Here is a 144,179-nt window from a genome sequence, read left to right on the forward strand (position 1 = left end):
CAAGGTACCATGATATCGATAAAGGTTAGGAGCCTCTTCTTGGCTTGTAGTTGTGTGACTTCTCTTTGTTACCCCATGTCAGGAAACAAGAACGGAGGACACTGGTGTCCTTGTTATTAGGACATTAATCCCACCTCAAGGAGCCCTGTCAAGAGCTCCTGGGAGCTTAATTTTTCTGAGCTCCCCCTCTAAATGTCATCTTTGGGGATGGAGTTTCATTTCATGAATGTATGAAGAGTGGAATAGAATTTGAGCCCTAACCTCCTAACCTAGTTCTCCAGATTTATTCCTCTTTGTATTCAAAGCGCATTCATTACTTCCTTTGTCAGAGTCTTTGCTTGCTCCAGTATAAACTCCAGTGCCCAATACATCATCAGTATCTTCTAAATCAGGCATGGATATGATTAACGGAATGATTCATCTTGAAGCCAAATTTCCTTCTTCCTGTGAAAAGGCAAGTTATATGTGACTTCTAAAATAATTATAAAATTGTCACAGGATAGATTTTCCTCTTCCAAATAGAAAAAGGTTAAATTGGAAGGAAGAGAGAGGTGACAGCTCCCAAGCAAATGCCAAATCTGCAAAGAAAAAAAATACAGTTATATCTTGAGGTTCAAGAATCATCTTCTGGCTCAATAACCTGTCTCCCACACTCCTTGTGGGGGCAGCATTACTTCAGGTAGAAGATATCCAGTCTATTGAAACTACTCCAGTGTCCATGGTCATTCCTGAATCTTCTTCAGGTTTATTTATTTTTTCTTCTTAAGAGCAGTACATACTTACAGTCAAAAGTCCTATCATCACATCCTGTCAAATTTAATAACCTGACACCATCCTTCATTTTGTACTAGCTCCATCCCTGTCAGTTTAGGCCAAAGGTTTCAGTTTATGGAATCCTATAAACTCCTGTCAAGTGATATTTTAGCTGCAATCTGTCTTCTAAATGTTTTCTAACTTTCTAGGATGTGGAAAGCCTGAGAGTTTTCCAGGTGTTTAAAGTACTATGCTGATTAGGTTCTGTGTGAGCTGGACACAAATTAGGTCACTTGGGAGGAGGGACCCTTTGTAACATGAATTACTAAATATTCTTATAAATAAAAAAAAAAAAAAAACCAAAGCCAGATATTGGGAAAAAAGCTGAAAGATCAGAGAGGCAGAAAGCAAGACACTAGTTCTTATCCCTACAAAACCCTCTGCTGAAAGAGTGAGACTTTCTTTTATTCACAGCTTATATACCTTTCTGTGCCCTGACATCTTCCTTCCTAGTGCTTGGATTAAAGGTGTGTGCCACCAAGCCTGGCTCTGTTCCTAGTGTGGCCTTGAACTTGGATCACTGCCTCCTGAGTGACAGGATTAAGGGTCTGTGCCATTACCTTCTGGCCTCTATGTATGATCTAGTAGCTGGCTCTGACCTCTGATCCCCAGATAAGTTTATTTGGGTACACAATATATTGGGGTACACAATATATCACCAAAACCTTCATTGGGGAATTTTCTTCATTGTATTGGCCTATGGGCATGTCTGTGAATTTTCTTAATTGATGGTTGATGTGGGAGAATCCAGCCCATTGTGAGTGGTGCAAATACTGAATAACTATCTTGTGTTGCTTAAGAGAGCAAGCTGAGCAAGCCATGAGGAGCAAGCCAGAAAACAGCATCATTACTCCATGGTCTCTGCTTTAGTTCTTTCCTCCTGGTTCTTGCCCTTGCTTCCCTCAATAATGAACTTGCACAGGGAAACATAATTGAAATAAAACTCTTTTCTCCAAAATTGTTTTTAATCTGTATTTATTACATCAGAAAATCAATCCAGCAGAGTTACTATTGATTTTTGCTTTAAAATAACATTTCTCTTTCTCTTTTTGAAGAGAGAGAGAGAGAGAGAGAGAGAGAGAGCGAGAGAGAGCGCTGTAGTGTATATTCTGTGTGATATGAATATATTCATATGGATGATTGCACATTCTTGAAGAAAGTGTATACATGTTATACATGTGGAAACCAGAGGTTGAGTGAATGTCTCTTCCTCATTGGCTCCCTACCCTAATTTTTCACAAAAGGACTGCCAGTGAATGTGGAATTCACTAGTTTGTATGGGCTGGTTGGCAAATGAGCTCCAAAAACCTCTTTCTAACTCCCACCCCCTGTAACACTGCTTATGAACTTGGCCTTTACTTGGAAGCTAGGAATACAGACAGACATTGTACTGATGTTTGCACAGTAAACACTTTACCCACTAAGTCACTATTCTAGCTGCTAACTCATTTTTCAATTGGTCTTTCTTTCTTGTAGTTCCCATAACTAACCAGAAAGAATCAAGTTGTTGCTTCAATACTTTTAGATTTCTTCTCAGCTAAATTTCTATTTTAATTTTCATTAGATCCACCTTCCATAAAACATTAGAACATAGCTCATATAAGGCTTTTGCTGATTTCTTTTAGGGATAAACTTTAGTTTCTAGGACTTTTTTCAATTTTGCCATGACTAACCAATTTGCTATAGTATCCATATTTTTAACATATACTTCCAGCTTCTTCTACCCAGTGTCCATCTATTAGTTGCAAAGCTTCTTTTACATTTTTGGTCATTTTTGTAAAGAAACTTATTTAGGGGTGCAAAATATCGTTACAGTTCTCCAGATAAACAATGCTAATATGATAAATACATAGGTGATAGATGATAGAAGATACTAGGGATTCATAGCACAACTTTATTCAGTTTCATAATTTGGAAGGTCATATTTCCCATAGAAGACTGTTGAGAAAGCAGACAGCATTAATTGCCAAGCATCTATTCCTGTTCATTTGAATGCAGGGCAAACTTTCCCTCCATTTTTTTTAATCCATCCAGTTGTTTCAATTCTGACTTTTGTTATCTACCATCACTCTTAAGTTTTATTCTTTGGACTCTTGTATTTGGCATTTCTCTTTTCATGTGCTTTGGTTCATTTATCCTTTCCTTGTAAAAAAGATCCTCTCTCTGTTCATCACTAGTTGCTAGGTGCATTAGTATGAATTAATGTGTTAGACATGGGCTCATCTATGCCTATAGTCTCAATGTTTGAATCCTTGAATAATACATATGTGGAACCCCCCCCCCAAATAAATGTATTAAGAATTAGGCTTTTGGAAATGATTAAATCCACTGGGCTCTATTTTAGGAACAGTAGTTCTATTATATAAAGAAGGCTGAGGTTGTGATTTTATGGACCAGTCTATGGGTCCTTATTTAACTAGCAAGTGTCTTGATCTTGGGTTTCAAAGACTGCTAAAGTCCAAGAAAAATGTATTTCTGTTGTTTACACCTTCTCAATTTGTGCTATGTTGTATAGTAGCCATAATATAGCAAACATCTGCCCGCCTGCAGCAGGGAAGTGTTTGTGGTACAGTGGCTCTAATAATAAAATTATGACATAGTGCTGTTGGTACATTCTTGTTATGAAGTTTTGATTATTCAAAATGTCAAGGTTTGAGTGTTCAAAATATTTGTAAGTTAATTCTCACAGTGAAGTTTTAAGATAGAATTAAATATATAGTATTTCATAAGCATTATATTTTATGATTTGCATTCTTAACATGGGGTTCGACAGAAGGCATTCATATAAATGGGGAAATCTCACATTAAAAACACATATGCACATGCACACGCACATGTACACACATATACAGTTTCAGCAGCTTCCACAGAAGAACTTCGGACCTTTAATCTTTGTCTTCAAAATTATGGCAATAATTATCTCTAATGTGGAAATGTGAGAATAAATAAACAACAAGACTTATTTAAATATAATTAAGCAGATAATTAATCAGCATTCTGTTAACTTGTGCTCAACTACTTAGACACTATATCAAGAATGCTGTATGGTCAAAAGATTATAATAGCAGTCTACTTGTGATTGAAGCTATATTGTGCTTTATCTAAGCTACTTTGTTTTTGTGATCAGAGGTAGAAAGCCTAAAGTCCTCAATTCAGATAGGCATGTTTTCTAGAATTGAGACTTATAGGCTTAATTATTAAGTCAACTCCATGTAGTTAAAAGGGAGGTTTATTTTGTGGGGTAACTTATATGTGAAGGGATAGGTTACAGGATCTGGGAAAGGTATAGCCACAATCCAGCAGTATTCTCTGGAAAACTCTGCTCAGTCTACCTCCAGGGTCCAGGATCCAGGAACCAAGAGAGCTTGTCCATCCAGATCTTTGGTCTTCAGGGCTCTTCTCTCATCTCTGCCTTATAGGTGTGACAGTTAGTGAAGCTTCAAAGGGGATGGTACTTCCAGGTCAAAGCTGGAACAGCTACCTACTACAGTGACTTTTATGTCAAAATGAATATAAGAATAATAAAGGAGGAAGCTCTTTGGTGTCTTAAGAAAGCACACTTGTATGTAGGCATGGTGGTACATGCCTTCTAAGGCCAACAATCAGGAGCTAGAGGAAGAAGCAGGAAAATGTCTCTGACTGTGGAGCTACCCAGACCTAGATAGTAAGTTTCAGGCCAGCCAAGGCTACAAAAAGAAAATAAATGTTTATTAACTTATCAACATCATTCTGTAGTGTAGTATTGTCTAAATGATATAATCATTAGTAGTTCAATTTGAAATTATCAAATCTAACTGAAATGAATTAATACAAAACATTAAAATATACTATCGTGATTTTTATAAAAGTCTATCTCTTATATTTTCAAAGCAAAGTGTCATCAGGGCATACATGCACAACAGTCAGAGGTAATGTTCTATGGTTTGGTGCAAAAAAGGTAGAATGGACCATGCAGTTTCAGGATCTAAATGCTCCTCAATCTAAACTTATTTGAGAATCTCTCCCTAGTGTGAGAGAAGTGAGAGAATGAAGTTAGTGGGAGAGCTTACAATGGAGAAGGAGTTGTTCTGTCACTCTAGAGAGTGGCCCGTTGAGTCTATAATGAGTGAAAGATTCATTCAATTACCATATTTATGCTCATTACTGCTTAAGTTCAAACAACTCAATCTCACAAGGAAGACAAGGAAGTCTGTATGAGAGAGAAAGAGAGAGAGAGAGAGAGAGAGAGAGAGAGACAGAGACAGAGACAGAGACAGAGAGACAGAGAGAGACAGAGAGAGAGAGAGAGAGACAGAGAGAGAGAGAGACAGAGAGAGAGAGAGAAGAGGGGCCCAGACAGAGCAGGTCCAACTTTTCTGGGTGGGATTATGTAATGTATTTATAGATTAAATTAAATTGATGTATACTTGCCTTTCAGTGCCCCACTTTTCCCTTGAGTCTGGATATTACTAACAAGACACTATAACTAGCTCAGTTTAGCAGATATCCACTATGGACCCACTCTTGCCATTTCTAATGAAAAAAATAATAGCAATACATTTAGGGCTTCACTTTTGCTTTGTTGTCTACTCAACTTCTTTTTTTTATATTTGTGTTTTAATTTTACATATCAGCCATGGGTTCCCCATCCTCCCCCTCCCACTCCCACCCCCATCTGTCCTCCAGCCCCCTCCTCTCCATTCCCATCTCCTCCGGGGCAAAGACTCCACTGGGGACTCAGCTCAACCTGGTAGATTCAGTACAGGCAGGTCCAGTCCCCTTCTTCGAGGCTGAGCAAAGTGTCCCTGTGTAAGCCCAAGGTTCCAAACAGCCAGCTCATGCACTAGGGACAGGTCCAGGTTCCACTGCCTGGGTGCCTCCCAAACAGTTCAAGCTATTCAGTTGTCTCACTTATCCAGAGGGCCTGATCCAGCTGGGGGCTCCACAGCTTTTGGTTCATAATTCATGTGTTTCCATTAGTTTGGCTATTTGTCTCTGTGATTTTTCCAATCTTGGTCTCAACAATTCATACTCTTACAATCCCTCCTCTTTCTCAACAATTGGGCTCCTGGAGCTCCACCTGGGGCCTGGCTGAGGATCTCTGCATCCACTTCCATCAGTTATTGGATGAGAGTTCTAGCATGACAGTTAGGGTGTTTGGCCATCAGATCACCAGACTAGGTCAGTTCGGGCTTTCTCTCGACCATTGCCAGTAGTCTACAGTGGAGGTATCATTGTAGATTTCTGGGGATTGAAAAAAATCTAACTCAATAACATTGTTATCTGTCCAATTCTATCAATAACCAATTTATTACTATGAAGCTACCTACATACTACAGTTTTTAAACAGTGGCTAATGAAAACTGTGGAATGCTAATTTTATCTTACATTCCATTAACAATTTATTTATCATTTTATGTTTCATTTTTTGCTTTTTTATTTGCAATTTTTAGGGGTTTTTATTTTTAAATTTCTAGTGCTGTATTAAATGATCATGGTTGAGATTTTTGTCATAATTAAATTATTTACTGTGGCTACTGTGACATTGTGCCTGGGGAGACAAGAACTGAAATATGCTCTCCACAGATAGGTAACCAAGAACTGGATGAAATATGAATATTACCAAAGTCCACCTTGGTGAATCAGTGAGGTTTATGGGGTTACTTAAAGGAATACTGATTAAAGGATATTTAAAGGAGCAGAAATAAGACAGCTTTAGCACCAAAACTTACCACAGCCTGGGTGACAACTCATGAAAGATGGAAACCTGGAGTTTACTATCTGCTGGAGTGACTTCTTCACTTGATGTGAGCCTCTTCCAGGCACTTTGATGACCGTCTCTTCCTTCAAGGTAGCTCAGCTTGTCTTAGAGTCTGCTATGCACTGAGCAACTCTTTGCTCTTTTCCAGACAGGTCGCTGATCTGAACCTCTTCTAGGAGGCCCAGCTTCCCTGAAAGTACCTCTCAGTAGTCCTTACAACTATATTTGGAGGAGGGGCCTATTGATTCTGGTCATTTTCAACTTTTAGTTGTTTTATTTTCTGAGTTTAACAATCTTCTCTGCCGTATACAATGTTTCACCTTCTTTCATTTGTTTTAACAAACTTCCTTCCAAGATGGAGGTTTATCTCAGAGAAAATTGTTGCAAACAGTCACCAAAAACTTTACTTGGTTATTTATTAATTTGCTAATGTTGAATAAAGTCATTAAATAGAGGTTGAGTGAGTTTAAGAATATTAGGTATCTATGGAAAAGGTGATGGAATTTCCTAAATGTATTTTATAGGCCTAAAAATTTGATGTTTTGTCATATTTTACTAAAAAATTATAGGTATTTTCTTTATTTCATTCAAGCAAGTACTAGAATACTAAAAACACATATTTTGTAATATGTCACAAACATACTTTACTACTTTAGTGGCTCATAAATCATAATTAACTATGCAAATAGGTTTCTCCAACCATTATACTTAGCCTGTATAGGTTCAGTAGACCAATAACAGGCTGGTGATGTTAACAATATTGATTTAAAAGAATTTCAACCCGAATTCCTCATGACAGCATTAATTGTAACCAATAAAATAGTTGGTGACCTAAATAACTAACTTATCATCTTTAATTTTTAGCCATAATTATACCATTTTTAGAAGAGAAAAATATGACATTTCCATGGGATAAGATGCCTTACTCTAATTCACTTCTACTGAACAGAAAAGGCCTAAGTTCAATTTCCCTTTATTCTCTGTCTTCAAAAAAATACATAACACAGAGACATTATGCAGTGATAAGAACAAGGAGAAAAAGGAGATGTGACTAATGGATAAGATTCTTAACACTTCCAATTTCCTTTTATTCTCTCTTTCTTTTTCACTTAAAGTACATGACAAACTATATTTAATAATCACAGTTTGGAAAAAAATGATGGTTGTGGTTTTTTAAACCTTGAACACAAGAACTATTTAAAAGTGAAAGGATAGTCTGAGTACTTGAGAGAATTTACGTAGTGTGAAGATGAATTAAAACAAGTAAGATAAAAATTCATTTTGACTTTGTGTGTGTATATGTGTATTCATATATGTATGCACATGTGTGCATACATGTGGATGCAGTGTATGTGTGTGTGAAGTTGCATCACACAGCGAAATAACACTTTCCCCAAGAGCCATGGACTATCAAACAAACCCCAGGGTTATGGAAACTGCCTTTCAAGCTGTAGGTCAGGATACTGCCATTGCCTGTGCTGGTATTGTAAAACTTGAAAATAAAACCCTATTGCTGAAGATGCCACACAGTGTGGACACAGAACTTGGAGGAACTGAGCTAGAGTCAACCTGGAAGCTTCTTCCTGAGGACTATCTCTAAGAATTTTGAAAGATGCTAACCAAGTTGCCAGTGGTGAAAGGAAATCAAAAGTTGTATTCAGCTCTAATCTCTTCAAATATCATCTATGATTAGAGTGACAAATATCCTCAAAGATATAATAGTGGCACTTATATTCTGAGGGTACACAGCTGCCATTCTTTTGGATTAAGGACCAGTAAATGGGAAGCAAATTATGTCAGGTACTGTAAATGAGTACAATTTTGAACTGCATTCTAAATACTTAATCTTATAGCCACAGATAAGTGTAGATCTCATCTACCAACAAAGAAGTTTCATTTTACAGACAATAGAGACCATTAAAGAAAGCTACAACTATTAAATAGGCAGAGAACAATTGACCATGTGGTGCCCGGCCCCAATTACTATATCTACAATACAACCCCTATACCTAAGGTAATATAACAGAAGAGGGGGTAGAAAGAGTTAAAGGGCCAGAAAACCAGGACACTGCTACAAGATTTTAGATTGTGTCTTTAATATATGAAAGGAAAGTTGCATTCGTGAAATACCAAAAATATAGCTTCCTAAACAACTCTTGAAGAACAACAACACTAGTTGACATGCCAACAAGGAGGGGAGAATCCTCACAACCATCCAACCATAGATGGAGAGTTACCAGAAATTAATAGGTTATAATGAGGGGAAATCATTCTTCTCCAGGGACAAGGCCCCTGACAGATTAATCAGTACCAAGAATTAAGTACTAAATACATATGGCAACCCTAAATGGACTCATCAGGTTGTAATCATTCATTTTCATGTATATGTGTGATATTTATATGTATACTGTTACAATATGTGTAACAATAATCATTAAAGAGAAAGTGGTCATGAATTTGAAAGGCAGTGCACATAGGAGGAATTGAAGGGAGAAGGAAAAGGGGAAATACTCATACAAAATTCTCAGAAACCAAATAAACAATTTTTAAATTAAATAAAAGAGTTATTGGGATTATTTAAATGTTACTCTGTGTTGGTCTAAATGTGACAAATTCCTGATATTTTAAGTAATACTCTGTCATGTTTCAAACATAATTAACAATGTTACATCAAGCATCTAGAAATAGAAATGGAAAACAACCCTGTGCCATAGCCATATATTTAATACTCCTAATCATTAAAACACAAACCAATGATAATAACAAAACAACTCGAGTCTACACTGCTGCAAATGGCGCCCAACGGGTTGGCAGGATTTTCCACCTAAAACCAGAAAAAAAAGATTCTAAAACAGAGCTAAAAACAGCTTCCCAGTTGTCTCTCTCAAGTTAGTGGCAGCCTGCAGGTTTGAACTACTATGGCGGGTTCATGGCATGTGAGTTTGGCTGGCAGTATGGCGGGAATGAGGCATCTACAAGTGGCACATTATGCTGCATGGTGGATTTAGTCTTTGCTAGTACAAAAAAAAAAAAAAAAAAAAGGGGGGGGGTTTCTGGACCACATGCTGCTTTGATAGAAGCATGGAGCTACTGTTTCTGAGAGTTGATGGCTCCCAGAGCTGGTGGTAAGAGTACCACCAACATGTTGGGCAGCTGAGGTGGGAAGAGCCACCAGCCACCAGCCACAGTGGCCTTTTTAGTCTTACAAATGCTGCAGCTTTAAACAACAGATTCATAATAAGACAGATTCAGATGGAATAAGACTTTAAATGGTTTACATTATGTGTAAAAATGTATGTAGGCTTGGAAGAGAGAAGAATGAATATAAACAGTAAAATAAACAAATAGTTTAAAAAAAATAAAGTGGGTTTTTTTTTGTTTGTTTGTTTTTGTTTTTTGGTTTTTTTTGCCAGAGCTGAGGACCAAATCCAGGTCCTTGTGCTTGCTAGGCAAGCATTCTACCACTGAGCTAAATCCCCAACCTTAAAAAATAAAGTTTTTAAAGAGACAGTAAAGGTAATATAAAAAATAAGCCATGTAAAGATGGATATTACACAGAGAATCTGGATTGTGTTGTTTTTTGGGATTTTTAACTACAGAAAGGCATTTGATTGTAAAAGCTGTTGAGTTAAGCCAATATTTATATATAAACTGAGTTTTTTCTCCTTTGTTTATTTATTATATTTGTGTTTTAATTTTACACATCAGCCATGGGTTCCCCTGTCCCTTCCTGCCCCAACCCCCGGCCTTCCCCCCAGCCCCTCCCCTCCATCCCCATCTCCTCCAGGGCCAAGACTCCTCTGGGGATTCAATTCAACCTGGTGGATTCAGTACAGGCAGGTCTCTCCTTCCAGGCTGAGCAAAGTGTCCCTGTGTAAGCCCAAGGTTCCAAACAGCCAGCTCATGCACTAAGGATAGGTCTGGGTCCGACTGCCTGGGTACCTCCCAAACAGTTCAAGCGATTCAATTATTTCACTTATCCAGAGGGCCTGATCCAGTTGGGGGCTCCACAGCTTTTGGTTCATAATTCATATATTTCCATTTGTAGGTGCGGTGTTGGTGGTATAGTGGTGAGCATAGCTGCCTTCCAATATATATATATTTAAAGGTACCTTGACTTCAAAATTTGGAAGTAAGAATATGTTGCTTTGGAAAGGATGTTCTGCTTTTGTTTCCACAGAAAGCCAGAGGCTATGGATTTGTTCCAGATTAAGATACATCACATTTGACCAGCCAAGACCACCTGAAAGGTATCCAGTGACACCATGGCCCAGATCATCCAACATCCAGAACAGATTCAAGGCAACTGGCTCAGACGATACACCCTCACAGACTACTCCATAAACTTAAAATTTTCTTTGTGCCCTCATAAGATACAGCGCTCCCCTCCAGCAGGAAGTAGTAAGAGAAGCTATGCCCAAATTCCCAAAATTACCAAGCTGGCTTTGGAGATGGAATTGGCTCACTCCTTCTCTAAACCCAAACATATTACTAAAAAAAAAAAAAAAAAGAGGTTGAGGGATTCTTTTGTCCCATATCAGAAGAGCCCTCTGGTGTGGGACAGAGAAAAAATAGTATTTTTATTTAAATCAGGTTGATTATAAATGCAATCTCTTTCTAAATATGAAAAGGGGATGTGATTTAGATATATGATAGGATAAAAGGGTAGATTGTAGAACCTACTTTTAAAGAGCAACAATTTGTTTGAAATGTTTTACATTGGTATAGATTTTAGTTTATTGATACAAATTTAGAGTTGACTTTGTTATAATGTTTATATATTTCTACTCTTGTTTAAGGTATTATATTTGTACAGCTCATTTAAAATTGTAATGAATAATTAAGAAATACAGATTAATAATTAGTCTTCTATGATAGTCAAACATGTAACGATGTTAGTTAAGTTTTTTAGCTATACATAGATATAATTTAGTTAGGTAGGTAATCTTTTGGGTTTTTTTGTTTGTTTGTTTTTTTGTTTTTTTCGAGACAGGGTTTCTCTGTGTTGCTTTGCATTTTTCCTGGAACTCACTTGGTAGCCCAGGCTGGCCTTGAACTCACAGAGATCTGCCTGGCTCTGCCTCCCAAGTGCTGGGATTAAAGGCGTGTGCCACCACCACCTGGCTTAGGTAGGTAATCTTTAAACACTGAAGACCTACAGAATATGGCATTTAAAATGTTTTAAAAATTTAGACTTTCAGGACAGTGAGACACATCTGCTCCTGGCAGCACTGATTTACTTCAGAAGGGAGAATGGGCATTGAAGACACTCTATATGGAGTTTATCTTCCTGGCAAAAATAGTCATTTGGGCAAGAAACTGTTCTTGCCTGGACTGCCTGATCAACTGGACATGCAGGACCCATAGAAAGGGGACCACTGAACTTTGCTTAGCAAAATGGTCTATCAGGTTCCTGCTTCACAGAGGAAACTGCCAGAAATTCTACAGGACACAGAGAAAAGTGACTGAGAGATTCTAGACCTGTGGGCTGAAGACAGATGCCCCAACTTTACAGAGGAACTTAGGATGGTTATACAGGCTGTCGGCTGTCTCTGTCTACTCTGCCAAGATTCCTGAAAGTTTTTTGTGTCCTCCCATTTCTCAGTAATATTATACTTTTCTGAGGTCTTTGATGTAGTTGAAGACAAGATAGTTATAAGTTTCTTTAGTTTCATTATAAATGAAACCTTAGATTCACAAATATAAGATATCTTCTTTAAATTTGCCAAATACAAATAGACTAGATATTATAAATAGACTAGATATTGTAACTGTAATTCTTGCTTGGTAATTGTTTTGTTATATATAATTTTACTATGTGAAAGTTAAACCTTCTTTTTTGAAAGAAAGAAAAGGGGAAGTGTTGTGGGATATTCTGTATGTTAAATGTGTTAATAAATAAAATAAAATAAAATAAAACTGATTGTCCAGTAGCCAGGCAGGAAGTATAGGCAAGACAAGGAGAGAGGAGAATTCTGGGAAGTAGTAGGCTGAGTCAGAGAGATGCTGCCAGCCGCTGCCATGACAAGTGAGATGTAAGGTACCAGTAAGCCACGTGGCAACTTATACTGGTAACTTACATCTAGATAACAAGACACCTGAGCCATTAGGCAAAACAGTTTAAATAATACAAGCATCTTTGTGTGTTTACTTGACTGTGGGACTAGTGGGTGAGAGATTTGTCTTGCCTGTGGGCCAGGCAGGACCAGGAGATAAGCACAGCAACAGCTTATGGGCCAAATGGCTTGTAGACTTAGTGTTAACACTGTCATAGATGTCTCAATTTGGACCTCTTGTTTGTAATACGATAGCCAGGAAGGTAAGTAGATATTGGTAATGATCATTGTGTCTCCTCCAGTGGGTTGTCAAGGTAGAGAAGCACGCAGCACTGCTAATCAAAAATTCTTCTAGGATGCTAAATGAATAACATCAACATCATGTTGAAAATTGTTAGCAATGTAAACTTTCACTTTCTGCCCCTGGCCTGTGGAATTAAAAGTGAGTTCTTACAAACTCCCAAAACAGATTTAGAACTGTGAAAAACATTGATTTCCATTCTTAATGATGAAGAATGAATACTTCACTGTTATATGAAAGAGACTGATTTTCACACAGTCTCCAAAGAAAACTTTTTAAATTATTGTGAACAATGATCAAATCCAGGAATTCATTTTCAAAATACATTTGCAGCACAAATCATAGAAAGACTGTCAGAATGAACCAAAGAAATAAATAAGACAACACTGTAGAGTATTTAAGACTATTTTCTCCACTTGAAGAAAGAGAGGAAATGAAATAAAAATGAATATTGATTTTTCTTTGTGTTTATTTCCAAGAATTAACAATCATATATGGCCCTAGGTGAAGAGCCTTGAAACTTTGTGTGTGTTTCATGGCAGGACTAGTGGCCTTTAAGAATATGAGTGACTCTAGCATTCCCTTAATTAAAAGTACAGGCTCAAAGATGTTGAAAGCTGAAAAAGCTTCCCTGGTTGAAGATGAAGAAACATGGCTTTGGAGCACAGGTGTGGTCAGTCTTTATAAGCATGCCACAATCTTCTAAGTAAGTATTTTGGATATGTGCTCCATTAATACCTCAAATAAACTTTAACACAGGGTCAGTGGAGCCATAGTATATAATTTATCTCTGAAAGGATTTACTGTATAAGCAGATGCATCAACTTCAAGAGATTATCTGAAAATCATGGGTATAAATACAAGTATACAGAAAGTTTAAAATTATCATAAATATCAAAAACTACTGGTTGCTGTAATACACAGTATTCATATGAATATGCCCTTTAGTATGTTTCTTGCATACTTATTTCATTTTACCATTCTGTCTATACTTTTTGAAAAATGAGTTTTTCTTCCCAAATGCTGACTTTAAGTTTAGTGAAATTTCAGAAAAAAAAAATTCACGCAAAAACATTAAGAAGCCTAGTACATATATGTGCCAGTTGTGTAGCTTGGCCTTCTTGTGGGACTCGTACCAGTGAGAGTAGGAGCTGTCTCTAACTCTTTGGATGGATTTTAGGAATCTAGTCCTTATACTGGGTTGCCTTGCCCATCCCTAACACAAGGGAGGTGCTTAGTTTTATTGCAACTTGATATGCAATGTTTTGTTGACATCCATGGGAGGCCTGCCCTTTTCTTAACAGAAACAGAAAGGAATTGGATTAGGAGAAGGCAGAGGAAGGAAAGCCAAAGGAAGCATTAGAACTCAAGACATAAGCAATAACCAGAATCTCTTTGTAGTACACCAGAATTCAATGGCCCTATTATATATAGACTAGAGGCTTTAAGTATTTAAGCATTGTTATTTTTGTTTTTTCTTACTGCTCTTTGCTCTAATTCAATAGAAATATCATAGCTTACATATTTAATTGTAAATTATTAGGTATTACCTTAAATAAATACTAAGCAATGTTTATTGTGAAAATGTACTTAATTTATTTTAACATGTAAATGACTATCTTCTGAATATTAAATTAATATAATATTATTATTATGATATCTCACATCCTTACATATTAAGTCTTTAGAATGAATTTTATCCTTATCACAGATTACAGTTTAGTTAGCTACCTATGTTACCAATTATCTATCATATTAGACATATGAAATCTAAATATGTATTATGTACTTAATATTTACACAAAATATTTTCTTTCAAAGTGCCTTTAACTTTTTTTAATAAGAAAAATGACTTGCATTGTTTTAAGACCCCCTCCCCCAAATAATGAAATAGTTGTATACTGATTTAATTTTGTTGTTATTTCCCTTTACCCCTAGAAGAAACAACTTCTGGGCAATTAATGTGGTTCTTACTAATAAAAATGAAAAATCTCAATGACATAAGAAACCCGAGAAATCCCTATGAAATGCATGTCCAGTGTCTAAAGCCTGAAATGCCATGGGTTTAAGAATTACTTGTGAAAAAATGTGCTGAAGTTAGAATTCAGTTAATGAGGTGTGAAGATTTTCTTAGCAGAGAAAACTGAAGGAGTAATAGCATTAGAAGAATTCCTAGAGGCCTTACCAAAGGGATTCTAGTGGTGGTTAATTACCAGACTCCAAACAGAACTAAAACAGGTAGCAAGAAAGATGTGCAATTGGCTTCTTGCCTTCAGAAAGAATGCAGACTTCATTTTTTAAAGTAATTTGAAAAAAGTAAAGAAAATCTGTCAACTTTTCTCTTGGGCTTTTGAAGCACAGTCACTATAAAAAAGTGAAAATTGAGATCTTCATATCTGATAAGTTTATGACCAAGGCAATAATCTACACAAACTCAGACAATAAATGCCTCAAACTCTATCATATGTTACCAATAGCTGTGGTCCATCCCAAATTCCATTCCCAGATGGCTTACTCCTGTAAGCAAATATACTCCTCAAGTCACAAACTCATTTACTTAATGGAGTTATTGAGTATTTAGTGAGACTTGTGCTCTGTACTGTATTGTTCCCTGTGTGTTGGGGGTGGGGATTATATATGAATTCAGATATACACAAAAAGTCTGGGAGACAACTGTGACTACTTTTGATGAAATTGAAGCCATAATGGTATCCACAAAGGTTTCATAGGGGAAGCAAAGCACAGGTCTTGAAGCACAAAGATCATTGGATTGAAGCAATCCTGCTACAGGAAGGTCTTCTCAATTTCCCATTGCACATCAATAGGATGGCTATGTATGTTGGTTTGCTAAAGGCAAATATTACTTCCATTCTAAGGGATTATCAGTTATGCTTTTTTTGTTAAATATCATGCCCAACTGATTATCATCTTAACATGTAATTGACACATTATTATTAGAATATTTTACATTATTACTTTATGCATTAAAAGTAAATGGCATGATCCCCCAGCAAATTTCACAATCATTGTATTTGCTAAATATCAGATTCCTTGTTGAGAATAAACTGCTTTCAAAACAGCATGAATGAATACATAATTATCAACTGAAAATTTATAAGTATTAACCAATCAATTATACATATAAAGCATATTTTCAGGTGACCATAATAAAGCAGTGGGAGTAAGTTATAAGTCATTATGTGTGTGCTGCATGTCTGTATTATATGCAAATATATATATTGTCCTATGGAGTTAAATGTTCTAAAGAAAAATTAAAATATTGGATAGACATGGTATGGTGGAAGCCTCAACAGGTAAAGGTGCTTCCCTCTAAACCAGACATTCAGAGTTTGATCCCCAAAACCTATGCTGCAGAAGGGGGGAACTGCATTGTCCTCTGCATGTACAGTACGGTACACAGGTGCCCTCCCCCAACACAATAAATAAAATATATTGAAAAAAGAAATTAAAGATGGAACAGTTGGGTTAGTTAGTGCTATTTTTTTCTTAACTTTTGTCCTTCTCTTATACATTACACCCTGACCACAATTTCCCCTAACTTTACACCTCCCACTTCCTCCTCCTACATCCTCTCTCTTCCTGATCAATTCCTCCTCCTTTTCCCTTAAAAACAAACAAAAACAGTAGGTCTCCCAGGGATATCCAACTAGCATGGCCAAACAAGAAACAATAAGACTGGGCACAAACCCTCATATTACAGATGGGCATCACAACTGAGTAGGAGGGAAAAGATCCCAAGCACAGGCAAAAAAGTCAGAGACAACCCCCACTCAACACTGTTGGGAGTCTCACAAGAACACAAAGCTACACAACCATGAGGCATATACAGTAGAGATAGTACAGACCCATACAAGGTCTGTATTTGTTGTCTTGGGGTTTTGTGAGCCCCTGTGAGCCCTGCTTAGTTGATTATATGGGCCATATTCTTATGTTCTTAAGTTGTACTTGACTCCTCTGTCTCCTGCAATCCACCCCCCAACTCCATCTTCTGCAGGGTTCACCTTGCTCCACCTAGTGTTTGGCTGTGGGTCTCTGTATCTGCTTCTATCCTTTGCCCTTTTGATCATGAAGAATCATTTAATGACTTTTTTCTTTTCTTTTTCTTTTTTTTCTTTTTTTTTTTTTGCCAGTCATGTTTGGTTTTAACCTGGATCTCTGTGCTGTCCTGCCTCTGAATTGTGGTCCTCTGTGCAGTGTCAGGCCTGGGCTCCCTCTTATGACATGGATCTCAGTTGGGACCGGTCATGGATTGGCCACTCTCAAAAGTTCTGTAACACCACTGCCCCAGCACATCTTGCAGGCAGAACAGATTGTAGGTTGAAATTCGGGGAGGGGGGTTCGCTGAGTCTATGTGTAAATCCCACTACTAGGAGCCATGCCTCATTGCAAAAAAAATGTGATCATCCCTTTGTCAGATGTGGGTTGGTGAAGATTGTTTACCATTCTGTAAGCTGCTGTTTTGTCTTATTCATGGTGTCCTTTGTCTTACAGAAGCTTTTCAGTTTCAAGAGGTACCATTTTTTAATTATCGATCTCAGTGTCTGTGTTACTGGTGTTATATTCAGGAAGTAGTCTCCTGTGCCAATGCATTCAAGGCTACTTCCTACTTTCCCTTCTATCACGTTCAGTGTAACTGGATTTATGGTGAGTTCTTTGACCCACTTGGACTTGAGTTTTGTTCAAGGCAATAGATATAGATCTATTTGCATTCTTCTGTGTGCGGACATCTAGTTATACCAGCACCATTAGTTGAAGATGCTTTCTCTCTTCTATTGTGTAATTTTGGCTTCTTTGTCATAAATCAGGTGTTTGTAAATGTGTGGATTTATGCCAAGTTCTTCGATTTGGTTCCATTGATCCACGTCTCTGTTTTTATGACAATACCAAACTGCTTTTATTACTATAGTGCTATAGTAGAGCTTTAAGTCAGGGATGGTGATATCTCTGGGAGTTCCTTTATTGTACAGGATTATTTTAGCTACTCTGGGCCATTTTCTTTTCCATATAAAGTTGAATATTGTTCTTTGAGGTCTGTGAAGAATTGTGTTGGGATTTGATGGGGATTGCATTGAATTTATAGAATCTCTATCCACTTTGTGATTGAGGGACATTTAGGATGTTTTCAGTTTCTGGTTATTATGAATTTAGCTTCAAAGAACATGGCTGAGCAGGTGTCCTTGTGGTAGGTGGAGCATCCATTGGGTATATGCTCAAGGTGGCATAGCTGGGTCTTGAGGTAGAGTGATTCTCAAAAGTTCTGATGAACTGCTATATTAATTTCCATAGTGGCTGTACACGTTTGCATTCCCACTAACAATGAAGAAGTGTTCCTCTTATTCCACATCCTTACCAGCATAAGCTGTCACTTGTGTTTTCTATCTTAGCCATTCTGACAGGTATAAGATGAAATCTCAAAGCAGTTTTGACTTGCATTTCTCTGATGGCTAAGGATGTTGATCATTTAAGTGTTTCTCAGCTGTATGAGGTTACTCTGTTGAGAATTCTATAGATCTGTACCCAATTTTAACAGATAATTTGCTTTGTTGATGTCTAGTTTCTTGAATTGTTTATATATTTTGGATATTAGATCTCTGTCAGACTTGGGTTTGGGAAAAGCCTATTCTGCAGGCTTCCATTTTGTCCTACTGATGCTGCTCTTTACCTTACAGAAGCTTCTCAGTCTCATGATGTCTCATTTATTAGTTGTTGATGTTAGTGGCTGTGCTATTGGTATTTTGTTCTGAAAATTGTCTTCTGTGCCAATGAGTTCAATGCTAGTCCCCATTTTCTCTTCTATTAAGTTCATTGCATCTGGTTTTATGTTGAAGTCTTTTATCCACTTGGACTTGAATTTTTTTTTTTTCATTTTTCTTTATTAAGAAATTTTCTACTCACTCCACATACCATCCACAGATCCTCCTCCCTCCTTCCATCCCCCATCCCTCTTTCCCAAGCCACCCTGCATCCTCATATCCACCAAATTGAGGTCTCCCATGGGGAGTCAGCAGAGCCCAGCATACTGAGCTTAGGTAGGTCCAAGCCCCTTCCCACTGCACCAAGGCTGTGCAAGGTGTCACACCACAGGCACTAGATTCCCATAAGCCTGTCCATAGACCAAGGACAGATCCCAATCCCACTGCCCAGGTGCCCCCCAAACATTTTGAGCCAAACAATTGTCTTTCATATGCAGAGGGCCTAGTCCAGTCCCATGGGGTCTCCACAGCCACCAGTCCACAGTTCATGGGCTTCCACTAGTGTGGCCAGTCATCTCTGCACATCTCTCTGCCAGCAGGCCAAGGTGGGGTCATTCTTGTGGATTCCTGGGAGCCTCCCCAGCACTTTGCCTCTTCCTATTCCCATGATGTCCTCATCTATCATGGTATCTTCCTCCCTACCCTCCTACTCTGTCCCTGTTCCAGCTTGACCCTCCCATTTCCCTATGTTCTCATCCCCCACTCCTCGCCCTCTGCCACCCCTCCACACCCAGTCCACTCATGTGGATCTCATCCACTTCTCCTTCACAGGGTCATCCATGTGTCCCTCCTAGGGTCTTTTCCTATTAGCTAGCCTCTCTGGAGTTGTGGGTTGTAGTCTGGCCATCCCTTCCCTCACATCTAGTATCCACTTATGAGTGAGTACATACTATGTTTGTCCTTCTAAGTCTGGGTTACCTCATTTGAGATGATATTTTTTAGTTCCATCCATTTGCCTGCAAATTTCATATCATTGTTTTCTCCTGCTGACTAGTACTCCATTATGTATATATGTCACATTTTTTTTCATCCATTCTTCAGTTGAGGGGCATCTAGCTTGTTCCCAGGTTCTGGCTATTTTAAATAATGCTGATATGAACATAGTTGAGCATGTGTTGGACTTGAATTTGTACAGGGTGATAATTGGATCAAGTTGCATTCTTCTACCTGCTGACATCTAGTTATAAAAGCACCATTTGTTGAAGATTCTTTTCATTGTGTATTTCTGGCTTCTTTATCAAAATCATGTGTCCATAACTGTGTGGATTTACATCTGGGTCTTTGATTTGAATCCACAGTGACCAAAAAAGCCTGCCTTAAAATTGTATCATTTACCAAGAATTCTGGAAGTGTTGAACAATTAAGATGTGGGATATCAAAGAGGGAAGAGGCTTAGACACAAAAACAATTTATGTAAAGTCCAAGAGGCTTGGGGGAGGGGTCTACTACAGGTGAAGCCAGAAAATAGCATGCGCTGTATCATCAAGGGCCTTGTAAATCACAGGGAACAAATTTCAGCACATTCATGAAAGCTGTGGGAACACCCTGAAGACTTCTGAACAGGATCTGATGATGCTCTAATATGAATCATTTCAACTGCTGTGTGGTAACTGGATTGAAATGAATGGTGGTGTGGGGATGGAACACATAATGTCTATACTTTCTCTTGTTTAGGGTTTGTTCTCATGGCACAATGGAATGGAGGAAAATTTATCTTTGTCTCTGATGGCATTGCTTTATTTCAATATTCTCTTCACTAGTTTACTTGTCTATTCTATTGTAATTTATTTTCTATTTTAAGAGGCATAAACTGGCACTTTCTTTTCATAACCTGGCCTCTGAGCCTAACCATGAGGGCTATCATATCCTTGTGCTGAAAAATTAAATGCATTTGGCCATTAATTTAAAGGAATAAAAATGACTGAACAATGTTTGGCCTTAAGATTCTACCATCTATGATCTCCTAAATACTTCTGTGTGCAAGGCAACCAATGAGCACTTTATTCTCTACAGATTCCCACACTCATACCTGTTTTTACTTCCCTAATGCCCTGATGGCCTATCAAAGAAAAGAGTGTAATCAACCTGCAAATTTGCAATTTGTATTCAAGAATATCATGTGTATTAGTATAAAATAAGATTCCATGAACAGACATAAAAGATCTTAATCCTAACATTGAATCAGCAGAGTGATCACATCCGATCCTGCAGATCCTTACACAATGTATAATGGCCCAGTAGATACTGGATTTACAGAGTCTTTGGATGAACTTCCAACTTAAGAAACAATATTTTTTTTAAAATGGACTGTAAACAAACATACCTACATGTTGCCTTTGTGGAACATATTCACTTATAACTGGACAGAAAATCAACTTCCTTTCTAGAAGAATACACTTTGTCTTTAACTACATAAGTTACTACATTGTTTACTATACAAGCTTTCCATGAAATGCTCATCATAATAAAAACACCCAAAGGGTTAACTGTCAAATACATGCAAAAGTAGAAAGACTCACTGACAATTCTTTCCAAAAAGAACACAAATCTCCACATAGATACTCAGAGCATTTGATGTACCAGTTAATACTGTGATCTTTGGGGTACTTATATTTTAAATGTATTCCTAGTGCCCTAAAGGCACAGATTATAGTGAAAGCAATATTTAGTTTTTCAAATTCTGAATAAAGATGGCAAAGGTACATAGACCCTTTTCAAAATATTGTGATTCAAAACATACAAACACTTGTTTCATCCTGTAAAGTAATGGGAATTTGTGTCTTATTGTGAGAAGCTGTTAGATTAAAAAAAAATCCATTAAGAAGAAGGTGCATATGTTTATAATCATGTTCATTGATGATTAATTATCATATATTTCTAGTAGAGTTCAGCTAATTGTAAATAATCATATGTATATTTTATTAGAAGCTATTTCAGACTACCTAGAGATATAAGTATTCAAGTACTGTCATGCTGCTTACTTTTGGCTGTACACATTCTAGTATTCTAGTTTTATAAGTTACTCCTTTAAAAAATATTTTCATGATTTATAATTAAACACTAATTTTCCAGAAAGTATTTGTTTTAAAGATAATCAAAGTTCAGTGAAACTATTTCACACTCAAAAAAAAAAAATGATCAGCATGAAGATAGCAGTCAGTCACAAGTTTGTTAGTATAATCTCAGAGACACTACTATCTTAGATTTTGATAAAAATAGTGCAAATCAACTACATTGCAATAAAATTGGATAGAGATTTTCGGGATTCCATTTATGGAAGACATTTTCTAAATCTTGACTCACAAAAAGCACTTTTTAAAAATGTTTTGCTATGTAATTTCATCTTCCAAAATATTGATAATTACCACATTTTGTTTCCATCACATTTCTGTCATGTGCATAAATGAAAAAAAAAGAGATGCATTGATTTTATTCAATGTGTAAGTGTGTGTGGCTGAATGTATATGTGAGATCGCTGTATGGAGGTCAATGTGGAAGCCAGAAAAGGGAGTCAGAACTCGTGGAACTGCAGATAAAATGAGGATGAGCTGCTCCATGTGGGTCTTGAAGATTGAAGCTGAGACCTCTACAGTAACAGTATATGTTTTTTAACCACTGAACCATATACAGACATTATCTGTTATTGAAAACAGATTCTCCTCTGACATTATATATCCTGCTTACAGCGTCCCCTCTTTCCACACCTTCCTATTCCTCCCTACTTCTCCTCCCATCTGTATCCACTCCCTTTCTGCCTCTCCTTTGAAAAGAACAGGCTTTGGGGGGTAGATTGGGGAGGGAGGAAGAGCTGGGGGGTGTGAGGAGGGAGGAAGGGGAAATCCATGGCTGGCATATGAAATTAAGTTAATAATAAAATAATTTTTTTAAAAAAAGAAAAAAGATAATATTAAAATATAATAAGATAAAACAAGAATTATTACATTAAAGTTGGACAGGACAAACCAATGGAAAGAAAGGAGCCCATGAGAAAGCATGAGAATCAGAGACCCACTTGTTTGCACACTCAGGAATCCTATCAAAGTACTAAACTGGAAGTCGTAACATATACACAAAGGACCTGGCACAACCCATGCAGGCCCTTTGCATGCTGCCTCAGTCTCCTTGAGTTCATATGAGCTTTACTCATCTTGATTTAGAGGGCCTTGTTGACTTCCACTCCCTTTGGCTTATATACTCTTTTTTGCCTCCTATTTCAGGAGGCTTCCCGAGCTCTTCAAGGAGGAATTTAATAGAGACATCCCATTGAGGGCTGAGTGTTCCAAGGTCTCTGTGTAATGTCTCTTTGTGGATCTTTGTATTATTTTCCCATTTACTGAGAGAGGAAACTTCTCTGATGATGGGTAAACAAGACACCGATCTACGAATATACCAGAATAACACTAAGAGTCATTTTATCAGTACTTTTTTTCCTTCTTATTTTAGACCAGTAGTATTTGGTTTTATGAAAAATTATATATAATATGTGATTGAGAAATTTAAATTTTCCTTTTCTTTTTCAAGAAAATGCAGGTTCTTGCTTTTTTCCTCTTTTTTATTTATTATATTTGTGTTTTAATTTTACACATCAGCCAAGGGTTCCCCTGTCCACCCCCTCCCGCCCCTGCCCCCACCTTCCCTCCATTCCCTCCCCTCCATTTCCTTTTCTTCCAGGGCCAAGACCCCCCTGAGGATTCAATTCAACCTGGTGGATTCAGTACAGGCAGGGCCAGTCCCCTCCTTCCAGGCTGAGCTAAGTGTCCCTGTGTAAGCCCAAGGTTCCAAAAAGCCAGCTCATGCATTAAGGACAGGTCTGGGTCCCATTGCCTGGATGCCTCCCAAACAGTTCAAGCTATTCAATTGTCTCACTTATCCAGAGGGCCTGATCCAGTTGGGGGCTCCACAGCTTTTGGTTCATAATTCATGTGTTTCCACTAGTTTAGCTATTTGTCCCTGTGCTTTTTCCAGTCTTGATCTCAACAATTCACATTCTTACAGTCCCTCCTCTTTCTTGACAATTGGACTCCTGAAGCTCCACCTGGGGCCTGGCTGAGGATCTCTGCATCCACTTCCATCAGTTATTGGATGAGAGTTCTAGCACAACCATTAGGGTGTTTGGCCATCCGATCACCAGACTAGGTCAGTTCAGGCTTTCTCTCGACTGTTGCCAGTAGTCTACAGTGGATGTATCATTGTGGATTTCTGGAGACCTCTCTAGCACTTTGTTTCTTCTGTTCTCATGTGGTCTTCATTTATCATGGTCTGTTATTCCTTGTACTCCCTTTCTGTTCTTGATCCAGCTGGCATCTTCTGCTCCCCTAAGCTCTCTTTTACTCAAACCTTGCCCTTCATTACTCGCACTGTCGCCCAGGTTGTTCATGTAGATCTCATCCATTTCTCTGTCATTGGGTGATCCCTGTGTCTTTCCTAGGGTCCCATTTTCTAGTTAGCCTCCTTGGAGATGTGTAGCAGACTAGTCATCTTTGTTTTACATCTAGTATCCACCTGTGAGTGAGTACATACCATGTTTGTCTTTCTGAGTCTGGGTTACCTCACTCAGGATGATTTTTTCTAGATCCATCCATTTTCCTGCAAACCTCATGATATCATTGTTTTTCTCTACTGAGTAGTACTCCATTGTGAATATGTACCATATTTTCTTTATCCATTCTTCAGTTGAAGGGCATCTAGGTTGTTTCCAGGTTCTGGCTATTGCAAACAATGCTTATATGAACATAGCTGAGCAAATGCCCTTGTGGTATGATTGAGCATTCCTTGGGTATATGCCCAAGAGTGGTATAGCTGGGTCTTGGGGGAGATGGATTCCCAATTTTCTAAGGAAGTGCCATATTGATTTCCAAAGTGGCTATACAAGCTTGCATTGCCACCAACAGTGGAGGAGAGTTCCCCTTGCTCCACATCCTCTCCAGCATAAGCTATCTTCTGTGTTTTTGATCTTAGTCATTCTGACAGGTGTAAGGTGGTATCTCAGAGTCGTTTAATTTGCATTTCCTGGATAATTATGGATGTTGAGCAATTCCTTAAATGTCTTTCAGCCATTTGAGCTTTCTCTGTTGAGAATTCTCTGTTTAGTTCTATAGCCCATTTCATAATTGGACTGTTGGGCATTTTGATGTCTAATTTCTTGAGTTCTTTATATATTCTAGATATCAGCCCTCTGTCAGATGTGGGGTTGGTGAAGACCTTTTCCCATTCTGTAGGCTGTTGCTTTGTCTTGTTGACCGTGTCCTTTGCTCTACAAAAGCTTCTTAGTTTCAAGAAGTCCCATTGATTGATAGTTTCTCAGTGTCTGTGCTACTGGTGTTATATTTAGAAAGTGCTCTCTGGTGCCAATGCATTCAAGCGTACTTCCTACTTTCTCTTCTATCAGGTTCAGAGTAACTGGATTTATGTTGAGGTCTTTGATCCACTTGGACTTAAGTTTTGTACATGGTGACAGATATGGATCTATTTGCAGCCTTCTACACCTTGACATCCAGTTATGCCAGCAACATTTGTTGAAGATGCTTTCTTTTTTCCATTGTACATTTTTGGCTTCTTTGTCAAAAATTATATGTTTATAGGTGTGCAGGTTAATGTCAGGGTCTTCAATTCAATTCTATTGGTCCACATGTAGGTTTTTATGCCAGTACCAAGCTGTTTTCATGACAGTAGCTCTATAGTAGAGCTTGAGGTTGGGGATCATGATGCCTCCAGAGGTTGTTTTATTGTACAGGATTCTTTTGGCTATCCTGGGTTTTTTTGTTTTTCCATATAAAGTTAAGTATTATTCTTTCCAGGTCTGTGAAGAATTCTGTTGGTAATTTGATGGGGATTGCGTTGAATCTGTAGATTATTTTTGGTAAAATCGCCATTTTTACTATGTTAATCCTGCCTATCCATGAGCATGGGAGATCTTTCCATTTTCTGAAATCTTCTTCAGTTTCTTTTTTCAGGGACTTGAAAATGCTTAGTTAGAGTAACCCCAAGGTATTTTATATCATTGTGGCTATTGTAAAGGCTGATGTATCTCTGATTTCCTTCTCAGCCTGTTTGTCTATTATATATAGGAGGGCTATTGATTTTTTTGAGTTGATCTTATATCCTGCTATGTTTCTGAAGGTGTTTATAAGCTATATCAGTTCCTTGGTTGAATTTTTGGGGTCACTCATGTATACTATCATGTTATCTGCAAATAGGGAAAGCTTTAACTCTTCCTTTCCAATTTGTATCCCCTTAATCTCCTTATGTTGTCTTATTGCTCTTGGTAGAACTTCAAGTACTATATAGAATAAGTATGGGGAGAGGGCACAGCCTTGCCTTGTTCCTGATTTTAGTGGTATTGCTTTGAGTTTCTCTCCATTTAATTTGATGTTGGCTGTTGGCTTGCTGTAGATTGCATTTATTAGGTATAGCTATGTTCCCTGTATTCCTGATCGCTCCAAGACCTTTATCATGAAGGGGTGTTGGATTTTTTCAAATGCCTTTTCTGCATCTAGTGAGATGATCATGTGTTTTTTTTTCTTTGAGTTTGTTTATATGGTGTATTACATTGACGGAATTTCATATGTTGAACCACGCTTGCATCCCTGGGATGAAGCCTACTTGATCGTGGTGGATAATTGTTTTGATGTGTTCTTGGAGTCTGTTTGCCAGTATTTTATTGAGTATTTTTGCATCAGTGTTCATGAGGGAGATTGTTCTGTAGTTCTCTTTCTTTGTTGCATCTTTGTTTGGTTTAGGAATCAGGGTAATTGTAGCCTCATAGAAGGAGTTTGGTAATATTCCTTCTGCTTCTATTGTGTGGAACAATTTAAAGAGTATTGGTATTAAGTCTTCTTTGAAGATCTGGTAGAATTCTGCACTGGAACCATCTGGTCCTGGGCTTTTTTTGGTTGGGAGATTTTTAATGACTGATTCTATTTCCTTAGGACTTATTGGACTATTTAAATGGTTTATCTGGTCTTGATTTAACTTAGGTATGTGGTATCTATCCAGAAAATTATCCATTTCTTTTAGATTTTCCAGTTTTGTGGAGTAGAGATTTTTGAAGTATGATCTGATGATTCTCTGGATTTCCTCATTGTCTGTTGTTATGTCCCCCTTTTTCATTTCTGATTTTGTTAATTTGGATGCTCTCTCTGTGTCTTTTGGCTAGTTTGGATAAGAGCTTGTCTATTTTGTTGATTTTCTCAAAGAACCAACTCTGTGTTTCATTAATTTTTTGTATTGATCTCTTTATTTCTATTTTATTGATTTCAGCTCTCAATTTGATAATTTCCTGATGTCTGTTCCTCCTGAGAGACTTTGCTTCTTCCTGTTCAAGAGCTTTCAGGTGTGCTGTCAAGTCACTAGTGTGAGATTTCTCCAACTTCTTTATGTGGGCTGTGAATTTCCCTTTTAGCACTGCTTTCATAGTGTCCCATAAGTTTTGGTATGTGGTGTATTCATTTTCATTGATCTCTGGGAAGTGTTTAATTTCTTTTATTGTTTATTCCTTAACCCATTGGTGATTCGGTTGAGCATTAATCAGTTTCCATCAGATTGTAGGTTTTCTGTAGTTTTTTGTTGTTGAAATCTAACTTTAAACCATGGTGGACTTACAGAACACAGGAGGTTATTCCAATTGTTTTGTATCTGTTGAGATTTGCTTTGTGACCAAGTATGTGGTTGATTTTAGAGAAAGTTCCATGGGTTGCTGAGAAGAAGGTATATTCTTTTTTGTTCAGGTAGAATGTTCTGTAGATATCGTTTATGTCCATTTGAGTCATAATATCAGTTAAGTCCATTATTTCTCTGTTAAGTTTCAATTTTGCAGATCTGTCCAGATGGGAAAGTGGGGTGTTGAAGTCTCCCACTATTAATGTGTGGGGTTTTATATGTGATTTAAGCTTTAGTAATTTTTCTTTTACATATGTGGGTGCCCTTGTGTTTGGGGCATAAATGTTCAGAATTGAAACTTCATCTTGGTGGATCTTTCCTGCAATGAGTATGTAATGTTCTTCATCATCTCTTTTGGCTGATTTTGGTTTGAAGTCTATTTTGCTGGATATTAGGATGCCTACACCAGCTTGTTTCTTAAGACCATTTGATTAGAAAGTCTTTTCCCAGACTTTTACTATTAGGTGGTGTCTGTCTTTGAATTTGAGGTGTGTTTCTTGTATGTAGCAGAAAGATGGGTCCTGTTTTCATATCCATTCTGTTAGTCTGTGTCTTTTTATAACTGAATTAATTCCATTGATATTAAGGGATATTAATGACCAGTGATTGTTCATTCCTGTTATTATTTTTATTTTTTGGTGGTAGTGTGTGTGTACTTCTCTTCTTTGGGGTTTACTGCTCTGGTGTTATCTATTGCCTGTGTTTTCAAGGGTGTATCTGCCTTCCTTAAGTTGGAATTTTCCTTCTAGTGCTTTCTGTAGGGCTGGGTTTGTGGATAAGTATGGTTTAAATCTGGTTTTGTCTTGGGAAGATCTTGTTCACTCCATCTATGATGATTGAAAATTTTGCTGGGTATATTAGTCTAGGTTGGCATCCATGGTCTCTTAGTGTCTGCATTATATCTGTCCAGGTCCTTCTTGCTTTCAAAGTCTCCATTGTAAAATTGGGTGTTATTCTGATGGGTTTGCCTTTATAAATCACTTGACATTTTTCCTTTGCTGCCCTTTATATTCTTTCTTTATTCTGTGCATTTAGTTGTTTAATTATTATGTGGTGAGGGGACTTTTTTGGGGGGTCTAGTCTGTTTGGTGTTCTATAGGCTTCTTGTATCTTCATTGGCATTTCCTTCTTTAAGTTGGGAAAGTTTTCTTCTATGATCTTGTTAAATATATTTTCTGTGCCTTTGAGTTGGTATTCTACTACTTCCTTTATCCCTATTATTCATAGGTTTGGTCTTTTCATGGTGTCCCAAATTTCTTGGACATTTTGGGTCATGACTTTGTTGGCTTTAGTGTTTTCTTTGACTGATGAATCTATTTCTTCTAATGTATCTTCAACATCAGAGATCCTCTTTTCCATCTCCTGCATTCTGTTCGTTATAGTTGCATCTGAAGTTCCTGTTCATTTACTCAGATTTTCTATTTCCACCATTCCTTCTGCTAGTGTTTTCTTCATTTTTTCTATTTCCCTCTTCAGGTCTTGGACTATCTCCCTTGATTTTGCATGATTTTCTATGAAGGACTTATTGTTTTCTTCTGCTTTAATTGTCCTTTCCTGTAGTTTTTTATGGTGTTCTTCCCACTTTTTGTTTGTCTGTTCCTCCACTTTATTTTTGATTTCTGCTATATAAGGCTCTAGCCTCATGATGTTACTTATAAGGTTGTTTTCTTCTGCTTCTTCCATTCTGTGATGTTAAGGTCTAGCTGTTGGAGAAGGGCTAGGTTCTGGTGATGCTGTATTGCTCTTTATTTTGTTGTATGTACTTCTGCCTTGACATCTGCCCATCTCCTTGTGGATTCATTCTTGTTCTTATCAGTGTACTTGGTCCAGACAGAGCTGACAGATTTAGAGAGATTCTCTCTGGTCCAGATGGAAGCTCTGGGCCAGATGGGAGCTCTGGTGCAGATGGGAGTGCTGGCCGGATGGGAGCTGAGGGCTGGACTCTGAGTCTCAGGAAGTCCCTGGGGTCTCCTTATCTTGTCCAGATGGGAGCTCCAGGGGGGATGGGAGCTGGGGCCTCTCGTCCAGATGGGAGTTCTGGCACAGGATCGAAGCTGGAGACTGGTTTCTAAGTCTCTTGATGTGGCTGGGGTCTCTGGCAAATGGGTGTGGGGGCAGGACGTGGAGGTTGTAGGCTCCATCAGAGAGTCTTGGAGAGGGGGAACCTTCCCGGTGGGGATGGGTGGTCCTGCCCTATGGCCCAAACCTGGGGCCAAGTTGGGCAGGTCTTCCCTGGAATGGCTGGTGCCCAGGGCTTGGACCTTGGTGCAGGCCACTTGGGTGTGACTGCAGGTTCTTGTTTTAGACTTTGGCTATGTGCCTTTGCATTTATGGATGACTGAGCCTGATCAAATAATAATTTTCCTAACTTAGAAAGGAAAATTCTAGTATTTACAAGGCAGCCAATTTTATGTGGATTATTTGCTAATATCCTCTCTCTAAATACCTAGGCTTATCTTTTCTGTTAAATAAAAGAGTATCCTCATACATTTTCATTAAGATAACAAAATGAATGCTTCCTTTTATTCCTCCTCAGAATTCATAGAAAAACATTGTCATTTTAGGTTAAGGACCATTATCTTTTTTAAGGTTAATTGAATACTCTACTTGTGGTTTTGAAACACATCAATTAGAAAGAATTAAAGAGCATGAATAGAGATTAGAAAAAGTTACCCACTTCAGCACAGTTCCTGTGAAAAGACCCTAACATTTAATTCCACACCAATTAAATACAGATAAATTAGTGTAATTGAGTACTATTGTAACCCAAGTCTGAAACAATCTGTGATGGCTTATCAAGCTGGACTTCTATTTTCAGTTTTCAATGGCAGGCATCCTTAGTTTTGCATCCAAAAGAGCCCAACCTGTGATCAATGAAGACAAATCCACACAGATTCTGTTATCAAAAAGTCATATGAGCACAATAACACTGAGAGGGAAATGTCACAGGAAGGTCAAAGTCATGGCTCACTCTTCCTGTCAAATAGGAATGGATACAAGAAATAAAATTATTGGGATAGCATTTCCAAGGACAGGAGGGGGATGCCTCTCTCAGCCAGTTTGCAGCAGGTCTTTAGCCTGGGACCCTTCATTTCACTTTGTGTGAATTTCAAAGTCTCAAAAAGAAGTTTGAGAAAAGTCTGTCTTAGTCTTTTTTAATATCAGACAGAGGAGAAATACATGATATTTTCAAAAGAACTCAAGGTCAAACTTTGTTTATCTCCATGATGTGAGAAGGGATTGGTAGCCAGTGAGTTCCTGGACTGATTTTCATTAGTGATGCATTGCTACTTTGAAGTGCAAGCTAAAACAAACCCTTTATTTCTCTAAGTTTCTTATTAGTCATGATATTTATGACAGCAACAGAAAACAAACCAAAACATATTGCATCTGTAAAAGTTGTCTCATGTCTTAGACATGAGCTCCATGAAAGAGATAAAATTGGCTTTTGTTTTACTTGATTTTTTTAATAAGGCCACAAAATAAACTTTACTAATTGAATTTGCCACATATATCCCACACTTCAGTATCTTTCTCACATGCTGCCAAATAGAAGCCACAATGGGATCTTCACATCAGTCTTTAGTGAAACTTGTTAATAATTTATTTACTTCAAATGTACAATGAAAAGACTTAAAGTTTTTTTCTTTGAAACCTAAAACAACTATGATGTCTGAAGTGTTAACCAAAGTTCATTCCCTGGACCAAAGGTTTTGGATGACTTCCAGTAATTCTTGCAACAAGAAGCTCCAAGGGTCTAACCTACTTGGGAACCAGAATGCACATACATATACCCAGAGGAAGACACACACACACACACATACACACACACACACGAGAGAGAGAGAGAGAGAGAGAGAGAGAGAGAGAGAATAATTAAAATAAAAACAAATCTTTAAACTAATTTTCAATCATGAATGTTTTTCTGTTATCATTCTGGTAACATGGGTTTTGAGGCATCTAAATGATTAAAGAGGTTTTCCCCATCACGAATTGGTCCATGTAACAGAAAGGAAGCACGCAGTCTTGAAGTCCACATAATCTATCATTTTTAGTCTGTGATATCATTTGAGAAAATTTAAAAAATGGTACCCTGCAGGAAGAAATCAGCCATTAGGGTTGGCCTGAGCATTTACATCTGCACACCATTTCAGATTTATACTTTTTGCTTTATGCTGCAAGACAAGACTGTGAATTATTAGCTGCCTATTTTAGCTGCCATTTCTGACACTTGTTTCCATGCCACTTTTAAGAGGTTCATGTATTGCTGTGGAACCCAGGGCCAAATTAAACCCTTTTCTAAGTTCACAGAGATATGATCTATTATCAAAGCAACAGAAAAGGCATATCTATGAAATTTTAGATCAGAATTCATTGTCTCGTGTATTTGAACAGAAGTATGAAATCTAAAAGTGTGACTTATCATTTAAATTTATAGGCCTTTTGTCCATATTAGTTGAAATATGTAAACAAAATAAAAAGAGATATTATAATGATTAAACAGATTATTGACAAATTTTAGATTTTTTTCTAAAATAATTAATTTCTTAAAATTGAATGTAAGTATATTGGCTGATCATAACAATTTATACATATTCAGATTTCCTTTGGTATGAGTTTCTTTCAGATCTTCAAAGTATAATATTATATTGAAAGGCTTTAAGAGACCAATTACACACTAAAAGTTTTACAGTTACAGGTTACTTTGTGTTTTGACTAGGCATCACCACATTGATTACATTCATAGGGTTTCTCTCCAATATGTTTTTTTATATAGGGCTGTGCAAAGGCTTTACCACAATGTTTAAATTCATAGGGTTCTTCTCAATTATTTGTTCTTTCATGATATTGAACAGCATTGTGTTGTACAAAGGCTTTACCACACTGATTAGAATTGTACGGTTTCAATCCAGTATGTGTTCTTTTATGCCTTTGAAAATAGGAGTGAGGAGCAAAGGCCTGTAAAACACTGATTACATTCATAGGGTTTCTCTCCAGTATGTGTTCTCTTATGCACTTGAAGATGACTAGGCTGTGCAAATGCTTTCCCACATTGTATACTTTCATAGGGTTTCTATCCATTATGTGTTTTTTCATGTAATCAAAGAGCACTGTGTCGAGCAAAGGCTTTACCACATTGTTTACATGCATAGGGTTTCTCTCCAGTATGTGTGCTTTCATGCATTTGAAGAGTACTGTTTCGAGCAAAGACTTTGCCACACTGATTACATGCATAGGGTTTCTCTCCAGTATGTGTTCTTTCATGTCTTCGAAGAGCACTGTGTTGAGCAAAGGCTTTACCACATTGTTTACATTCATAGGGTTTCTCTCCATTATGTGTTCTTTCATGTAATCGAAGAGCACTGTGTTGAGCAAAGGCTTTACCACACTGATTACATTCATAGGATTTCTCTCCAGTATGTGTTCTTTTATGTACTTGAAGATGACTAAGCTTTGTAAAGGCTTTACCACATTTATTACATTCATAGGGTTTCTCTCCAGTATGTGTTCTTTCATGTATTCGAAGAGCACTGTGTTGAGCAAAGGCTTTACCACATTGTTTACATTCATAGGGTTTCTCTCCAGTATGTGTTCTTTCATGTAATCGAAGAGCACTGTGTTGAGCAAAGGCTTTACCACACTGATTACATTCATAGGGTTTCTCTCCAGTATGTGTTCTTTTATGTACTTGAAGATGACTAAGCTTTGTAAAGGCTTTACCACATTTATTACATTCATAGGGTTTCTCTCCAGAATGTTTTCTTCTATCTAATTGTAGAACTTTCCAGTGAGTAAAGGATTTGCCACTTTGTTTACATCCATAAGGTTTTTTAAAGATATGTGTAGTTTCATGTCTTTGAAGATGACTATGTTGTGCAAAGGTTTTACCACATTGATTATATTCATAGGATTTCTCTCCAGTATGTGTTTTTTCAGGCCTTTCAGGATGACTATGACATTCAAATGCTTTACCACACTCAGTATATTCATGTGCTTTCTCTGTAGTATGATGTCTTTTATGCCTTCCATGTTTTTGACAATTCTGACAATGTTCTTCAACTTTAAGATCTTCCCAATTGTAGCCTATAGCAATGAGGTTCCAGCATCACATCTTTGTAGAGATTCTTCTGTGAAGGATCCATCAATGTCCACTCTTCCTGAGTGATGTTGACATGCACATCATTATAGGTAACTGCATTCAGAAGAGGGCACCAGATCTCATTAGGTGGTTGTGACCCACAATGTGGCTGCTGGGAATTGAACTCAGGACCTCTGGAAGAGCTGTCAGTGCTCTTAACCTCTGAGCAATCTCTCCAGCCAGAAATAAAATTCTCAAACATATTGTGGTTTTCTAGCTTGGCCATGCTCTCTGTTCAGCTCCCTGCTGACTGTTTTACTTGATTTTGGAAGCCCATCATGAACTTACACAAAAGCCTCAGTTTAATATTGGGAAGACACTAGATTAACTCAGGCTGTGAGCAATGAAAACAAATCCAGATAGACAATGTTTTTCTGAGTTTTATCTCTGTTTAAAAAGTGCCTTTCCCTGCATTTGAGCACAATGAGTCTCTCTCTCTCTCTCTCTCTCTCTCTCTCTCTCTCTCTCTCTCACACACACACACACACACACACACACACACACACTAATCATAAAGGCAAGAATGAACAAGTAATGAACAGTCACAAACTCGCATGAACAGACAGAATCTTGAAGAAGTTATTCTAGTTTAAGATTCTTTTAAGCTGCACTAGCTGTTTTTATTGATAATGTTTGTAATATTTACAAGAGGTTTTATTTCAGAAGTCTTCTTAAGATATGTGAAACAAATGACTTTCTTTAATCTAGTCACACTTCTTGTCCTAAATAGATCCTAAATAGATATCTCCAAACTCCAAAAAACATTACTTTTAAAGTTAGGGAGATTTTTGTTAAATATACCTCTATTAGGACAAAGAGACTTGTAGGACAATGAGACTTTTCATGAAGTATCACAACAACTTATGAATTTATCTCACAAACACTTACTGAATGCATAGAGCTTGGCATGAGTCTCAGTAACTGGAGATTCAACTATGGAACAAGTATACATGAATTTGTGCTTCTTGATCTCTTAATATCTTTGTAATACTTCAAAATAGATCAAATTGACATTTGAGGGGCAGGTGAGAAGTATTCTCAAAGAAAATGCAAGTCTAACTTTGAGGGAAAAGGACAAAAATTATGCCATCTGTCACGAATCATTAGGTATGCCTACGCCATTTTGCTTCAAGAATTCAAGACTACCCATGAACACAGTTCATTTGTGCCTCAGATAGTATGTTCCATTTCTATCCATTCGCAATTTTTGGAACTGAGTCAGCTACGAAAGTCATAATTCTCTCTTTCATTACCTCACCAGATCAGCCCAGTGTACATGAGTAGGTTAATCAAGGCCCAGTAGTCCAGACTATAATTATTAACATCTAAACTTACTGGACATTAAGCACCAAAAACAAAAGAATGTATTTACTTACATTAATATTATTTAATTGTATTTCATAATGTCTAAGTGTTAGACAAATATAAAGTTGTTAATTTTCCAAGTCTTGCAGAAAGACATAAATAGAAATAGGTATGTACTTTAAAATCCAAATTCTCTGTGGTCTCCTACTTTTACTATTTTATGGAAGAGAAAATGATTTTTGCTTTCTATACAAATTATTCTACTAAATAATGAAGTTCTAAAAAATAACTTATTATTTTGTGACATGAAGCAATTGTCTTAACAGGGAACCAATAATTTGATCAACTGTTTTTATTTACTATGAGTAATAAATCATAAAGAAATTTATTTTAAAACATTTGGTATGCATATAATCATGCCACTTATTAAAAGTGAAAGTAAGTGTGCATACTAATTAGATGGATGTGTCTATTTATTTTTATATGAATTAAATCTTGGCTTAATATTTTATACTGCAAGATGAAAAGAATCTTTGACATTTTTCAGTGCTGATTGAGATGTTCATTTCATACTCTTCAAAGTTGAAAATGCTGTTTTTCATAGATACATAGTAGAAAGTATCAGAATAATGTGTAGGGCCATTTCAGAAATTATTCGAAATTCTCTCCTGCCAGGTGGTGGTGGCACATGCCTTTAACCCCAGCACTCAGGAGGCAGAGCCAGGTGGATCTCTGTGAGTTCGAGGCCAGCCTGGTCTAAAAAAAATTCTCTCCTAATCATAAGAAAGAATTCATTTAATATTTTTGGCTTTTATTTTAGTTAATTCAAGACAAAAACTCAAAAAGTAATCCATAATTTAAAGGATATTTTTGCATGTGTAAATATGTTTGTTGTGTGTAAATATATGTATGTATTCATATATGTGCAGGTATGTATACATGTGTGCATGTGCATATGGAATTCCAAGGCTGACATTGGAAGTATTCCATGACTTCTTTCTACTGCATTTATTTGGGAAGGGGCTCAAAATTGAATCCAGAGCTCATTCATATTAGCAATGTAGCTAGCAGCTTGTTTTAGGATCTCTTGTCTCCTGACTTCCAAGTGCTTCAACTGTAGGTGGGCCACTTCACCCACCTGGAACTTAGTAGATGCTAGAGATCTAAACTCTAGTTCTCATGTTTATATGGAAAGGCTTTACCCACTGCACCATCTGCCTTGTTCTCAAATGGAAATTTTAAAAATCAAATGTTCTAGGGCTGGAAATATCCCATAGGTTAAGAGTGCATATAGGACCAAAGTTTGGTTCCTAGCAGTCACATGGAAATACACAACTGCCTTCAACTCCAGCTCCAGAGAAGTTGTCATTTCTCCCAAAGCTTCAATACAGATAAAAGTTACCCTCTGGCCAGCATTTTAAAATATATCTTACAAATAAAAATTAACTGAAATCAGTAAATCCTCTATACTAGTTTCTAATTTAGAATAAAGGGGTTGGTAATTATTTGATCAAAGTCATTTGAGGCAGTTAATGAGTTATCTAAGAGTGAATAACTTTATCCATATAGAATCTTCCACATATTTTAACATCTAATGAGGCCTTTATAATAATCATGGTGATTTGTAAAGTTCAACTGCATTTAGGGACTTGTTGTCAGCATCACAGATGACTTTGCTGCCAGAGGCTGCAGAGCGGGGTCAGACCTTCCTATCCAGACTGTATCATTTGGAGAGGTGGAATAGAATCATTTCACTGATGTAAGAGTAAATAAAAATAGCCTTGTTCTAGAAGCTCACTGCAATAAAACTTTCCATCCTTAAAAAAGAAGTTATTCTCAAGAAATGTTAGCTGGCCTTTGTGTGCTGTCTCGCAGCTGGAAGAGGAAAGTTAGTTACTTGTCTGCCTGGTTTCAAGCCAGCCTAGGCAACTAAGGTGGTCCTGTCAAAATCAAAAGACAAAATTATAATAATAAAGGAAAGGGGTGGAGCTAGAATTTATTTGAGACTGCTTATCTGGACCTAATATTCACAGGACCATAGGATCAATTTCAAAACTGAACAAAAGAAAGAAAGGGAGAAAGGAGAGAGAGAGGGAGGGAAGGGGGAGGAAGAGAGGCAGGAAGAAAGAGTGAGGGAGAGGGAAAGAGAGAGAGAGAAAGCAAATACTTTGGTTTGGGTTTTAGGTTATATTTTCAGAAGAAAAATCCACCCTCATGAAAGTTCAGGATATGGAAAAATGATCATTAATCATTAAATTACCTATATTTAAAGTTATTTATTTGGCCATTAGACACTTGGAAGTACATGTTTGATGATACCACGTTAAGGTAAAGCATATCCTAGTGTGAGGGGAGGGGTCTAGAATTGCAAAAGAGTAAAACTGTATCAAAACACAGAGTATCACCTAAAATGTTATGAAAAACTGTGATTAGCTGTGCCAGTGATTGAACAGGACTATCACAGACATGGGAAGAAATCTCCACAAGAATTCATTGAACAGAGGCATCCATGGGAAAATCTGGCAGCAGATCTTGAATAGAGCATCCCAGGAAGAGAGCAAAACCTAAAAATACCCTGGTTTCTGAAAGGGAGCTTCAGGCTTCATGTGATGAAGTCACAAAAGGAGGCAAGTGTAGCAGGAGCAATAAGCTGAAATTGGATTATCAGCTGAAATTGGATGTTTGAAGGTTTCTGAAGGAGGAGATAAGAAGTAATTACTCAAGTCTCCCAAGTACATGTCCAGGAACAAGTCACTGAAGTCTGGATGCTGCTTATCAGCTTTCATCAGCTTGCTGGGAGGTGGTGCTACATTTCTCACTCTCTGCTGAAATTCCAAGCTGCAGAACCTTGCTGTTCCCTGGAAACATCACCTTCATTATCTCTACATTGTGAGTAGGTGGCAGTGTCATTATGTCAGCTTTTATGAAAGTGAAATTATCATCAGAAGCACAGAGTAGGGGGGGGGGTCTTGGAAATTCCTCCTCTAATAACCTAGAGGGAGCAGGGAGCCTGGGTGGTTTTCCTCCCTTCAAAAACCTAGGTAAACCCAGTCCCACAGCCCTCATCCCTGGCATTCAGGGATGGCTTTGGAAATTTAGAGGCCTGGAGACCTGGCTACTTCTCAGTACAGACAAGGACACTGGGAATATGAATCTTGGTTCAAAACTGTCATCATAGTTATATTTATAGTGTAAATAATCTTGGTCTGAGCTGCATTAACTAAAATGTTTGTTTGATTGCAATTGTAGGCAACCAAATTGTGATGTCTAATGACCTATTGTCTTCTAAGATAAGACTGCTTTCCTCCTGCAAAACTTTGTAAGACAGCAACTAGGACAGAGACAGAGCTTTTGTTACATAAACCTATCCTCTGATCTCTGTCTGTCTGTCTGTCTGTCTGTCTCTGTCTCTGTACCTCTCTCTCTCTCTCTCTCTCTCTCTCTCTCTCTCTCTCTCTCTCTCTGTCTCTCTCTCACACACACATACACATGAGGGGGGATTCACATATACATATTTCACAGGATCTATAGATGTTATGTTAAAACTCCTCAAGAATTTTGTTTTGTTTTGTCTTTTACCTTTTTTACTTTGTTAGCATCTTTGCCTTGGGACCCTACAATTTATGCTGGAACTAAACAGTTTTAATAAAATATTTTCTCATTTTAAAGAGAAAACCCATTATTTGTGTTTAATAGCCCACTTCAGAGAGCAAGAAAATCGGTAGTGAAAGGTTTTGTTTTTGTTTTTGTTTTTGTTTTTGTTTTTTTTGAGACAGGGTTTCTCTGTAGCTTTGGAGCCTCCCCTGGACTAGCTCTGTAGACCAGGCTGGCTTCAAACTCACAGAGATCCACCTGCCTCTGCCTCCCAAGTGCTGGGATTACAGGCATGCGCCACAACCACCCGGCTGTAGTGAATGTTCTAATGGCTATCTCTGGTGAATATTACTGTGTATATAATATGGGATACAATAAATAACTGTACATGATTTAAATCCTATCCCTGAGTAGTTGTCAGAATTCCTACTGTAGGAGAAAGAGAAAGAATACAAATTAGAATATATTATGTATATGAGCACTCTCTTTGCAGATATGCCTGTGTGACAGAGGAGGGCAGTGAATTCCATTATAGATGTTTTTGTTTGTTTGTTTGTTTTTTGGTTTTTTGAGACAGGGTTTCTCTGTGTAGCTTTGTGTCTTTTCCTGGAACTCACTTGGTAGCCCAGGCTGGCCTCGAACTCATAGAGATCCACCAGGCTCTGCCTCCCCATTATAGATGGTTTTAAGCCATCATGTAGTGGTCAGGAATTGAACCCCATTCCTCTGGACGAGCAGCCAGTGCTCTTAACCACTAAGTCATTTCTCTAGCCCCAAAGCAAAGGATAATCAGACTACAGCTCACAGCTCCAGAGAAACCGGAAAACTAGGAGGACTCTAAGACTGATGCATGGATCACCTAGGGAAGGTAAAACAAATGAGATCTCTATGAGTAAACTGGGGATGAGGAGAGTGGTAGAGTGGAGGGGATGGGAGCTGAGAACATGAGAGAATGGAATGGTTGAGATGGGGAGGTAAGGAATAGGAGAGCAATGAAAGAAGTATCTTGATAGAGAGAGACATTATGGGGTAAGGGAGAAACCTGATGCTAGGGAAAGTCCCAGGAATCCACAAAAATGACCCCATATTGGACTACTAGCAATAATGGGGAGGGTACCTGAACTGACCTACCTTAGTAATCAGATTGGTGAATACCTTAACTGTCATCATAGAGCCTTCATCCAATAACTGATGGAAGCAGATGCAGAGATCCACAGCCAAGCACCAAGCAGAGCTCTGGGAGTCCAGTCGATGAAAAAGGAAGAGGGATTATATGAACAAGGGGAGTCAAGATCATGATGGGGAAATCTGCAGAGACAACTGAACCAAGCTTGTAGGAACTCATGAACTTTAGACCAACAGCTGTGGAAACTGCATGGGACCAGACTAGACCCTCTGCCTGTGGGAGACAGTTGTGTAGCTTGGTCTGTTTGAGGGGCTCCTGGTAGTGGGGTCAGAATCTATCCCTGGTACACGAGTTGGCTTTCTGGAGTCTATTACCTATGATGGGACACCTTGCTCATCCTTGATGGGGGCAGGGGTTTGATCCTGCCTCAACTGAATGTACCAGGCTTTGCTGACTCCCCATGGAAGGCCTTATGCTTATGGAGGAGGGAATGAGTGGTGGGTCAGGGATGGGGAGAGGCTGGGGGAGAGTGGGAGGAGGAATGAGAGAGAGTTCTGTGGTTGGTATATAAAATGAATAAAAAGAATTTTTTAATAAAATTTAGAATAAATTAAGTGATGTGATGTACACATTGATCCCACTGAAACACCTATGATACAATTTAATTCCCAAAGCCATAATGTTAGCAAGCAGCACCTTTGGAAGGTGACTGGGTCATGATGGAAAGCCCTTTTGAATGGGGTCAGGGCCTTAATATAGAGGACCTAGAGGTGGTGTTAGCTTTGTTCCCTTGGCTGTGTGAGAATAGAGGCCGAAGGCTGGAAGGCTGGTTTTTCACATCCAGGGTGAGCCCTCCCCCGACATCAGCAAGCTCTCACAACCTAATCTCTTCTAAAGAACTTCCACTTTTCTGAGACAATAGGGCAAGAGCATGCCATTTTTGAGGAGTCACATGGTAGAATGATTATTTCTGAAAAATGGAAGACAAGAATACTGAACATGATCTCTACTACTCTGTGAAATCCAGCAAATAATTTACAAAATACATAAGATAGAAAAATTTTCAGTAAGAGGCCATAAATATGTAGTCAGAAAATCATGTGAAAACTAAACAGACAAGAGGCAAGGTTTTATTAACAATACATTACAATGGGAAGACATTAGAGGAGAAGTGGCGTATCCTATCAAAGGCTATTAAGTACAGTAGCAACCAATTTCAATATGGATAGTTTATTTGTGTTTTCATTTGAACAGAAAGGAAAATACTTTATATGTAAGAACTGGAAATATGAATACTGAAATTAAGAAATCATTCTTTAGAATTTCAGTGTAGTAATTCGCTTTTTAAATTTTATTATTTATGTATAGTTTTGAGATATACATGCAAAATATTAAAGATGGATTCATACACTTACTTCAAAATAGAGAACATAATGAAAATGGAATGGGGAGGAGAAATCAGTGAAGGTACAGATTTTAAAAATGGCCAGCAAACATTATTCATTACTGAAGCAGAGTGATATGTTTCTAAGGATTTCAATACTATTCTAGCAATTTGCTTTCTATTTTTATGCTTAATTTTTCCTATTAAAGACATTAGAACCTATAATGAGCCAAAAAGCTTAAGGGAGACAATAAGGTGCAATTCTGTAATTGTTCAGAGCTGACTGCATTAGTTTGTAAAACAGTTGGCCAATATGACTGATAAAGACCACTTTACCTAATGAAAGGCAGCTTTTCCAGGAATGGAAGAGAGCTAGAGACTAAGATAATTGTGGAAAATATATAGAAAGCTTCTGAGGAAACCCAAGCTCACACAACTCTTGTGCTTGTACATTAATTTTTGCTGCCGCACTTTATTCTTGGCCCCAGCAAAGCAACAGCTGCAAATTAAATATTCAGTAAATATTTGTGAAATTGTATATGATTTGACTAGCTCCAAGACCAAACAGTATAGAATTCCAAATAGAAATAGCTCAGGAAATCAAAGGGGGAACCAGTCGTAATTACTATCCTATTTTTATAGTATTATATAATTGTCAATGCAGAGTCTAACAGGCCAGGCAGAAATGCAGTTGAGATGTGTTGGGAGACACTCTGCACAACTCTGAAATCATTTGGAGAACTGTCTACCTCACTATAGCATATTAGAGGCATCAGCCTGAGAACAAGAACATGCAAGTTTCTCCTTGGTAAATTATCTCAGAAACTGTAATGCAACTTAGAAAAATATAAATTCACATTACAGTTTAAGTGTATATCAACATGGTACCTATGGCAGATTGTGGTTGATATACCCAATGACACCCCATTGCCAAAAACTGATTTTCCCTTTTACATCATATGCCAATTGTAAATAGATTCTTGGATAGGGGTGGGACTTTGTGCTTTCTTTTCAGTGCAGGGATTTTTTGTCTGGTTGGAACCTATTCAGGTCCTATGCATGCTGTCACAAGCTTTTTAAGTTCACGTGTGCATTAGTCATGCTGTACCTAGAAGATACTATTTCCATGGAGTCATCTACTAACTCTAATCTTGCAATGTTTCTGCCACTTCTTCCACACTGTTCCTGGACCTTAAAGGGAGGGGTTTGATGAAGATGTTCCGTTGATGGCTGAGTGTTCCAAAGCTTCTCAGTCCAGTTGTGAATCTGTTTGCTATTTACCATCTGTTGCAAAAAGATTCTCTTATAAGGGTGAATAATGCACTGATCTAGTAGGATAGCAATATGTCATTAGGACTCAATTTATTGCTATGTTCCTTTAGCATTGTAATAGTGTTATTTTGTTTGTTTGTTTGTTTGTTTTAATAGTATTGATGATCCTTCTTATGTCAGGTTCTTGGTCACTTCAGCAGTGTCAGGTATGAGTCTCATCTCCTGGAGTGAACCTTAAATCCAATAAGGAAATGGGAGTGGTTACTCCAATGCTATGTATGCCACTGTTGCACTAGTATATCTTTCAGTCATTGTAGATCAGTGTTTGTAGCTATGTGATATTTGATAACATAAATAAGCTTGACAATCAGCTTTCAGAAAGCAGCCAATAGCTTTAACAGTAGCCTGTGATGTTTGGTAGGGTTTATGGGACCCCTTTGCCAAACAACTCAAGAAGATATAACTCATTCCTGGAACCAGAGGTTTTATGTGGTGGAATAAGATGTCTAGTTTGATCATTTTCTTCCCAATTATATGAGGGATCCATTTAAATATTGTTTACATATGTACATATTTTAGGACATTTCTATGGTATTTGTTTTAGGAAGTTTATTACGGTTTTTATAAAGGCCTTTAAATTCTCATCTAAATTACCATATCTACTTTTTTTTTGCTTATGATATAGTGTTATGCTGGAATTCCACTATTCATTGATTTATTAGTTGGTTCACATACATATACTAACTGATGTGTTATAGAACTTTCAGTGTTAGGTATTCAATAAATTGACAAGGAATACACTTTACTATAGTGGGTTGTACTGAAATGGAATGGAATAGAAATATTATCAAATAATTATATGCAATGCACTAAACCTTGGTAGAGCTGGGGAGATCATCAGAGTTTACTATAGAAATGGAAAATATTGTCTTAATCAGTAATTGAAAAGTTCAGGGCATTCCAGGCATATAAATACAATGAGGACAAGATTCAGTGTCGGGTGAGTAAAGTGGTATTGGGGCAGTAAATATCAACAGCACATGATTCTGTATACAGTGTAGGACAGAAATCATCTGAACCAATTCAGTCTATGGGACACTTTTTCAACATTGCAAATCTGGACAATTTCCAATAAACTGTTGTAGCATGAATCTTAAAAACTCTTATTAATAAGATCAAACCTGAGGCCAGGTATTGGGGTGAATGCTGGAAGATCAGAGACACAGAACAAGCCACAGCTTCCTCACCTCGCCAGTTCCTCAGCTGGTCTTGTTTCCTCAGACTGCAAGCTTCTGAGTCCTCATCCAAATGAATCTCAGCTGCACTGTGCTGCTCAAAGCCTAAAAGCTTAACCAGCCAAATACTACTAGTTTCTGGTCTCCATGTCTTATATATCTTTCAGCTTTGTGTCCTCTCTCCCTGGGATTAAAGTGTGAGTTACTATGCTTGGATGTATCCTTGAACACACAGAGATTCAGGTAAATCTCTGCCTCTGGAATGCTAGGTTTAAAGGCCTGTGCTACCACTGCCTATCTTCTATGTTTAATATTGTTGCCGTCCTGTTTTCTGATCCCAGATAAGTTTATTAGCATGCACAATATTTCGGGGAGCACAATACCACCACAAACTGTAAACTCTATTAGAACAAGGATGGTTGTTTTGCTTACCAGGATAGCCACAGTATCTAACATATTTTCTAAGCTATAATACCTGGAGAAGTCTTTGCTTAATAGAGAAATACATAGACAAACTGCAGAATGGGTGAGTGAATTAATGAATGAATGAATCATCAGCAAGATTTTAGTCAATATTTGTGTACATTAAAGTTTGTTTTTCTTTTTGGCTACCTTTTAGCAAAGAGTGCTGTAAGTTACAATATTCCAAATGGCTCTCAATGTTCACAGGCATTTTAAAGAATAGCTAAGTGATTGTTGATACAAACAAAAGGCTGAGGTCTGGGTCTCAGAGCCCTGACTTCTTTTATAGAGGCACTTTCCAGGAAAAAATATTCATTAATTAATGCATTCACTCAACAGGTGTCCATCCATACCTGCTATGTGCTAGAATGTCCTAAACACTTGGGGTTCAGAAACAGAATCACACATGTAATCATGTGTGCAAGTTAGTGGTGGAGGCAGATTATCAAAAAAGCATATAAAATAGAGCTATTGTTCAGTGCTTTTGACCAAAAATTAGGGAGGTAAGGTCAGTAAGAGCGACTTCCCCATCCATTGAGCTGCTTCAGTTGGAGTGTCAAAGTGGCAAGATGCTTGAGAGTCCTTCATATCTGAAATGCTGGCATACACCTGAGGTTAGCCCTTTGGGCTTAAAGCAGTTGGCAATAGGTTGAGAGGATTCCCTCTGATAGAGAAGTGGGTGGTGGAGATGAGAGGATTTGGACAATATAGTGCCTGTTCCTGGTGTTGCGGGAAGAGAAACAACCTTGAGTGGTACTCAGCCAATTACCCAGCAACATTCTGACAACTTGTGTTGGTTCACAGAGGTCAATGAACTAGTTTCCAGCATTAAATGTCGCTTCTTCCTCAAATTGTTCTTACTTTTGCATATACCCAAAGAAAATGCTTTAGCAAAAACTATTTTGAGATATTTGAGCATAAACATCCCTCCTTCAGACCAATGAATTAATTTCTTTGATTGAACATTCAGACTCAATTTCATTTTCATCATACCAAGTCTTATTAGTCAATTAACTCAATATGCATGAATCCTTCCATAACTTCTTGTTAGTGTCAAGGTAAATAAAACATTTTCATTGAAAATAAAAATAAATGTGAGCTTTGAGCACACAGTCAATACAAGCTTAGTGATGAAGCAAAAAGCGACTTGGCAGGTTCTCAAACGTGCAGGGATTACAGAAGATCTCAGTTCCTTTTAGGGGCACAGAAGGGCTTACTTGGACACTATCGAAGGAGAGCAACAGGTCAGAGTGGGTTTCTGACTCTTTTCTGGACCCTTTTCAAGTAAACAATAAAAATGAAACAAATCTCATATTCTACACATTAGTAATCACCCTGACAAAAGGCAGAGACTTGTGATCTGAAAGACAGGTTACATTCATCACAGGGTAAATTCACCAGTTCTGCACAGTGCTGTCTGAGCCTGACCCCAAGAGAGCACTGGATCAGATGCCAAGTGACAGGCTTGCACTTCCTTTTTTTTAGGGGAGATTGGAGAAAAGGTGCATCATTCTGTCACTGACCCTCTTTCTGCTGCGAAGATCCTCATAGATCTGGCTCCACCCTCGGAAGACTTCTCTATTCACTTTTCTCACAAGAGTCAAACCCCATCCTCCCACACTTTCAGGGACTCAGCATTTCAAGTAATTCTCCTGGGACCTTTGAAACACCTGCTCCAGCTGGAAATACAAGAAAGCAAAATGTCTCTAATTAGGGAAGCCATCCCATCTTGGGCTGTTTCCTTAGGGAAGGATGCCCTCCCCTTCCCTGCTCTTCCACAGGGACATTCAAAGAACTGATTTCTACTTTCTATGATGAAGGTAGAATTTGTCCTTGATCAAATTGAAACTTTTCCTTGACTGGCAGCTATGCCTGGATCACTTAAATAAACCATTTGCCTCAAGGATAATGGACTCCATGTCTCCCTCTCAGACCACATTGCTTTCAAAGACCTTATAAGATCTTTGAGAGACAGAAAGAGAAAGGCAAAGCCAGACTTCTAGATGGGGAAGGGTGAAGACAAACAGAGGTTTAAAAGTCATTTTTTTTGTTTTGTTTTGTTTTTGCTTTATTTTAAAATAGTGTTTTCTTTTTAGTAACTGAGGGGATTGGAAGAATCGTGGAACCAATGAGACAGTTTCAAAGAATTGGATTTTTGTGGTCTAAACTTTAAAATATGTAGGTCATTTTAAAACCACTTAAAATATCCTCCCTAAATTTTATTATTCTTTCTCTTATTATGTATTTGTGTTTTTTCTTCCTTCCTTCTACCCTTTCTTTTTCTTTCTTTCTTTCTCTCTCTTTTTTTCCTTTTTCTTTTTGTTATTTTGTGGTAGACATTGTCTCATTTTGTAGCCCAGACTAGTTCAGAGCTCCCTCACAGTCCATTCATGCTGAATTCAAGTGTGCATGTATTCTCCTCCCTCACTCCCTCTTCATGGGTATGACAGTCATAACTCCCCTCACCCAGTTTCTGGCTTTGTCTTTGTCTTATTTCCGTATTGGCTTCTTCATTCTCCCCTTGCTCTCTCCCTCCCCATTTCTCTTCCTCTCTCCTTGCTTTTTGTTTGCTTTTCACCCTAATGAAATTAAACTTCTGGTAAATAATAGGTACAGCATCATTGCTGCATTTTGAAAAACCAATATCCTTTCCAGTCTTTGTACTTTAAGCACAGCTGGAAGAAAGCCTAAGATTATACTAGCTGTCTACTTCGGCAGCTTTCTGGAAGCACAGTTTTATAGGAGCTTCAGCTCTGTGGAGTCATATGTGTTCAAGGCCATTTCCTGCCTTTCTGAGTGGTTCTTGTACAGGAGACAGCAGATGTGGCTCACCTCGTGCATTGCCTTCACCTTCCCAAGACAGGAGCTAAAGTCTTAAAGAACAATTTAAAACACAGAACTTAGTCACATCCTGGGGGGAAATGAGAAACTGTAGGCTGTGCTCCTACTTAGCAAATAATTCTTTGCAGACTCTTAAAAGTCTTCAGGAGGGAGGGAGGGAAAGCATGAAAGAGAGCTGTGGCATCCTTCACACTTCCCTTTTGTTGAGGGTTATGTAACAGCTAAACTCACCAAGGAAATTTTAGGTGCCTCATGTACATCTTGTAGTCTCAGGAAATAGAGTAAAAATTTTATTTAGGGCAATGTAAGACTAGGAACTTTCAACGTCTTTTGGTAATTTTAAGATGTTTTGATTAGAAACAGGCAAAAATTAAGCTCAAGTAGGTGAGAATTTAACAAGCAAACAGTGATTAAACCATTCTTCCTGAAAAACCAGGGTCTTGTTAGGGTGTTTCTGATGCTGTGTGGGTGGCTGTGAGTCCACAATAGCTGTAACTCAAGAGTTATCCTGTTGGTAAAAAAGAGGAGGGAACGAGAATTGTTGAGACCATGATTGGAAAAAGCACAGGGACAAATGGCCAAATTAGTGGAAACTCATGAACTATGAACCAATAGCTGAGGAGCCCCCACCTGGATCAGGCCCTCTGGATAAGTGAGAGAATTGAGTAGCTTGAACTGTTTGGGAGGCACCCAGGCAGTGGGACCCAAACCTGTTCTTAGTGCTTGAGCTGGCTGTTTGGAACCTGGGGCCTGTGCAGGGACACTTTGCTCAGCCTGGAAGGAGGGGACTGGACATACCTGGACTGAATCTACCAAGCTGAGCTGAATCCCCAGGGGAGTCTTTGCCCTAGGGTAAATAGGAATGGAGGGTGGGCATGAGGGGGGCGGAGGAGGGAGGACAGGGGAATTTGTGGCTGATATGTAAAATTAAATTAAATTATAAAATTGTTAAAAAAGAGTTATCTTGTCCTAACCACTCAAGTTTCATCACTCCAAATAAGACATTAACGTGTTATTGCTATGTATTAGGACTTTGTTTATATGATCACATTTGAAGTCATAACATCTGCTTTTTGAAATGGAAATCATTATAGAAAAATTATTTTTAAGAGCTGAAACTTACATCAGCAAGAACAGGAGGACTTGTCAATACTGTGGCAGAGTCCAAACCTATATTAATTAATTCAAACCCAGTATCCTTCCTCACTGAATTCTAATGCCTTCCTGCCCACTAAGGGTTCTTGATTTTGCATTCCCTTTATTTGTACTTCCTGTTACTTTCTCCTTCTAAATCCTCATATCAAGTGATATTAACATCCACCTACTTGAAGAAAAAAATAAAATAAAAGAACAAGGACTAGGAATTTAGTAATCATAAAATGTGTGGAAATGTGTTCTACAGCACCAGAGGATCACGATGTGGAGACAGGGGTTCTGCATGAGCTTATCAATTAATGAGGAGTACCCCTGACCCTCCAGCCCACAGAGACTGAGACAGATGTCAGGAAGATGTTTTTATTGCTGAAGGGAAGACTACTGTTGTATTTCCCCTCCAGTATCATGTTTCATGTATCGACCACAGCAGGACTTGAAACTTTCACTAACTGCTTAACAGAACACTAGTATTCTAGGACAAGCTATTTTATCTCTCTTTCTATCTAAATAGATAATAAAAAATATAAAACAGTTCAATTTTAAAAATTCTTACTACTATTGCACATTTCTGATACAAAGTATTCTCTACACAATCTTAGCATAATGAAAGAATGGAAATATGAAAATAATGGAAGATTTTTAAAGAATTTGTAAGTACTATTTACTTCCAGTATTAATATAATAGGTGTTCAAATATAAATAATAAATAAAGAAGATATAAAGGATCAGACAAAAGTTTTTTGTTCTCATCACAAATTAACATTTACTGAGCAACTCCTGCCTGCCATTATAATTAGGCTATTGATCGTTCATCATTAACTCCAATTCCTTCCCTCATTGTTTAGCATTCAACCTAGGAGGCAATCCTTTTTCATTTTGTTCTCTTCTCTTATTGAGTTTATACATTTATTTAAATAAACATTTTAAATCAGGCATATATACATATCTTTATATCATCTTCTCAAGTTTATTTTACATCTGTGAACAATCAAGGTAAATTAAAAAGAAAAATATAAGGGAAATGGACAATAGAAATGAGTAGAACGAGATTGTCTCCAAGAGGCTTATTTGTAGTTCGTGCCTAATGCAAACATTAGCTAAAAAGATGTTCAGAACTCTCTGAATTACAGTAAAACTGAGACAGTTCTGAAAAGTAATAGCCTCTCATAATATTAATTATTCATTTCCATATTTTAGTGAGCTACTTATACCCCAACTCCTTATGATTTAATACTATCCAAAAACTTCATTCATTCAACAAATGTTTATTAAATGTCTAAAATGCTATTATTCAGTATTATAAGTGTGAGATTATTGCTATGAGCAGGATGGACAAAAATGTTCACTTAGGGAATTTCAATTCTACTTTAAAATTCTGTGTTCTAAATTTAACCAAATATACCATTCCCTACAATGGAACTCTATCATAGATCACTTGAAGCATCAGGCTACTTTTGCTTACATGTAATGTGAGGTATTTTTCCAAGTAACAGATAAAATAGTTTTCCTATACAACATGTCTCTTTGCTTTAATTGAACACAAAAAAATATGTTTGTACCAGGGCATCTGCTTCTCTTGTTAAGAAAGAACACTTCACCTCTTTACATGGTTACTCAAAAAAAACCCCAAATATTCATTACTAAAAACAAAGAACAGTCTCATACCATATCATACAAGTTACACAAAATCACTGAAGTAACCAGACATGGTTCTTATTTGACAATATAGAAACATATGGGGGGAAAGCCACAAAATAGCTCTTCCAGTTATAATCGATTTACAAATAGAACAGATAGAAAGGTAAGATGGCCAGTGCTCTTATTCCAGGGTAAACTTCCAAAAAGAAGAGAAAGACAAGTTGAAGTTGAAATTCCAACTTACTAGACACATGCTTTCCAGCAATTTACCTAAAGTCTCTAATCCCTGGTTCCCACATCTGTGAAATAGATCTTGAACAAACAGATAATGGCACGAAGGATTGTTATGAACGTCACAGGAAGTATTTGCCTTATATTGCTAACCGTGAATCATAAGTCTGCCCTAAGACTGCCATATTGAAAATTTTCATCTCTTCCTTCTCTAACATTTTACTCTTGTCTGTGCATACACAAGAAGTAATCAGACATGGAAAATTCCTGACAAGATGATGGTAGAAGCAATAGCATTTTTTTTAAACAAATGAAACCATCCTTGGGATAATATCTTTTCCACTGCTCAGATCTCCAAGGAAGAATTATATCCTTGGGGAAGATAGCCGAACTTACTAAGAGTCCACAGGAAGTTCAGTCTGGCTTCATACACTTCTTTCTTTCCTGTGAGCAAGTTGCCTGGTATCTCCAGCAATAAAGTCCATGCCTGCTTGGGAAGTTCCTGAGCATGAGTGCATGCATTAAGGCCTGAAAGATGGTGAACTATGCCTGGGCAGGGTGAAGCCAGAGGAAACTCTGGTGGAGGCCGTAGCAGTCCTGACATGCAAATCGGTCCTCCAACCTGGGTATAGGGACGAAAGACTAATAGAGCCATCTAGTAGCTGGTTCCCTCCGAAGTTTACCTCAGGATAGAGAAGTTCGAAAATAAGAGTCTAGTCCCTAGGGGGACGTCAGTCATGGAAATAGTGCAAAGGCAAAAGGTTAGGAAGAAAAAGGCTTTTTCTTTCAAAGAACCCACATGTTACACATGTTACGGATCTGGCAAAAGAAATAGTATGGGATTCTGGCTTTTGGAAAGAGTAGAATTAGGTATAAGAATGATATTTTAGATGGGAGCAATTTCAGAGGAGTCAAAACCCTTGCTCCAGATCAAGAAGAATCACTCCTGCCCTGGAGTTCCTGTGATGGTTGCTTTAGCTATGTTAAGGACAGAAGGATGTTGGGTAGTAAGGAAGTTCACATGTTTGATAGACAGGATATGGTTGTCCAAAACCTCCAAATTTAAAATTGCTTTTCTCCAGTAAAATATTTGCAAAGGCTTTAACAGAATGCAATATACTTATTTAAGTGGATGTAACATATGCTGTAAATAGTGTCTGTGAAATGAAGCTGTGGTATAACATCTCTCCAGATGCCAACCATGATACACGTATGAACAGGCACAACTATATACACAGTCACATTAGGAGTGATGAGCAAATTGAAGGAAAATCTCTAGATCTTGAACACATCCACAAGTTACTACTCATCCAATGGGAGTGTCTTCTGTAGATTACAGATTCCAATAATAAGAATTTTGAAGGATGTTTTCTAAAGTATGGCTTTAAGTAATTTTTAGTATTGGCAGTTAAGTCTTACTCAAAACATTATGATGGGAATATTGTCAATTTTATAATAAAACACTAAATTGTTGCAGGGCAAAAAATAATTATTTTATAATTCATGTTTCAGTAGTTAACTAAGATGGAAAGCAAGTGTAACTCTACTTTCAATTTTCCTTCAGATAGAATTGTATTTAAATGACTCCATTGCTTTTGTAATTAATAAGAATCCATAGGCTATCTAATGAAGTAATTTAAAAAATAAGATAAAGTAGTATAAAATAATGGTTAAAGTGGAAGTTACTAAATGAGGAAGATTTGAAAACAACCAGAAAGACAGAGAGAGAGGGAGAGAGAGAAAAAAAAACAGAAGGGAAATGGAGCTATATCAATGGATAAGAGAAATTTGAGATTTTACTTGGTATATTTCTACTCGATCAAAATAATACAAATTTTGATTTATTAGTACTACAGATAAAGAAGACATTTTATCCTCACTTTAATTATGTTTTTGAAGTAACTCCTTGCTCTCTACAATCTCCTACATTATTAAACCACCTGGGTCCAACCAATGAGAACATTCCTCTAACTTTAACTCTATTTACTATAGTGGAGATTTCTAAAGATGCAAATGATGAACTCTTCTCATCTAAATTAAAACATCTGTTTCCTTCATCTGATTCTCTAGATTTAATTATTTTAATGTTGATATAACACTTCTATGATATCACACATAAAGTGTCATTTCAAAATAGAAGACAACACAGTAGTGAGGCCAGATTGTGGTGACCAATACATTAATATGATGTATGGCTTTCTTTCATAATAGCTTTATGTAATAATTTATCTCTTCTAAAGATCTACTTTCATTTCTGCTCAGCCTCATCTTTGTCAGATCACAGGACAGGCTTTCTTCCCAGTGACATGGGACAGAAAATTACATTTGGATTGCAGGAGAACTATCAACCAAGGTTAGAAGTATACCAACAACTAATGACAATGGCTATGTAGAGTTACAATATTACGATCCAAAGCCAGAAATTATAATTTGGGCTATCTTGGCCAATCCATTACCTGCCTCTGTGTGTTAGTTAAAATCCTTGTGACAGGAACTCCAAAGCCGCTTATTGGGTTCAATTTTAAAGATAGTTATTACAATCCTATTAAAACCCATCTTCCCTTCCGATGCCATTTCCACAGCCTCCTTTAAACCATTGTACATATCAAATGGCATAGCATCCTGAGTGCCTACTTTGCCATTAATTCTATTTACCTCACCCCTCCACTTCACAAATTCATCTCAAAATGAATTTCAAACCTCTTCATGAACCTGTCCTATACCTGTGATTATTCCTTAAATCGTTGTTTTGATTCTTATAGATGTACACTCCTGTCGAGTACTGGGAATAGCGGCATGCCCAGACCACTATCCACCTGTGCCATAGACTTATATGGATGATGCCCTCCTGCTGTACAAATCTAAATTCCAGCCTCTGCTCCAGAGATCAAGACCTGAGTAATCGAGTACTAGGAAACAAAGAGGCTCCAGCTCCAGTCCTGTTAATCGTCAAGCCAGCCTAAAGAAGTCAGAGATTGAAGTCAATTGTCCATTTTTCTCAAGTCACCAACTGCGCTTTCATTCCCTCAAAAATCATTTCTCTATCTCTCTTTTTGTTTTCATAAAAAGGCATGACTGTATTACATTATGGGTCTGTCTTCTTTTTTTTATGCATCCATTTTCATTTATTTATTTATTTATTGGCATTTTTATCATTATATTTGTGTTTTAATTTTACATATCAGCCATGGGTTTCCCTGTCCTACCCCATCCCGCGCCCACCCCCACCTTCTCCCATCCCCTCCCCTCTATTCCCATCTCCTCCAGGGCAAAGACTCACATTTCCCGGATAATTAGGGATGTTGAGCAAGTCCTTAAATGTCTTTCAGCCATTTGAACTTCCTCTGTTGAGAATTCTCTGTTTATTTCTATAGCCCATTTCTTAATTGGACTGTTGGGCATTTTGATGTCTAGTTTCTTGAGTTCTTTATATATTTGGATATCAGCCCTCTGTCAGATGTGGTGTTGGTGAAGACCTTTTCCCATTCTGTAGGTTGTCGCTGCTTTGTCTTGTTGACTATGTCCTTTGCTCTACAAAAGCTTCTCAGTTTCAACAGGTCCCATTGATTGATTATTTCTCTCAGTGTCTGTGCTACTGGTGTTATATTTAAAAAGTGCTCTCTGGTGCCAATGCATTCAAGCGTACTTCCTACTTTCTCTTCTATCAGGTTCAGAGTAACTGGATTTATGTTGAGGTCTTTGATCCACTTGGACTTAAGTTTTGTACATGGTGACAGATATGGATCTATTTGCAGCCTTGTACACCTTGACATCCAGTTATGCCAGCACCATTTGTTGAAGATGCTTTCTTTTTTCCATTGTACATTTTTGGCTTCTTTGTCAAAAATTATATGTTCATAGGTGTGTGGGTTAATGTCAGGGTCTTCAATTCAATTCCCTTGGTCCACATGTCAATTTTTATGCCAGTACCAAGCTGTTTTTATTATGGTAGCACTACAGTAGAGCTTGAGGTTGGGGATCATGATGCCTCCAGAGGTTGTTTTATTGTACAGGATTCTTTTGGCTATCCTGGGTTTTTTGTTTTTCCATATGAAGTTGAGTATTATTGTTTCCAGATCTGTGAAGAATTGTGTTGGTAATTTGATGGGGATTGCATTGAATCTGTAGATTGCTTTTGGTAAGATGGCCATTTTTACTATGTTAATCCTGCCTATCCATGAGCATGGGAGTTCTTTCCACTTTCTGACATCTTCTTCAATTTCTTTTTTCAGGGACTTAAAGTTCTTGTCATACAGGTACTTCACATGCTTAGTTAGAGTAACCCCAAGGTATTTTATATCATTTGTGGCTATTGTAAAGGGTGATGTATCTCTGATTTCCTTCTCAGCCTATTTGTCTATTGTGTATAGGAGGTCTACTGATTTTTTTGAGTTGATCTTATATCCTGCTATGTTGCTGAAGGTTTTTATTAGCTGTATCAGTTCCTTGGTTGAATTTTTGGGGTCACTCATGTATACTATCATGTCATCTGCAAATAAGGAAAGCTTGACTTCTTCCTTTCCAATTTGTATCCCCTTAATCTCTTTATGTTCTCTTATAGCTCTGGCTAGAACTTCAAGTACTATATTGAATTAGTATGGGGAGAGGGGACAGCCTTGCCTTGTTCCTGATTTTAGTGGTATTGCTTTGAGTTTCTCTCCATTTAATTTGATGTTGGCTGTTGGCTTGCTGTAGATTGCCTTTATTATGTTTAGGTATGTTCCCTGTATTCCTTATCACTCCATGACATTTATCATGAAGGGGTGTTGGACTTTTTCAAATGCCTTTTCTGCATCTTGTGAGATGATCATGTGGTTTTTTTCTTTGAGTTTGTTTATATGGTGTATTACATTGACGGAATTTCATATGTTGAACCACGCTTGCATCCCTGGGATGAAGCCTACTTGATCATGATGGATAATTGTTTTGATGTGTTCTTGGAGTCTGTTTGCCAGTATTTTATTGAGTATTTTTGCATCAATGTTCATGAGGGAGATCGGTCTGTAGTTCTCTTTCTTTGTTGCATATTTGTTTGGTTCAGGAATCATGGTAATTGTTGCTTCATAGAAGGAGTTTGGTAATATTCCTTTTGCTTCTATTGTGTGGAACAATTTAAAGTGTATTGGTATTAAGTCTTCTTTGAAGATCTGGTAGAATTCTGCAGTGAAACCATCTGGTCCTGGGCTTTCTTTTGTTGGGGGAATTTTAATGATTGATTCTATTTCCTTAGGGGTTATTGGACTATTTAAATGGTTTATCTGGTCTTGATTTAACTTAGGTATGTGGTACCTATCCAGAAAATTATCCATTTCCTTTAGATTTTCCATTTTTGTGGAGTGGAAGTTTTTTTAAGTATGACCTGATGGTTCTGTGGGTTTCCTCATTTTCTGTTGTTGTGTCCCCCTTTTTATTTCTGATTTTTTTGATTTGGATGCTCTCTCTCTGTCTTTTGGTTAGTTTGGATAAGGGCTTGTCTATCTTGTCGATCTTCTCAAAGAACCAACTCTTTCTTTCATTAATTTTTTGTATTGTTCTCTTTTTTTCTATTTTATTGATTTGAGCTCTCAATTTGATAATTTCCTGGTCTCTATTCCTCCTAGGAGACTTTGCTTCTTCCTGTTCAAGGGCTTTCAGGTGTGCTGTCAAGTCACTAGCATGAGATTTTTCCAGTTTCTTTATGTGGGCATTTAGTGCTATGAATTTCCCTCTTAGCACTGCTTTCATAGTGTCCCATAAGTTTGGGTATGTAGTGTATTCATTTTCATTGATCTCTAGGAAGTCTTTAATTTCTTTCTTTATGTCTTCCTTAACCCATTGGTGATTCAGTTGAGCATTATTCAGTTTCCATGAGATTGTAGGATTTCTGTAGTTTTGTCTGTTGTTGAAATCTAACTTTAAACCATGTTGGTCTGATAGAACACAGAAGGTTATTCCAATTGTTTTGTATCTGTTGAGATTTGGTTTGTGGCCAGGTATGTGGTCTGTCATCTTGAGATGCCTGTTTCTCTAAAAGAGCAGCTGAGATCTGCACCCTGGAAAAATAAGTGCACATCCCTCACCACTCTCTGAAACAGGGAGTTAAAAAGTCCTGCTGTGTTATGGCCTCAAAGTACCTCACCCTAAAAGCTACAAAAGACATGTATAGCTCTGCCTAGAACCATGTGTGAAGTCATGTAGACTAGATGACATGGTTTGGAACTTCCTGTCAATCCATGAAAATGTATAGAGCCAGAATATCCCTTTTATTCGGGACTTCTCTGTAAGCTTGACCCCTGCCCTGCCTTGGTGTCCATCTCTTTGACTCTTTATTCTTTTACTTTAAGCAACCTTTTCTACTGTTTATATAATGTTTACAATGCTTTCCCATCTTAAGACCTAATTGTAATTCCCATAGTCACAAAGCTTTATCTCCACATAGAGCTCATTTCTAGATAGTAATTTCATGTTACTACCTTTCCTGAACCTGTCACTCTGATTTTCAATAGCAGGCATTCAATGCTATTATGTTAGTCTTTGTGGCCTCCAAATGTAAACACCTCCAAATTGGAAGCTATAACAGCAGAAATTATTTTTTTATAATTCTGTAGGCTCAGTGTCTAGGGTGATGGTAACATTGGAGTTGGATTCAGGGAAGCCTCTGCTCCTGGGAATACTGAACAACTTTCTAAAAGACTCAACACTGTAGTTGGAGAGCTTCTCTCCAGGTTCCACAAAGCCCCTGCGGTCCCACAACCCATGTATAAAATAATCATACAGACACTTATATTATTTAAGCTGCTTGGCCATTGGCTCAAGCCTACCATTGTCTTGCTCTTACTCTTATATTTAGCCCATTTCTGTTAGTCTATACTTTGCCACATGGCTTGTGGCTTACCGGTTTCTTTACATGTTGCTTTTCATGGCAGTGGCTGGCAGTGTCTCCTCCCAGCCTTCCTGTTCCCTGCCTTCTTCTCCTCCTTGTCCCACCTACCCTATACTTCCTGCTTGGCTACTAGCCAATCAGCACTTTATTTACACAGAGTGATATCCACAGCAAAACACTGCCCTTACCCTGTGTGTACAAAGTAAAAAAACACATCCTATTGTAAGGATGCTAGCTCTACTCAACTAGGCTCTACCAGCAGAACCTTGTTTTATTATAATTGCTTCCCTAAAGGCCTTGTCTCCAAATACAGTCATACTGAGAGCCAGGACTTGAATATATGAATAGTGGGGTTACAACTCAATTTAGGGCACTAAATTGTGGCTTCCCCAAATTTATGTCTTTACATAAAATTATTCACCTTAGTCCTCTATCCTCCCTAATTTTAACTACTTCAATACATAATTTCAAGTCCAAAAATTTATGGAAATGTGGGTGATAATTGCACTGTGATTCATCCTCAGGAAAAACTATTTTCTAGCTGTGAATCTGTGAAACCACCCAAGTTTTATTCTTCCAAAATACAATGGTGAATAGGTACAGCATCAACATGATTTTCTTACAGAAAGAAGACACAAAAGCTCCTACCAGAGAACAAACAGAGAAAGAAAAATCTCATTAAATCTTTAGGTTTAAGAAAAAGTCTGGGTTTTTTTTGTCTCTTCACCCTTCAGGCCCAGTGATGAGGCAACTTAACTCACATGGCATTGAGCTGCCCCTATCTTGCATCTCTGGATATAAAATTGTCCTTGAGACAATTTTCAGGGACATCCTGATTTGCTGAGGTCATAAGCAGGAACCATCTAGTTAAACCAAAGGGGACACAGCCTTTCACCCTGACCTCTTGGTCAGTTCTGAGTCATTTCATAAGTCACTATTTGCCACTTTAAATGATTTTATTAGCATATATTAGCCATATATAACAATGAACTTCATCACAGCATTTTAGTGCATACACATGACACATTTAGATTGTATTCACCCATTTTCATTATCCTTCTGTGTTTCTTTTCCAATTCACTTAGCCCCCTTTCTATTTCCAACTAATCCATTTTCTACTTTCATGTCTATTTTTATATGAACTTCTAAGTTCCATTTGAGTTGTTTATAACAGCATAACTAAGATTTTTTTAACCCAAAGTCTGTGAACCTTACCTAAGGCTACACCATTTAAGAAAATGCCTTCTTCCCCATCAACTCTTATTTGCACAGAAATATTTAAGGAAGAATATAGTTCTACAATCTCCTCCCTTCTCTGTATACAAGGTGGTGACAGACCCAGTCCTATACATGTAAATCACCTTTATTATGAGTTCAAGAGTGCAACAATCATGCCCTATCTATAATCAGATTCCTTTCCACTCCCTTTGCATCCTGTAATTCTTAGAATCTTTCTACCCCTTCTTCTGTGATGTGTCCCGAAGCCTCAAAGGGAGTGTAATGCACAACTCAGGGTTAGGTATTCAAATTCATTTACTCTCTTACTTTGACTACTTGTAAGTTTCTGCAGTGGCCACTGACCATTGCAGAAAGGTAGCTTCTCTGGCCAGCGCACATAGCAGCATCAGTCTATGGGTACAAGCATAGTTAACTAGAAGGCAGTTTGACCAGTACAGCTTGACGATTGGCAAACTAAGGGCCACGGCTTCTTCACTAGATTCTGCCATCTCCCTACATATGGGCTTTTGACCAGATGTGAAGTACCAGATGTGAATTCCCTTCTGTGGACTAGGTATCAAATTCAATCAGAAAAGAGCTGGTTATTGTCATAACAGACTGGCCACTACTGTCACAATGGGCTCGTTATGTCTGGTAGGACATTGTTGCAAATGGGGTCCAGAGCTGAGTAACAGCATCAACAGCAATTCTCCTCCACAGTTTACATGAAACTTCTAGTAATGCCTACTCAGCAGAGTAGTAGTTGTTGGCCCAACACGATTTTGATTTCTTTCCTGAGTCCAAGGTATGTTGTACCCTCAACAATAGTGTCTTACCAGCTAGTTCTTAAGGGCAATCAACAGGAAGGTATGTACTAGCTTCGGGATTTCTAATGATAACAACTCCTATGGAGGTAACCTATGCCTCACATTGATACTTTGATTTAACAACCTATGACTTCTATGAACAGCTTTATCCACCCAAACAGTTTATTTCCAGTCAACCTGGTTTTACTTTATTTTTTTGGCTAGTTTTGAGGCACTTTCTTGTTACTATGAAAAAAGAAATACAAACAACAACAACTTAAGGGAGAATGTTTATTTTGGCTTGCAGTTCCAAAGTTTAGCCAATTGTGGTAGGAAAGCGGTGGCAACGGGGCAGGCAGTGACAGCATGGCAGTGGGGGCAGAACAGTGGCTGATCATGTTACATCTTCAGTAATTGACAGAGAATGAACAGAGAGTGGGGCTCAATGATGCAGCTCAAGGCCTGTCTCTAGGGAACAACTTCCTCCTGTGTAGCTCCTCATCTTCCTAAAGAACACACCTTGCAGAGAACCATGTGTCCACATGTGAACCTAGAGGGGTTATTTCACCCTGAAACCAGTTCCCTTACCAAGTATTGTAGTGGGTTTTAATATAGCTTTTTGTACATCATTAATTTTGGCTGATTGTCTTCTCAAGACCAACAATGAGGATCTGTGTAGATCCCAGTAGCTAAGCTGTTCGTTTTGTAGAACCCCAGAGATCTGAAAGTCTTCCTTTATTTCATCTGTTTTTTCTCTTTTCTTCAATACTAACTGGCAATGTCTCAGCTGCCAGAAATCTACCTTTACACCTGGCTTCTGCCAACTGGCTGATCAACTCCTGGAGTGGTCTCACTGTGGAGTAAAAGTTCAGTTACATCTTGTTCTCAAAAGAACACATGTTCTGAGTTTTGCAATATGGACAGATGGTAACATTTTCAAATCAAATTCAGTTTATTTTGCTTGATAGTTCTTTACATTTATCTCTGTCCTTTTGCTGTTTACTATACACAATAAGAGACTACTTTCTTAAAACCTCAAGGATACAAGTTCATCCTTCCACAAAACATTAGTACAAGTGCACAGTGCATCGAAGTTACTTTCTACATTATAAAAACATTCTTTCCTCCAATTTCCAGTATGTTTTTCACTTGTATCTTAGACTCACAATGATTATGTTTAGCATTCATGTCTACCAACTATCATTTCGAGACACTTTTGGCATTTTACAAGCAGATGAAATAAAGACGTGAATAAAAAATGTCTCTTCCAGTTTTTGCCCATTCCAAAGACACTTACATATTTGTTAGCTATTTCTGAGATACATGTTACAGCAGCACCTCAGTTCAGTCAGACTAATGAGATCTATTTGATATCATGATCACAAAAAAACGTCTACATCCCAGATGGCTTAAACAACAGAAATTCATTTTCTCTCAATTGTGGAAGACAATAGTCAAGGTATTATCAGAAACTGGTGTCTGCTATGGTATTTTATCTTGCATTTAGATGTGTATACCTTCATTGTATCATTCCCTGACCTTTTCTTCATGTGCCTGGTCTGAAAGAGCAATCTTTTCTGTTCTTCCTTTCCTTATGGACTCTAATGTATTAAGGTTCATAACCATACAAATGACTAATTTAACATTAATTACCTAAGTAAGTCCCCTGTCTACAAACACAGTCACATTATTAAACCTTCGATATACACATTTTTGAGGAACATCTGTCAATTAATAATTACGACTGTACCCTGGATCATTGATTACAGATTCTTTATTACAAGTAGTGGTTGATAGCCATAACTCATTTTAAAGCATGGATTATATGTGTAGGATATGAGTGTCAGGCTGCTTTGGCTTGAGCTAGTTCCCTCTGAAGTTGAGCAGTATAAAACCTGTAGCATCATAATCCTTGGGCATAATCTACTACTTCAGAGAATTGAAGAAATTAATGAAAAACAGATGGTGGGGGATCAAAAATCAGAGGTACTCCAGGAACTTCAAAAGCAGAAAGAAATGGAGTCTCCTCTGCCGATCTCCTCAAGTTCTCTGGTCATTTCAGTCCTTGTGTTTCTCCAATCAAGATAAAAGAAGGGAGAAAGAGTTTGATTTATCTTGGATCATGAACAGATCTTTTTGTAATGAGGGGTTAAAAAACTCAGTCGGCAGCCATACCAAACCTTTCATCAGTGGGTCTTGAAAGGTGTCCAAAAATAGACTGAGGAACTCTTAACAAAAGAGCAAGACTCTAGGTAGGCAAAAAAAAATTTTTTTTTCTAAGTTCTAGCACAGAAGAAAATGGGTACCCACAGTGTGAGAATCAGAAGCCTAGGCATGACGGTCTGCCTTGGCTCCATGCCTTCACACAGCTTCTCTGACCCATCACATTCGTCATCTGATCTGCAAATGGAGTCATTCTAGCAGTGTGTCATGAAAATACCTACTTATAGGTCAGCATCTACCACTTTGTTATACTAAAATGTTAGTTTATGTATAACAAAAGTTCCCATATTGGTTTATGTTTTTTCTATATTCAAAAATAATTTCTCTTGGAATAATTTCATCACTGATTAGTATTAATATAAATCATTCCATTTGCTTCATGTAAATTCTCTCTCTGTCTTTTACATTTTCCTCTCTCTATCACTGTCTCTCCTTATAGTACACAGGTAGGTTGTACAAAACTATCCCCAAGTATAGTATTGGAAAGTATGCCTATATGGCTATTTTTTATAAAATCCTTAGTTTTAAATTTTCAAACTTGCTCAAATCCTAGAGATGCAAGCAAATGATATACTTCAGTATTTTGCACTTAATTTATATTCAGTGGGGTAGAAAACACTCACGGAGTACAAGTAGTTATTAGTAACTGCATAAAATTGTTTTTAATCGATGTCAGGCAGAAGGAAACAGGCAAGTTAAGGAAATCTTTACATAAAATGGGAGACAGTACAAATACTGATAAAGCCAAGAATCAACAGCAATGAAGCCACAGTGGGGAATATAGAGAAAGGGGAAATAAAATGTAATTCAATGGTATAATGACAAAATAGCAATGTAAAATAAAATAGAATTGAGATACTTTTCTTATAATAGTATTTCAGTATACTTTACTGAATTGTTTACATAATCACCTCTGCTGTTCAGTTAAAACACCAGGATACATTGGCTCACTTAACTCAAAAGCTATTGAATGTAGAGTGTGGACCAGGCATTAGTGAAGTGCACTACAAGCAAATTCTCCCCTCATTCAATCAGTGCATAGATTCAGCTGCATCCATCTCTGTCTGCCTGTCCTCTGATGTGTGGCCTGGAATGTCAAAGAAGCAAAGAACTAGCAGGATTGTTTTCAGTGTGCATATTTAATGAGATGTAGTATGTGAGGACACTCCTTCCAGTGCTTGGAGTGTGTCTTCTTTAGTCCTCCAGTGTACAGAGGGGCATGCCCTGTTGCAGTTGAATATCCTGAAAATGAGAGTCGAACAGATTTTGCATGTGAATATAGATTTTGAGGGCTGCTTGTGTTATAACATTGAATTCCTCATGGGTATTTCTTTCTAAATGTAGCATCTGGGGTATATCTAAGCATACCTTTTATTTAAATCAGTAGCATGTATTCATTTTACTGAGCCCATAAATGATTCTGATTCACACAGGGAAAGAGAAAACAATTAAAAAAAAAAAATGTTTGCCCAGCAGTCACCCTTAGCCATGATGTCATTATTTACCCTTCACCTCAACTTTTGGGATAAGTCATAATGGCCATGATTTCTCTGTCTTTGTCCTAAGCAAAACTCACTTTTGTAAAGTCTTTATGAAATATTTACAGTGAATATTTTGATAAATCCTTACAAAGCTTTTTAATAGAGAGAGAAAACAAGGATGGAGAAAAATCCCCAGGGTTTTGTTTCTGCTTACCTACACATTTGTGAATTGATATTTTAAAATGTCAATTGATTGTCCAAAATACCTGAAGGAAACAAAGGACAAAAAACAGCCATCTCCAACTCAGCTTCTACTGCGATTTCCTCCTCCTGTTTTTATACCAAAACTCACTCATCGGAGTGAATTGTATCACTCTCCTATCACTTATCTACTTATGGAATGTGAAGACTGCCTTACATGTGCACATGTACCACCGTGCGTGCTTCTTTCCAACACATTCCTAAGGGTGAAGACAATGAGCAAAGACCAACCACTGTAAAATAGCCCAAGATCTAGGAACCAAACTTTTCTAAAAATGAATAATACCAAAGGAGATAAATGGCTGGAAATAGAGGACATGTTAGAATTGCAATATGGTTCTGCACAGCATCCAAACAGGCAGGGATTTTCAAGACTATGTATACAGAGACATTTAACATTAGAATGAGAAATAATAGACTTTTTTGAGAAAGCTCTGAGGAGGCTACATATGATGGCAGATGTGGAGAGATAGTTCAATGGATGACAGAAATGACCAGAGAATGGAAGAAATTATTTTCCAGTTAAGAGCAGTAATGTAGTGGTGGGGACCCATAATGCTGAACAATGGAATTATTTTTTCATAAGATGATATTTAGTATCATTTATATGGGCTCAAAAATAAATATACTGACTATTCTATTTCCCCTTCCAAGGTTGGTCTACCCATCTTCCTATTTCCTTACCCTTAACCTCTGTTTTTATAGGTATTGGCACTTGCTTATCAAAGATTTAACAGCTAACATCCACATATAAATGAGTACATAACCATATTTATCTTTTGGGTCTGGGTTTCCTCACTTAGGATGAAATTTTTTCTAGCTCCATCCATGTACCTGAAAATTTCATGATTTAATTTTCTTAACAGCTGAGCAATATTCCATTGTATAAATGTACCACATTTTCTTTATCCATTTATCTATTGGTGGACATCTATGCTGTTTCCAATTTCTGGCTATTATGAACAGAGCAGTAATAAAAATGGTATCTCTCTCATAGGATAAAGATCCTTTGAGTATGTGCCCAATAGTAATATGGCTGAATATTGAGACAGATCTAGTTCCCTGTTCCTGAGAGACTGCCATGTTGATTTCCACAGCAACTATACAAATTGGCAATCTCACCAGCAATGGAAGTGTTTTCCCCTCACTTTGCATCCTTACCAGCATTAGCTGTCATTTGTTTTATTGATCTTGGCCATTCTGACAGGTGTTAGATGAAATTTCAAAGTAGTTTTGGTTTGCATTTTCTTTATGCCTAAGGATGTTGAACGTTTCTTTGAGTGTTTCTCAGCCATTTGTGTTTCCTCTTTTAAGAATTCTTTGTTTAGATTTGTACTCTACTTTTAATGGGGTTGTTTTCTTTATGTGCTATATATTTTTTTAGTTCTTTGTATATTTTAAATATTTGCCCTTTATTGGATGTATACTTAGTAAAAGTCTTTTCCCATTCTGTAGCCTGCCAAATGAGCAACACAAAGCTTAGGGGAGTAACCAACCAATGTCTGGTGGGATTTAAGGCCCACTCCATGAGATCAATCCCACCCCTGACACTACTGGGGTACAAGAACTGAGACTAGATAACTGATGGAGCTAGGGGAAAACCAAATACTACTGTTTTGTTAAAAGAATGTTGTCATATAAATGCTCCTAATGATGTTCTGCTATGCTTAGAAGTCAGGACCTTGCTCAGCAGTCCTGAGAGAAGCTTCCTCTCATTGCAGCAAATGAGAACAAATACAGAGACTCACAGCTGGACAACAATCAGTGAGTGAGGGACCTTGGAACACTCAGTCCTAAATGGGGAGTCCCCATCAAATCACCCCCTCAAGGTGCAGGGAATCCTTTGAAAGAAGATGTAGAAAGATTGTAAGAGTCGGAGGGGTTGGAAAAAGGCCCCTTGAACACAGCAGTTCATGAACTCACAGAGACTGCAAGAATGTGAAGGGGCCTGTACAAGTCTGTACCAGATGGGGTTCTAGAGGTAAGAGGAGATGTGGACACATCCCACATCTCTACCCCAGAAGCTATCTTTAATTGATAACCACTTACAAATTAATACAAAAGACTAGGAATACTGGGAATACAAAACACTCTAAAGGGAAGGCCTTATGCCCAGCAGTAGATAACCAACACAAAACAAACTCAGTAGCACCTTTGGAAGTTCTTTGTTGTGTTTCACCAAGGCATTTTATTAATTAGTTTATTCATTTTAACCTTACAAGTCCTTTGTGTATTTATTATGGCTTCAGAATTTTTGTTTCCTATGAAATACCCATGTGTACAAATGTATGTGTCTGTTTCTCTACGTTTCTCACTTTTTTTTTTTCCCGTTAGATCTTTTTTGTCTGTATTTTTGCCTTATTCCCTATTCTGGTTTGTTTGCTTTTGTTTTATCCTATTTTATTTTATTATTATTCTTTAGATAAGAGGTTCCCAACCTGTGGGTCATGACTTCTTTGTGGGTCACATATCAGATATCCTGCAAATCAGATATCTACATTACAATTCATAATAGTAGCAAAATTACAGTTCTGTAGTAGCAATGAAATAGTTTTATGGTGGGAGGTCACCACAACAGGAGGACCTGTATCATAGGGTCACAGCATTAGAAAGGTCGAGAAACACAGCCCTAGATGCTGGTTTGTTTTTTTTCATGAGAGACAGAAAGTGTATGGGTTTGTATGGGAGGAGAGATGGGGGAGATTTCAGAGGAGTTGGGAGAGGGGAAACCATAACCTCAATATATTGCATGAGACAAATCTTTTTTCAGTGAAAGAAAAATAAAGAAAATGTCTTACAAAATTTGAAAAAAAAAATCATAGGGCTAACCAGATGGCTCATTGAGTAGACATTTCTGACAAGCTTGAAGGAAAGAACCAGCTCCTGAAAGGTGTCCTCTTATCTACATTTGTACTCTTTTACACACACACACACACACACACACACACACACACACACACACAAACGTAAATAAATTTTTAAAAACTTAATTCAAATAAATAAATAAGTAATCCCAGAGGCCACTGACACTTGGGAATGAAGGAAAGAGAAATGTACTAGCTGTTATGTTATGACCTGAAATTTAAAAAATAGTTAAATTTTAAATATGCAGTTGAGAAAAATTCTTTTAATTAAAATACAGGGTTTTATCAAACTATTTTATGTTTTAAAATATATTTCTCTATCTGATGACAAAAAATTGGACATGCATTTGAGGAGTGATTCATGAATCTTCCCAGAGAAAGTTGGAAACAGACATGTTATTATTTTATTATTTAGGCTCTCTATTTGCTTTCATATAGCTTTACAAAATAAAGTTCACGTGGTATAAATGCCTCACAGACATTTTCATGGCTTTGTATATGTTAAAAATGAAATTATTCACACCATACTAGAAAGATAGGTGTGAAATGGGCACAGTGCCAGAGATTGTAAACCAGGCCACTTGGTCTGTAGATGCCTTTGGTTAGCTATTGAGGAATAGCACACTCTTCTGGAGCTAGCAGGAATATCTAGGTGCTAATATCAGCTCTTGACTTTCTCCATGACTTGACTTTCACTGGGATACAGTCAGGACTTGTATCAGTTTCATACACTACAGACCCCAGACAGCCTAGCTAAAGTTTTGGAAGAGTGACTCATTTCTGATACAGTAAAGCATGAGTTCATTGTAATGAGATGGCAGGTAGATGCCATGACTGTGGCTGCACCATGAGGGGCAGCCTGATGCCCAACACTTCCCTGCACTAGGGTCATCACCATGCCATTTCTTCCAAAGTTCCTAAGATGGATGCAGGGCTAACAATTTTATTAATACTATATCTCTTAATCAGTGCAGAAAGCTATGCCAGAGGTAAGCCCTGTTCTAATGTCTATATACAAATGTGTATGTAGAAAATGTGAACATCCTTCTTTTTAAAGATGTGATAAGAGTAAATAACTCTTTAGGTCAGCTGACCAAGGTCACACAGCAGTTAACTCCTGTTAGCACGTAGGTCCTCTGGTTATGGCAAAAGCTTGACTTTGGGTATCATGTTACCTACCTATTAGAACAACACCAACCTACTTACCAGTGAGTCATAAACTAGACCCCTATAATGCATTAAGCTCTTATGGAGCATAAAGGCCCCCAGCATAAGTGCATTAAACCTTCAACCCTCTTAACTTCTTTTCCTAGACTTGCACGCACCTACTTAGAGAGGAATAAGGTATTCTATCTCTGACAAGATCACTGTGGCCTTGACCTGGTTTTATGAGTGATTTGCTTATTGGGTCAACCAACAGCCAAGTGTCCCAAGCATGTGACACAGATGCATTCCAAAGCAAAAGAAACTGAGGAGATCTTTACTGAGTCTGCTAATAACCCCCTGAAGATTAAGTACCGTTTGACTGGCTTTAACAAAGATACCATAAACTTTCTACTATATTACAATCAATAAATATTTATTCTTTCTAGTTCTTCAGACTTGGAAATCCAACTTCAAGCTCCAGCAGATTCTGTGCTTTCTGATGGCATTTTCATCATAGACATGTGTTCCTCACCATGTCCCATAGTCAAAAAAGCATGAGGTACTATATTGACTCTTCTGTCAAGGTTCTACTTCCAATTATGAAGGATATTCCCTCATATTCTAAGTACCTCAGCAAGGTTCTTGATTCTAATCTAGAATGGGAGTGCAATATTGAAAAATAGCTTCCAATATCTAAAATGTTTAAATAATGCTAACAGTTATACCATAATAAAATTGAAATATAAAGAATCATAGAAGCCATAGTTAAATTCTGAAACCAAGGACAATTGGTTGAGATAAAGCAGGAACAGCCTCAGATACAAGCTATGAGACAAATATGATTTGAATTAAATCCTAAAATGATTGAAATCAAGAAAAAATGATGGGAACTATTACAAAAGCTAGTGTTGTGGCTTAAGGAGACACTGTTCAAGCCTATGGAGTCATCTTGCCCATTATTCTCCTCAGCATAAAGACAGTAAAAGATTCTCTTGTGTTTGATCACCCTCAAACATTGATGTAAGGGAAGTCACTGAATATTAATATGTATGTATGTATTTTGTCAACAATCCTATAGGATACATTAGATCTCCATTTTAATGTGAGAAAGCAAATAGCCAAAGCAGTATCTTAATGTTTGCAAGATCACTCAGGTGCTATGTGATACAGATATAACTCTAAGGTAAGTGATTGGCTACATAGTTATGATTAGCTATTATGCTACAATTGTTCTTAAGAATTATGTAGACTATATCAGCTCTGCTTATTCAGAAATCCAGAGAAAGAGGATACTTTGATATATTAAAGCAGAATGTTCAAACTTCCTTTGCTAAAACCATAGCATTACATGTATTATATGGAAATGTGGTGATCTGTCTATGCCTGCATCTTTGAATGTATCTAAAATTCCCAGTCACTGTTCTGTATTCAGAATCTAAGGGTATCCTTCAACATATTAAGCTGCATAAGTGGGTCAATGTGAACATGTCTCCGTTTATGGGAATAAGGGTCCTAATTGAAAATCTCACTTAAGCATATCAATACCAATAAGATTGCCCCCAAATAGAAACTTTTATTCGAGTCTAGTTAAAAACAGCAGTCAACTTCAACCAATTTTAACACTACTTACTAAACTTATGCATTTTACTTCTCTCTTAATTATTTTCAGTTTCTCCGGGAAATCTAAATGTTCTTTACATGTCAGACTTTCATATTCAGTCTCACATCTTGTAAGCAAGTTGATGTCTTACTCAGTGCAACATTTGAATCCCAAGTGATTTTAGTGCCATGGAAACTGAATAGCTCAATATAGCAATCAGGGAGGAAGTTTTCTCAACCCAATGAGTCTAAATCAGCTAAGCTGACTAATGTCTTAAGACCAGGATTATCTATGAAGATTAATATTTTATGATTCTATACTTGAAGTTATATACCCATGGCATTGCCAACATATTCTCATGGGTTACAGAAATATCACAATTTTTCATTTGTTTTTAAATTATCTTTCTCTTAAAAGCCAGTTCCCAGCTTGCCTAACTTGAAGAACTTTGAAATAGAACATTTTAATTATCCTTAGAGAAAAATAAATTATTCCAAGTTATATAATTTTTAAAGACATATAGGATTATCCAAAATAAATAAATAAATAAATAAATAAATAAATAAATAAATAAATAAATAAATAAAGTAGCCTGGGGGTGTATCACAGTGATGAAGTGCATGATTAGAATTTTCAAGATCCTAAGTTCAACCTTCAACATCAACACAAAGACATGAAAAGAGTTGGTAAGTTTTGTTGAAGAATTAGTTCATGTAAGTGATACCACAGTCCAGTACTAGAATATTATAAAATCTGCCATAGTTTCAAGTGTGCATTTATATACTCTGCAAAATACTTCAATGCCATGTTTGTTTGTTTTTTCAAAAGCAGGATGTGATGGTTAAATTTATGAGTAGGCTGCTGAGATAAATAATGACAAGATATCTTTTAAGATACTTGTGGATGGGTCTGGGCAAGCACTATGCAAAGACGTTGGCCTTTGCATAGGTGATCCAAGTAAAGAAGATGACACCTTCACTAACACCTCAAATATCTTCAAATTGTCTGGTATAGAGTAGTAAAATGGAAAAGCGAATTCTCTTCCTCTCATTTAGTTGGTACCTTCATATTCTACTCTATAGAGACTTTTCCACAGCCTCAGCCCTCGAACCTATAAACCCCAGGATGAGCACTCCAACACCTCTGCTTTCAGACCTTTGGCTTAGGCCGAGAGTTACATCCTCTGTGCATCTTGTACTCAGGCTTGTGCTGAAAACTAGTTCCATCATTAGCTTTCTTGGCCCTCCAGTGTTCACAGCACATTGTGGGTCTTTGGAATCACCATTCATATAATAGATCTCTTCAAATATCTGTAGACGTCCTGGAGGTTCTCCAGGATTCCCTGATGAATACAATTACTTAGAAAATTTTCCATAGTTGCTATTCAAAGTGTATGACTATCTCAAGTCTGAGTTTCTTCTTTATCTGCTTGTTTGGGAGAAAACAAATGGATATGCTCTCTTTGCTTTTAAAGGTCATTGTACATCTCTGTGACTGAAATACTAACCTCTGCCACTTTCTCTCAAAAATTTCACCCCATATAACCCATCCTCTTCCTTCCTTCCCATTAGTCCCTGCTGTGTTTTGAAATTGATAAATCTTCACCAATTTCTTTATCCTGGTTCCATCAACAAATCTCAAGTTTCTTGTCTTTGATTCCTGACATATGTTTTAGAAACCATTCTGTGCCCTGGAAATCATTTGTTTTCCTACATCTCTTCTAGATGAGTGAAATTGCTCCTGTAGTTGATCAATGACTTTATAAACATTTACATCAACATCATTTTCCCCTTACCTCAATTCCTTTTCTCTGCCTATAGGACTGCATGCTACACACAGTGTGAGATGTTTGGTCTATTCCAAATTCTATTACCCCTGTGAAACATAACCAGTCAGTTTCTATTTGAGTTTCTCATTTCATTTCCCCACCCTAATTTATCCACAAGACTATGCAGCATTCTTACCCAAGAATGTTTTTTGTTTAAATTTTGTTTATTGTTGGACAGTCATATACATTTATATGTAATGAATGGTAGTCAGTTTCATTCTCTATGCCCTTTGCTTAGCCCTCTTCCACCGAAACTTGAGGCTTAGCAACTGGAAAGAGAAGCTCAATTCCCCTCCCAGTTGCTAAGCCTCAAGTTAAATCTTAATGCCCCTGGAGGTCTAGGAATGAGTGTTTAGTCAGTTGTAAGATGTGAATATTACTATGATCTTCCACTAGTGTGATGGAGTGTGAATTCGAGTGACCTGCCACTATCTGCCTTCACATCATTTTTCCTGTTGGTGTCCCTACAAGTTCTCATACAATCGTCACTACACTCATGTGCATATGTATCCATTCTTATTGTATGTATGCTATGTGCTGTGCACTTTGAATATAAAGATGACTGGGTGCCTAGTACAGTCCCATGGGGACTCCACAGCCACCAGTCCACAGTTCATGGGCTTTCACTAGTGTGGCTGGTCATCTCTGCACATCCTCACATTATGATCTCTACGTCCCTTGCCGGAAGAATCCCTCCTCTCTCTCATCAATTGGATTCCTGTAGCTAAGCCTGGTGCCTAGCCGTGGATCTCTGCATCTGCTTCCATCAGTCGCTGGACAAATGCTCTATGATGACAGCTAGGTTATTTGCTAGGCTGGTCACCAGAGTAGACCAGTCCAGGCGCCCTCTGGACCAATGCCAGCAGACCAAGACGGGGTCATCCTGTGGATTCCCGAGAGCACCCTGGGGATTCCTCCCCAGCACCCTGTCTCTTCCTAGAGAACCTAGGCCCTCTGGATACAGAAGATGGTTGTTTGGCACGAACTGTTTGGGGGGCACCCAGGCAGGGGGATTGGGATATGTTCCTAGTCTATGGACAGGCTTCTGGGAATCTGGTGCCTATGGTGTGAAACCTTGCACAGCCTTGGTGCAGTGGGAAGGCGCTTGGACCTGCCTAGGCCCAGTGTGCTGGGCTCTGCTGACTCCCCATGGGAGACCTCGATTTGGGGGATGTGGGGATGTGGGGTGACTCGGGAAAGAGGTATGAGGGGGTATGAGGAGAATGGAGGGGTTTTCTGTGGATGGTATGTGGAGTGAGTAGAAAATTTCTTAATAAAGGGAAAAAAGGAACACACACACACATACATCAAGATGTCTGGGTGATGAGGGTTTAGCTAAAGGGTCTAAGAGATTAGAATGTAGCATTCTAAAAAGTCAGTTAAAAGATAAGTTTTGTGTCCTATGATAAATCTCATAAAAAAAATAATTTCACCTGTAGACTCAGCCTCCTTTGTGAAATATTGCTTGTGATAGGAAAAGAACAACTCAAGATAGACAAGGTTAGGATGCACATAAGTTACTGAAGAATTTTAACAACTTTAATCCTTGATACCATAGGAGAAAGGGAATCAATTATTTCATCCCTATGCATAATGAGTCTACATGCCTATGAAGACTTTGTGTGTAGATATGAATTACCTTTTACAAATATGGACATACTATTCTAATGAATGTGTTTTTAAGTTTTATTGTAAAAAACAACTACTGGGTATTTTGAAGTGAAATATTGCAAGAAAATTCTCTGGCATCTGTGAAATTCAGTGTAGAAGAAGAAACATGACCAGGAAAAAGAGGGAGTCTTCCACATGCTATGCTGTTGATGCTGGAACAAGTGTGTTTACTAGAATAATCCACAAATATGAATGTATTTTTCCCACTGCTTGATTAAAAAATTAACCTGAGTAAACTGATGTGTTTATTTAAAAAGTCTGATGTAGTTTTTTTGTACTGTTGGAAAGTATCACTTTCACCTGTAATCAAATACACACAGTCTTGTTTGGGTCTTTATTTTGCTTGTTTTGATACAGTTTTTTGTGTAAGTTAACACAATGACCAATTGAAAAACATTTGTTACATTCATAATAAGTTGCCCAATTTTATTGCATCAGTTTTATGGCAACATCATATTTAAAAAGTGGTTTCTGAGTTGAGAATACAAATGAAATGTCAAGAATTATTCCAGAAACATATTTTCTTAGGAAAGAAATGTTATAATGTTAAAAAGTTCATTCTTTGTTACTAAGGAAAATACAATTATGAAGATGCCAAGCTCTTTTGAAACGGTTTTGGCAAATGAATGGATTGAGCTATTTTATTAGAAAGATTATGAAAAAATATAGTTGAAGATGTTTTCCAAATTTTTAGAAATCTCCTTTCAAATCAATAAAATGTAATTTGAAATCAATAAAATAGAGTAAAAGTTTGCAAAAAAAGAATCCTACATTTATTCACAACTGTAGCTGGAAATTTTCCTGTGTCCCAGCCAGCTGGCAGTCTGGATAAATCTCTCCCACTCACATCCCCCAAGTAAGCACACAGAGGCTTATATTAATTATAACTGGCTGGCCATTATCTCAGGCTTACTACTGACTAGCTTTTACACTTAAATTAACCCATAATTCTTATTTATGTTTAGCCATGTGGCTTGGTACCTTTTCTCAGTTCTGCCTTGTCATCTTGCTTCCTCTGCGTCTGGCGGGTGACTCCTGACTCAGCCTTTCTCCTCCCAGAATTCTCCCTGTCTGCTTATCCCACCTATACTTCCTTCCCAGCTACTGGCCCAATCAGCATTTTATGTATCAACCAATCAGAGCAACACATATTCACAGCATGTAGAACAACATTCGACAGCACACAACCATGATTTTTAGATATTCTCCTACATTTAAACATCTGTCCTGATTGATATTTGTCATTAAGTCCATATAATTCACTCACCTATTCTATTTAGATATATATCATGTACAATATTTACAATATGCCTAATGTGGTATAAATGAGCAATACCCTTTATAGGATCATGTGTTTGAATACTTTGTCCCAAACTACTTCAGGAGATTTTTCCAAGTCAATCAAGACATTCAGTGTCAGTGAATGTAGAGCAGACTGGAGTATCTGTAATTCTAAACACAGACAACTCAGTCCAGGGACAATAAATGGCCACCATCAGCATGTTCTATGGGTTATGAATATATATATATATTCATGCATTGTACAAATAGGAAAACTTGGTGAGAAATCTTGACATTCTGACCTCTTTTTTTTTCCTTACTGACTGCACTATGAGGTAAAGTCACAAGTGTGTAAAATCTCAAAGCCAAACCATTGTCTCTATTCAAAGATAAACCTACAAAATGGGCTCACTGCTTTCTAAAGAGTGTATGGTGACAAATTGCCTTCATTTTATCTTGTTTTCCACCCATATCATTGTCCTCCCAGTCACTTCTGGGTAGCAAACTGACACTCGGAGAAAGTCCTACCCTCTGGCCCCGGGAACGCGGAGAGAGACAACTGGCTAATCGTAGCTGTTTCAGGGAGATGAAAACTATGAAATAAAATCCATACTGCTCTGCATAAGCCAGGGAGAGCAGGGCACTACTCATGACCTGTGGATTATAAAATAGCTGCTGACTCCGAAAACTCCATGTATGATATGGGGTGAGCCAAATACCTTGACAAAAGCTACAGAAACATGACTAACCATGGACTCAGTACTGGCAGAAGGCAATGAAGACTCCATAGCAGCTGTGTGGATGACCAATAAACAAGCACAGAAGCCACGCATCATGCTCCAAAAGATCCTAACAAAATCTGCATTCTCAAAGCAACTCATGTCCATGTGTTCAGCATATAAGCTAAAATTACTACACACTAAAAACACCCAGGGGAATATAAACTATGAATATTACCAAATCTGAAGATAAAAAATAATCAAAAAATATTGACCCTGAAGTGAGAGAACCATGAGAATTGTCACAGAAACTTCAAAGTTCAACCTTAGGGAAAATGTAGACACTAAAGTTAGAGTAAATGGAGAGATTTTACCACTAATAGAAACTCAAGAAAAACAGCAACAAAAACAACAAACCCACCAAAGCTAATTGAAGATTATAGAAATAAAAGAATTATCTGGAGTACACACTATGTTGGCTCCACAGCAGAAATGTAAAGATGAGAAAAGTCATTGATTTTGAAAAAACTCATAGAAGTGACACAATGCTAAAACTAAAATACTTTAAAAACATTATAGCCCTAGAGACCTTTAGGACAATAATGAAATACTTACCATCTGTTTCATTGTACACCTAAAAGGAGAAGACAAATATATTAAAGCAGAAAAAACGTTTTTGACAATTTCAGAAATGTTCTCAAATTCATTAAAGGACAGTGAATATATTATAGGTTTGAGGATTTCGAAAAAACAATACTGGATAAACAAATAAACAAAGCACCAAGTATATTACACTTAAAATACCTAAAATTGATGATTAATAAAAGTATTAATTTAATGCATATAAGGGAAGAAGGAGCATGGATGGAGGAACTAGAGTTTGGAAGATATGGAAAAGTACCTGTAAAATATCAAACAACTAATAGCCCATAGTTGTGTGTTTTGCCAAATATTTTCCAGTAAAATGAAATAAGGACAACTTAAGATGAAGAGAAACAAGAACGTTGTTCTCTGACAATCTGTGCCTAAAAGACATCCTTCCAGTAGATTTCGGACTGGAGAAAATGATAGCAGAGCCAAATTGCAACCATGAGGAAGGCACAGAGAGCGACCAGCATGGAGAATAGCTGAATAAATACAAGTGGCTTTTCTGTTGTTTTAACTATGAGTGAGGAATCAAATGAAAAGGCATGCCATCTTTCATGGTTCTCTATGTGTGTAAATGAATACATGGAAATAGGTAACATGAGCATGAGTGTAAAGGGAGTTTAAAAAGACATAATCACAGTACTATGTCAAATTTGGAACATGTTACATCACTGAAGAGCTTTTATTTAACTTGCAATTCATTCTCCCACTTCATTCATTTATCCACAACTCTTTGATGACACCTTTCCCTATAGTACATGATCTAGGTGAGGATTACACAATACCTTTATTCATAGCCCCTGTAATCTGGAGGTATCCTTTTGCTGTGTGTTTCATAGCATCAGTGGCTTCAAGAATACTAGTTGGTTATTTTACAGAAGGCTCCATGTTTATTTTGGTCTGATGTTTCCTCATAATTGGATTTGAGCTGTGCCCGCCCAGCTGCTGGAATGCTACATCAATGATAGGAGTGACCTTTAGAATATATCCCATTTGGAGCACACAGTGTCTATCTGCCCTTTACTGGAGATGCTAATTTTGATCACAAGGTCAAAATGTTCCTAATTTCTCCACTGAATTACTGTTGTTGTTTTGCACCTACTAAACAATGCATGGGCTGACACTTTGAAATTCTATAGACATTTCCCTTTCCCTCTAACTTTGCTACCTATTCTCAATGCTCACTAATGCTTCTTTAAATACTTGCAATGACAATTATAAAATAATATAAATATAAATATAAAACTTCATTACCCCCAGTATATCTATCAATCAATATTGTATTGTTAGGAAGAGACATTTCTCTTTCCAGCTAATTTCATTCTATTTATTCTAAAAATAATAAAAGTTTAGTTATAAACTTTTCTGCCACTACTTGAATTAAAATACATTTTAAATATTAACATTGAAGAAATCTGGTTTTTGTCATTAGAGGCACCTTTTCAGTTTATTCCCACAGCAATCCTGATAAGTCAAAGAACAAAGGTCATTTCCTTCCTAGACATTGACATGGTCACCTCCTTGGAGATTGTGCCAGGTCAGTCTCATCAGCAGTGGAGAGAATGGCTGGTCAGGACAGCTTTGTTATATATCCAGGTAAGAAAGTTTTCTTAGGCTTTTGAACTTTGTCTTTTATGAATTGAATTTATATTCAGTATTTTAAAAGCTTTCATATATGCACTTGTATAAAGATATATACAGGTATATTTATGCTATTACCCACTTTTTTGTCATGCTCTTTTCTCCTCATAATTATTGAAATGTATTATATGTTGAGACTATGAACTCTATACCTTTGTAACTTATCCCAGTTCATCATTTACTATTTGATTTTGCTTATGATGTGCTTTTCTCCATGCAAATTTTAATATAAGTGATTTATTATAAATATTTATATGAACATTTATAGAAATATTTATATATTTATGTGTAATTCATACATTAAATATTTATAAATATAAATATTTATAAAGTACAAAGTAATAATCTTTTCCTTTACTGTGTCTTTTGTTTTGACACATAGTTAGGAACCCAGGCTCTCTGCACTGCTATTAGAGTTCACTTGATTTCCTCCACTGCTTAGTATTGTTTTCTAATTAGAACTCTGGTTCTTGTGGAGTTCACTCTGTGTTTGTTTTGAAAAGTTGTCTCATTTTATTTTTCAGTAATGTTTATCCAATCATCCCAATACCATCTACTTGAAAGTCCAGTGGACTGAGGTATTCTTTTATAATGCATTATGTTTGCATATGCACTTGCACATATTTCTAGATTTCTTTATCCAAATACTAGTACTGTGGATTTTTATATGGAAGGTTTTATTTTTTTCAGTATCTTTAATTATTATCATAAAAAATAGTCTCAGGGCTCTTTCCTTGTAGTGATATCCTAATCACTTTTAGCTTTACTAAAGTATAGTTGACAATTAAATTTCAAGTATACAACTAGGTAACTTGACGTGGTGAATGAGAAATATCCAGCAAGGACTTGTGTATCTGGGCACTTGGTCCCCAATTGGTGGCACCGTATAGGGCAATTATGAATGATTAGAAGATGGCACCTTGACAGAAGTACTTCCTTGGGGGAGGGCTTTGAGGTGTTATTGCTTTTCCCCTAGCCCCCTCACTCCTGCTTCTTGTATGTTGATGACAGGTATGTATGCTTCTGGGAAGCTAGCCTCAGGCTGCTGCTCCCATGACTTCTCAACCATAATGGCTTGCATCCCCACTGGAACTGCAAGCTGAAGTCAGTCCTTTCTCCTTTTGGTAAAGGCATGTTATCAGGGCAATCGAGAAGTCATGACTACCTCCAATATATATGTATATTATAAGCCAGTCACTACAATTTAAGGTAACCCATTCAAAAATCTTAAATTATGCTGTGGAGGGTGTGGGGTGAGTTTGGATAATATTGAAGGTGTATGTTCATAGCAAAGTTCTAGAATTTAATGCAAGATTGCTAACTTGTTGTCTTGTATAGTAGATCTTCAGAAATTATTCATTTGAATAATTGGAAGTTAATATGCTTTAACCAGCATCTGTGTTTTCCCCCTTTCTTATTCCTGAAAACTACCCTCCTATTCTCTGTTGTATATTTAAATATTTTACACACTACACTTTTTAGTGAGAAGGAGTGCTTCTAAGTTTAGGAGGGTAGTACCAACTTGATGCTAAAACCACATGCTGCTAGTGATTATATATGTGTAAATTACCAATTAAATACCAGTAAACTGTTCAACAGCATGTTAGAAGGATCATGCATGTTATTATGACCACAGTTTAGAAACTAAAAACACTTACTTGTGGTTAGCTGCAGGTCAAAAAAACAAATCAAAGGTAGATTCAAGAAGTATCTTGGGACAACATACTGACATAAAAACATCACTCATCAGAACATAGACAATGCTGCAATGGAAGTATTAGGGAGGAGACACATTAAAAGCAACAGTGAGTCTGGGTTCTGGTGTAGGCCGATAACCTCAGCATTCCTACTGCAGGAGGCCGTGGCGGGAGGCTGGTGAGTTTAATCCAGGACCATAGCAAATTCCTGGTTTCAAATATAAAATGAAATCAATAATCCTAAACAGTCTAACTTTACTCTTCATACTTCAAACAACTAGAATTGGATGAATAAATGAAACTATGATTAGAAAATGCTGGAGAGGAGATGGGAACTAAATAAAAACAAAAAAAGAAAAGAAAAGAAAACCAATGGAAAAGTAACCAACAAAGCTAAGTTGGTTTAGAAAAGTAAACATACTTGACAAAATTTTGGCAAGATTAGAGAAAAAATAAGGCTCAGATAAATGAAAACAAAAATAAACAAGGAGACTTAACAATGAGTCTCTTAGACATGAAAAGGATCAGAAAGGACTGTTGTGAACAATCACTGTCAATATACCAGATCACCTGGAAAATGGGCACAATCCTTAAAAAACAAAACACGTTGAAACCTTAATTAAGGAGAAATAGAAAGCCTGGGACTGGGTGTAGCTCAGAGACCGAGGTACATAAGAGTGAGGATTCTATTCTCACTAGGGAAGTTAAAAATGCCCTAACAAATGAGTATGAATCACTAGTCATAAACTTGAGAATGATAATATCTTTGTGAATGAATTGTAACAATTATTTGGTCTCATCTCCCCCAGTCATTTATTTATTCAATCATTCATGTATACATATATGGATTTATGAACATGTAATTTATACTTTCAGATACAATCCAGTCATGAAGTATTATATTAATTAAACAATTGGCTCTTGGGTACCCTTGAAATACTTGTCTTTGGCAGTAAGGTTATATTTTCCTGTACTATAAAAGTCGTACAAGCACCTAGGGCATTTTCTTTTTCAATCTTAGAACCACTAGTTCTATTCTTTCAAGTAGACCAGAATGCTTTGGGAACCCACGCTCAACCCCATAGATATTCAAAGTTTGTGGGTTGTGATTGCTTCTAGTGTTCTCATGTAACAAATCACGAAAACACAGGGCATGAGGTTACATTTTAAATGAAATTTTTGAATTAATGACTAAGTAATTGAGTTGAAGAGTATCGTGAAATTGCAAAACACTACATTTTAATATTTTTACTTACAGAAAATACCTGGTTGCATTTTCATAGTGTTGTTCAGCCAAGGAAAATGTAAAAATGTAACTATACAGTGAAACTAATGAAATTCTGAAGCTTAATCCCTTGAATGGATGGCCTCATTAAGTGAATCTAGTAATATTACTAAACATGAATTAAGAAAATAGATTAATGCATTTTTTTGTGTATCTCCATACATTTATTATGTTTTTTCTTTGTTTATTTTGGTTTTGTTTTTGTTTTTTATTATGATTTGTTTGGTTTATTTGCTTGTTTGTTTATTTTCTAAAGAGAGGAGATAAGGTTTAGAGTTGTGTGATAGAGAGGTAGGGAAGACCTGGTGGGAATTAAGAAAGAGGAAACCATTATCAGAATATATTGTATGAATTTTTTTCAATAAAACTATAGAATAAAAATTATGAGATGTATTACATTTAAAATTATTTAAACCAAATTATAAAATTATATTCATATATTTTCATAAAATTTCTTTATATGATTTTATTTGACCATGAACATGATAATAAAGTGTTTGAAAGCATTTACAATGATCAAATTGGTTTAATATTATAGAATCTTTTCAAAGCTCTCAATATTTTAGTATGATTTTGTGTATGTCTTTACACACTAAACTAACATGTAGTATGTTTCTCTCCTAGAATACAAAATAAAATGTTTGTTTGTATATTGCAAAATATTTAACCAGTTAGAGGTATAAAATTCTGGCATGATTTTGCTTATCTAAGTTTTTGTTAGATTAATACATAGTAGCCAGAGTATTAGTGAAAACTAAAATATACTTCTTTTTTTTTCCTTGTATGGACCTTGTCAAACAGTTGAAGAGAAGTCTTCAATATAGACAGTGTATGTAATTGTTTCAGAAGAAAACATTTTAAATACATTTCCTTATTTTTATTTATTCCTCTCTCATTTATTAAAGCTCAACTGCAGTTTCTCCTCCTCCAATCTTCATAATCCCCTTCAACTACCATCTCTCCAGATCCACTTCTTCTTCCTGTCCCTTCAGAAAAGAGCAGCTCTGTAACACAAATCTTAGAAGGTCTTATTAATTTAAAAAAAAAAAAAACTGGAGCCAGATATTGTGGTGAAAGCTGAAAGATCAGAGAAACAGAGCAAGCCACAGCCAACCTCAACTCACCAACTCCTCAGCCAATTCCTTTTCCTCAGACTGAAAGCCTCTGAGTCTTCACCCAAAAGGGTCTCAGCTGAAATACTGCTGCCCCTAGCTTACCTCCAGGAAATCTTCAGTCTAAAGAGAGCGAGTTCCTGTTTCTTCATGCCTTATATACCTTTCTCTGCCCAGATATCACTTCCTGGGATTAAAGGCATGTGTGTTTCCCAGTACTGGGATTAAAGGTGTATGCCACCACTGTCTGACCTCTATGTCTAATCTGGTCATTGGCTCTGTCCTTGGATCCCCAGATAAGTTTATTAGGGTATACAATATATCACCACACAGCTCTCTCAGGAATATCAACCAAACATGGCATACCAAGTTATAAAACTAGGCATCAACCCTCATGTCAAAGCTGGACAAGGCAACCCAGTAAGAGGAAAACAGTCCCAAGAGCAGACAAAAGAGTCAAAGACAATTCCCACCCCTACTCTTAGGAGTCCTACAAGAATACCAAGCTATGTAACCATAGCATATTTGCAAAGGACCTCCTAGATTAGACCCATACAGGCTCCCTGATTGTGGCTTCGGTTTCTGTGAGCCCCTATGAGCCCTGCTTAGTTGATTTGGTGGGTCATGTTCTTTTGGTATCCTTGAACCCTCTGGCTCCTACAATCCTTCCTTCCTTTCTTCTGCAAAGATCCTCAAGCTCTGCCTAATGTTTGGCTATGAGACTCTGCATCTGTTTCCATCATAAACTGGATGAAGCATTTCTGATGATGATTAGGCTAGGCTCCAGTTGTAAAAACAGCATTGTATCATTAGGAATCATCATTTATTGACTTTTTTTGAACTGTCTGTTTGGTTCTATCCTAAGTCTCCAGGCATTATCAGGAATAGGCTTTCTCTTGTGACATGGGCCTTAAGTTGGACTAATCATTGGTTGACCACTCCTACACATTCTGCCTTTAATCCCAGGAAGTGAGCCTTTAATCCCAGGAAGTGATGGCAGAAAGCAGAAAGGTATATAAGGTATGAAGACCAGAAACGAGAAGCTTTTGGATGGTTAAGCTTTCAGGCTTTTGAGAATCTGTTCAGCTTAGATCCATTGAGGCTTCCAGTCTGAAGAAACAGGATCAGCTGAGGAATTGGCAAGGTGAGGAAGTTGTGGCTTCTTCTGCTTCTCTGATCTTCCAGCATTCACCCCAATACCTGGCTTCAGGTTCATTCTTAACAATAAAAACTTTTAATATTCGTTCTACACAAGATGGACTATTACTTTGCAGAAAACTTACAAGAATATATGCCACTCTTTAACACATCCCTATGTAACCACATGAGAAGACATATCTTTCCTTGAGCACTTTCTGGGAGCCTGCATCCACTGACTCAGGCTATGATAGAATGTAAATTGTTAGAAACACATGCTCCTTAAAGATGCTCAGTATCTGGGCCCCTACTTTACCACCTCCCTCCAATGTTAATAAGAGCAGGGGAGTTGGAGCTTTAAGAAAAAATATCAGCAATATCTATAAAGTCTCCAATTTTAAACTGTTCCTATTTTGTAGACTGTGTGGAAATACAAAGTAAAGAAGAAGCAATTGCACTGTGGGAATGAGAATTCAGTGGATGCTCTCAGTTATAGGCTCTGGTATTGTAGTCATTTCTGCCTCCAGTGAGGACAGGACACACATGCTCTTGGCTTTCCATCATGTCTTAAACCCACTCTTTTCTTATATGCATTTTGACCTTGAGAAAGGCTAAGGTTCTGTCTTTCTTTCCTTGTCCCTAGGAAATAAAGGAGGAGTGGTATGGCAAATGGTAATTCTTTGGGATGGTTATTTTAGAAGGAAGGGGTTACTCAAATGTGCTCTATTCTCTAAGTAGATGTTAGCAAGTGACATAGGGATGAAGATGAAGCTTCTAGAGTCTCTCTTTAAAACAGTCACATTCCCTAAAGATTCTGATGCATCTGGATCCAGGGAGCATGTTTTCTTCAATAATGAAATCCAAACCACAATTGTCAAGGAAGACACTTTTAACACCCACCACTATGTTCATTCTTGCCAAGAGTTTTCTCCTTTGCCATCAGAGTAATGGTGAGGGTTTCTTGCTGCAAGTGACTATATTTTAAGAACACTACATTTTTCCATTCCTACCAACTCCCTTTAAGGTGCCATGAACAGTACATATTTGATCTTCTGATTATGATATTAAAGAATGTTTACTTTCAATATCCAAAGAGCAGTGACTACAAACAGTACCTAAAAGGAAATTACAGCAAGCATTCCCTACAGGGTTGTTAGTTTTGTGTGTATTTACTGCCTAACAACCTTCATAGTGAACAGCCAGCTGTCACAGTCTACCTTACTCTCCCCTACTAACTCTGATTCAGGTTCAGTAGGAAATTCTCTTCTCTCTATTTTTCTAATTATCCTTTGCTTTTCAAGAAGAAAGAGCATTTCTGACCTATTTTCAGGTCTTTTGCCTTGTGTAAGAAAATGTGAAATGCAAAGAAATGAGTTCAACTTTTCACAAATGATGCATACTAAGCACTTACTACAACTGGACAATGAACAGTCAATGGTTTAGGAGTAATTTTTAGGTTATAAATGTGGAGTGTGAATGAAGTGCTGTGTTATCTAGTTCCTTCCTCCCAAGATTAGCTTCCATGCCTCTTCACCCTAACTCTGATATATATGGCATAATAAACACACACACACACACACACACACACACACCATATATATCCTCCTCTCTCAGTCGTGGATAATAAATATACTGAGTTTCCATCTGCTGGTGTCCCTATCAGAGCTCATTTCCACTCAGCCCAGCTTTTCTGTGCATGCGTCCATGTATGTGACCTTTCTTCGTTCTCTCCTCAACCCAACAGGTCAAGTCCAAAACTCCAGGGTGAGGCATGTAAGTAAAATTAAGTAAAGCTGCTAAAAATAAAGTTTTGAACTAATTATGTTACACAAAGATCAACTAAAATTCAATTACATTAGGAAAATATAAGTCAAAGAAGGCAAGGATTCAAAGAGACACATTATATTACAAGAAAGAAAATATATGTGTGGTGGTTTGAATAGGAATGGCCCCCATAGTTTCATATATTTGTTTATTAGGGAGTAGCACTACTTAACAGGGATTAGGAAGTGCGATCTTGTTGGAGAAGGCATGCCCTTGTTGGAGGAAGAATGTCACTGGGGGTAGGCTTTGGGGTTTAAAATGCTCAAGCCAGGCCCAGTGTCTTTCTCTGCCTGCTACCCAAGGATCCAGATGTAGAGCTCTGAGTAGAGCTCCAGGAACATGACTGCTTGTATTCTACCATGCTCCATGTCACAATGATAATGGACTAAAACTCTAAAATGTTAGCAGGCCCCACTTAGATATTTTCATTTATGAGAGTTGCTGTGGTCATGGTGTCTCATTACAACAATAGAATATTGACTATGTTATATAATGTTTTACATATTTATTATTTAACAAAGGAAATGTCAATGACTTCTCTCTCTCAAAAAAAAAAAAGAAAGAAAACATTATGATAGAGCTCATGTCCACAGATTGCAATTCAGTAGAATTAGGCCCCCAAACATAATGTTGAATAAAATACATTTTGAAAGCAAAATTTTTCTATTTTAGCAATGTATGTTACAGTTGAAATAGGCAAATAAATGAAAAGCATAATTGTCAAATCAGAAGTAAAATAACAAGTGTTTTGATCTTAGTCATTCTGACTGAAATGGTATCTCAGAGTCATTTTGATTTGCATTTCCCTGATGACTAAGGATGCTAAGCAATTCCTTAAATGTCTCTCATCCATTTGGGATTCTTCTGTTGAAAATTCTGTTTAGGTCTGTAGCCCATTTTTTTAATTTGGATTGTTTGATATTTTGCTATCTGCTTTCTTGAGTTCTTCATATATTTTGGAGATCAGCCCTCTGTCAGAAGTGGGGTTGGTGAAGATCTTTTCCCATTCTGTAGGTGGTCATTTTGTTTATTGACTATGTCCTTTGCCTTACAGAAGCTTCTCAGTTTCAGGAGGTCCCATTTATTAATTGTTGCTCTCAGTGTCTGTGCTATTGGTGTTATATTTAAGAAGTAGGCTACTTCCTACTTTCTCCTCTATCAGGTTCAGTGTAGCTAGATTTATGTTGAGGTCTTTGATCCACTTGAATTTGAATTTTGTGCATGGTGATAGTCATAGATCTATTTTCAGTCTTCTACATGTTGACATTCAGCTATTCTAGCACCATTTGTTGAAGGTGCTTTTGTTTTTCCATTGTTTTTGGCTTCTTTGTCAAAAACCAGGTGTGTAGATTAATGTCAGGATCTTCAATTCGATTTCATTGGTCCACATGTCTGTTTTTATGCCAATGATGGGGAAATCTACAGAGACAACTAACCAAGCTCATAGGATCACATGAACATTAGACTGACAGCTGTGGAACCTGCATAGGACCAGACTAGACCCTGTCTATACAGGAGAGAGATGTGTAGCTGGGTCTGTTTGGGGGCCACTGGCAGTGTGATCAAGATCTATCCCTGGTACATGAGCTGGATTTCTGGATCCCATTACCTATGGTCAGATACTTTGCTCACTCTTGGTGCAGTGGGAAGGGGCTGGGTCCTGCCCCAACTGAATATACCAGGCTTAGCTGTCTCCCCATGGGAGGGCTTACCCTTTTTTGAGAAGGTGATGAGGAGTAGGGGGAGTTACAGGAGGGAGACTGGGGGAGCAGGAGGAGGGATCAGAGGGGGATCTGTGGTTAGTATGTACAATGAATAAAAAAATTTTAAAAACACATTACACAAAAAAGTAAAATAAAGGCACAATACAACAAAACTAGAGAATTCTACAAAATCATGCTATAAAGACAAATGCTAAAATATACTTGAAAACAACATTTCCAGTGCTGAGAATTATACATAAACCAGCATTGAGATACACCCACTAAACCCACAGGAAGAAAGTAACAATGATGAAAAAATGATGAAGGAAATATAATGAATATCAGTGTAGCTGATAAAATGGAGTAATAACATATATAGAATAAAACACAAATAAACATAAGAGAATCTGATACATTCAATATTGTTGGACTTACACTGCAAAGAAGACAAAGGAGACACTTACTGTGAAAGCATTTGGCTGACCTACAACTCTCTGTCTACAGACTTTGTCATTAGGGGCATTGGTGAGGTACAAGAAGAAAGCATTTGGTTTTGTTACTAATTAACTGACAGTTTTCAGCTGCTAATCAACTTGACACTGTTTTGTAAGTGACTGTTTTGAAAGATAATTGCTCTTTAAATTCTTATTACCTCTATTTCAGAATGGTAGATTGACATGTAATGCCAACCTAACTGCTCCTACCTCCCTGTTCTCTGTCCCTACAGCTTATCTGGAGAGGTTTCCCAGCACATTCTACTCCCTCTGTCTGGCAAAAGGATGCTCACAGCATGCTTTAGTGCATCTCAGAACATGTTCAGAAGACTGGCACCACCCTTGAAATGATTGTCACTGATTGGCTATAACTTATGTAGATAAGCAGAGGGGATGCAGTGAGACAATCCTGTTGAATTTACAAGGAAAGCTCAAGACTGGAGAAACCTAATAAAACCACAAAGGCTTGCATTTATGCATCTATTTATTGTATTCCTCTAGTAATCTTTTTTTATTATATCTTACCAACGTATTAGCCTGGAACAGAATGTAAAAGCACCAAAAAAGGAACACTGACCCTTCAGTAGAGATAGTTTCAGAAGCACTGATTTAGAACCTTCTTGCAACATTCTTTTAAGAATTAGTTAAAAATGGCCAACTAACAATTGCTACATGAAACAGAAGTTACAAATACAAATATCAGTAATGTCATTGCCATTTGTTAGGGGCACATTGTGTTACACTTTCCAGACTTGGTGACATTTCTTTTCTTCCCACCTCCTGTAAACAGCAAGTAAGCAATACCAGCTATTGTACTGGGCATGCCAAATACAGTAATGAAAAAGTATGGTGGGCCTGGTTCTAACAGAATCTGTAATCCAGTGGACATGTTACCTCTCTGACACTACTGTCTGTAGAGTTGCATTGTTTGAGAAAATATAAAGATGTTGATAATTGTGTTAAAATAGGGATAAAATGTTTTATCCTGCTCAAGGCTAGCAGATGTAAAATGTTACTTCTAATGATAGTAAATAAGGCCCAGATATAGTAGGGTTAAATATGAAGGGCTAGGTGTGCCTGGTGGGGGAATTATAATATATATGAAAATGCTAATCTCAAGTACTGTTCCTTCCATTAAATGTGTCTTCCAGAAATCACATCAAATTTATGGACCATTCCTTAGGTCTGGTGTGTTTGTCTGCCACAAGTTAAGAATCAAATTACAATTTAGGGCTTTTTAGTATGTTCAAAAATTTCTTATAATATCCTTATTCAAAACCTCTGGTTACATGAGGAGGCAGAGACAGGAGGATCCCTGTAGCACTGAATAGCCAATTTAGACATATCAGAGTGCTCGAGGCCAGTGAGAGACCCTGTCTCAATGTGATTAGGTGGCTAGGTATGCTGAAGATCCTGACACCAGATTCAACCCTGGCCTCCATACTCATGCACACACAGTGATGAGCACCTGCACACACTTACACACACACACACACACACACACACACACCAAAAAGAAAAAAGAAAAATTCAACAGTAGCATAAAACAGCAATAGCCACATTTCTCACAGAATCATTTTGTTTATATTCCTTTCTGTTTTCACTCCCTGACTCTTTAGAAAGATCCTGTGCTGGAACATGACAAGAAATGTTTTGTGCCTCCCTGAAAAGATTTGTTCATTTGTAGCTGCTGAAAGTCCTCTCAGCAAAGAAAATAGAGTAGCTGACTAAGTACAAAACACTTATTAAAGTGTCTACAAACATAATTTGTATGAAAAAAGTGATTAAGCAATAAAGAGTGATTGGTATGTCAAGAATTTCATTTCAGGCAGCAGTTTTGTTATTAGAACAAGCCACAGTTGTGTACACATTGGTTTTGTTCTAAAGATGTGACACAAGATAAATAAAAAAAAAAAGAACTCTGAACACTGTTATCTGCAGTGCAGTACATCTATTGTAAGTGCAGATAATAACAGTTCTAATATTTTTTTTCATTTCCTTGCATGCCTAGACTCCCTCTCACCACACATGATGCCCTTTACACAGTGCCTGCTGCTCAAGCAGTTCAGGGACCTGAACAAATAATCAAGCAGTTTGCCTCTTAGGAAAAGAAATAGACTCTTATCTTTAAACTCAGTGTCTTGCACATCTTGCAAGGAACAATCAAAATTTTCTTATAGTTCAAGATACATCAAGAATCCAGAAGTCTAATTGTGGAGAAAGAGGGGGGATTGTAAGAGTGTGAATTGTTGAGGCCAAGATTGGAAAAAGCACAGGGACAAATCGCCAAACCAATGGAAACACATGAATTATGAACCAAAGGCTGTGGAGCCCCCAACTGGATCAGGCCCTCTGGATAAGTGAGACAATTGAATAGCTTGAACTGTTTGGGAGGCACCTAGGCAGTGGAACCCAGACCTGTCCTTAGTGCATGAGCTGGCTGTTTGGAACCTGGGGCTTATGTGGGGACACTTTGCTCAGCCTGGAAGGAGGGGACTGGACCTGCCTGTACTGAATCTACCAGGTTGAGCTGAATCCCCAGGGGAGTCTTGGCCCTGGAGGAGATGGGAATGGGGGGAGGGGGAAGACAGGGGAACCCATGGCTGATAGGTAAAATTAAAACACAAATATCCATATAAAAATAAAATAAATATATATTTTTAAAAAGTCATTGGAAACAGAACCATCTCATACTATTACTCATTATCAACATAGGTGTTCTTTTAAAAAATAATAAGGGTGTTAGAGGAATGAGGAAGAGAAGAAAAAGAAGAAGAGAAGAGACGGGATAAAGAGGATAGGGAAGAAGAAGGAGGCAAAGGAGGAAAGATGGAAGTCATGTTTCATACTCAAGTAGGAAGACTCCACTGTCTCTAAATAGCCAAACTAGAGCATGATTTTTGGGTTGTTCCTGCAGTCTCAAGATAATTTTAAGGCCTTCGTTCAGATTAATGTTTAACATAAATGTTTACATATCCTGTCAACTTTGAAATTTTTTATAGGTCAGCAAATTCTTGCTTTCATTACATAATTGACAAGAGTCATTTGAAATTATGTCCCAGCAACTGAAATACAGAATTTCCTTGATAGAAAATATAGGTTGCATTGACCACCTGATATGATTAAAAGTGTACCCACTCAATGATGAGAAGATCAAGGTGTTAGTCACAATTTTCCTTGAATCTCTCAGGTTTCTCAAATACAGCTAAGAGACTGACTTCTTTGGTTGCTACAAATAAACAAGGACTAGATAGTGGGAAATGACCTTGGAAAACAGGAAGGGTTATATGAACCAATTGTTGTCAGTGTTTGTCCCACATTTACATACACATATTAAAATGTACGTACATTACATGGCCTGTTTTTGTGGCTTCCTAACTAACCAGGTGTGGTGTATGCCCAGATAGTTTTCATCACTCAGGGAGCCCTGAGGAAGAGAAGGAGAAAGAACTATAGGATCCAGAGGGGTTGAGGACACTATGAGAATATAGCCCACAGAATCAACTAGGCAGGGCTTATGGCGGCTCACAGAAACTGAAGGGACAATCAGAGACCCTGTATGGGTCTGATATAGGTCCTCTGCATATATGTTATAGTTGTGTAGCTTGGTGTTCTTGTGAGATTCTTAACAGTGGGCGTTGAAATTGTCTCTGAGTCTTCTGCCTACTCTTGGAACCATTTTCCTCCTACTGTGTTGCCTTGTCCAAGTCAAGCCTTGAGATGAGAGTATGTGCCTAGTCTTATTGTAACTTGTTATGCCATGTTTGGTCAATATACCTGGGGTCTGCTCTTTTCTGAAGGAAAACAGAGGGAAAAGGACTTGGAGGAGTGGAGGGAGGGGACACTGTGGTCAGGATTTAATGTATGAGAGAGGAATAAACAAACAAAAAAAATTCATTTCTCTGTTTCAGTCTTGAGGCTGCACATCTTTTTCAATATTTGGATTATGAGTAATGCTTTGTTTGAAAGGAGAATCAATGAAGTCTCAAAGATAAGCACTGGAGTGATTGTCTTCCTTACCTTATCATACATAAAATGGAGCTTATGAATTGGCTGAGTAATTCGACCAGAAGCAAGCCTAGACAAAGTATTATGACTTCAAAACCTTAAGTGTGAAAGGCCTATATTACTCATCTTCATTTTCCTAGCTATTTAGAAAATTCTAAATAGTGTTATATATAGATGTATCTGTACTTGCAAATTTAAATCTAAACAAATCTATAGAAAGAAAAAATCTTACGCTTTCCATAACATTTAATATTGAAATACAAATACACATTTAAAATGTTAAGTGTAGTGTTTATTTTTCATATTTTTTGCCCGGCATATTAATGTAATAAAACTGATTTGAGCTGAGTACAGTGGTATATATCTGTCTGTAATGCGGGCACTTGGTGGCAAGGCAAGGAGTTTTCAAGTCTGAGACCCATCTGAACTGCATAGAAAAATTCTACCTGAATTTAATTAATTCATTAAAATAAAAATAAAATAATTGAAATACATTAAATAAATCAAACTCAGGATTAGTGGTCAATTATAATAATTCATAGAGAAAAAATATGCCTTAAAAAAATGAATGTTCCCAAGAGCAGAAAGTGGATGAATCCAGATGGGAGGGGAGCTAGAGAGAAACTGGGAGTAGAGAAAGGGGAAATTGTAAGCACGATATATTACGTGAGAAAAAGGAAACTATTTTCAATAAAAGGAATCAATGCAAGAATTTGACACCTCAATAAAAGAATATGAACTTCTGTAGCAGGCTTTTTCTTTTGGGCCACCAACCTGCTCCCAAATCATGACACAGAGACTTAATACTAGGTATGAATGCCTGGCCTTATTTCAGCTCTTATTTTAATCTGTTTCTCTTCATCTACATTTGGCCTCAGGAATTTTTACCTTTCTTACTTTCTTTCTGTATATCCTACTTTCGCTGGTTCTCCTGGCAGGCTGGCTGATGATTCCCTGGATTCTGGCCCTGGGTGTGTCCCTCTTTTTCTCCTCTTTCTCTACTCCTTTTCTTCCTTCCTTCCTTCTTTCTTTCTTTCTTTCTTTCTTTCTTTCTTTCTTTCTTTCTTCCTTCCTTCCTTCCTTCCTTCCTTCCTTTCTTTTCTTTTCTTTTCTTTTCTTTTCTTTTTTGGTGTTTTGGAGACAGGGTTTCTCTGTGTAGTTTTGGTGCCTGTCCTGGACTAGCTCTGTAGCCCAGGCTGGCCTTGAACTCACAGAGATCCGCCTGCCTCTCTCTCCTGAATGCTGGGATTAAAGGCATGTGCCGTGACCATGGCCTGGCCTTCTTCTTTCTGAATATATCTTTTTCCTCCTATTTATTCTCTCTGCCCTCCAGCCTTACCTATCCTTTCTCTGCCTACCTATTGGCCTTTTAACTCTTTATGAGACCAATCAGGTGTCTTAGGCAGTCATGGTGACACAAATGCAACACATCTTTACATAATTAAATAAATGTATCAAAAACAAATGTAACACATCCTTATATCATTAAACAAATGCAGCATAAGCAAATATAACTCATTTTTATGTAGTTAAAGTAATATTCTACAACAAATGCCTTTTCCCAAACCCATCAGTGACTCAAATATGTGAAAGTAGTTTCTTAGGTAGAGAAATGTATGGTAACATAGAGGTAAATTGACATTACAGTTTTGAATACTGATTTCTATGGGAAGAAAGCAGATCTCCCCACAAAAGTGATTATTTTATATTTATTGCAACAGATATACAAGATGAACATATCACATATTTTTCATCAGAAAAAAGGAAGTTATAAAATGGTCCCTGGGGTCATGAAACTCAATGCAGGAGTAAGCAGGCAAGGATTTTCACCAACAAATCTGGAGCACTTTGTTCTCTGCATGAACAACCAATATAATTCATTAAAGTATGTCATATGAGATTATTTCAATTATAGTGAAAATTCCTCGATGGCCTATCATTTGGCTATAAATGTACCAATTCATTACATCAAAATTGAAAAGTGATGGAAAATGTACATGCATTTATCCTATAATCCTAAAATAAGCTCAATTTCACAATAATTATTAGACAAGAAGAAAACAGTGTTATTTATATAATATGTTCAGATTAAAAAGGGTTCAGCTTTACATATAATATTTGGGGAAAATGATAAAATTAGGAATATCATATGCAATGCAATGTGAACTAATGGACCTACAAAGTTAGTTCAAAGTTAGTTGTATGGACTCTAAAGACATTAAATACAATGGTAAGAAGTAATTAAGAGAAAAGAAAACAAGTTGACTCCAACTATTCCTGTTGACTCAATTGAACCTCCATTAGAAATGGAACAAAATGTTTTATGTTGAAAAATGTCCTTCACCAAGAAATGGAAAGAATCCATCTAGGAAAGATTTACACCAAATAGCATATCTCTGTCTAATCACACTTCTACATCACATTCTGAAGCTAGGGAGAATGAGAGGAGATGAAATTGTATCTATGGAAATGATCAACCAAATAGGAAAACTTAAGCATGCTATTAGACAAGATAGTTTTCAGCATAAGAATCCCATAAAAACTTGGAATTAAGCTGAGAGGTTTAAAGGGAGAAATAGAACACATCAATGAGGAAAATCTTAACTAAATTTGAATTTGATAAACCAAGTAAAGCCCAGAATTATATATATATATATGGAGATATTCTTTTTTTTTAATTTAAAGGTTTTTTCCATTTTCCATACCAACCACAATTCCCCCTCCTTTTCCCTCCTCCCTTCCTGCTTGCTACTCACTTGTTCATCTTCATCTCCATTCTCCCCCCACCCTACCCCCACCTCCTACCCCCCTCATCCCCACCACACACCCCAGCTCCACTCCACTCCTTGGAGAGGGTAATGCCTCCCATGGGGAGTCAACTAAGTCTGGCATATCAAGTTGAGGCAGGACCAAGTCCCTCCCCCCTGCAGTGAGGCTGAGCAAGCATCATTCCATAGGGAATGGGCTCCAAAAACCCAGTTCACGTGCTAGGGATAAATCCTGGTCTGACTGCCAGTGGCCCCACATACCATCCAACACACACAACTATCACTCACATTCAGAGGGCCTGCTTCGATTCCATGCAGGTCCCCCAGCTTAGAGTCAGTGAGCTCCAACTAGTTAGGATCATCTCTGTCTGTGTGTTTCCCCACCATGACCTTAACCCCTTTGCTCATATAATCCCTCCTCCAAGAGAACATGAGGGAACAGGATGGTCGAGTTGGGAGAGGGACAGCGAGGAAGAGCAAGGAAAGAGATATCTTGATAGAGGGAGCCATTATAGGGTTAGGGAGAAACCAGGTGTTAGGGATATTCCCAGGAACCCATAAGGGTGAATACAGCAAAGACTCCCAAGTAATAGTGGAGATGGTCCTTGAACTGGCCTTCCCCTGTAATCAAATCTATGACTACCCTAACTGTCCTCATAGAACCTTCATCCAGTAGTTGATAGAAGCAGATGCAGAGATCCACAGCTAAGCACCAGGTGGAGCTCCTAGAGATATTCTAATATGCAGTACAAATTAGGTAACATTATAATGATATAATTAAGTCTGTCAGGTATGAGAATTACATACAATTGTACATACATGTGCTTAACTTTAGTGTGATATTTTTATATTTTACTGATTTCTATTACAATTTATTATTTGCTTACATTGTTTTATTCATTAATTGAACTTAACATTATAAAATGTGTGAAGTGTGACCTAAGCAACCAGGGGAGGAGTGAGTCTCTGTACAAAGCCACCTTTCTCCTTCCTTTGAGTTTCTGCCTTATTTGTACTGAGTATCTGAGAGACTTCTGTAACTATCTAAGGACTAATTGCAGCTTTCTTTGTCTTTTCTACTCTCTTACCAACTCCAAAGGTCCAAATCTAAACACCAGCTATAGTCTCTTTGCTTCATTATCTTGAGTATACATACGTTTTATTAACTTGCTTCTCCAAAAATTGATGTGAAACTGAAAATTATTGAATAACTATGCTAATTGAAACTTAACACTGAAATATAACATGCAGAAATGTAATATTTTATGAATTTCAAAGAAATATAGAATATTTTAATTGTTCAAAGTAGTCACAAAATATTTAGGATCATAAGTAAAGGTGGTGAAAAACAAAGATGAGCAAAAAAACACCTAGGAAGTAGACAGGATATGCAAATCATAAGCATAAACACCTCTAGGTCAAGCTTTAGCAACATGCACATATTTTATAAATGCAATGAAATTAAGGCAACTTTCAGACATAGAGATTAAACACCAATGTTTTTATAGGCAAGTTTAAATCCTCTTTCTTTCTTTGTTTCTTTTAGTGATTCACTCTGAATAATTTTCTACACAAAACATGGTTTCCTTGGTAATAAAATAATTAACCTAGTAAACACAATTCATTTGTATTATAGGCCAATGCTTATTTCCTTACATGCTAATTAAGAACTCATTTATTATTCCTAGTCAAAACACAATGAAGAAAATTTGGATTCTCAGACCCCACACCATCTGCATTCCTTATGACAAGCAAAATCAATCTGGTGCAGTCACAGGGACAAATCACTTTAGTTTTGTTTTTGTTTTTGTTTTTTGTTTCTTTGAGACAGGCTTTCTCTGTGTGGCTTTGCACCTTTCCTGGAACTCACTCTGTAGCCCAGGCTGGCCTCAAACTCACAGAGATCCGCCTGGCTCTGCTCCTGAGTACTGGGATTAAAGGCATGCACCACCACCGCCAAGAGCAAATCATTTTAGGTGTGTGTTAAATTTGAGCAGACAGCAATGTATTAATAAAACTTTTGAAAAATGATGTAACTTTGAAGAAACATTTTTATACCACCATTTATAAATTCAGAAACAAGTCAATAGCTAATTCAAATGTATTATATGGACATTTCACTATTTCACTCTGTTCCTTCTTGTTACTTTCAGATTATTAAGCTTGGATCTGAAAAAGAGTTTTGAACCTACTATGATTTCATAAGAATGTATGATTTCTCTTGATTATATGCACTGGAAATCTTATGGGGTCAATTTTTAAATTTTCAACCTTTTGGACATGGTAGATATTGAATGGTCACTATTTTTTCTTTCTTTACCTAGATATATTTACAAACAAATTAAAATGATGTAAAAAAATACCAGCCAGAGCTACCTATCATCTTCCCCTGACCCTTTGGGAATCACATGATGCCCTAAACTATAGTTTATTCATTTATAAAATTATATCCACAGAAAAGTGAAAACGTCCCCTTTTTGTTTTCATTTTCCACTATGTCAGTAAATAACCATGTTAAAAAAAACCTGCATACAGAGATGTACCATTAACCAAATTTAAAACATCATTTATTTTGAGTAGGTGTGCTTACCATCTTTTTACTGTTAATGTGTTTAATCAAAATAAGGATAGTTGCTGTGGATATCACTCTGTGTAAATAAAATGCTGATTGGCCAGTAGCCAGGCAGGAAGTACAGGGGGGACAAGAGAGAAGAGAATTCTGGGATGTGTAAAGCTGGGTCAGAGAGACATTGCCAGCCATCACCATGACAAGGAAGATGTAAGGTACTGATAAGCCACAAGACATGTGGCAAAGTATAGATTAATAGAAATGGGTTAATTTAAGATAGAAGAAGTAGATAACAAGAAGCCTGCCATGGCCATACAGTTTGTAAGCAATTTAAGTCTCTATGTGTTTACTTGGTTAGGTCTGAGTGACTGTGGGACTGGCGGATAAAAGAGATTTGTCCTGACTGTGGACCAGGCAGGAAAACTCTACCTACAAATGGTGCCCAATGTGGGGCAAGACTTTCCACCTAAAACCTGAAAAAAAAGATTCTAAAACAGAGCTAAAAACAGCTTCCTAGTTGTCTCTTTCAAGTTAGCGGCAGCCTGCCAGTTTGAGCTACTATGGCGGGTTCCTGGCCTGTGCATTTGACCTGCAGTGTGGTGGAATGAAGAGTCTACAAGAGGCACTTTACTCTGCTGCATGTTGGATTTAGCCTTTCCTAGTTTTAAAAAAAAAAAAATTCTGGGCTATGTGCTGCTTTGGTAGAACTGCTTCTGATAGTTGATGGCGCACACAGCTCCAGACCCAGAGCTGGCTGTAAATTGTACCAGGCACATATTGAGAAGTTGGCTGGGGATTGGGTGGAGCCAGCAGCTACAGCAGTGTTTCAGTCTTAAAAATGCTGCGCTTTAAAGCAATTGATTCACAATAAGACAAATTCAGATGGGACAAGACTTTAAATGTTTTACAATGTGTGTAAAAATGTACATAGGCTTAAAAGAGAGAAAAAAAGGAATATATACAGTTAAATAAACAAATAGTTTTAAAAAATAAAGTCTTTAAAAAGACAGTAAAGGTAATATAAAAAATAAGCCACATAAAGACGGATATTACTCAGAGAATCTGGATTGTGTTGTCTTTGAGATTTTTAACAAAAGAGAGATATTTGATTGTAAAGGCAGCAGAGTTAAGCCAATCTGTATATTTTAAAGACACCTTGACTTCAAAATTTGGATATAACGATATGTTGCTTTGAAAAAGGCTCTGCTTTTGTTTTCACAGAAAGCCAGAGGCTGTTGCTCTGGATATCGCTCTGTATAAATAAAATGCTGTTTGGCCAGTGGCCAGGCAGGAAGTATACATGGGACAAGAGAGAAGAGAATTCTGGGAAGTGGAAGGCTGGGAGGAGAGACACTGTCAGCCGCTGCCATGAGAAGCAACATGTAAAGACACTGGTAAGCCACAAGCCATGTGGCAAAGTATAGACTAACAGAAATGGGTTAATTTAAGATAGAAGAAGTAGATAACAAGAAGCTTGCCACAGCCATACAGTTTGTAAGCAATATAAGTTTCTGTGTGTTTACTTGGTTAGTTCTGAGCATCTATGGTCCTGGTGGGTGAGAGAGATTTGTCCTGACTGACGGCTAGGCAGGAAAAATCTTACTACAAATGGTGCCCAACATGTTGGCAAGAGTTTCCACCTAAAACCTGACAAAAAAGATTCTAAAATGGAGCTAAAAACAACTTCCTAGTTGTCTCTCTCAAGTTAGCAGCAGCCTGCCAGTTTGAACTACTATGGTGGGTTCCTGTTGTGTGCGTCTGACCTGCAGTGTGGCAGAATGAGGAGTCTACAAGTGGCACTTTACTCTGCTGCATGGTAGATTTATCAAAAAGAAAAAAGAAAAAGGTTTCTGGGCTATGCACTGCTTTGATAGAACTGCTTCTGATAGTTGATGGTACACATGGCTCCAGACCCAGAGCTGGTAGTAAATTGTACCACTGCCATGTTGGGCAAGCTGAGGTGGGTGGAGCCAGCATCCACAGCATCATTTCAATCTTACAAAGATGGATATTACACAGAGAATCTGGTTTGTGTTGTCTTTGGGATTTTTAACTGCAGAAAAAGATTTGATGGTAAAAGCTGTTGAATTAAACAAATATGTAAATTTTAAAGATACCTTGACTTCAAAATTTGGATATAAGGATATGCTGCTTTGGAAAAGAGTCTCTGCTTTTGTTTCCACAGAAAGCCAGAGGCTGTGGGTTTGTTCCAGATTAAGATACATCAGGTTTGATCAGCCAAGACCACCTGAAAGGTCTCCGATGACACCATGGGCCAGATGATCCAACATCCAGAATGGTTTCAAGGCAACTGGCTCAGAGGTTTACCCTCATAGACTACTCCATAATCCTAAAATTTTCTTTATTTCCCCATAAGGTGTAGCGCCCCCCTCTAGGAGGAAGTAGTAAGAAAAACTATGCCCAATTTCCCAAAATTATCAAGCTGGCTTTGGAGATGGAATTGGCTCACTCCTTCTCTAAACCCAAACATATTGCTAAAAGAAAAGGTTAAGAGATTTTTATGTCCCAAATCAGAAGAGCCCTTTGGTGTGGGACAGAAAAAAAAAAATCCACAGTATTTTTATTTAAAGCAAGTTGATTATAAATGCGATCTCTTTCTAAAGAAAAAAAGGGGGTATGATATAGATATAATAGGAAAAAAAGGGTAGATTAAGAAACTTACCTCTAAAGAACAACAACTTATTTAAAATGTTTTACATTGGTATAGATTTTAGTCTATTGCTACAAACTTAAAGTTAACTTTGTTATACTGTGTGTGTATTTCTATTCTTGTTTAAGGTATTATGTTTATATAGCTCATTTAAAATTGTAATGGATAATTAAAAATAGATTAGTAATTAATCATCTATGATAATCATACTCATAGCCATGTTAGTTAAGTCTTCTAGGTATACATAGAGATATTTAAGATAGATTGGTAATCTTCAAATACTTCAAAGACCTACAGAATATGTCATTTAAAGTATTTTAAAAATTTAGACTTTCTGGACAATGAGACATGTCTGCTCCTGACAACATCAATTTATTTCAGAGAGGAGGATGGGCATTGAAGACACTTCATATCTTATCTTCACCTTGGCAAAAATAGCCATTTGGGCAAGAAACTGTTCTTGCCTGGACTGCTTGATCAACTGGACATGCAGGAGCCATAGAAAGGTGACCACTAAACTTTGCTTGACAAAATGGTCCTTCAGGTTCCTGCTTCGCAGAGGAAACTGCCAGACATTCTACAGGACACTGAAAAAAGTGACCAAGAGACTCTAGCCCTGTGGGCTGAAGACAAATGCCCCAACTTTACAAAGGAACATTAGGTGACTGTCCAGGCTGCCAGCTGTCTCTGTCTACCCTGCAAGACTCCCAAAAAATGCTTGCATCCTTCTCCCATTTCTCAGGTAATAATATATCCTTCTAAGGCCTTTGATGTGGTTGAAGACTAGATAGTTATAATTTCCTCAGTTATGAAAAAGATAAGTTAGATATAAAACCTTAGACTCACAAATAAAGGATATATAAATATTTTGTTTAATTTTGCCAAAACAAATAGACTATATATTGTAACTATAATTCTTGCTTGATAATTGTTTTGTTATATGTAACTTTATTATGTAAAAGTTAAAACCTTCCTTTAAAAAAAAAAAAGAAAAAGGGGAGTGCTGTGGATATCGCTCTGTATAAGTAAAATGCTGTTTGGCCAATGGCCAGGCAGGAAGTATACATGGGACAAGAGAGAAGAGAATACTGGGAAGTGGAAGGCTGGGAGGAGAGACACTGTCAGCCGCTGCCATGAGAAGCAACATGTAAAGACACTGGTAAGCCACAAGCCATGTGGCAAAGTATAGACTAACAGAAATGGGTTAATTTAAGATAGAAGAAGTAGATAACAAAAAGCCTGCCATGGCCATACAGTTTGTAATAAATATAAGTTTCTGTGTGTTTACTTGGTTAGTTCTGAGTATCTATGGTCCTGGTGGGTGAGAGAGATTTGTCCTGACTGTGGGCTAGGCAGGAAAAATCTAACTACAGGCTGTGAATTTGTTCCAGATTAAGATACATCCAATGTTTGATCAGCCAAGACCACCTGAAAGGTCTCTGATGACACCATGTCCCAGATGATCCAACATCCAGAATGGTTTCAAGGCAACTAGCTCAGAGGTTTACCCTCACAGACTACTCCATAATCCTAAAATTTCCTTTGTGTCCCCATAAGATACAACACCCCCCTCCAGCAGAAAGTAGTAAGAAAAACTACGCCCAAATATATCAAGCTGGCTTTGGAGATGAAATTGACTCACTCCTTCTCTAAACCCAGGCATATTGCTGAAAGAAAAGGTTAAGAGATTCTTGTGTCCCAAATCAGAAGAGCCCTCTTGTTGGGACAGAGAAAAACCAGTATTTTTATTTAAATCAGGTTGATTATAAATGTGATCTCTTTCTAAAGAAGAAAAGGGGATATGATATAGATATAATAGGATGAAAGGGTAGATTAATGAACTTACTTTTAAAGAGCAATGACTTGTTTAAAATGTTTTAAAGTGGGATAGATTTTAGTCTATTGATACAAACTTAAAGTTAATTTTGTTATACTGTGTGTATATTTCTACTCTTGTTTAAGGTATTATGTTTGTACAACTCATTTAAAATTGTAATGGATAACTTAAAAATAGATTAATAATTAGTCATCTATGATAATCATACTTGTATCTATGTTAGTTAAGACTTCTAGGTATACATAGATATATTTCAGATAGATAGGTAATCTTCAAATACTTCAAAGACCTACATAATATGGCATTTAAAATATTTTAAAAATTTAAACTTTCTGGACAGTGAAACATGTCTGCTCCTGGCAGCACTGATTTACTTCAGAGAGGAGGATGGGCACTGACGACACTCTATATGGAGTTTATCTTCACCTTGATAAAAATAGCCATTGGGGCAAGACACTGTTCTTTCCTGGACTGCTTAATCAACTGGACATGCAGGACCCATAGGAAGGTGATCACTGAACTTTGCTCGGTGAAATGGTCCTTTAGGTACCTGCTTTGCAGAGGAAACTGCCAGACATTCTACAGGACATGGAGAGAAATGACTGAAAGACAAGCCCTGTGGGCTGAAGTCAGATGCCCCAACTTTACAAAAGAACACTGGATGACTGTCCAGGCTGCCAGCTGTCTCTGTCTATTGTCCCAAGACTCCCGAAAGTTGCTTGCATCCTTCTCCCATTTCTCAGGTAATATTATATCCTTCTGAGGTCTTTGATGTGGTTAAAGACTAGATAGGTATAATTTTCCTTAGTTATGATAAAACATAAGTTAGATATAAAACCTTAGACTCATGAATATAGGATAGATAGAATATTTTGTTTCATTTTGCAAAAAAAATAGACTAGATATTGTAACTGTAATTCTTGCTTGGTAATTGTTTTGTTATATGCAATTTTACTATGTAAAAGTTAAAACCTTCCTTCCTTTTGAAAAAAAAAGAAAAGGGGAAGTGCTGTGGATATCGCTCTGTATAAATAAAATGCTGATTGGCCAGTAGCCAGGCAGGAAGTTTAGGCAGGGCAAGAGAGAAGAGAATTCTGGGAGGTGGAAGGCTGGGTCAGAAAGACACTGCCAGCCACTGCCATGACAAGGAAGATGTAAGGTACTGGTAAGCCACAAGCCATGTGGCAAAGTATAGATTAATAGAAATGGGTTAATTTAAGATAGAAGAACTAGATAACAAGAAGCCTGCCATGGCCATACAGTTTGTAAACAATATAGGTCTCTGTGTGCTTACTTGGTTGGGTCTGAGTGACTGTGGGACTGGCAGGTAAAAGAGATTTGTCCAGGCAGGAAAACTCAACCTACAGATTGGTGTACACAATAGTTTTTAACAGGGGGTGAATATCAGATCTGATGTGGAAATAATAAAATGGAGAAGCCACTGGGTGAAAAAGACTCTCCAGAGGAGTGGGTCTCAATGCTGTGACCCTTTAGTATAGTTCTTCATGTTATGGTGAACTTGCAACCATAAAATTATTTCATTGCTACTTCCTAACTCTAGTTTTGCTACTGTTATGAATAATAATGTAAATGTCAATTCCTGATATGGAAGATATCTGATATGTGACCCCAAAAGGGTCCATGACCCACAGGATGAGAATTGCTGTTCTAGAGGTAAAACTAATCACAATCTTTGTACAACCTCTTTGGTAACTCCAATGCACCCTGCTTGTTAAGAAATAGTACTTTCTTTCAGGAATACACTGAAACATATCCTGTGTCTTATAATTTCACTAAGAAAATTGTTCCATGGGTTTTGTCAAAGAGCAGTAAGTAGAGTTATTACTTTGACCAGTGTACATTACTTATCTCTCTAAGCAGATATGCACCCCGATGTCTTTTTAAGACTTGGTTTTTTAACATTGACTTTTGATGTGTTTCATGGTCAAGGGTTGCTGATACACATAAGACTATATTCTGTAAGAAAGGGGACTTGGTTTATCTTAGTCATTACTGTGTCTACACATTTTTAGCACCTGGCCAAACACACTGAAGGTGTCCAATCAATGCTTACTGAAGGAACATAATCTCTTATTAACCATGTGTCTGGAGAAAGTTTTAGTTCAACAAGAAAATTTGAAAATTACTTCAAAGCTTCCTTGTTTCTGCAACAGTATAAAATTTGTACAAGTGGTAGCCATTTGTAAGTATTTTAATGGCTCTTGGGGCACAGTTTAGCAGATCTGCTTTACCTATGTAAAAAAGTGCCATTTTGTAACTTATAGAGAAGGCTAAATTGAGCCACTCATTAAATATTTCACATAAACTCTCTCCAGCAGTAGATTTCTCAAATGTAAACTGATTCATTCTTGGAATTCAGGAAACTCTGATATAATATGCACGTGAAGGTCTGAATGGCCTTAGGAAGTCCACAGGGTCTCCTCAAAGCTGTCATCACAATCCTCATTAATGACAATGCACTTTTATGCTCAGCTTTTTCTCTTATCTAGACAAATAGATTTACTATATTAAGGAGTGGGCTTAAGTCAGAGACTTGAGCCAATTGTCTCCCTCTATAGAAAAATCAGTAATTATAATCATCAATACATGATACTTGCTTTTCAGGATAATTAGCAAAAATATTCCCTTTGCCTTTAAAGTATATAATTTCAATCTTAATAATAAAAATGACTTTGCATATCAGAAAATTATATATTTCTGTATTGCTTTATTTTAAAGAGATACCTTTTAAAATACTTTTATTTCCATGGTATGTCAAATGATGAACAAGCTCGAGCATAGTTCTTTGATGAATAGAGCTGTTATGCCAGGAGCAAAGTGCCATTATTATCTGAGAGTTTTCAATTTGTCCAATTGAATAGATTTGCTAGTGTGTATGCAATTTTTATATAAAATGATGAGAAGTTACAGCTTTTCTGTCACATAATATCAATTGATTGCTTTAAGATGAGAGTTATCAAAACAGTCTCTTCATATTTCTAAGGTCACACCAACGAGATCAGTTAGAGGAATTGTTTACAGCTTAATGTAGCAAGATAGGATGATGAAACCCACCTTTAATGAAAGACTTGAGGAAAACAGTAGGGTTCAAATTAGAGCAGCATCCAAAGTTAGTTTTGATTGGCACAATATCTGTATATATTTATGAGGTAGAATGTGATGTTTTGATATGCTGGATAATGATCAACTCAGGAAAAGTATCAAATCAGTCACCTTAGTCTTTTATCATTCATAGATTTGCTGTTCTGTCTCACCTATTTTGAGACACATGATATGTTATTGTTAACTATAGTACTACTGTTGCACCACAAAACACCAGAATCTGATTATCCTACCTTTAATTGAGCTAGTTGATCCAACACAGCTTTATAAGCATAGCCTCAGGCTTTTCACCTAAGGGCACTTGGGGTGTTGTTTGTTTGTTTGTTTTACAGAGAACAAACTATGAAAGAATTTCAGAAACAGTGACTTGCTATGGAATGTCTTTCTGTATGCTGTGAATATGTGTCACTCTGATTGGTTGATAAATAAAGCTACATTGGCCTATGGCAGGGCAGGATGGAGCCAGGTGGAAAAAATCAAAGAGAAATAGGAGAGGAGAAAGGAGAGGGGACAGACATCAGAAGCAAGATGGAAAGTACCAATAAGCCACAAGCTACGTGACAAAGTATAGATTTATAGAAATGTGTTAATTTAAGATGTAAGAGCCAGTTATCGAGAAGCCTGAGCCATATAGTTCAAAAATAATATAAGCCTCTGTGTGTTTATTTGGGTCTGAACAGCTGCAAGATCAGGCAGGAGACAGGAAAAACTTCAAATTACAGTGATTCAGTTAGCCAAGAAATACATTTTTGTTTCTTTTGCCTTTTTTCCCAACTTAATACTTTCATTGATTCTAAATCCTGCTCTTTAAGTATTGCTATTAGGGTACTAGCATCATGCACCCCTATCACATTTGCTTCCTAATCCATCCCTGTACAACCCCTCCCTTGTGGCTTTCCCAAGCCAAAAAAACAAAAAAGCCAATTTGTATTATCTAAAACTCAGTAGCCTTCCCCTTAAATAGAATTGAGTCTGTCTTTACCTCTACTGGAAACAATCTATTGTGGATAGTGACACTTCATCATCATGTCACAGACTTTTTTCATATTATAATTAAATATTTTTATTTATTTTACATACCAGCCACAGTTTCCCCTCTCTCCTTTCTTCCTGTCCACTCTCCCTGCATTCCATCTACCTCTCCCGATTCAGTGCTCCTCTGTCTCCATTCAGAAAGGCACAGGCCTCCCATGGGCATCAACGAAATGTAGTACATCAAGTTGAAGCAGTACCAAGCTTCTTTGTCCTCTTTGATGGTTTTCTGTTAAGTCTGTTACTATTTGGCAGGTGTGTATGTGTGTGTGTGTGTGTGTGTGTGTGTGTGTATGTGTGTGTGTATGTGTGTGTGTATGTGTGTGTATGTATGTATGTGTGTGTATGTGTGTATGTGTGTGTGTATGTGTGTGTGTGTGTGTGTGTATGTGTGTGTGTATATGTATGTATATGTGTGTGTATGAATGTGTGTTGGGTGGAAGAATGGGTTGTCACAGGAGTCTTCCATATCTTTCTCAATTGTGCATCTGTAGTCACTGATATCACTTCCAAAGCAGCTTATTTGCTCTTTATGGTTCATAGGAGCATGGATTATGGGCTTCCACATGGTCTCTGACATCAGCACAGACCACAAACAGGGCTCTCACTAGCAACAGTGCCATGGAACAAGACAAAGCTCTCTGATACAGTTGGTACCACGGACATCAACATGGCTTCATACTGCAGTATAGACCACAGACATCTGCCTGGACTTTGTTACAAACATGGGCCTTGGACATCAACACAGACCAAGCCACAGTAAGACCACAAACCCAGACATGGCCCTCAGTGACATCATGGTCCAAGGAATCACCAGGGCCCTAGGTGGCACCACAGACCACCCACATTTATGTGGCCCCCAGCAGGGACATTGCCGATGAACATCAACATGGCTTTAGGTTGCAGCAGACCATGGATATCTTCAGTGGTAGCATCGGCAGGGGTGTTTCTCAAGAAATAAGATTTATTGCTCTCTTTTTCCTGATAAGATTTATGTGAAATAAGGAGCCCATGAAGTAAAACATTAGGTGAGAATAAAATTCTCAACCATATAGCTACTAATTATAAAAGGCCCAGTTAATCCTGGCAAGGGTCAAATTATCTAGAATTGATCTCCATTTAAAAACAACAACAACAACAACAAATAAGGTAAAGGTGTTTAAAAAAAATGAAAAGAAAATTTAGCTTGTTCAGATAACTTATCCTGAGTTTCTGGTTTCTGAAAAATGTTTATAAAACAGAACTTTTTGTTTTATGAACAAGGTGAGGGAGACAGCTCAGCAAGGGAGAGTGATTACTGCATCAACAGGAAGACCTGATTTCAAATTCCTAGTGCCCAAATATCCTTAGTTAAATATATTCTGTTAAAGAAAATGGATGTGGGAATCAACCATCCTAATAGCAATACTTAAAGAGCAGGATGTAGGGAATGGCAGACTAATCAAGGTGAATGAGTATCATTTTAGTTGGTCATTGACTTCATAGTCCTAATCTCTTGGGACTGCCATTACAATGCACACTGTATCATGGAAAATAGCTAGCCCAAAAATAAGATTTTCACTCCTGCTAAAATGAGTCCACAGTAGAAACATCTTACATTATTGTATTAGAAAAGCCATGTTATAAGAAAAAGTTCTTTTAAGGGAATATTAGGATAGAATCCAAAGCCACCTTTTTTTTTTTCAACAAAATTGGAACCCACATATTAAGAAAAACTTACAATTGACAATTAATTAATAGAACCTCATGCCCTCTGGATAAGTGAGACTATTGAATAGCTTGAACTGTTTGGGAGGCACCCAGGCAGTGGGTCCTTAGTGCATGAGTTGGCTGTTTGGAACCTGGGGCTTATACAGTGACACTTTGCTCAGCCTGGAAGGAGGGGACTGGACCTGCCTGTACTGAATCCACCAGGTTTAAATGAATCCCCAGGGGAGTCTTGGCCCTGGAGGAGATGGGAATGGAGGGGAGGGGCTGGGGGGAAGGTGGGGGGGGGGGCGGGAGGGAGGAGGACAGGGGGAACCCATGGCTGATGTGTAAAATTAAAATACAAATATAATAAAATTATATATATATAAAGAAATGTTCAACATCCTTGGCAATCAGGGAAACACAAATAAAACTGGCTTTGAGATTCCATCTTTCACCTGTCAGAATGGTTAAGATCAAAACCACAAGTGACTATTCATGCTGGCAAGGGAAACACCCTTCCATTAATGGTGGGGGTGTAAACTTGTACAGTCACTTTCAAAATCAATACAGCAGTTTCTCAGAAAGTTGGGAATTTATCTACCTCAAGACTATGTATACCAGTCCTTGGCTTATACTCAAAGGATGCTCTATCCTGCCCCAAGGACACTTTCTCAACTCTGTTCATAGCAGCTTTATTTGTAGTAGCCAGAAACTGGAAACAACCTAAATGTTCCTCAACTGAAGAATAGATAAAGAAAATGTGGTGCATTTACACAATGCAATATCACTCAATTGTTAAAAAATAACAACATCATAATATTTGCAGGCACATTGATGGGATAGAAAAACAATCATCCCGAGTGAGGTAATAACCCAGAACCAGAAAGGCAAACATGGTATGTATTTACTTGTAAGTGTATATTAGCTGTAAAGTAAAGGATAATCATGCTATAATCCAAAGACATAGAGAGGCTAAGTAACATGGAGGGCCCAAAGAGGGGATGCATGAATCTCCTGGGAAGGGAAAATAGAGTAGATTTGTTGGACTTGGGGCAGGTGGGGAAAGGAATAGAAAGAATCATGTTTGGGGAAGAGGGAGAGAGAGAGTACTGAGAGAGACAACTGGAATTGTGGGCCATTTTAAGGGTGAGATAGAAACCTAGTACAATGGAAACTTCCCGGAATCTATGAGGATGACCCTAGCTAAGACTTCTAGTAAGGAGGAATACAGAGCCTAAACTGGCCATCTTCTGCAACCAGGTGAGACTTCTAGTGGAGGGATTAGGACACCAACTGTCTTTGTTAGGGTTTTATTGCTGTGAAGAGACACCATGACCCCAGCAACTCTTATAAAGGGAAACATTTAATTGGGGCTGGCTTACAGTTTCAGAGGTTTAGCTCATTATTACCATGGTGAGACATGGTGTTGTGCAAGCATGCATGGTGCTAGAGAAAGAGTTGAGAATTCTACATCTTGATCCAAAGACAGCAGAAGGAGACTACATGCCATCTTGAGTATGTTTTGAGCATAAAAGACCTCAAAGCCCACCTCCACAGTGACACACTTCCTCCAACAAAGCAACACCAACTCCAACAGGGCCAGACCTCCTAATAGTGCCATGCCCTGTGTGTCAAACACTCAAACACATGAGTCTGTTCAAACCACCTATTCAAACCACTACACCAAGCAAACCTCAATTTGTCCTGCCTGCTGATACGCTGGGGTAAAGGTGGCACAGAAATTGGTGGAGTAGCCAACCAATATCTAGACCAGCCTGAGAACCATGCCATGAGAGGTAGCCCACCTCTGACACTGCCTGGAGGGTCAGAACCAGAAGCTGAGTAGCCTAGACACCTAAGATAGAACCAAACACAACCAGCCAAAAAAAAGTCAACAAAATCATCCCTAATGATATTCTGCTATACTGGTAGACAGGAGCCTGGAATAGTTGTCACTAGAGAGGTTTCATCCAGCAACTGATGGCAATCGATGCAGCCCCACAGCAAACATTAGACAGAGCTTGGGGAATCCTGTAGAAGATGGGAAGAAAAGATTGTAGGAGCCAAAGAGAAGGACTCCACAAGAAACTCACAGAATCAACCGTCATTGGCTCATAGGGGCTCACAGAGGCTGAACCAACAACCAGAGAGCCTGCACAGGTCTGACCTAGGCCCTAGGCCCTCTGTATATATGTTATGGTTGTGTCGCTTGGTCCTCTTATGGGACTCCTAACAGTGGGAGTAGGGGCTGTCTCTGACTCTTTTGCCTACCCTTGGGATCATTTCTCTCCCACTGGGTTGCCTTGCCCAACCTTACTATAAAGGGAGACTGTGATGCCTAGTCTTATGGAAACTTGACATGACATGTTTGTTTTTCAATCCCTTGGAGTCGGTCCCTTCTCTGAATGGTAATAGAAGAGGCCTGTGTAGGGGCTGGTGTTGAGGGGGCAGACTATGAGGAGAGGAGGGAAGGGAGACTGCAATCTTGCTGTAATACATGAGAGAAGAAAAAGAAAACACTTATGACATCCACTATCCTGCCATGAAACAAGCATGGAACTTGGAGAGTTTGGACTCAGTCTACTTCATACACTAATATTTGACATGCTTTGAACAAACTTGTATCTCATTGGTTTATCTATACTGTGAAGAAGATGAGGAGCACAAAAATCCTTGGCCATTTTTCAAATTAGATATATACTAGGTCCTTGACTAGCATAGAATGAAACCTTGGTTTCTAGATGTTTCAAGTGCACATTTTTAAGGTATTATTTGTAGGTGTGTGTGTGTGTGTGTGTGTGTGTGTGTGTGTGTGAGAGAGAGAGAGAGAGAGAGAGAGAGAGAGAGAGAGAGAGAGAGAGAGAGAATCTTATAACTCCTATTTCAAAAATTTAGCAGTGACTCTTTGGACAAGCACATATTTTCTTTAGACATGAACTATACATTAAGGTATAAAATGGGTTCACAAGTTTTATGTGACCTATGCCAATAAATGCATCAGTTCTATCTTGCTCCTGACATCAGTTACACTTCATTTTCTAGTACTTTCTGGCTAATAGACTAGCAAGCCAGTCAATGGATCAATAAAATCAAAACCAAACAATTCACAGAAAAATAGTCTCTAGAAAATTGTCAGTAGGATTCTTAAATTTACTACCACAGTTTTATTTTACTATTAGATATCTGAAGTCAGTATTGTGACCAGGTTATAATTTCAAGGGGAATGTTTTCAGTGTGATCTTGATAGAAGTAGTCCTTATATCTAAATACAAGTGTGGGTGACATTTTCTAAGTATATAACTTTTGCTTATTTTGTTATGGTTAGTGACATGGAAATGTTCTTCTTGCAAAAGATTGAATGATCTCCAATGGGCTAGAGAGATAGCTCAGGAATTAAGAGCATTCATTTCTGTGGCAATAGACCATAGGTCATGTTGGAACACAATTATCAGCACCTCACAACATCCTGTAACTCCAGCCCCAGGGAAATTATATACTCCTCTGGCCTTTGCAGATACTGCACACATGTGCACAAAACTCAGACTCATTTTATAAATATATATATATATATATATATATATTTAAAATTAAATCTTTTAAAAATTATAAGAACTAAACATAATAAAATCAGCATTTCTCCTTTAGCAATCACTACTACTATTGTCCTCTAAATAGATAAAACTATCAGCAATCCATCATGCCTCCCCAGATCTATGTATATGTGTAAGTTTATTTACATAAATATATTTTCTATAAAGTGAAACATTTGTAGACATGTATGCAAGGAATTACATTCATAGCTTTCTACATAGGTACATTTATGTTACTTTTGTTTTCAGTACAAATATTTCAAACTTTGGTCATACCAAGAGTTGGGTGGATGGGGAGGGGGAAAGAATCTGGAGGGACTTGGGAGAGAAGAATAAATAATATGATCAAAATATATTTATACTTAAGAATTATTTTAAATAATGAAAATGTAATAAAAATATTTTGTATACAAAAAATCTGTAGTTCATTCTTTATTTACCTCTGTGTTATGTATTTTAGAAACAGTATTTTTATTTTGAAATTATTTAAAAATCCTGTTATTTAATTTGGTTCTGCCTTGGTTCTTTTGTGCTTTATATCTGCTACCTTAACTTATCTTGAATTACATTCTCTGAGGAAGTAAGTCAGGGATCTAATATCTCCTTCTTCCCCATATTAAGTAACTTTTAAAATCTATTCTATAAATTTTAAATAATGTGTTTTCTCTTATTCACATTTGATACATACATTGAAATAATGCTTATACTATTTAAGACAGTATTCATGCTGTTGTCATTTAATATTCTACTGTTTACTAAATATTTGCTGCTTTCCAATTTGTTCCAGTATATAGGGTACCACACATTGCTTCTTTGTTTTGCTCTTAGTACTGGCTTATTTTGTATTTTCTCCTTCCCTGTGGATTATCACAGGTGTGGGGGTGCTGGTCTAGAGAATCTCTGAGGTCTTCCCTCAGAGGACAAAGAATTTAACCACTGGGAAAGACAGAGCAAAGGAGAATGTGAAGGTAACAATGTTATCCCTACTGAGTTGGAAGGACCTTGATGCTGAGAGTCTGCTAACAGAATCTGGGTTGGGTGTTTTATATAGCCCTTAAGTCCCTCCATTTTACCCACTATTCCTGTTTAGATACACTTCCACCTACCCACCCACCTTTACACAAGCCCTCCTGCCATTTCTCCTCGCAATTCTTCTGGTAGTAAGAAGCCACCATCTCAGGGAACAAGATTTGCCTTCCTTATCTATCTATGGCTAATTCTCCTTCATTCCCCTCTCTCAGAGATCAATGCTAGCTGTCATTGGGAGGGAGAGTGATCTAACTGTCTCATGCTTTGAGGAGATGGTATCTAGGAGATGGTCTTATGAGGTAGGCTACTGGGCCTGTTTTAGGGATAAAAAAGAGCAACCCTGAGGTCCTTCAATAGGCCCACTATGAGTTGAGATCACATTTTTTTCTCTAGAGACCCTATATTCCCAATGGCTAGAAAATTGAAGTGGGATTCAGCACCCTGAGAGGTTCTCTCCTCAGATGTCTCACATAGTAACCAGTTGTCCTCATGTCACAGCATGATTATATAGGGAATTTGACCAGGCCATAAGTTTCTACACCAAGGCCAGTCTAAAGAAACTGGAGTATCTCTAAATCCTTGGGAATAGGATAGTCTAAAAACTGTCTGACCTTATGAGTCAGATGCCTTGTTTAGAAGAGAAAAATAGTGGCCTCTAAGGCTGATCTTGAGAGTGATGAAACTAGAATATACCTTCAGGAGTGTTAAAACTTGTGGATGTGGCTAGAATCATAGTGTGAGCGCTCTCAAAGAAGCCAGAGATAGACAGAAAGAGAGAGAAGGGGGTGGGGAAAGGGGAAGAGCAGAAGAATTTTAACTACTACTTGATCTTTTTAGATGAAAAGAATTATGGGCCTCTCTCTCTCAGCTGCAGATGCTTGATGAAGTGTAGAACTGAGCCAAAGTCATGATGTTCTAAATCTGCGCAGCGTTTTTCTTATCAAGAGAAAATTACACTACTGATGTTAGTATGAGGTATGAGAATACCTTCCTCCTGAACATTTAAGATATATTATATCCATATACACGCATCAAATGAAATATAAATACATTAAAACAAGCATGTCAATGACAATAATATGTGGTGTTTTAGAGCCCTCTAGGCTTTCCTGACCAATAACTCATAGGAACATCCCATGCCTTGCACTGAGAAATTTGTTCAATATTCTATATCTTCTTTTAACTTTTAAGTTAGTTATATTTATATTCAAGTAACTCTGAGGATGCAAAAAAAAAAGAATATTGAAATTCCACATTTGGGAAAATTGGGAAAGAACTAATTTGAATAAATATTTTACAAAGCACTGCTGAATTTGTAAGATACTTCCTGGTACAGAACACAGTCTGGGGACTCATTGCAAGAAAATTTTTAGGATGGTCAAAAGAAAGTATAAAAGAGAATAAAACCTTGGAAAGCATTCTGAAAAAATGAAATATATGTATAATTATGTTTTTCTATATATTAATATATGTATATATGTGTGTATTTTATAATATATGTATAGATTTCAGTGTGTGTGTGTGTGTGTTTGCATGAAACAATAGCCTCTCTTGATGACTGAGGCAAGGGAGAACAGTTGTTCTTAGATTTGTTTGTGAATTGTATTGATCTCAACTAAAACCTATCATATTATTTGTTCATTTTGTTTATCTATGATCAGGTTGAGAATTCACTCATTGTAATAAATGGCAGGAATGCTATTTATTCTCAATGACTCATTAAAGTCATGTCTTTCCCCTCTTCTCTCTAGGACAATCCTTACTTGCTCTCCATACTTCTTGCTTTTCATGTATCTCTGGTTATTGCCAATAGAATGCAACTACTTATTTTGAAATGAAATAATAATGAACATTTTGCATCAACAAAAGTACGTGAAGCAGAAATTAATACATCTTTAAAATATAAATCTATTTAAGAACTAAGGGCTGGCATGAACTTGAATGATTACAGTCAAATCAGTCATTGGCAATATTATGAGCTCTCAGTGTTCCATCGTTTATCTTTAGCTTATTCCAGAACAAAGTAAAATATATTTTCTTGTGGTGTTTACAATAGAAGCTAAAACATCAGTAGAAGTTTAAATTTGTGTTTGCATTAATGGTAAACATAAAATCATAGTAACTGGACTGGGAAGGTGACTGTATAAGCATGGGGACTTGAATTCTCATCTCCTCCACCGACCTAAAATTACTATGTAGAGCTACACAACGTTAACATCAGTGCTGGAGAAGGCAGAAGAAGGAAGGTCCCTGGGGGCCTGTCTGCCAGTGAGCGTAGGCAAAGTCTCAAGATTCTGTTTCAGAGACGTTCCAAAAATTAAAATGGGGAGATAGAGGGGGATATCAGACATTGACCTCTGGCCTCCAAGTGTGCATGCATGTGTGAGCACACCAGTACACACAGAGATACATACCACACATGTATGCCACATACATACACACAGGGAATAAATAATAAGGATACTAGTGCTAAGTTGAAATGTTTGTAATAAGTGAGGTGCTCTCATAAGACTATTGCATACCTTGCTTGATAAATGTATGTAATAGGTACTTATTTATCTCTACAATTAACAGATGAAGATGCTAAAGCTTAAAGTATGCTTCTACCTTGCTCAAGGTCATAGAGCTAATAAATGGCTCAGCTAAAATTTTAGTCTGGTGTTTGATTAAAGACCATGCCTGTTAATGCTGAAGTAATGAGTCAGTACTGAATCTCTCCTGCCTTCATACCCTTTTATCTAATCTCCCATATAACATTTCACACATTTGCAGGGATGTTTATATGATTTGCGACTATACAAGTAGCCACAAGACACAATGCTTCTCTGTATGTGGCTAACTGATCTATTCAGAAATCAAATACATAATGTCCTCCAGTCACCTGTGTCACTGGCTCCGACTGCAGGAACAGATGGTATGCTAGGGAATGCACAGTTGCACACAGACATTCTGGATGAAAATAAATGAGAACCTTAAAGTTAAAAAGCAATGCTGTGCAAGAATCAACTATACACTTTTTCTTTCTTTTTCAGGAAAATATTTGCTGTGTAACCAATCATAAATGATAATTTGGACATATTTGTCATAATTTGACCATAATCTCAGACATGGAGAGATGTGCATTCAGATAAGTTGAATTTGCTGACAACACATTTGATGAACCAAGAGTTTGTTGTGTGCTTGTCTTGATCCCAAAGGTTCCCAAAATCTAGCTAGTTCCAGGGACATGTCCTGATCTCACTGCTAGGAGCCTTACAAAGAGACCAAGCTATACAACTGTTACACACATGCAGAAGGCCTAGGTCAGTCCCATGAAGGATCCTGAACTATTGATCCAGAGTTCATGACTTTCCTTGAGCTCAGGTCAGCTGTCTCTGTAGGTTCCCCCCATAATTACCCCCCACATCATACAATCCCTCCTCCCTTTCTTCAGCATGACTCCCAGAGCTCAGCCCAGTACTTGGCTGTGGATCTCTGTATCTGCTTCCATCAATTATTATATAGAGTGTCTTTGATGACAATTAGGGTAGTCACCAATCTGATTACAGATGGCCACTTAAGGCACCCTCTCCTCTATTGCTAGGAGTCTTACCTGGGGTTATCTTTGTGGATTCCTAGGGTATTTACCTGGCGCCAAGTTTCTCCCTAACCCCAAAATGCACTCCCCCATCAAGAGTTCTCTTTTTTGACTCTCCTCCTCCCCCACCATCCTGTCTCCAGCCCATCTCCCACACCCAGCCTGCTCAAACCCCTCCCTCAAGATCCCAAACATCCATTACCCCCTCCCACTGCCCCCAGTCTACCCAGGAGATCTCTCTTATTTCCCCTTCTCGGGGAAATACACGCATTCCTCTTTGGACCTTCCTTGTTATCTAGCCTCTCTGGGGCTGGGGATTGTAGGTTGGTTATCCTATACTTTATTCCTAATATACACTAATGAGTGAGTACAAATCATGTTTGTCTTTCTGAATCTGGGTTACCTCATTTAGAATAATTTTTTTCTAGAACCATACATTTACCTGCGAATTTCATGAGATCATTTGTGGTGATATATTGTGTATCCTAATAAAAATTGCCTGAATATAAGAGAACAGAACAAACCACTAGATTAAACATAGATGCCAGACAGTGGTGGCACACACCTTTAATCCCAGTATTTGGAAGTCACATAAATCTCAGCAATAGGAAGGTTGAGACATGAAGCAATGGTTGGGTGAAAAGGTATATAAGGTGTGAGGAGACAGGAACTGAAGTTTTTTCAGGCTGAGGAGTCCAAGAGGTGAGACATGGCAGTGGCTTTGTCTCTCTGACCTTTCAGCGTTTGCCCCAATATCTGGCTATGTTTTTTGTTTTTTTTTTTTTAATTCATAAGACCAATTCAAGATTCATGTAACAGTCGTGTTTTATTTTGTTTTGTTTTTTATAGCTGGGTAATACTGCATTGTGTAAACATAGCACATTTTGGGGGCTGGATAGATTGCTCAGTAGTTAAGAGCACAGGCTGCTCTTCTAGAGGACCTGGGTTGAATACACAGCAGCTCACAACTGTCTGTTACTCCAATTCCAGGGAATCTGACACCTTCACACCAATTCATATAAAATACATTTAAAAAATCTATTTTAGCCATCTGATCACCAGAGTAGGTCAGATCAGGCTTTCTCTCAACCATTGCCAGTGGTCTACAGAGGATGTATCATTGTGGATTTCAGGAGACCTCTCCAGCACTCTGCCTCTTCCTGTTCTCATGTGGTCATCATTTATCATGGTCTGTTATTCCTTGTTCTCCCTTTCTGTTCTTGATCCAGCTGGGAATGGAGGGAAGGGGCTGGGGGAAGGTGGGGGTGGGGCGGGAGGGGGAAGGACAGGGGAACCCATGACTGATGTGTAAAATTAAAACACAAATATAATAAATAAATAAATAAATCTATTTTATAATCTTAATGAAAATTAAATATGTGTAAATGTGAGGGGTCTCTTTGTGGTGGAAACAAATGGTAGTACTCTAGTTTGCCATTCTGTGTCTACTTTCCTCTTCTGTTCAGAACATATGGCAATATCTGATTGATCAGAGTCCTTTTAATTATATCTCATTATTTTTTTAACAATCCCTCAGGGTTCTTTTATCTTCTCTGTTAACAATGATCAAATCAGAACAAAATTCAACATGAATTCTAAATCTTACACTTCTTTATCAAATAGTCCTAAGAAATCAGCAAGGACAGTGATGCCAAAGCTCACTGAAATAATTTAACTAGCATAGAACAGGCTGTATAGAGCAGCCATTTTAGAGGACCAGGAAAAATACTTTAACTTCCTTTTACCTAGCATTGGTGCTTTCTATGATTAACCATATTTCAACTAATTATTGCAAGGTTAAGGTTTTCTTCTATCATTTGATTTAAATTTCTGAATTGGTAAACTATAATGGACATATAAAATATTCTTGCAAATGTGCTTTTGACTAGAAATCTTTTGCCATGTGAAGGTGAAAAAAACTGAAACTAAAATTAAAGCTTCTTCATCCAAAATAGTTTGGGTATGAATAAAATGAAGAGTTTCTAATATTTGGCTAGTTGCTAATGGGGCTAAGATGTAACTCAATGGCAGAGAGCAAGCTTAACATGCATACAACCTTATGTTCTTATAGAAGTGTAAAAAGATACAGAAAATTCAAATCCAAGCTATATTCTTGACTCTTGAGTTATGATAATTCACAATGAAATCTCTCAGGAAATTTTTGCAATCTTCTCTTAAGGAAATAACATGTATAGAATGTAAAATGAAGTAATAAGAAGTGGAAGACAGACTTTCTATAGCTGCACAATCATGCATTTTACAAAGAATGAGGACACAGAGTAGGCACACAAGAAAGGTTTTGAGAAACACCTAGAAAAATAATATTCATATAAATATATTCATATACTGAAATGTAATAACTAATATAGGTATCCTAAATAACCCCAACATTATCCTTATTACTAATAGTACCATACTTTCAGAAGTTTCGTAAGCATGAGAAATGTTTTTCAAAAATACTACTCTACTATTTTTTTTCAAAAAGCCATGAATATCCCTTTGCAATCACAGAATCAATTGTCTCCAGTGAATTCATTCAACTTAGTACAATCATAATCAAATTCTTAGGATATTCTTCCCAAGGAATTTGTTAATCAATATTTAGACTTATAAAAATAATAAGGAATTAAGACTTATCCCAGGAAACATCGAAAACATATTAAAAATAAAGAGTAGATAGATTTTAAAAAGAATAAGACATTTAGCAATAAATAAGTATATCTTTCATTTTCATGGATATGGCAAAAATCCTTGCCAGAAACAAATTAAAGTTGTGTGAATGCATTGCGAAGTAGAATTTGGAGTAACCATAATTTGTGTTCCCAGACCAAAATTCTTCATATTTGGTACACCATCTTATGCTCTTTGAGGTGAGAATTGCTTTTGCTTCAACAGGAGTAAAGATTCATTTGATTCATGTTGCCACAGGGTTCATCCCATGGTTTCCTGACATCCCAGCAGCAGGAGTTTGTGCAGAACAAGTTTTACACATCTACACGTACAGGGAACAGAGTATGACAGGAAGAGACCAGGCATAATACATGCCTAACACACCTGCAGCAGGTAATCTACATCTTTGGCCTGGGTCTTGCTGCTTAAGTTACCAGCATCTCCAAACAGTGCCACCAGGTTGGGTATCAAGAGTTCAAAGTAAAAAGCTGTTATAGAAATAACTAAAGAAAATTTGGTAGTTAAGATTACTAACTTGATTTCAGTGAGAACACCACAAATTCTTCATTAAAATATGCCAGGATAAATCATGGAAGTTGATGAGTCAAAATTTATAAACTTTTATATTAAAGAGTGATGCTGTGCATGCTGTATAGGTTTTTGTGTATGTGTGTGTGTGTGTGTGTGTGTGTGTGTGTGTGTGTGTGTGTGTGTGTGTACACTCCTGCAGTCCATTCAACTCATGTGAAAGTTGTTAGCCATGGTCACTCCATTTTGGAAATCTGCATTTTAGTTGAGTAACAATTCCCAAAACTAAAGTAACTTGTTTTTCTGTATCTTGCTTCCTTTTCCTATAGACTTTAGTAGTAGCATGCCACAAAAGATATTTAGTGATCATCTGACATTCTTTAACACATACTTTTTGTTTATCCCTAGCAATGGTCGATGGGGCTTTAATACACACTTGTGAACAAGATTTTCTGTGGGAGAAATATTTTAACTCCATTGTGTTATAAAGATGAACATGATCGGAGCATCATATAAAGGATATTTTAATACTTCATTAATACTTAGAGAATTTTACATATGTATTTTTATCATATTCACTACCCCTACAACATCTCCTTCCAGATCTCTCACTGCTTTGAAGTCAATTGGAGAATGATTGGTTACTCCAGAAACATTTGTGCCACTATTGTGCCTATAAAGTCATCAGTACAGCAGCTCAGCAGAGTCCCAGATCTGTAAGACTGATGATTACTTTTCTCTTCCAGCACCACGCACAGCACCATAGACACTAGCCAGTTAGAAAGTATTTCCAGGTCATCACCATTTTATTTCTAAATGTTTTATGACTCAAGTTTGTGATGGCTTCAGCAATGGGGTCTTACCATCAAATTTTGGGGGTAACCAAGAGCAATGACAATGCCTATAATATTTGTCTGTGGATTGCCACTAACACTAAGAGGTATTGTTGTTATTGTTATTATCAAAAAGAGGTAACCCATATCTGTAGTCTTTTGGCCACCAGGTCACAAATAATGACAGGGAGACTTATTATTAATTATGAAAGCTTGGTCTTTAACTTGGGCTTGTTTCCAGCCACCTCTTATAACTTAAATTAACCTGTTTTTATTGATCTATGTTCTACCACATGGCTTTTACTTTTCTCCCATTCTGTACATCCTACTTGTTCCATGTTTCACTGACATCTCTCCCTTTCTTCTTCCCAGAGTTCCACTCTCTCTCCAGAAATTCCACCTATTTTCTCCTGCTTAAATATTTGCTGTTCAGCTTTTTATTCAACCAATCACAACAACATATCTTCACACAGTGTAAACAAATATCCCACAACACATTCCTGGCATTAGGTGTTTTACTTAGTATGAGGTGTCCCAATGGGTATTGTTCTCCCCATTATAGGACAACTCAATTTAAATTCTTTTAATATTATTCAATACATATATTTAATTCTAAAATATACTTGTAGGCTTTTTATGACTTTTTAAAAAGGGACTTTACAGTAAATCATTCCTCTCCATATTCCCATCTCTAAACTGCCCCTATGTCCCACCCCTGTTTTATTCTTCCTGTTTCCACTTTATATGATTGTATTCTATCCCACCTCCCTTGAAAGAAACCCCACGCCTCCAGCTCCTCTCTAGTGTGCTAACTCTGCAACTATTCCAAATTATATATATGAAGATTCAAGGCTAACATCCACACATAAGAGAAAACATGCAATGTTTGTCTTTCTGGGTCTATATTATCCTACTCAGGATGATTGTTTACAGTTTATCTATTTTCTTGTAAATTTACTAATTTTCTTTTTTGACACAGCTGAAATATATTCGGTTGTATAAATGCACCACATTTTTATTATCCATTAATCAGTTATAGGATGTTTCCATTCCCTGACTGATGTGAATAGAATAAAAATAAATGTGAATGAGCAAGTATCTCCATAGTATGATACAGAGTCCATTGGGTATATTCTCAAAAGTAATACAATAACATCACAGGGTAGATCTATTTCTAGCTTTTTGAGGAACATCCACACTGATTTCCATAGTTATACATTTTGTTCTATGATCCATTTTGAATTAATTTATGAAAGGTGCATGAATTTTGCTTCAACAACTACTATTATCATTATTAGTTTTTTGGCTTTTATCAAGTATGTTACTGTCCCTTTGCTCCTGCACTATTTATTTAAAAAACTTACTTTATTCCTTAATTTTTTTTTAAGAAATCAGATGTGAAGTTCAGTTGCTGAGTTCTTTGTCCTCTTCCATTGGTTTATGTGTTTATTATTTAGCAATTGTCTCACTATTATGTAACTGGTAATTTTATAGTGAAATTAATTAGCCTCATTTTTATGATTTTGCAATTTGTTGTAATAAATTTATTGTGTCTTCTGTTTCTAATTATATTACTATAGAACATGTTACTTTTATTGTATATACTTTGAAATGTGTGGATTGATTTTGAAAATTGTAAGGTACAAAAGTAAACCAGATTTTAATTCTAGGAATTCAATTTCTCTTTAAATACATTGAATACATGTATACCTTTATGTATGGCTGGATTTGATTATCTACAACCTCATTAAATATTTTATGTCTAATTTCAAGAGAGATACTAGTTTGTAAATAAATGTATATACCTTTTTTCTTTATTTTTCAGAAAATGATTCCTTGGCTATTTTCATGAAAAACTTAAGTAATTTCTTCTTACTCATTTTTTTAATGTTTGCCCAATATTTATATACTTTCTTTTTTAAATGTTTGATATAACACAATAAAGTCTGGAATTTTCCTTTCTTTATGACAGGAACTACAGTAATTATCATGATTTTCTACAATTTGTATTGCTACTAATTTCTTACTTAATTAGTTTTTAAAACAAAATACTCTGTTATTTCAATCCTTTTTAATAGATGGAGTTATTTTATGACTACCTATGAAATGTTTGTTTTGGTGAACATACTATATGTATTTGGAAAGCATATACTTTTTTTTTCAGAAATTCCATACAAATAATAACTATGTCATGTACCTAATAATATCTCATAGTTACCTATTTACTGCATTTCCGGTACCACATCATCTCAATAACAAGGTCTCCCACAAGAACACAATATCAAAGTCATATGCTGACAATTAACAACTGCAGTCCAGACATTACATACATTACTTATATGTCAAATGTGTGTTCGTTAAAATCTAGCCTCAGGACCTCAACTGAGGAAGACAAGAAGACATGTGAACACCAGAAACATCTAACAACATCATTTTGAGAAAAGAGTAAGCAATGGGTAATTATGCACAGTGTGAGGTATTCTCTACACACGCACACACAAAAAATAAATAAAAAATAAAAGAAATAATAAAAATAAAAAATGGGAAAACAGCCCCATGCATAAATGGTAAGTATTTAAAGATTTTGAGTACAGCAAAATTGAAAAGGAAAATAGCAGGAACTTCAAAAATTACACATGGAACTTTGCTTCTAAAAGAGGTAATAAGCACATGGGCAAAGAACATGCAGGTGCATTTAAATTCTTGCTATAAATGCAATTCTTGGGCTGAGCAATGTGTTCAGGAATGTTTGTTATAATAAGAGGAGAAAGTTCAATTATGAAAATTACATATTTGGAGATTACATTACTTCCAGAGAATGCCCCTTCAAGGCAAGGCATATCTGTATATTGTTGAAACTTCCTTTCCCTCGTTGAAGTTTGAAAGCTTTCAAATAACTATAATTATTACATAACCATTTTGCTTCCATTACACTGGAAATGCCCAAGAAAATGTTTATGTTTGTCATATTATCATCTCCCAGGCCCAACATGAAGCTTTTCATTGCTGTGGGTGAGTACTATACAAATAATTGACTTTGAAAGAACAGAAAGAAAGTGAAGAAGGTTATCTAAATCACTTACACTGTAAACAATTCAATATAATATATAGAAAATAGCACCTTCAAATTTTTGTCACAATATTTTACTCGTTACAAATATTACCTATCATACTGTTCAGATTTAACAGGACATTGTGGTTTTTTCCATACTAATATATACACTATAACGGAAATTTAGACTTCACAATTTCCATAGTCACTTCATAGATTACTGGAGTGGAGATTAGGTTTGTCATTGGTGCTATGTGTTCCTATTATGACAAAAAATATGACAACTGACATTTCAATTATTATGAGGGCTTTCGGTATTTTTTTACATTTTAAACAACTATATAATTTATTATGAATGTATTCCCCATCATACTCCTATAGCCTACAATTTATAACTTTTAAAAATAATCAAGATTTTCCCTTGGGATAGAAGATGTATTTGTATAGGGATATATAATATAATATAAATTATGTTGTATTATATTATATAAATTATATATATAATCACACTTTAGTATCTGGTAAAGTGTCAACATAAATTACAGATTGTAGACTTCATTTATCAGAGTGAAAGATTTTGGATATTTGTTCTCAGTGTTAATTTGCTTTTGGGTGATAGTTTGTGTTTTTCCATGGTGAGTACAGCGATTCCGAGGATGCTGTCCAGCATGGAGGCCTGAAGAAAAACCAAGCCATGTACATAACATCTCTCATTATGAACTCTAATTCCAGAATTTGGGGAGATAGAAATATGTGATTAGGAAAATTTCTATGGACAACAGATCTCCTTCTTTTTAGCTCAGACCAGTAATAAAGCTAACAAGACTCACTTCCACATGAGCAGTGTGAAAGAGCAGCTTTAAAATGCTTGAAGGGGGGGGTGTCTTTTTAAGATCACAGAATAATGATTTTGAACAGAGTGAATCCACCAGCCAAGTATCCAGATCTTAATGTTGACTTATAAAATGTCTCTAACACTGTTGTATTTCATTATTTCATCACCATACAAGTCAATGACACCCAAAGCCCTCAGGCCTATCATGGGTTAGGCCCCAAGGCACACATTCCTTAGTGAAGAGTGATGGAATTGGGGCCACTGAAGTAGGAAAGACAGTGCAGCCACACACCTTGGTACAGATCCATATGCACATGGTCTATTCTTTTTCCTCCAAAAGGTATTCACTCAGAACACTCATATTTGTATGTTTTGTCACATATACAACTTGTGTACTGTATACTTAAATGGTTCTACAGCAAACTACATACGTGCTTTCTACTTGTTAAATCAGCAATACAGGAACTTCTTTTTCTACTTCCAATTTCAGACAGAGAGGTCTCAAAACTTAACTTTCTAGTCTAAACTCAAGAAACTTGTCAGTATCGTGTCTATTTGCCAAACTTTCTGATGTTTCAGAAGTAAAAATGGTGCATTCTGTACTTGTGACATTTTGCCTTGTGTAGATAAGTTTTAGCTTCATGCCCCATCACCTTTAATCATCAGCAAACTATCTTATCTAGGTCAACTGCATTTAAAAACAAGTACTATCTTCTTTCAAGCATTATATCAATGTGATAATCAGATGTTTACAATGTCTAATGCATAGCGTATATGTTCAGTCTTTTACTTCAGTTAAGATCATGGATGTAAACTCTACTGCAAAAATGACCATGGCTGAAAAGCAATTGTGTGGAAAGTTCGTTGCCTGTGGGCAAGAAATAAAGAGTATTAGAGCATGGGTGCTTGGCTGGTTTGTTCAACTTGTCAATAAGTTGACAAGATTATTTTTTATATTTTTTGGATATTTTTACTGCTATAATTTTTTTTGAATTATCTTAATCTAATTATAAAACCACATTTCACTAATTTGGACAGTGGAATTCATAAATTACTTCCATGGCAATGACCTTTTGCTTGCTTCTTGAAATACAAACAGGAAGTTTTAGAAGTAAAATGGACACCAGTATTGACATTGGACTTGTTTTTGAAGACTTTGTCCTGTATGGGCATCTGAATTCTTAGTGTAGCGTGAAGAACAGCAAAACCTGATATGAAACAGTGAACAGAGCTGAGAAAGAATTTGTGATGTCAGAAGCACATGTTGTAAATTTTATTCTAATTTCTGTAAAGCAGCTCCAGTCATTTAGGAGAAGACTAATGTACCAGGAAATGGAAAATTCCAGACTATTTTTGTTAACACTGTTTCCATGCTAATTATAATGCTTAGAAATCCAGAATGGTACTTCATCCACAGATCTATGTGGTAGCTTTTTTAGAATCAGCTAGTATATAGAAACTTTTCTTCAATATGTTCTGTAGCCTAGTAGCTCTTTGAACCAAACAAGTGGTTGTTACCTTGGTCCCTAAATTGAGGTGATATTAAAAATTATAAACAACAGAAAGAAAATCCTTAGCAAACCTCTGTCCTATAGTCTAAAGGATAATGTGTGAAGAAGCCCAGTAGGATCTGATCATTGTTCTGAGCCTCGGAAAACTAAGAAATTTGTATTGTTCTGTTCTTGGTTAAGTCCTGGAGATGAGTGCTTTTTAAAAAGGCAAGAAATGTAGAGATAGTGAGTTCAATGACACTGTGATTTACTATACTCATGGTCTCCTGAGGATATTATAAACCCATCAATTCCTATTGTCATTGTTATTTCAGATTGTATTCTGTCATGTCTTTCTATGTGTATCAGAAAAATATAGCAACTTACAAGTATCTGGATGTTCAAAGTTAACAAAAATAATAGGGAGTTGTCTGTTTTATTTTAATAAGGGTAACATTACACCTTTATTAATTCACTCCAGTGTTCTGTACTGCTTAAGACCTTTACATCTCAGTAAGGCTATGGCTGCCTTGCTACATTGACTATACTAGCTCACAGGACATATCAGATAGCAAGCAGCAGGTATGCCAGATGAATGAGAAGACATTATTGCCAAGGAAAGAGAGAAAAAATATGAAGATGAAGCTCACTGATGCTCTGGTGAATTCAGAATCTAGGAATTTCAGGACATTCCTTTGAAAAAAATAGTTTGTTTCACCTTGCAGTCTTTTACACAAAGGATGGAACTTAAAATATTGTGTATTCTTTTGGATTTTGTTGAAAGTCAGAACTTGATTTGAATATATTGTTTTGAGTCATTTATTGAAATCCTCCAAATTCTACCAGTATTGAGAGAGAAAATAGAAGATAGGCTAACTGATTGGAATGTCTGGAGGAGCTCTTTCACAGAACCTGGACAAAGGAATCCAATGTCACTGAAACTGTATGCTACAGGCCAGATAATATATAGTATTTTTGATGAATTATTACACAGGGACTCATGGCAATATGCCTGTTTTTGTTTTCTTTTGGTCCGTTTTTGTTGGTTTGTTTGTTTTGTTTTGTTTTGTTTCAACCCAGGCTATCCTTAAAAATTAGCTATTCTCCTTGGAGAATAATTCTAACTTATTATTAGGTTCTGATGGAAACCAAAACCTGATTATAGAATTTGATGACCAGGTACATTGAACTGTTGATCATGAATGAGATGTTAGCAACTTGGGCGACCAAAAGAAAGCAAACTTTCCCTTCAGATCTAATTAATGAAAGAAGAATGTGAGCAGGAGCTATAAACAAATGCCTCATGTTTCTACTATGTTTATTGCTTCCAACCTTCCCTCAAAATTCACCTACAGATGAGAAAGCATTCTGTAAAAGTAAGCCAAAAGATAAACTGTACATCTTTTGTAAAATGCTAGAAACAGGAAAGAAAGAGTTGGTACATGTCAGCTATACTGACAATTTGATGTATTATCTATCTTGGCAAAAGAGGAAGCTAGAAGAGAAAAGGATAAGGGAATTGCATAAATGAGCAGTGAAAATTGAACGGATAACCTGGGTATGTTGGTATGTAAGGACAGCTTCCTTTGAAAAGAAGTACATGCATAGAACTTCTGGATTGATGTAGAGTGTGAAAGTATTATCCGAGATGAAAATGCTCACCAAACACTCTGTACTGCAGAAGATCACTACATTCTCTGGCACCTTTACTGTGGCATTTTGCCAAGCCTCCTTTCTTCAATGGGTATGCAGCAACAACACTTTCACATTCTGCAGCTCATTGGCTTTTGTTTCTGCTGCAAACACACATTCTCAGCACCAGTGAAACATACCGAACCTACATGTATTATTCTCTATGGACCAATAAGCTTTATAATCGCATTTTAAAATGCTGGACCACTTCCATCCGGAGAGTGCTGAGTCCTCACAACTGGACTTCCAAGGAGTAACTGATTTCCACCTTGAAGAGATGATAATTTGTCCAAACCACACAAGCATTTACTCTTGATGTGGTTTTTCACTTTATTCTTGACAGGATTCTTTCAGAGTCTTCATCCCTGGACTTAGTCATCACCTTATCGCTAACTAAACTTCTGAGTAAAAACTAGCATGGACAAATTCAGACAATAGTCCTCAAATTGCAGATGTTAAGGCCTTCCTATATATCCTACAATGATTAAACATTTGACCTTACAGATGTCTCTCAACCAGACCTGTGCATGGAAAACGGGATCACACTCTTGTACCATACCTGAACCTGAATTGAGAAAATGTAGTTTAAAGCAAAATATATATGCTATTGCTTCAGAGATGGTTTTAGATTCCAGGGAATCGATATTAAAACAGAAACAGAAACAAAACAGAAGGAAGACAAATGCTGGCTAGTGCATCTTCACGCTCCCTCAGCTTCCTAAGGGGACAAAAGGAGTTTGGGGGATATGGTATGAAACTGATACTTACAGAAATAATCCACTATAGGCAGGAGATGGAAGCATTGAGTGTATAGGAACCCTCACCATCCCTTAACTCTCCACAATCAAAGGTAACCAATTAGATAGAGAGCCATCTTTTCCCTGCCTCTCCTGCTTTTCCAGGTGTGTTAGCCAGGTTGTTTGATTAGCCACTAAAATAGTGGCCTTATCTGGAATACATACGCTTTCTTTAAGTCTCCAGGATTGCATTTTAAAAATGGAGCCTGTGCAAAGTCCAGCTTTTGACCCTGGAGGAGGCTGAAACCAAACATGGTAAAAGTGATGGAGACACGTTTGATCTTGTGCCAAATTCCTCTGGAACCAGGCAAGCCCTGGAGGCTAGGGACTCAGGAATATCACAATGCACTCTGTTTGCATCACCTGAGGTGTCTAGTCATGTTTTCTTGGACAGTATCATGAAGAGACAGCTGACTTTAGTTTATTCCCTCCACTTTCTTTGTCTTTCTTTTTTATTAATGGGCTATTTTACTGGTAGATAGTTGTAGCAATAAGTTTATAGAATACAGATATGCTTCTTTTTGAGTGAAAGAGACATAAAATGAAAATGGATATTCCAATTTTTTGTGTGTCTGTTGAGATTTGCTTTGTGGCCAAATATCTGGTCTATTTTAGAGAAAGTTCCATGGGTTGCTGAGAAGAAGGTATATTCTTTTTTGTTAGGATGGAATGTTCTGTAGATATTAAGTCCATTTGAGTCATAACATCAATTAAGTCCTTTATTTCTCTGTTAAGTTTTGATTTGGCAGATCTGTCCAGTGGTGAGAGTAGGGTGCTGAATTCTCCACTATTAATGTGTGGGGTTTTATATGTGGTTTAAGCTTTAGTAATGTTTCTTTTACATATGCAGGTGCCCTTGTGTTTGGGGCATAAATGTTCAGAATTGAAACTTCATCTTGGTGGATCTTTCCTGTGATTAGTATGTAATGCCCTTCTTGATCTCTTATGAACCAATAGCTGAGGAGCCCCCATGGAACTGGATCAGGCCCTCTGGATAAGTAAGACAGTCGATTAGTTTGAACTGTTTAAGAGGTCCCCAGGCAGTGGGACCAGGACCTGTCCTTAGTTCATAAGCTGGCTATTTGGAACCTAGGGCCTATGCTGGGACACTTTGCTCAGCCTAGGTGAAGGGAGGAGGGGACTGGACCTCCCTCAACTGAATCTACCAGGCTGAGCTGAATCCCCAGGGGAGTGCTTGCTTTGGAGGAGGTGGGAATGGGGGGGTGGATTGGGGGGACAGTGGGGAGAGGTGCAGGAGGAGGGAGGACAGGGGAATCCATGGCTGATATGTAAAATTAAATTAATTATAAAAGAAAACGGAAAGCTAGAGTTCAAGCAGGTCACATTAACCACTGCATCTTCATTGCATACATCTGGAGTCAAAGAAAAGTTTTACCTATACAATTGACAGTTGCTTTATTACATTAATGTGTTTTGTAGCTATTGTTAATTGCTAGAGTGTTGAAGCTTGGAAGAAGGAATACTTTGAACTGGGACAGCAAAAGAATTGATTCTAGTAAATGTTTCAATCATATTTCCTGAAAGATTTTGAAGATCCTTCTCTTATTTGGGATATATTCTGTATTAGATTTTCATTTCCCCAAGGAAGAGCCTAGAAACCTACTTACTGAAGTAGGCTGCAGGGGAGCTTGCCTTTCAGGTGCATGATGGGTGTTCAGAGCACTAATTAGGCACTCAGAAGGTTTTGGTGTTGAACAGAGCAAAGGACACAGATAACAACTGGAATCTAGTCACCAGCAGGTTAGTGAATGATGAGGAACCAGGCTCCAGCAACTGTGGCTGGAGACCAGTGGCCCTGCCCCTCATGGCATCATTTTTTCCCTGCTGTGCCTCACCTCCCACCACAGTAGACAGGAGATCTAATTCAAAAATATAAGTGTTATCTTTTTTGAAGATCCTGTTTCTGTGGCTATCATAGATACCTGATGAGAACTATACAATTCTTTTAAATATATCTTTTACTGTTCTCAATTTTAAGAACCCTTTTCAATATAAATTCTAAATTTTAAAGTTTTATTTTATTTATGTGCGTGTAAATAAGAAAAAGGTATTTGTGTGTGTGTGTGTGTGTGTGTGTGTGTGTGTGTGTGTGTGTATTTAAGTGTATATGTATCACAGTGGGCATGTGGGGGACAGGAGAGATCAGTGATCTCCTTCCACCATGGATACCAAGGATAAAACTTAACTCATCAGGATGGTGCAACAAGGATTTTACCTGTTAAGCTGTCCCAATGGCCCTATATTCTTTTTACATAACATTACTTGCTCATTTTTAGAATGACTTGGTATTTTCAAAGTAATAAAAAATAATTATATACTTTAAGCTGAGGTTTCATTTCATAAAACATGCATATAAATGTATGTACATGCATACACACAGCCAACAAATTTACTCAATAATACTACAAATACAGCAGTGCCAGCATTCTATAAAAGAAAGAAAAGTATACAGCCACATCTTAATTTATATTGAAATATCAGTTTTGTTCATGGAGTATATACATGTTCAAAGAGTTTTAAATTATCCTAATAGTCATATTTGATAACATTAGAATTTGTTACATACAAGTGTTATAATAGAGAAATACAGACATTTAAAATTATGTAAAAGGCTTATATTCTCTCTGATTACATTGATCATATTCTAAGTATATTTCTAATGATATATGGAGAGTTTGCATTATACCTACTTCTAGTATTCATCTAGCATTAATTTTATTGACATTTACAATTCATTGAGTTTTACAAGAAATTGATTATAGGCTTGTTTATGTTTGTTTAAAGCTCTGAAAGTTTTTATTAATATTAGAAAATATTTTGTACATACTTCTACCATTTGTATACCCCAGATAGATTTTAGTTTTTAATAAGACCTTACCTTGCACTTTAAAAGAAATTAAAGAATTTCCTGAAAACATTTTAAACACAAGTTTTTGTTGTGGAATTTTTATGCCATTGTCTTTTTATTTTCTGTAGTTGTTTGTTGAATGTTCAAAGTAAATATGAAATTTTATTTTGGAATAAAGCTCTGCTTTGACCTTGTATAAATATGTTGAGCTGCGTTCGGCTGTGTGTTTGATTGCTTTAGGTTCACTTTGTTTGGGGCTGTGGTCCATTTTCCCTGTCTCTTTTCTTGAGAATCCCTTACTGAAAGCCAGCAGAAGCTGGAGTCTCTTATACTTGTGTCACAAAAGCACACATTCCTGCCTCTTTCCTCCATAACCCGGACGTCTGGTTTTGTTTGATAGAATAGATTTACCCTGTTCTGTAGCTCCTTCTGATTTGAAAAAGAATTATTAGTTCTTTGAGCATTTTACACATCTTTTGACCATATTTACACCCCTGACTTATTTCCTCCTAGATCCACTCCTTTCCCCATTCACTCAACTTTGTTTCCTTTTATTTAAAGCCATCAAAGTCAATTGGGCTGCCCACCAAAAAAAAAAAAAATCCATAATATGAAATCTACAATTATTCCTCAAGTCCAGAACTTTAATTCACATAGGCAAATTACTAGAAGATTTAAGAAACAGCCAAGAATTCATCACTTAACACAGAATAGATTACTCTTAAACTGACCGGAAACAAGATTTTAGGCATCTAATGAATTAGGAAGACTATATGAAGGAAGACAACTGCAGTACACAGCGGTGTAGACTGACAAGAAGACACGGTGTGAGTTAGAAGAATGGTTTCAAAACAGATTCCATCAAAACCAGTTCATAATATAAAACATTTAGGATACAGATTAATAGGCATTTCCATAGAAAGAATGAGCAACAATTGCACCATCTTGTCGATAAGAAAATCCAGTGTCACCTCGGTGTGACTTTCCTGTTTTAACCTAGATGACTTATCATCATACATATAACTTGAGAAATCACATGCATGTAGAATATGTCAAAGGTCTTCTCATTCATGAGCATTTACATTTGATGTGTAAATCATGCAAATTGCTTTCCATATTTTATTATTTCCTTAAAATGTTTATTGCCAAATTGTATATTTAAACCAGTCCCTTAAAATCCTAAATTTTACAGTGGTCATATATATTAGCCCTTTTACAAATTAGAGAAAATTATCCAAAACTTATAATAAGACCAGTTTGTATAAAATGTTACTAACTAATAGATATTAGACACAGAGCCATGAAATGTTACATAATTCTGGAAAGTAATTATTCAAGTTGCCAAAATGACTCAAGTGTGACCTACAAAGCGTAGAGAAGGAAACCTCATTTACTTCATTATGAATGATATAGGCTCAGCTTTCCTTTATTCTTTTCCTTAATGAGCTATTGCTGGGGTACAATCAGTTAATTATAGAATTTGGGTCTGTGTCAATCAGGGCTTCAAGACTTTTAAACTATGGCACTTTTTAAAACTTTAAATGACACATGTTACACCTTTCACTAATTAGCAACATTGCATCATTTAAGTTAGATGGTGATGAGCTACAATGGGTCATCTTTTGAAAAGGTCACATTTCAAATACAAGTAATCTGGAATTTCCACTAAGTGTTCGGTAAGGTTGGAGATGCTCACTGCATCTCAGAACCATTTTTGGTACAATTAAGGAAAGAAGAGACTTTTGCTCACTGAATCTATTTACCAAGTATGTTTTTAGATCCATGAAAATTGAATTTTATTCAAGTCATCAGATTTCTAGTAAATAAAATAGTATTTAATTGAAAGCTTCTTGAGAAAACTTAAGGAAGGAACAATAAAGGTACATATCCTCTGTCTCAGTATTAATAGAGAATGAGAGCTGGACAATGATGTAAGCTAATGCAAATATCTGAGCTAACATAAAAGCTTCCATAATGGAAAGAATGCACATGACAGCATTTGGCTAAAAATATCATCTTTAAAATTTTCTTTGATGTATACCATGCACATAGAAGGGACAGAAACCAAAGGAAAAATCCAGCAATGACAAGTCTTTGCTAATCAATATTTGTTAAGATCATGTAAAGAATTTCCTCAGTGAATTTCATACAATAGACTAAAAATACTTTGGTATTTAGCCAAAGTGTCTGTGTCACTAGAGAAAGAAAGGTGTAGATGTTTACAGAGTTAGAATGTGCCTTTTAAACCTCTTTGTCTGTTCGTTCATACAGTACATGCATGGTGTTAATTAAAGCCCCTCTAACCCTGATCAGAAACCATATTCTCTTGGTTGGTTTGACTAGATCAATACAGCCAGAGAAAGCACATGTAAGCAATCACTATAAGAAACCACGTATATTGAAGAAGTACAGTTTTGTGATGGATTTAGTTGCAGTTAAAGCCATCACAAAAAAAATTACCACTGTTGACATTATATAAAATGCAGATATAATCTAACAAGTGGGAAAATGTGTGTCTTACAAAGCTAAAACTTGTTTTCCAAACTAGCCACAGCCTGAATAGAGTGGCTGCCATTCTAGCAACAACTGTCAATGACCTCCTGAAAACTATGTGAGTGATAATATTTGTACACAATACAATAAGCCAAACATCAGTAACAAAAGTCTAGAAATTAAATGCTAAAAATTTATCAAAAAATTTAAATGACACTCTACTAAACAAAACTCAAAATTAAAGTTTCAGACTTTTGAAGAATTAGCTAAAATTAGAGCACTGTAACTGGAAATTTTCCTGTGTCCCACCTGGCCTGTGGTCAGGACAAATCTCTCTCACCCACCACTCCCACAGCTGCTCAGACCCAAATAAACACACACAGGCTAATATTATTTTTAAACTATGGCCATGGCCGGCTTCTTGTTATCTAGTTCTTATATCTTAAATTAACCCATAAATATTAATCTATGTATCACCACATGTTCTGTGGCTTTACCTGTGTCCCATTACATGTTGCTCCTTGGGCTGCTCGCTGGTGTCTCCTCCCCCTCTCCCCGCCTTCTTCCCGTCTCTCCATTTTAATTTCCCACCATCCTCTAAGCTGCCTTGCCACAGGACAAAGGGCTTTATTTATCAACCATCAGAGCAAGACATATTCACAGTGTCCAGAAAGACATTCTCCCATCAGAGCATGGCATTAATGCTTATGGGAAATGAAAACTTATACATATCAGTTATTAAACAGGAATATAAAAAGTGAGAAGACAAGATCGGGCACATTCAGGGGTGGTATGGCCGTAGCTGCCTGTACTGAATACACCAGGTTTAAATGAATCCCCAGGGGAGTCTTGGCCCTGGAAGAGATGGGAATGGATGGGAGGGGATGGAGGGGAGGTGGAGGTGGGGGCGGGAGGGGGGAGGACAGGGGAACCCATGGCTGATGTGTAAAATCAAAACACAAATATAAAAAAAGAAAAAAAAGTGAGAACAAGAAAATTTTCAATGAAGAAGATAATAAAAATCACAAGGCTGTAAAATGTAAATGGTGTCTATAAAAATTATATATATAAATATTACTATATCACACATATATATAAGACAATACTAATAGCATCTTAGAGATAAAATCTTAGCAAGTCTACATATAAGTGACACAAACAACTCCAATTAGGAATGTGTCTTAGTTACTTTTCTATTGCTGTGAGAAGATACCATGACCAAGACAACTTATAAAAGGAAGTGTTTAATACTTTCACATTCCAGAGGGTTAGAGTCCATGATCATCATGGTGAGATCATGGCAACAGACAGACAGGCATGGTACTAAAAAAGTGGCTGAGAGTTTACATTTGATACAGGGGTGGGGAGGAGAGGTGGGATGACTTGGAATGATTTGGGCTTTTAAAAATCCAAAGCTATCCCCAGTGAAATACCTTCTTCGAGGATATACTTCCTAATCTTTTCCAAACAGTTCCACCAACTGAGTTGCAAACATTTAAATATATGAGCCAATGAGGGCCATTGTAATTCAGACCACCACAGAATAAAACAGAAGATACAGTCATCAAGGTATGGAAATAATATATCAAAAATACTACAATATCACATGTGGTATGCAAGTATATTTACAAGCACCAGTCTTAAACTTTCTAAGACATACTCACAATGTTAGTATGAGATGTGAATGTTTTTGTCTCACAGATTACTCAAAATGTTTGTAGGCTGAGAGAGGACTCTGCATTTTTATTAAGCAAATATTATTCACAGTGAACTTTAAGAATTATGACATTTTGCTAACAAATATTTATTCATGATTGCAGCCCCAGTTGCAGGTCAGCAGACAGGACTCCTGCAGACAGGCCAGACTACCACCTCCCTCATCAAACACTGTAACCTACAGGTCCCACTCCATCCCCCAAACCCACCCATCTCCCAACACCAAAACTGCTCTCTAAGACATAAACATTGTCAGTGCAGATTGGATCAAGAGATGAGTCATCATTCTCCTAACCAATCAACTCCCACCTATAGGCCTTAGGCCCAAAGGCACAACTATGTCCCCATACTCCCATACATTGCAGCTCCAGTTGCATTGGAACCTGCAATCTATAAGCCCCACTCTGTCACACAAACCCACCCATCCACAAGAGACCCCAGCATATTCCTGAGACACAAACACTGCCAGTGCCAATTGGACCAAGAGCAGCTTCCTAAGCCACAAACACCTTTTGCACCAAATGGAAGAAAAGATGGGTAGATGCCAGTGCAAAAATACTGTCAATATCATATGGCATCACCAGAACCTAGTGGTTCTACATCAGCAAGACCTGAACATCCCAACATAGAAGAAACAGAAGACAACAACCTTAAAAATGACTTTATGAAGATGACATAAGCATTTAAAGAGGACATGAAAAATTCTGTTAAAGAAATCTAGGAAAAGACAAAAAAAAAAATGGAAGAAATCAATAAATCCCTTAAAGAAAGTCAAGAAAACCTAGAAAAAGCAATCAAACAGGTGAAGGGAACAGTTCAAGACCTGAAAACTGAAATAGAAACAATGAAGAAGACACAAACCAAGGGAATGCTAGAAATAAAATCGGAGTAAATAAACAGAAACAAGCATAACAAACAGAATGCAAGAGTTGGAAGACAGAATCTCTGGCATTGAAGATATGATAGAGGAAATAGATTCACCAGTCGAAGAAAACATTAAATCCAACAAAGTCATAATACAAAACATCCAGGAAACCTAGGACACCATGAGATGACCAAACCTGAAAATAAAAGGGACACAAGGAGGAGGAGGAGGAGGAGGTGGAGGAGGAGGAGGAGGAGGAGGAGGAGAAGAAGAAGAAGAAGAAGAAGAAGAAGAAGAAGAAGAAGAAGAAGAAGAAGACCAGCTCAAAGGCACAGTGAAAATATTCAACAAAATCATAGAAGAAAACTTTCCCAACCTAAAGAAGGAAATGCCTATAAAGATACAAGAAACTTACAGAACACCAAATAGACTGGACCCCCCGCCCCCCACAAAAAAAAGTCCACATATTAATCAACCACTAAATAAATAAAAAATATTAAGAGCTGCAAAGGAAAAAGACCAAGTAACATATAAAAGTAGACCCACCAGAATAACACCTGACTTCTCATTGGAGACTCTGAAAGCCAGAAGATTGTGGACAGACCTTATACACCAAGAGACCACAGATACCATCCCAGAAAATTATACCCAGCAAAACTCTCAATCACCGTAGATGGAGTAAACAAGGCATTTCATGATAAAACCAGATTTAAACAATACCTATCTACAAATCCATCCCTAGAAAAAGCTCTAGAAGGAAAAAATCCAACCTAAGGAAGTTAGATGCACCCATGGAAACACAGGCAATAGATAATCATACACCAACAAATCCCAAATAAGGGAAACACACAACACTACTACCAAAAAAAACACAAGATTTAACAATCACTGGTCATTAATATCCCTCAATATCAGTAGATTAAATACACCTATAAAAAGACACAGGCTAACAGAATGGATATGAAAACAGGATCTATCCTTCTGCTGCATACAAGAAACACAAACTGTCAAAGACAGACATTACCTCTGTCTTTTTCAGTAAAGGGCTGGGAAAAGTCTTTCTAATCAAATGAACTTAAGAAGCAAGCTGATGTAGCTATCCTAATATCTAACAAAGTAGACTTCAAACTAAAATTAATCAGAAGAGATTAAGGACATTATATATGCATCACAGGAAAAATCCATCAAGATGAAATCTCAATTCTGAACATTTATGCCCCAAATACAAAGACACTCACATGTGTAAAAGAAACATTACTAAAGCTTAAATTGCACATAAAACCCCACACATTAACAGTCCCACTCTTACCAATGGACATGCCTGCCACACAGAAACTTAACAGAGAAATAAGGGAACTAACAGACATTATGACTCAAATGGACTTAGTAGACATCTACAGAATATTCCACCAAAACACAAGGGAATATACCATTTTCTCAGCACCCCATGGAACCCTCTCTAAAACTGACTATATACTCAGTCACAAAACAAATATTCATAGATATTTAAAAAATTGAAATAACCTTCTATATTTTTGTCTGACCACAATGCCTTAAAGTCAGAAGTCAACATCAACACAAATTACAGAAAGCCTACAAACTCTGGGAAACTGAATAATGCTCAATTAATCACCACCAGTCTAGGAAGAAATAAAGAAAGAAATTAAGCTGGGCAGTGGTGGCACACGCCTTTAATCCCAGCACTTGGGAGGCAGAGGCAGGCAGATCTCTGTGATTTCATGGCCAGCCTGGTATACAGAGCGAGATCCAGGAGATGCAAAGCTACAGAGAAACCTTGTCTCGAAAAAAAAAAAAAAAAAAAAAAAAAAAAACAAAAAAAAAAAAAATTAAAGACTTTCTATAATTCAGTGAAAATTGATGTATAATATACAAATCGTATGGGACACTATGAAAAGAGTACTGAGAGGAAAGTTCATAGCACTAATTGCCTGCATAAAGAGTTGGAGAAATCTCACACTAGTGACTTAACAGCACACCTGAAAACTCTAAAAGAAAAGGAAGCAAACTCACCCAGGAAGAATAGACACCAGGAAATAATAAAATTGAGGGTTCATATCAATAAAATAGAAATGAAGAGAACAGTACAAAGAATCAATGAAACAAAGAGTTGGTTCTTTAAGAAAATCAACAAAATAGACAAACCCTTACCGAAACTAACCAAAAAAGCAAAGAGAGAATATTCAAATTAAAAAATCAGAAATGAAAAGGGACACACAACAACTGACAATGAGGAAATCCAGAGAATCTTCAGGACATACTTTAAAAACCTGTACTCAACAAAATTGAAAAATCTGAAGGAAATGGACAATTTTCTGCATAGGTGCCACATACCCAAATTAAATCAACACCAAATAAACCATTTAAATTAACCTATAACACCTATGGAAATAGAAGCAGTCATTAAAAGTCTCCCAAGCAAAAAAAAAGCCCAGGGCAAGATGGTTTCAGTACAGAATTCTACCAGAATTTCAAAGAAGAGCTAATAGCAATACTCTTCAAATTATTTCACACAGCAGAAACAGAAGGAACTTTGCCAAACACTTTCTATGAGTCTATAGTTATCCTGATACCCAAACCACACAAAGATGAAACAAAGAAAGAGAATTACAGACCAATCTCCCCCATAAACATTGATGTCAAAAAAAATCAATAAAATACTGGCAAACTGAATCCAAAAACACATCAAAAAACCATCTCAGAGAGGCAGGAATGGTTTCACATATGAAATTCTGCCACTGTAATCCATTATATAAACAAACTGAAAGAAAAAATCCACATGATCATCTCATTAGATACTGAAAAAGCCTTTGACAAACATCCAACACCTTCATGATGAAGGTCTGGGAGAAATCAGTAATACAACGAACATACCTAAACATAATAAAGGCAACTTAAAGCAAGCCAACAGCAAACATCAACTTAAATGGAAAGAAACTCAAAGCAATTCCACTAAAATCAGGAATAAGACAAAGCTGTCCAATCCCCCCATGTCTATTTAATATAGTACTTGAAGTTCTAGAGCAATAAGACAACCAAAACCAAAAACAAAACCAAAAACAAAAACAAAAACAAAAAAACAAAAAAGATCAAAGGAATACAAGTTGGAAACGAAGAAGTAAAACTTTCACTATTTGCAGATAATATGATAGTATACATAAGAGACACCCAAAATTCTACCAGGAAACTTTTACAACTGATAAACACCTTCAGTTATATGGCAGGATACAAGATCAACTAAAAAAAATCAGTAGCCCTCCTATATAAAAATGATAAACAAGCCAAGAAAGAAATTAGAGAAACATCACCCTTTATAATAGCCACAAATAATATAAAATATTTGGGGTAACTCTAAACAAACAAGTGAAAGACCTATATGACAATAACTTTAAGTTCTCTATGAAAGAAATTGAAGAAGATATTGGAAAATGGAAAGATTCCCCCATGCTCATGTGTAGATAGAACAAACATAATAAAAATGGCAGTCTTACCAAAAGCAATCTATAGATTCAATGCATTCCCCATTAAAATCTCAGCACAATTCTTCATAGACCTACAAAGAATAATAATCAACTTTACATTGAAAAACAATAAACCTGGGCTAACTAAAATAATCCTTCACAATAAAGCAATTTTTAGAGGCATCACAATCCCTGACTTAAAGCTCAGCTAGAGTTGTAATAATAAAAACAGCTTGGTATTGGCATAAAAACCAACACATGGACCAATGGAATCAAATTAAAGATTCTGATATTAATCTACACACCTATAGACATCTGATTTTTTACAAAGAGGCTAAAACTCCACAATGAAAAAAAAAAAAGAAAGCATCTTCAACAAATGGTACTGGTGTAACTGGATGTCAACATGTAGAAGACTGTAAATAGATCTATATCTATCACCATGTACAAAACTCAAATCCAAGTGGGTCAGAGACCTAGCATAAATCCAGCTACACTGAATCTGATAGAGGAGAAAGTATTAATTAGCCTAGAATGCATTGGCACAGGAGACTACTTCCTAAATATAACACCAGGAGCACAGACACTGAGAGCAATAATTAATAAATAGGACCTCCTGAAACTGAGAAGCTTCTGTAAGGCAAAGGACACAGCAAATAAGGAAAAATAACAGCCTACAGAACAGGAAAAGATTTTCACCAATGCCACATCTGACAAAGGGCTGATCTCCAAAGTATATAAAGAACTCAAGAAACTAGACAGCAAAATACCAAACAATCCAAATAAAAATGGGCTACAAATCTCAAAAATGAATTGTAAACAGAAGAATCCCAAATGGCAGAAAGACATTTAAGGAATTGTTCAATATCCTTAGTTATCAGGGAAATGCAAATCAAACTGACTCTGAGATACCATCTTACACCTGTCAGAATGGCTAAGATCAAAAGCACAGAAGACAGCTTATGCTGGAGAAGATGTGGAGCAAGGAGGAAACTCCTTCACTACTGGTGGGAGTGCAAACTTGTACAGCCATTTGGAAATCAGTATGACACTTTCTCAGAAAATTAGAAATCAATCTACCTTGATACCCAAGAATACCACCCTTGGGCGTATAACCAAAGAATGCTCAATCATACCATAAGACACGTCCTCAGCTACATTCATAGCAGTATTATTCATAATCATCAGAACCTGGAAACAATATAGATGCCCCTCAACTGAAGAATGAAGAAAATGTGGTACATATACACAATGGAATGTTATTCAGCTGTAAGAAACAATGACATCATGAAATTTGCAGGCAAATGGATGGAACTAGAAAATATCATCCTGAATGAGGTAACCCAGATTCAGAAGGACAAACATGGCATGACCTCACTCATAAGTGGATATTAGATGTAAGGCAAATGATAATAAGACTGTAACTCACAACTCCAGAGAAGCTAGGAAACGAGGACCCTAAGATGGACACATGGATTACCTTGGGAGAGGACATCTCCATGAGTAAACTGGAGATGAGGGAGGGCAATAGAGGGGAGAGGATTGGGGATGAGAACATGAGGGAACAGGATGCTTGATCTGGGGAAGGGGTGGAGTGGGAGAGCAATGAAAGAGGTATCTTGATAGAGGGAGCCATTATGGGGTAAGAGAGAAACCTGGTGCTAGGGAAATTCCCAGGAATCCACAACAATAACCCCAGATTAGACTACTAGCAATAGTGAAGAGGGTGCCTGAACTGGCCTACTCCAGTAATCAAATTAGTGAATACCCTAACTCTCATCATAGAGCCTTCATCCAGTAACTGATGGAAACAGATGTAGAGATCCACAACCAACCACCAAGCAGAACTCTGGGAGTCCAGTCAAAGAGAGGGAAGAGGGATTATATGAGCAAAGGGATCAAGATCATGATGGAGAAATCCTCAGAGACAACTGAACCAAGCTCATAGGAACTCAAGAACTTTATATCAACAGCCATAGAACCTGCATGGGACTGAACTAGATCCTCTGCATATAGGAGACAGTTGTGTAGCTGTGTCTGTTTGAAGGGACCCTGGTGCATTAGCTAGCTTTCTGGATCCCATTACCTATGGTCAGACACCTCACTCACCCCTGATGCAGAGGGAAGTGGCTTGGTCCTTCCTCAACTGAATGTACCAGGCTTTGCTGTCCCCTCCTCCTCCCCACTGGGAGGACTTACCCCTTTGGAGGACGGGATTGAGGTGGATCAGAGTGGAAGGCGGGGAAGGAGCGGAAGGAGAGATGAGAGGGGAATCTGTGGTTGATATGTAAAATAAATAAAAACAATTTTTAAATAAAAAAAATAAATTAATCCTACACAATGAAAACAAATAAACAAATATTTATTCACTAAACCTTTCTTATAAATATATTACAAATAAAAAAAATCATGCACCAAAGTTATTCAGATTCCAAGTCTACACATCTCAATGATGTTATATGCAGGTAAAATATTCATTCTAAAGCTGTGGAGCTTCTTTACATTGGCTTTTATATTTTTCACTAATGGATATATTTTATGCACTAGCAAATATTTAATTACCTATTTGTTTATTAAAATTCCATTACCTACATAAACTTGGTAATGTTGAAATGTACCAAAAATTAAGCAAATGTCCTTAGAATGTAATATAAAATGTTTGATAATTAAATAGGTACTAAAGACTATGACAAAGAAGATAGACATCCCTCACATCTTACAAAGAAACAGTTTTGATCCCCCAAACCAGAAAAGGCAGCTTACAAAGTGACCAAGTTCAAATAAAACCACAGCACAGCTATCTTAAACACAATGTTAAGAAACAAGTCTAAATGGGCTGGAGAGATGACTCAGTGGTTAAAAGCACAGGCTGCTTTCAAGAGGACCCAGGTTTGAATCTCAGGACCAATGTAAGGGCTCACAAGTGTCTGTCAGTTCCAGGGCATCCAATCCCTTCTTCTGGCCTGCTCAGGCACCAGGCATACACAAATGTGCTGCATAGACATACATGCAGACAAAACACCCACATACATAAAATAAAATTTAAAAAAGAAAAAAGGAGACAAGAATGAAGATTTTATTAAATGAATCATATACAGCAGCACTACTGCAAATATACTAAAAGAAAATACATTGTTTTCATTCATTGTATCAATGTATTAAGAATTTTCAAAATTAGAGAAGTAATGACAATATATGTGAGAAGGCAATAAAATTTGCTTTGATTGTCGATTTTACCAAGAATTTTATAAAACAGAATTATAAAACATTGAAACTTGATAGGTTTTGTTTATTTTGATATGAAGATGCATAATGAAGCATTAACTCTCAGTTCTGATTAATATTTCCATAAGAATCCTCTTATTACGGTTTAGTGGCAATTTTTTTCTAAAAAGTCAGCTTTGTAATAATCAAAGGGATATGTTTTAAGATAAAATACATTAATAAAACTGTTCTACTGTGAAAAAAGGCACAATCACTATTAGAGTGGTAAAGCCTATACAGATGATGAACAGACAGTAAGCTGTGTCAGAGCTTGAGGATGCCGAAGCCAACTCAGACAGCACATACTTGTGCAGACTCCTGAATTATGAGAAGCATGTGGACATAGAGTTGAGAAAGTTTTATCAAACATGTCCATGTTCAGGATCCATCATTTAGAAATGAATATCTGATGAAATCCATCCTGGAATGGTGACCATGGAGTGCTGTCTTCCTGGGCTGAACTTCAGGAGGTGTCCCTTTATGGACCAACCATCACATCATGGAGGAATGATTTCTCTTTTCATACTCTCTGAAACTGATCTCCTTTAGAGTCTGCCATGCTGTTATGAATCATTTTTATTTATTCTTTGAGAGTTTCATACAGTGTACTGATTATATTCTTTCTCTCTTCCACCTCCCTGATCTTCCCCTGCCAATCACCTAGCACCATGTTTTTCTCTCTTAAAAAATACAAATACTAAAAATAAAAACAAAACAACCCTGCAAAACACACACACACACACACACACATGCACACGCACACACACACATGCACATGCATGCGTACACACACACACAAACCAAGAAAAAAAAACATGGAGTCAAATTTGCATTGGCCAACAACTCCTAAAAATGGAGACTACCCAGGAGTGAGTTTGACATACCCTGAGTCACTCCATTGAAGAAAAATAGTTTGTCTTTCCTAGTAGTTATCAATTTCAAATAGCTTCTTACCTATGAGTAGGGCTCTGTGACCAATCTTTCCTCCTGGGGTTTTGTCTGGCTTGAGCTTCTGCAGGTCTTCTGCATGCTATCACTGTCTCTGTGAGTTCATTTGTGCACTTGTTATTTGTGTCTGAAAAATGTCATTTCCCTTAAGTCATGAACTACCTCCTGATCTTCTAATCTTTCTGCTCCCTTTTCTACATAGATCCCTGAGGTTAGAGGAGAGGACTAAGATACAGATGCCCATTTTGAGCTGACCACTTCAAAGTCTCTGACTCTCTGCAGGATGTCCAGTGGTAGATTTCCCGGTTAAGTAACATCTACTGCAAAAAGAAGATTCTCTGAGAAGATTGAGAGGCACTGATCAACAGGTCTAGCAATGTTTCATTAATAGTCTTTTTATTGCTATATTCAATTAACAGAACAATAATGGTAGGTTTTGTCCTAGGTCCCATGATCTAAATAGTTTTCTACCCCTTTAATAGCATCAGGTATGGGTTTCATCTCATGAATCAGGCCTTAAATAAAATAAAAAAGTACGGTGGTGGTGCACGCCTTTAGTCCCAGCACTCAGGAGGCAGCGCCAGGTGGATCTCTGTGAGTTTGAGGCCAGCCTGGTCTCCAAAGTGAGTTCCAGGAAGGCGCAAAACTACACAGAGAAACTCTGTCTCTAAAAACCAAAAAATAAATAAATAAAAATAAAAATAAAAAAATGGTTGGTTATTTCCATGCCATTGCACATCAGTGGAAACACACACACACACACACACACACACACACACACACACACACTCACACACACACTCACGTAACATGAATCTTAAATGGTCTTATTAATTAAAAAAAAAAAAGAAAAAAAGAAAAAAAAAACACCAAAAAACTCAGGAGCCAGGTATTGTGGTGAATTCTGGAAGATCAGAGAAGCAGAGCAAACTACAGCCTACCTCACCTCGAGAACTCCTCATCTGATTCTGTTTCCATGAATCTATAGACTGAAAGCTTCTGAGTCCTCACCTGAATGGATCTCAGCTGAATTACTGCTAAAAGTCTAAAAGCTTAAAAGCTTCTAGTTCAGACACTGGGATCGCCCAATGTCAGAGAAATGGATGAGATCTACATGAACAACCTGGACAACAGTGGGAGTAATGAAGGGCAAGGTTCGAGGGAAAGAGAGCTTAGGGGAGCAGGAGATCCCAGCTGGATCAAGAACAGAAAGGGAGAACAAGGAATAACAGACCATGATAAATGATGACCACTTGAGAACAGGAATAGGTAGAGTGCTGGAGAGGTCCCCAGAAATCCACAATGATATATACTCTGTAGACTGCTTGCAGTGGTCGAGAGAAGCCTGATCTGACCTAGTCTGGTGATCAGATGGCCAAACACCCAGTGGTCATGCTGGAACTCTCATCCAATAACTGATGGAAGTGGATGCAGAGATCTTCGGCCAGGCCCCAGGTGGAGTTCCAGGAGTCCAACTGTCGAGAAAGAGGAGGGACTGCAAGAGTGTGAATTGTTGAGACCAAGATTGGAAAAGCACAGGGACAAATAGCCAAACTAATAGAAACACATGAATTATGAACCAAAGGCTGTGGAGCCCCCAGCTGGATCAGGCCCTCTGGATAAGTGAGACAATTGAATAGCTTGAACTGTTTGGGAGGCACCGAGGCAGTAGGACCCAGACCTGTCCTTAGTGTATGAGCTGACTGTATGGAACCTTTGGCTTACACAGGGACACTTTGTTCAGCCTGGAAGGAGGGGACTGGACCTGCCTGTACTGAATCCACCAGGTTTAAATGAATCCCCAGGGGAGTCTTGGCCCTGGAGGAGATGGGAATGGAGGGGAGGGGATGGGGGAAGGTGGGGGTGGGGACAGGAGGGGGGCAGACAGGGGAACCCATGGCTGATGTGTAAAATTAAAACACAAATTTAACAAATTTTAAAAAAGAGAAAAAACAAAAAAAGCTTCTAGTTCCTGGTCCTCACTCCTTACATAAGGTTTTGCTTTCTACAATCACTTCCTGGGATTACAGGTGTGTGCCACCATTTTCTGGCCTCTATGTCTATTTAGTGATTGTTCTGTTCTCTAACCCCAGATAAATTTATTAGGGTGCACAATATATTAGGAGACACAATATCACCACATTTCCCCTTTTTTGTCTAAAATAATAAAAGAAGCTTATAACTAATATAAGAAAAAATATGTCCAATAAGTATATACAATATACAGTCAAGAATTATATTAATAATCTCTAGTCCATTAACATTTGACTAATTCAGACAAAAAATCCATTATATATATACATATATATGTGTGTGTGTATATATATATATATATATATATATATATGTGTGTGTGTGTGTGTGTGTGTGTGTGTGTGTGTGTGTGTGTGTATACAATGTCCAGTCCATTACCATTTGAAAATTCAGACAAAAAAATCATTATTTATCCTATTTTGGTGAGTTCAAAATTTGTATGCAATATACAAAAGTAGCAATCCAATGTAAAATATTTAAAACAAGTAGTTCCTTTTTAAAAGTTGATTCAATAATTTACCTTTTTTATCTTATAATATCCATATTCTCTCTTTTTTCTTTCCATGGTAGATTCAATAATCTACCTTTTATCTCATCATTTTTATATTTTCCCTTTTTTCTTTTCAGAATAGATTCAATAACCAACCCTTTTATTCTATTATTTCTATATCTTTTTTTCAGATTAAATACAATAATCTACCTCTTCTCTGTATCCTAGTTTTTTTAAAAAACAAAAACCTTGAATCTAATCTACTTTGTTTAGCCTTTTTTTCTGACCACTAACAATTAACAACTTGTAACAAGCCATCCTAAACAATGACAATATCTATAACTCAAACAACCAAAATCTAGCCATCCAAACTCTTGAGAATGTGAGCATCATGTTCTTAAAATTATTTTTGCTGTCTGTGGGCAAAGGCATCTTTAGGGGATCCTGAAAAGAAAAATGTTGGGTTAATTGTCAAATCCTGGGAGAATTAGCTGTATTACTTCTCCAGTCTCTACATATTGAGAAAATTCAGGGCTTGTTTCAAGTTCTTGCAAGTCTGTGAAGCTGGATCATCCCAGCTAGCCATCTCAAAATTATCCTGAGAAGTTTGTAATTCAAAGCTGACCTTTGCGTGGTATTATTCAGCTTAATGGCTTTATCATAGTCCATGTGGAATCATCATAGTGTGGTTCCATCATCTTTTTGAGGATTTTAAATTCACTGATAGACGTGGCCATGGTTCTCTTATTTATTGCTTGTATATATTGTGTATCATTATTGTACTTATTGTATATAGTTTTTTTAGATTAGTTATACCTTTTTTATTTTTATTAGACAAAAAAGAAAATGTGGTGATGTATTATGTCCCTCAATATACTGTGTCTTCCAATAAAATAAAACTTGCCTGGAGATCAGAGGGAAAAGCCAGCCACTATATAGAAGTGCAATGGTAGTACAGGCCTTTAATCCTATCACTTGACAGGCAGAGATCTGTCTGGATCTC

At 37.1% G+C, this 144,179-nt stretch overlaps 1 pseudogene; it reads right to left on the bottom strand.

The window, feature by feature from the left end:
- Positions 1–32,500: 32,500 nt before the first annotated feature.
- Positions 32,501–73,798, bottom strand: LOC118587620 (annotated as a pseudogene).
- Positions 73,799–144,179: the final 70,381 nt, after the last annotated feature.

The sequence above is a fragment of the Onychomys torridus genome, chromosome 7, assembly GCF_903995425.1.
Source record: "Onychomys torridus chromosome 7, mOncTor1.1, whole genome shotgun sequence".
NCBI lineage: Eukaryota > Metazoa > Chordata > Mammalia > Rodentia > Cricetidae > Onychomys > Onychomys torridus.